Source organism: Calypte anna, chromosome 2 (assembly GCF_003957555.1).
Source record: "Calypte anna isolate BGI_N300 chromosome 2, bCalAnn1_v1.p, whole genome shotgun sequence".
Classification (NCBI taxonomy): Eukaryota; Metazoa; Chordata; class Aves; order Apodiformes; family Trochilidae; genus Calypte; species Calypte anna.
The window spans coordinates 112,621,009-112,764,705 of NC_044245.1; the positions used below are offsets into that span (position 1 = coordinate 112,621,009).

The window sequence follows — 143,697 nt, forward strand, 5'->3', positions numbered from 1 at the left end:
TTCTTTTTAGTCATTGCTGAAAGTGGGGGTTGGGGGGCGAGAAGTGTTAAGTAAAAATGCGGGTTTCGTTCATTCTTAAGTTTAAGAACTGAAGTTTATTTTATTCATCGGAGTGATTTTATTTATTCAAGTCAGGCACTGGGGAGATGTTTTTAACGAGAGCTGATTTGGCCTGGGCACTGACAACTGTCCTAAAACAAGCATTTTGCTGGGATTGTGCCTGTTTCTAGTTATGTTACAGTCTGACAGACTGACTGAACTGGGGAAACCAATGTTATGCGGTGCGAATGATGGCATAGTCAGGTCACTGTCATTATCTTTTCAAAATACCATTTTAATTCCATTATTCTCACTATTTTAATTCCATTTATTCTCTTTGAAGTTGGGGCTCCAGTAATCGTAGATACATATAATGTTAGTAGAACTCCTGCCACCTTTGGAAGCCTAATAATACAGTTATTAAAAAAAAAAAAATCTGCTTTATGTTTCGGTGTGAACTTGCTTTTGGTGATCATGCTGCATTTAGTATAACTTTTCCCCCCACCAAATCCTTTATAGGCCTTTGCATGGTCTTTAGACCTTATCTGTAGGCCAGTCCTTCCATTGTGATGCTCAATCTTAGACTTGTTTTGCACTTGGATTATTTGTCCTTGCTCTTTGAAGCTCTGGCTTACTAATAATTTATTTGGAGTAGATACAGTACTCTGATAAAGCAGTTCCAATAAATGTGCATACAGAAGCTGTCATCCTGAAATGCAGCCATGTCTTTTGCCAGTGGAGGTCAGTACTTGAAAAATCTCTTTTGTTGACAGTCCTCTTTCTCTGGCCTCTTCCTGCGGGGAAAGCAGGGTTTGGTTTTGGTCGTTTGCTTTCTGAGCCATTCAACAATTATATTAACAATTTTGAACTCACTTGTGCATAATGAACCAATGTTTAATCTGTTATCAGCTATTCCAACTACTTCCTGAGGAAGTTTTCTGTCTACAGTGCTTTATATTCATCACTTAAATACATGACCTCACACTGATCATGCTGAAACACTTAATTTTCCACTAATCCAAATGGTTCCCAATCAGATATTTTGCTATCTTATTTACTTAAGAGTGTTTATGAGTGTTCTTAGTAAACTTTAGTTTACTAAGTAGCAAGTAGCTTGCTGCCAAGAACTAATTCCTGTGGGATTCAATTAGAAACATGTCTGACATTGATGACACAGGTCTGTAACCTTAGTTTTAATTTACTTAGTATGAATTATGTGTGCACAGCTCTACAGTTTTTTCTGTGTCCTACTGAACAAGCCAGTGTACAAATGTGTTGCATCACCACTGTTTGTATTGTGTACCAAATGTGTGCTGTAATTGCATTAGAAAGAAGACAATCTGAAGAGCTGGATTTTTCCATACATTTAAACTCTGTGTAATGTAAGTAGAATGTCCTCATTTATTTATTGTTCCTATATCAAGAAGTCAGGTTTGTGGGTTGGTTTTTTTCCCAGGGATTAATGCAACGTTGACAGCAAGTTCCTGAATTTGTTCCTTTCCTACTTTTTTTTTTTTTTTTTTTTTCCTAGTTTTGGCACCACCTCGGCTTTCTTTGAGATTTTTTATTATTTTTTTTTATAGAGCTTCCCCAGATTTCTCAAAGCTTATGGAAAATCCACATTAACTGCACACAAGTGTCCTTTGCCAGCTCTTAAAATTCTTGGATGCAAGCTGTCTGGAGCTACTGATTTAAAAACCGCCATACTTCTCTTCCTATGTGTAAGGCTTTCCTTAGCTATTGTTAGAATTTACTGATACATGTTGGGTTTTTCCACAAGTGTAGAGTAGAAATTGATCTGAACCAACTGCTTCCTCTGAAATACACTATAAAAATATATCCTCACATTGCTCACATGAGAAAACACCACATAGAAATACAGTTTTTTCCCCTACCTTCTGAAAAACTTGTCATTCCTAGCTTCTAATTCATATTTTGTCCTATGCCTGTTTTTCCTTTGGTTACATATTGGTTTTAATATAGGTTTTCTCCCAAGCTAATGCTATTCCTAGTTATGACATTGTGAATTTGGACTTCAAATACACCATTGGCACGTGCTTTTTAGATTAAACTTCCAGGAATGCTTTCCTCAGGTCATGTAGTTAAGATAAATGATTAAGAAGCAAGACATGCTTTTAAAATTACTGAGTAGTCTGTAGCAGAAACAATTTAATACTCAGTTTCATTATTTGTTACACAGAATATTGTTCCATGTGCTTTTATGACACTTTCTGACTTTGTTATTTGTAGATTACGGGGACTTTTTTTTTCCTCCCTTGCTTTTACCATTTGGTCCTTCAGAAACAGTCCTGAGTAATGAACCCAATATTTGTTATCCATATATTTTCCTCTAGCTTATAGATTCAATTTGGGCCTCCAAATTAATAAGTCTGCTTCTATTAATTAAATATGCATGTGTAGGGAGTTAGGTTCTTGTCAGGTTTTTGTCATTTGCTTAATTTTAATCTGATGATCTTTACTTTTTGCTAAATTAATGGTGATCTGATTCTTTACCTCCTTAATGTCATTGCATTTAATCGTGCTAAGTTTTGTCTGGGAAGGTTTGGGTTTTTTTTCTCTCCATGACAGGCTAAATTATACAGTTTTTAATCCAGAAAAGAAGTTCCAGTGTTCTACAAATCTAAATCCATTTAGTCTGGCTGTTAATTAACCTTCTGTCTTCCTTTGTTCATGTGACAAAACGGATCTTTGAGGAAATCTCCGAGATGTTCTTGTAGCCCTCAAGCAGTCATAATTCAAGAGTAGATGGTGGTATGAGTCTCCCTATGTGACTGAAGAGTTACCTGGATGAGCGTGTGCCTGCTGTCACTCAATATCTTCTAAAGTATTGTAATAACTTCTGAAAATGAAAGCTATTGCCTGTCTTCTGCTGAATGCTGAGCTCTGGCGTGCCTTTGGGTGGGTCAAAGGATAGATGTATTCCCCAGGCTTTGAAAATTGGCTTGTGAACACCATTTATTCTTTTTAGTAGATTTATTTTACTTAATTCATACAGGTGGCATGTGTGTGGTTTTGGCAGGGCTCAAGGAGCTTCCTTTAATCTGGTTTTATCATTTTTCATAGTGATTATTGGATGTGGGCAGCTCCCTGGAAGCTATCTGGGTTATGCCAGCCTAATACCTCAAGTCTTTGCTTTCAGTGGTGATTAACATGTTGCCAAAATAAATTCCTATTTACTTGTAAATCACTTCCTTCTCCAAAGTCTCTGAGAAATAAACACACTTCTTAAAGATGCTGTCTTTCTTAAAGTCTGAACTTCTGGTCTTGAAACTCCTGTGAAGTAGGATCATACTCAAGGCCTTTCAGGAAATGGTCAGTGGGTGGTGAAGTGTCTCAAGCAGTCAGCAGCAATCCAATGAAAGCTAATTTCAAGCCTTTTATGATGGGTTTCAGCATCTGCTTGGTCTTAATTGTAGGTATGTACCAATCCTCTTCTATTAACTTGAAGTTGCTCAGTTGTATCAAGTCTCAGAACTCTCCTCCAAGGTCTTTGCTCAGCAGCTAGGTATTACCTGTTAATATCTCTGTCTCCTCTGTTTTGAACATCTGTATTTACCATGTCTATAGGTGCCTCAGCTACTGAAACTTCCAGAAAACCGACTGGAACAGGAAATACCCTCTTTTTTAAGGTGAATCTGTGTAACTGGGTAGCTGCTAACCAGCAACTAAAATTCTCCACAGGTAGTGAATGGAGGGAATGCACAGTGCATGAGCACCACTCTGCAGCTGGAGTTCTCACAGCTTGTTCATTTTAAATTTTCATGCCAATTCTGACACAAAGCTCACGATCTAAAATGCAGCTCTCCTTACGGTACTTAATATAAGCAATGTACTTAATGTCCCTAATGTAAATGTATTTATATATATATATATTTATATATATAAAGTGCCTATCACCGTATTGATAAACATTCTTTGGAACCACCCTAACAGCAGAGGTAAGAACAGGAGTCGGCCTCTCCCTTTACCTTAAAGATTTCTCATGTAAGCCTGAAAAGTTACATGAAGTAGATGCATGACTCAGAAACAGAGCAGCTGTGCTCTGATGGAGTCCTTTACTGTTGACAAATACTGTTGTACATGCTGAGTGTGAAGAGACCTTCACACTTCATGGGCAGCATGAACTGCATATTCATCTCCAAAAGCTCCTTCCTTCTAAACGTGTACATTATGCCTGAAAGGTTATACACTTGGCTTCTAATATCATTGACCGGGTTAGAGCAAAACTTCTTTGTCAGGCTGTTTGTCTTTATGCTTCTGACACAAACCACAGTGGCAAAAAAAAAAAAAAATACACGACTGGTAATATGCTAGAGCATTTCTAATGACACTGAATTTGTGATACACTGCAATATATCTTCAAACACTCAGGACTGAAACTGTATTGTACATCTGGGCTGCGTTTGGGAGGATAATATTTGAATTAATCCTGCTCCAGCTCAGTCTTCAAATTTTATTTTTTTTTCCCAAATTGATGAGGTTTTTCTTCTCTGTCTGGAAGAATGCTTGTTGCCTCTCCACACCTTGTTCTGCAGATGTGACTCTTCTGTCAAATATGTAATAAATAAAATTTTTGCAGAGAATAACCATGCAACTCGCGTGGTCTGGACAGCACTGAGGTAGTTAATTGATTAGCAACAAGTACTTTGCCAGTCATCAGTGAAATATTTATTGTGGATGAGTAACAGGAATACAACAGAAACCACAATACTAAATGCTTACAACATGTTAACAAGCACCTGTAGTTTCTTATATTCCCTTCTACTACTGATGGCACTTACATATTCCTGAGGAACCTTGACAGGCTTGAGGGGTGGGCCCATGCCAACCTCATGAAGTTCAGTAAGGCCAAGTATAAGGTCCTGCACCTGAGTTGGGGCAAACCCAAGCACAAATACAGGTTGGGCAGAGAATGGACTGAGAACAGCCCTGAGGAAAAGGACTTGGGGGTGTTGGTTGATGAGAATCTTGGCATGAGCTGGCAAAGTGCACTTGCAGCCCAGAAAGGCAACTCTGTCCAGGGCTGCATCAAAAGAAGCTTGGCTGGCAGGTAAGGGGAGGTGATTACACTCTACACCACTCTCCTGAGACCCCACCTGGAGTTCTGCGTCCAGTTCTGGAGCCCCAACACAGGAATGATATGGAGCTGTTGGAGCAAGTCCAGAGGAGTGCTGTGAAGGTAATCAGTGGGCTGCAGCACCTCTCCTATGCAAACAGACTCAGAAAGTGGGGATTGTTCAGTCTGGAGAAAAGAAGTCTCTGGGCAGACATTATAATGTATCTTTCAGTACAGGAAAGCTGGGGAGGGACTTAATTACAACGATATTAGAGATAGGATGAGAGGAAATCATCCTACTTCTGGGAGTGCAGATTCCCTTCTTCCTAAATGCCTCTTTTTGGGGATATGGGCACAAGTACCAGTGCAACTTAATCCAGATGCCAGTGAAAGGTTGCCCTGTGAGTTCCCACACTCGTTCCTGAGAGGTGGGATGTTACTGCTACACCTCATCCTGTCTGTCCTCCAGCCTGTACTCGAGAGGGGTGTCAGATCCTTACTGTGTCCTATAGGGAAGGCTAGAGGTAATAATTCCTGTTGTTCTGGTACTGCATTCCCACCCCGAGGTTTCTTCTACCAATCACGAATTCTTATGCTGCTTTTCAAACTAAATTTTTTTCTCAAAATTCTCTTGGTAATCTAACCCCCTGGTTACTGTTTAATCTGGGTGATCATTGTCTTAAGCAAGCTCTGTTACTGTTATTTTCCTCTCAGTGTTATCAAGTTTGGGGGCAAACATCCTCTTAGAACAGGCTGGTTTGGGTCTGCTGTTCAGGCACACTGTTTACACTGACATTCTTACTGTATCATCTGTTGTTATCCAGGCCAGGTTACCAAGAGGGATTCTGTGCAATTCCTGCCACAAAAACTCCCCAACATCAATGCAGTGAAAGAAGAATTAGTGAACATCCAAACAAAACTGGTATTTTTGCAGCCAGTTTTCATTTTGGAAATCACCTTGGAAGGCTTCATGTGTGGAAAGGGTAATCAAGTATAAAAAATATACTCTGAACTACACAAATCTCTCCAATCCAGATTTGGCCTCTTGAGGCAGCTCCGCTTGGCACTGCTTTACTTTGAAAACAGACAGTTCAAGAAGGCTGCAATAGTTTGTAGCATGTGTTGAAAGGCTGCATCTATTCAAACAGTATTCATGGGACTCTCTGAGCATAGCAAGCATTTTTAACAACTGAGTTGGAAATGGATTCCAGGGTGTGGGTTGGTTTGCTGCCCTTACCTTGCTGGCTTCCCTACAGATGCTTTGTACACAGAAGGTTTAGGAACTAGTGCATGCTGGTGTGTACAAACTCTCACAATAACATGCTAATAAAGGCTTCAAGTTGTCTTTCCTCCTCCTGCAAAGACTTTGTGGGAAGCTGCCAGTAGCTTGGTGTGTGCATGGTTGGATGTAGGAAGAGAAAGAAAAAGCAGATTTACAACATTCATGTTTACCAATATTCATAGAGCACAGACATTTTTGTCTGTGGCCCTCTGTCTATGGTTTTAGAGCCCAGTTATGAAGTCACTGATCACTGTTTTTCCTTCTGAAGCCCACTTTAATCTAATCTAATTCTTCGGCGAGACAGAGTAGGAGGGAATTGTTTCACAGGGTTTGTGCCGCCTCTCTATCATGGAGCAGGGATAATTTAAGGAATTATCCTTACCTCACACTGCCTTACAACTTGAGGCAAAATTTCTCTTGATATAGAATGAATCACTGCATCACGTTTGATTTATTTTTCCTGAGAGATTTTTCATCATCCCTCATCCCAGATTAGTTTTGTCTTCGTGATATTCTTGATCAAACTAGTTTTCAGATGATGAAAGTGTGCAATCAAAATTTAGCAAGTGCTTCCTGTAGATGGTGAGATTTAAAGGAAGGGGGAATCACTATCTTGATGGTACAGCACTATTGGCACAGGATATTAGTTGCCTCTCACAAGTGTATTTGGATTACATCCAGGTGTCAGATTGACTTCTGTGGGACTTGCAAAGAGATGCCCTTCCCAACCCTGGAGTCTGTAAAGAAAGCCTAATGCCAATTCAGTAATGCTTCTCCTGTTGTGACCTGACCCCCTGTGAACTAGCCAAGTTAAATTACTCAAAACCTGACAGAAACAGGAATAGTAACATAAAACTTTGGACGTGGAACTAAAGGAGATAGATACTGTGGTGTTAAAGATGTGCTTTAGCCACTGAGGAAATCATTACACTGTGATTGTTCAGAACAGCTGGTCGGATCCACAACATAACATGAAAGTGATCCACGAGGCATCAAATATTAAGAAGTTTGTGTTTCAAAGGGGTTGCAAACTTCTCTAGAAAGCTAATGTAGCAAAGCAGCAGCTGCAGCCTACTACACAGAAATTACGAGGTTGCTGTAGGAGGGCAGGAACAGCCTCGAGAGTCTGTAATGCTATTTTGTAGAAAATCGAGCAGTTCTGTTTGAGAGAGCAGCTTAGAGGAGAGTAAAGCAAGTCCACTAAAGTTGCCTTTCACCCAAATATATGGCAGAAGGTCCTAGTTCACTTGTAATGAAAACAGGGCTTATACTTGTCCTTTCACAGCAGTCTACAAGACATCGTTTCTACGAAATGGAATATGGTTTGGTTATTCTTTCAAGAAACACTATAAAATAGTCTTTTTCTGCTGCAACAGTCACAAACGTTGTAAGAGGACCTATATGTAGATGCACACAATTGCATTTTCCCACCTCTGTGCACAGTGAAAACTCCAGCAAGAGGTTTTACAGACATGGATCAAGGGGACCACTATTATCTACTACTCAGCTTAAAACTGAGGAAAGGACAGTATTAGTGCTTAAGAGTCTTGTAGCCAAGCAAATTACATTAATCATTGTGGTAAACATAAAGGTGGCTTTGAGTGTAGTAGTCATGTCTTCCGAAAAAAAAAATTAAAAGAAATATTAGTAGTTGTAATTTTTTCAGCTCTATAATCCCATGGTTGTTGTTTTTTTTTCCTTTAAGTACAAAATACTTATATTACAAAATAATCTTTCAATAGCTGTGGCTGTTGAAAGATGTTTCTGAGAGCAGCAAGCAGGTACTTTGCTCTCTCAATGGCCCCCTTCTCACACCCTTGCAGCAGGTGTATTTGCTTTTTGAGAGTCCCTTGCCTATTCAGAGGAAGAACTGTTTCCCATACGCTCTTGTGAAATGTTTCTGGTGTGAGGTAGAGCAAATAATTTTATTCTGGCAGGCACAAATGCTTATGCTAATATCTAGGGATGAATTCTCCTCTTTCCTGGAAAAAACAAAAACCATGACACACCTTTAGTAAAGAAAACTGAGCTTTTTACTCTTAAAATCTCCTGTAAATAAATATCCAATGAAGAATCCACCACAATTTGTGTACTGGTATACATTGCTAAATCATTTGTGTTATTAAATTATAGCATTAACTTATCATCATCATAATTAGCACATAGTATGGTCATCAAAAAAAAAGAAAGAAAAAAAGTCCCAAAGACAATTTGGGGGGTGGTAACTGTTAGCAAAACATTTTAAATCAGCCAGTTTTTCATTTTGGTGGGCCAGGATAGTTGGAATTTGGGGGGCTGGAAGTGAGGGCAAGGATATCCTTCTTCTAACTAAACAAGAGACTACTATGACCTGGTGGTAATAAGTGACAGCTCTGACCTGGATCAGCAGCCTCACCTGATTTTAAGCACTAGTTCAAGACTCCCAGTTTAAATCATACTGGGTTCTGATAGTCCAGTGGCCAGGAAGCTGCAGTGTGCAACACAGGAATTCCCATGCCAGCATAAACTTGTTTTTCAGTGAGAGCTTCACTGATTGAAAGGCTCGTAGAAAATAAGTTTGGTCTTGGGGGTGTCTCCTCTCTCTCCTCTCTTCTCTCGGCTTCTGGCTTCTGTCATTGCCTCCTCCAGCCACCCCCTTGTCTTCCTGTGCAAATGACAATTTCATATTACACTTGCTATGACTGGCCAAGTGCTAGTTTTTGTGGTCAGAACACTTTTTCTAATGCTGTTTGCAATTCAATACTCAACTTTTTAAACAAACTGTGCAAGGGTGAGAATTATTTCTAAAAATTTGAAGAAATTTATTTCCTCTGAAAGCCAGCTCTTGACAGGACTAATTAAATTTTAAGAATCTTCTTTCTCCCCTTCAAATTAGAAAACATCTAATAGTATTCATTTCACTCTCGAAATCTATTAAATGACTGACAACTCCTAGAGAAGTCCAGAGAAGTTCTGTCACTTTCTATGCAAAGAAAAAGTCAGGTGACATTCATCTACTGGCATGCCAGTATGATCATACATTCCTTCAAAAGCTTTGTGTGGGCTTCTGTGTTATCTGCAAACCATTTTAATGTAACTCTTTATGGATAAGAGAGAAACAAGAATGTGGCCAAAGGATGTATCTCTCCAAACTTGCTGTGTTATATAGAATGTACTATTAACTACTAATTTTTAAAATTCCAGCCTTCTCAGCCTGTCAGTTCCCATGTTTAGAGTCAGATTTTTTTGCTGTGTCTGTTCAGGTACAACTTTCTATAGTTGTCTCTGGGGCCAGTTTCACTGTGCCATATCTGCATCAAATCCCTTTTACCATGTTTTAAATAAATGGTTGAGAAAAATACATGGCCTGAAAACTAAACTGTTTTTTCTTCCACCCTTTTTGGGGAGGGAGCAATTTTAAAAGAACTGAACACTTACATTTCAAATTTGCAGCCTGCTTTGCTCTTTGTAGCCTGGCACATGTGCAGTAGAATATTTATTCTTGGTTTATTGCAGGTTGTGAATTACCCTGTTGTCCCAGGTGCCCTGCAGAGGCAAATGCAATCACAGCTTCAGGCTGGGTAGGGAGCAAAACTCATCCTTGGCCTTGAAGAAGTCCAGGGGTGGATGGTGCCTCTACTATCAAATTGTCCCATGGCATCCTTAGCTGATGGCAGACTGGGATAGATGCCAGTAGGCTTTTCTTTGATCCATTTTCCTTCTTTAGCTGGTTTTAAGGCTTTTCATCTGACAGGCAGACAAATATTTGGCAGCTGGGTTAAGTGAAGCATAGAACGAAGCTCTTTGAGTGCTGCATTAAGGTATTTGCAGCAGATAAATGGCTAAAATGAAGTACAAGTGAAATGTTCAAAGTACAGTTAATTTAAAAAATCACCATTTCCTACCCATATTTTCATTTTTGTTCTAGCAATTGAATTCATAAACACTGATGCTAATCCTGCAAAAGTTGATTTACATGTCAAATACTGATCATTCACCTACAACCCACTGAATTTACAAATAGTGTGTGATATGTTCTGTAAAACTTATTTTGTTTTGTTTTCTTTGCAGGAGTTGAATCTCACCACAGAATACAATAGCATCCCATACATCATGCTTCACATACTGCCTTCTGTGTTAAGGATGTGCTCACCTACAAACTATATTGTATTTTTATCATTTGAGATGGTTTTATTACTCCTGGGCTGAGATAAAACATCACACAACAAAATAAACAAAATAAAACAAACAAACAAAAAAACCCCAACAATTTGTGAGCACAGAAGCAGCCTCCAAGGAAGGAGAAGCAAACAGAACAAACCAGGAGAAGGGTTTCATAGGCTCCTGGTTAGTGGGAATCCAGAAGCTTTGTTAAAGAGAAACACATAACCATTCCCCACTTAATTATAAAGGAAACTCAACTTTAATACTCCCATCCACCCCACCCCCAAATAAAGAAAGTAGCATCAGAATTCTAGCTTATGCCTACTCCTTAAAAAGGATTGATTATGAAATGTTTGTTGATATTTCTATTTGGGAACCAAAGTCACTACACCTTCAGTAATAGCTATAGTAAGTGAAGAGCAATGATAAAATTATATTTCCATATCTTTTCCTTCTTTCTCATTCTTCCTAGAACTGTTTATTACAATTGCATACTTCCCATGCTTCTAGCCTTTCTTTTCTTGTGTTTCTTATAAGCATTTGACTGCTAAAGTAATTGTTGCACTTCACATGGGAGTTGCTTTTATTCATGAAGAAAAGCATGAAAAAAATTATTTTTTATCTAAAACCATTTCAGCACTAACTAGCATTGCTTATTTGGGCAGTCATTTTGAATGAGATAAAATTACATAAAGTCTCTTTCTTAACTGCTTTCTGTCAAGTTTTGCATATGTGTCCATTTGAGGGAAAAAAAGAGGAGACACCTGTTGGAGGATCAAGGTGGTGGGTGCCATTAGGTATGACAAGACAACAAAAAAAAAAAAGGCAAGAATTAGGAACTTTTGAACTTTTGATTAATGTTTTCCCTTAGCAGACAATACTATCTGTGTAACCAAGAAAGAAAACATAACACTAATACGGTTATTATGTACAGAGCTACGTCTGTTGAGAACTAGCTATAAGAATGCAAGGACTTTACAGTATCTTCTTTATTTGTACTTTTTTTAACTGGTAAATGCAGCCAGATTTGGAAGTTAGGTACTGGGAGATTGATGAGAACTAACTGAAGTTTCCATGCAGGCAGGAGCCAACACACCTGATTTTGAATAGTTAGCTAGTTAACAATAGTTAACAAACCTAAATAAAAGAATAGTTTGGTTCTCAGGGAAAATAATTATATCAAGCTGCAGAACTTGGTTGAGATAAAATATGAGAGATCTGACATTTACCATCTGGGACAAATGAGGTTTTATTCCGTCTTAAAAGGACAGTCAAGATACAAGGTTGCTCTTACTTGAGGAGATCCACCTTTTTCTTAACATCAGATAACTCCTACCCTAAATAGAGCCGACCAAGCTGGCAGAGTGGGTGGAAGGCACAGCCCAAAATCATGTCACAAATACCTCTCTGCCCAGCCTTACACAGGTGCTGCTTCACTGCAAGTCTCCTCTTATTGCAGGGGGGGTGGACTAGAGGACCTTTATTAGAGGTCCCCTCCAACCCAGATTATTCCATTATTCTATGATCTGATAGTGTGCAATGCTGGATCCTACACATCTGAATTTTCTAGACTCTAGAGAGCCAACCAGGACACACATTCTAGTTCAGCCTTTCAGACTCATTATGATTTTATAGATACTTTGTCAAGGCATTTAGTCTACAGAAAGAAAACTGCTGTCCCTATTTTGTATTTGGTTGGCTGGATGACTGGGGCAGCTGTACAAAGGACATTCAGCACTGACTCCACAAGCGTTCCCTGCTCAGAAAGCAAAACAAAATGTTGATAAACTACAATTACCTGGTTGTGGCACTTTTTTCAGGCCTTCAATAAACCTGTTGTTTAGGCTGATCAAGCTGCTGGTTATCAGTTCCAGGAATGAAAACAATAAATAAACTAGGCACAACTACTCCTTAAAGTTTATCCTGGCTCATAACTGTCTTGCTAACTATCTGGAACTATACTGCATATGTATATGTGGGGGTGGAGAGGTAAAAAACAAAAACAGCTTCTAGAAAGACTTACAGAAAAATCTGGATTAATAAAATCCCATAAGAATTGTAACACAATTGTCTGTGACTGCTCTGCTAGCATCATGTGCTTTCTGCTAACATTTTATAGGGAAGTATGCAAGTGTGACAAAGAGCAATGTGCAGCTATACTCATTAGCTTTAATATCAGCTTTAGGAGCAAGAAGGCATCCTTTAAACCTGAAGCCATGTCCATATGAAAAAAAAAAAAAAAACAAAAAACACAAAGGATAACATTCTGGTGGGTTAAATCTAAAAAAAGCTAGGAAAAAAAATCAAAGAATTAATATACACCCCATTTTATTTTTCAGAATATGAAGAACAAGAAATCTGTCAAGCATCTCTGATAGATCTACTGATGTCCACATTTTTAAAAGCAAACAAAACAAAAGCACCCTAACCACTGAAATCTGATTCTCCCCGCGCCCCCCCCCCCCCTCAAGACAACAAAGCAATTGCAAAGAATCAAGGTGTGTTCCTTGCACTTGTGCTGTCCCTGGAGCAAATAGAAAATAGGGTTATGCAAGAAACATTTTTGCATCTTGAACTCAAGACCTGTCTGAAATTCAAGCATCTATGAATATTATTAGAATTGCAGAACATTTATGGTTCTAAGTCAGCTCTGGAGATTTTGTAGTTCAGCCAGCAGTTCAGAGTAGGGTCAATGAGAACAGCTTGCTCAGAACTGGGTCCAGTTGGGCACTTGGGACTCTCCAAGCATGAAGAGTCCCCAGCCTCTCTGGGCAACCTGTTCCAGTGATTCCAGCCACACAGTAAAAATATTTTCTCTTGAATTTAAACGGCATTCCCTGTCCTGCAGTTTGTGTCCATTGCATCCTGTCCTGTGGCTGGGCTCTGGTGAGAAGAGACTGGCTCCATCTTTACTGCTTCCAATCAGTATTTGGACAAGCTGCCAAGACCTCCTGACCTCCCTTCAGGCTGAACAGTCCCATCCCTCAGCCCCTCCTCACATCCGGAGGTTCCGATCCCCTCATCACCTTTCCTGGCCCTGCACTGCTCCGGAACACCCAGGAGTTTCTTGTTCCGGCGGAGTTCTGAGCTGACCACAGTGCTCCGGACGTGTCCCCCCAGGGCTGAGTGAGGAGGGGGAACATCTCTGCCGTCGATGCTGTGGGAGTTCTGGTCACAGCCTTTGCTGGGTGCCCCCGGCTGCTGTTGGCCGCCTTTGCCACAAGGGCGCATTGCTGGCACACCCTCAGCCTGGTGTCTGCCAGGAGCTTCGGGACCTTTCCTGCAAAGCTGCTTCCCAGCTGGTCAGCCCCCAGCCTGCACTGGTTATCCCTCCACCAGGTGCTTGGCTTTGGGGTTCCCTGCAGCGATTCCCATCAGCGGATTTGTCCAGCTTGGTAAGGTCCCTCTGAATACCAGCAGAAACATTTGATGTATTAACCACTCCTTCCAGTTCTGTAGCATCTGCAAACTTTCTGAGCATGTCCTCTGTCCCCTCATCCAGACCATTCATGGAGATGTTAACCTGTACTGGGCCCAGTATTCACCTCTGGGGTACACCACCAGTGACTGGTCTCCTGCTGGGCTTCATAGAATCATAGAATTGGCTGAGTTGGAAGGGACCTCAGAGATCATCGAGTCCAACCCTTGATCCACTACTGCTGCGGTTACCAGACCATGGCACTGAGTGCCACATCCAGTCTCTTTTTAAGTATCTCCAGGGACGGAGAATCCACTACTGCCGGGGGCAGCCCATTCCAATGTCTGATCACCCTCTCCGTAAAGAAATTCTTTCTAATATCCAACCTAAACCTCTCCCTGCACAACTTGAGACCGTGCCCTCTTGTTTTGCTGAGAGTTGCCTGGGAAAATAGACCAACCCCCCCCTGGCTACACCCTCCTTTCAGGTAGTTGTAGAGAGTGATGAGGTCTCCCCTGAGCCTCCTCTTCTCCAGACTGAACAGCCCCAGCTCCCTCAGCCTCTCCTCATAGGATCTGTGCTCGAGTCCCTTCACCAGCTTAGTTGCCCTCCTTTGGACCCGCTCCAGGACCTTGATGTCCTTCCTAAACTGAGGGGCCCAGAACTGGACACAGGACTCAAGGTGTGGCCTCACCAGCGCTGAGTACAGGGGCAGAATCACTTCCTCGGACCTGCTGGCCACGCTGTTCCTGTTCGTGTCACTGATCACAACACTTGAAGCCAAGCAGCTCAGCTAGTTTTCAGTTTTCCCTATCAAGTCTGTTCTTCATCAGTGTCTCTATAAAAATGTACCATGAAACAGTGCCAGAAGCCTCACTAAGGTCAAAATAAGCAGCAGCCACTGCTCTCCACTTATCCAGCCAATAATACCATCACAGAAGGCTACCAGGTTGGTCAAGCATGATTTCCTCTTCATAAATCCATGCTGACCATTCACAACCATGTTTTTGTCCCTTGTGTTTGTCAGTGGCTTCCTGAATTATTTGGTCCACCACATCCTCAGGGATTTAGGGTAGATTGGCATGTAGTTTCCCAGATTGTCCTTTTTGGCCACCTTCTAGATAGAAATTAGACTTGCCTTCTTCCAGTCCTCAGGAATATCTCCTGACCACCCTGACCTTCCAAAGGTCAAGAGGATCCTCACAATATCAGCAAGTTCTGTCGTGTTTGTGAGTGCATCCCACCATGTCCCACATCCTTGTGCAAATCTTGTTTATTTGTATGTTCCCTAACCTGATCCTTCTCTAGCAACAGTAACTCTTCCTTGCTCTGAACTTCCTATTGGTCTCACAACTCTTGCACATTTATTTTTTATGGTTGAGTTTAATCAGGAGCTCCTTGTTTATCTTTAAAGGGACCCTGCCACCTTAACTTGGTTTTCTGGTCTTTGGGATGGACCAGTCTCTATCCTGGAAAAGGCAATCCTTGAAAATCCACCAAGTGTCCTGGGCCTCTCTTCTACACAGGGCCATATCCCTTGGAAGTCTTTAAGAAATAACTTTCCTAATTACATGATTGATATCTGTACAAGATCTCTTAGCAGATACTATATTAAATGAATTCAAAGACAATTATTTGAGCTGTTTAGAAGGAAGCAATATTGCTTTGATTGGAAGATCTGTGCTTCACAATTCTGTTGAATTGCATTGAAATTTTTCAGGAGCTGGGTTGGTATGTTCCCCTTGGGTCTCCAAAAGTATTTGAAAAATCCTTCCCTGTAACCTGTTTAAAGGTACTAAGCAGCCATGTTTAGGAAAGAAAATCCCAGGCTGGATAAGTCAAAAGATAGGAGCAGAGGGTAAAGCGTCAGTTCTCTCAACTAGAGAAAGTACCCACTGGTGTTTCACAGGGTCCTGTGCTGCTTAGCACATCCAGAAACGAAGTGCAAGAGGGTGAGCCATAAAATAAACAAATTTGCTGTTGGTGGAATTATTTAGGAGTGCAAGAAAAATTAGAGTGCAAAGGCCAGCTACAAACTGAGTTAAGGAAATTCAAAGTTGATCGATGTAGAGCGAGGCAAACAGGCAAATTAATCACCAGTCCACAAAACCATGAATTCTGAGAATTCTGAGCTATCAAGCCTGAAATATGTCTTGGTTAGTATTTACTGAGAGCTCATTAGCAATCAAAAAAAAAAAAAAAAAAACCCAAACAAAAAAACCAGCAAATCAAATCTTAGAAGCTACTAAAAAAATAGAGCATCATTATGACAGATTATTATGTGCCCACATCTTGAGTGCTGTGCAGAGTTCTCACTCCCTCTCTAAAGAGAATCCAGTAAAATTGACAGAGGCATCTGCAGAGCTGATTACACTTCAAGAGTTGGTCTTGGCCATCCAGTATTCTTCTGTGAAGTGTAACAAAGAACTTGAGGGGTCCTTGATTTTTCACAGACACTCAAGTAGCACTTACTAATGCCAAAGTATCATTGAGCACAAAATACGGAGTTTCTCGCAGTTTAAGCCACAACTACCTAGCTCAGCAAAAGAAATACAACACAAAAACATCTAGGGACTACTAAAAATCTTTAATTTTTTTTTAAATTATATCCTTTTGAAGACTGGAGAAACATTTCTGTGTTAGGCTTGATGTTAAGGTGAGACATGCCAATGGCTTTATCTGACAATCTTCTCAGCTAATAATTGTAACTGGTAACTAGCTTATTATGATAACTTTTATAAGATATTGATTGCTTATTAAAAAAAAAGCTATGCAACACAACACCCCCCATAAGTTCTATGGTATAATTATTTTGACAGAGAAAACACAGGAAATCTATTCCAGAATTTACCTTAGGCTTTTTCAATCCAGGTGGCATTTTACAGATCCACTTAAATGGGACAGAAGAGCAAGAAATAGTTAAGCTTAGATATGCTTTATAAACCATTAATTTCAATGACCAACCCAAATACCATAAAGACCTACAGAATCATCTCAAATTCACATAGTTGCTCATTTCCAGGATTTCACGGGGCTAAGAACAGATGTGTGTCAGAAATCAGGAAACTGGCTCAATTCCTTTGGGATTTTTTCCAGAATGGAAGCAAGGGGGAGTAAGGGGAAAGAAGAAAAACAATTTCACCGAAACATCACTCTTTCTCCTGTCTTAAAAAGAACTGGAGCGTGTGAGCAGAATGGCAATATTAGCTACAGCAGTAAGAACTTCCTAGCTCCAGATAAGGGTTAAGGTCTCCACAGGTCTATAATTATCAGTTCTGATAAATCAGGGATCAGAGCTCTTTGGCATTGCCTACAGCACTTCCTTTCCTGGACACATTACAGCCAGCTTAGGAAAGACAGTAGATAAGATAGAAGCAGCACAGAGTTTAGTTCAATAATGCATGCTTTGAGCACCAGCAGAGTATTGTAAAACTGCTTTAAGTAATCTTCCTTTTCAGTATTTCCAGTATCTTGTATAATACTGACCCATGCCTTACTAACAGCAAGTAATCCTCCCATCACCCTGATATGTGAGGTTTTCTATATATATAGATCATGTTTTCTCAGTTTCAATTTTTTTAACCTTCTGTTTCCCTAAAACCTGAGAACTTTATATTTCACACAAGATTCTCTTACAATACTTCAGACACTAAACTTTACAATATATCATTTAGCAAGCTGCAATTAACCTATCTGGTAGTGTGGGGGTCTTATAAAAGTACAGGTTGTTAATACATCTTCTTACTCTCAACAGCCTTAGACTGACAAAAAGGTTCCTTATTTCAGCATACTTAATGTAATTAAGTACATCTGAGCACAAGAAAGAAAACCTCCAATACTCTGTATTTATTTTTCTGCATTCATTGATTTGTGATACATACTCATGTCTTTTTAAATGAAGAGGAAAAACTCAAATCCACAAACCTAGCTAGTGTAAAGAACTACTTATATCGGATATTTTGGAAATACCAAGAGGTATTATGTAGCAAAAAACTTCCAAAAGCAGCCCTTTTTTTTCTACTTCACTTATTTGAAAACAACTATTTTGCCACATATCACATTCCCCAGTTTCTCCCTGAGCAAGGCAGCACAAAAGAGGTCAACCAGAAAAAGTCACATTTGCCAGTGCCTTGCTCCTTATCCCTACCTCCTTCCCCAGTAAAAACCCACAGTTCTGTTAAATCTCTTTATTTATAATCTTCTTATAACAAAGCAGTTTGTTTTGTTTTGGCTTTTTTAGTAAAAAAAAAAACAACAAAAACTAAACCGACAGAAAAAATCTTTAGATGACACAGGAGCTGAATCCACTCTCTTCAGAGGAAAGGTGAAGGGAAAGGAAAAAAAAGTCAACAATAAAAGAAATTGTAAGAGTCCTGAGTTTTCCTAGAGTCTCCCCTTGAGGAGGACCCTGAGGCTGGGAAGCAGCTGGGCTGCACTCAGTCGTTCCTCCACATCAGCCTTCCAGCAGCAGCTGATAATGCTCTGGAGCCTCTGGCCCACGAGGGACTCGTGGAAAACATTGGCAGCCAGGGAAGGGCGCAGGTTGTAGGCTACCACAGCATAGAGCACATACTGCCTCTCACCCAGGTAGGGCTGCTCCCGCATGACAATCTGCCAGAGGGTGATGGCAAAGGAGTAGATGTCTGCCTTGGCAGTGACCTTCTCTCCCTTGAGGAGCTCGGGGGCACGGTGTGTGTACGTGCCCCCTTGCTGGCAGAGGTGGGGGCTCTGCGACAAACCCTCCTCCAGTTTCTGGGAGCACCCGAAGTCTCCAATCTTGCACACTCCCTGCTCCGTGATGAAGATGTTTGCAGGCTTCAGGTCTAAGTGCACGATGCCCTGGGAGTGGAGGAAGGCCAAGCCGGTCACAATGTCACAAGAGTAGCGCACAGCGTCTTCCATGCTCAGAGCCTTCCTTCCGCAGCCACCTTCACCATCCTCCCCCTGCATCCACCTGTCGCCCGTGCCATAAATGACGTGGTGCAGGGTGATGTTGCCCACATACTCCATGATGATGGTGCCCAGGCTGTTCTGGCTAGCTGGGGCACAGGTGCTGGCAGCCACCACCCGTACCACGTTATTGTGCTGTAGCCGGGCTACGTTCAGCTCGGCCCAGAAGCTCTGTCGCGATGCCAAGCGGTTTTTGCTGCTCTTCTTCACCTGCTTCACGGCCACGGTTGCACCATGGTAGGTGGCTTTGAAGACAGAACCGAAGCCCCCAGAGCCAAGGGGCTGGAGGAGGCAGAGCTGCTCCCAATCAATGGAGCACCAGGCCAGGCGTGGAGGCAAGCGGCGAGTTCTGACCCAAGGAGCTCCCCCCAAAAAGCCTTTGGTGTCTTTGCCAGGGATAACTAAGGGGCTGCTGCAGGGGCGCAGATCTGCAGATGGGGAGAACTCCAAAGGAAGAAAACAATTAAGAGGAATAGGTGAGGGCATAATAAGAGGGAGAAAGCAAGAGGCAATTACTAAGACAGAGGGCTGAAAAACTTCCCTGACAGAAAAGGCCATGCAGTGGCTTCAGAAGCCTTTTATCCTCTCCTCACCATTCTCCCTCCCACCCCTAAATGAGTTGCATATGTCACAACTAGCTGAGCACAATCAGGCTCACCTGGAAGCATTCTCCAGCCCTGAAGGAAACCTCTAGAAAGCCAAGGCAAATGGATTTAAAGCTAAAAAGATATTAACCTGTATGCATTGCACATAATTGCTAATCTTGAGAGAAAAGAAAAATATTCTGCCTATTGAAGGTCACTAGCAGAATGCCCCAAGAATAAATACAGCCATGATTGGTGAATGGATTTCCCTGTGGCTCTGGGCAGGAGTGATCATCATTAGATGCATTAAACAACTCGAAGTCATTGTAGGAGGAAGCAGCTGAAATGGTGAGTGCTAGCATTTGATGAGGCATAACTAAATATATGAGTGCGTTTGTAGAAACCTGACACTTAAACATGGCTGGGATAAGGGGACTGGTTTGGCTGCTCAACTGTGCACATGCAGGGCAGCAACCTTAATAGCAGAATAACAACAAATGATTATTCTGCTTCATCTATTGCATCTATTAATCTATATAGTAACTAGAATTATACATAACTATTTGGTTGTATCCCCATCACACCCTGCAGAGTTACCACGGATGTGTATTTTATTTCTGGACCCTCCTTAGTAAACTTATTGCTAAATTTACAGCGCTGTTCTGGCAGAAATCAAATATACTTTTGCCTTGCTGGTTCCAGTATTTCCTTCAGCGAGGTTTTTGATCTTTTGACCCTCCTTTCACACATTGATGGTGCTCACACTTTAGTGTTTGGTACATGCTGTACTGCCTGTGCATCAGAGCACCCTTATGGGACCTATGCAGCTAGGTACTTTTAATTATTCCAGGAAGTATCTTTCTGTACGTGTTGACAAATATCTTGGAAAGCTTGCACCTGGTTTTCCACCTCCTGACCTTTCAGAACCTTCCTCTGGATGTCAGCTTTGCCAATACAGATCTTCCTGTGGGAGTTCAAAGATCGCTGGTGCCTATTTGTCCAGTTTACTCCTGGGCTCCTGCAGAGTTTTCCTGATGTTTTCTTCTTCTTTTTATTTTGCTTCTCCGGACAAATAAGATGCAGCACACATGCACTGAAGGAGGTTTCAGGGGTGCTCAGATCATGTGCAAACAGAACTGAAGCATTCTTCATCTTGATACAGATCCCATTGCTCATCTCAGCAGAAAAAGTTCAGAACAGAATGGTTTGGGTTGGAAGGGACCTTAAAGCCTAGTCCCAACACCCCTGCCATGGGCAGGGACACCTCCCACTTGACCAGGTTGCTCAAAGACCCATCCAACCTGGCCTTGAACACTTCCAGTGGAGGGCAGCCACAACTTCCCTGAGCAACCTGTGCCAGTCTCTCATTGCCCTCATAGTAAAGAATTTCTACTTAATACCTAATTTAAATCTACCCTCTTTCACTTTGAAACAACCATTGCTATTTGTCCTGTCACTAAATGCCTTTTAAAAAAACAAGTCCCCTTCAGATGTCCCAAAGATACCTAAGACTATTTAAACTCTAGACCTCCTCAGGCAGGTCTAGAGTTTCATAGGCACCATTCTGTAGTGAATCAGTAAGGAGATTTTCCCCAGTACTGAAATAAGAATATCAGGATAAATTCATCATCATGGTTCACAAGCAAGCAAACTTGGACCAGAGATGAATGAGAATGGGGAATCTGGGTTATCACCTGCTAGTGTGAAACAGATAGGCTGGGGAAAAACTAGATGAGTAGCTGCTAATATGTGTTACAGGAGTTGTTAACAAGTGAGATTGCAAAGAGTTAGAGATTCCAGAGACTGGGTGGGACAGTCCCTGCAGGTGGGACTGCCTGGCAACACAAGGATCCTCTTTCCTTGCCTCTGCCAGAAGAGATTATCATAGTACAAGAGGCCCCTGGACTCCCCTGTTTTTTTCAAACCCTGTGAGCTTAAAAGCACAAGCCAGCCAGGCAATATGCTGCTGCTGCCCCACCCTAGAGGCACCTCTCTGGTTTGAGGTGCTGCTCCATGTCAGTTATGCAAGGATGCTTTGGGGGTGAGAAGAGCAAAGGGTTTTAGTGTAGTTTTAAATGTGCAGTGAAATAAGCCGTGGAGACAACAGGTGTTTTAGATTCCTTTTCTGAGCACAACTGTGGTTTTATGCATGAATGCTAAAGTCTTAGCTTCCAGTCTTTGCAGAGAGTGTTTTCTAGACAGTTGAGTTATGGTGGAAATAAAAAGCTGGAGTAAGCAGATGAAGCCACACTGGAGAAAGAAAGGATTTTTTAAATGCCTATATTCCAAGTGCTACTAGGGCTCTAATTCTTGCATGTACTTCTGTGCCATATAGTATCTAAAAGCAGCAGCAGTGAGACATCTCCACCACAACTTGTCCAAGAACTTCAGCCTTCTCATGGGAGAAGTGCACCCACTGCAATCTGTTTTCACCAGATTAGAGTGGCTCAAATGCAAAGTTGGTTGAGGGAAAGCAGTTGATAGAAGGATGTGTGGATGAAGGGCCTGAGAGTGGACCTGTTAAGCTGACAACTATGGAGCATGTCTGGAGACTGCAATTGCTACAGGACACAGCAGTAAAATCCATGTACATAAACCAGAGGGTTAGGATTGGGGCTGTTCCCATTCTTTGGTGGAGGACTCATTCTGAATGAGTCCATAGCAGATCTTCCATTCTTCCATGCCCTTTTTTTTTTTCTTTTTTTTTTTTTTTCTCCCCACACTCTCCAGTTATCCCTTTTTTTGGTAATTTTTCTGTTATCCTTTTCTGCTCGAGACCTTTCTTGTTTGTCTCTGTCATGTTGGGCATTTGGTAATGTACTTGGGGAATACACTAAAGTTTTGAAAAGGAGGAGGGGTGTATTTATTTTGGGATCTGAAATGCTTTAATGTAATTTACTGTCCTGTCTCAGCTGAGTGCTGAGGACTAGAACAGAGGAACATCCAGTGTCCTTCAATGTGAACAGAATTAAAGCAGACTTGAGAGCAAGCAGGCTTTTATTCTTAATAAACTGTAAACCATTGGTGACTCGGCTCAGTGGCTTCCCATGAGACACAACTGCTGCTGGATGATGTTCTTTCCACACTTCACAGCCCTGTTTAGCTCCAGCATTACCAAAGGCTGGAGGAGGGGCCACAGCATAGCCCCCAAAGGAGGCATTTTTGGAGGGGAGCAGAATTGCTGGGAACAAGCTGCCCCTTCCCTGCCAGCTGCCCTTCTCCAGGGGAACCCACAGCATCACACCAGGCAACCACCAGGCAGTCTCCAACCAAGCTTGTTCCCATTTCACTGCTGTATGAACCAGAAGTCATTAACAACAGGAATGTTTACAAGTGACAAGAGGAGAAACACATGGTCTGTGTCCTGAGGGCTGCAAAATGTCACAGCTACCACAACCTGCAGCAGCAGTGGTTCTGTTCTGAGCTTGTGTCACATTTCTGCAAGTAAAACACATCCGTGCATCCGATTCTCCAACAGCTGCCTGACTTAATCTGTGCTTCCAGCTGAGAGGGAATACAGCATCAGCCTTGCTCCCTTCACCCGTTCCTATTTCACTTGTATATCAGGGATATAGAAACTCTTTGTTTGTCATTTCTGTTGGTTACTGCTGCTGTTTGTTGGGTTGTTGGACAAAGTCAGCCCCAATACCAAGGGCCTTAAAGGACTGACATGAATGTGACAACACCGGACACATATCAGACACTAGAGTTTCATTCTGATCCAGAAGCATCACTGTTATGGTTCTTAATGCCAAAGTTTTGTCTAAAAGAGTTTGTCTAAGGGCAGAATTGGGGATTAACATTGATTTCAGAGAGTTTAAGAGTGTACATCTATATTCTTCTCCACAATTGTTACTTTAGTTCTGAGTACATTTCATTGGTGTACATGCAAGCCTTGAAGGCTTAGCTGGCCATCGGCTTCTAGGAACTGCTTTACAGTATAGAGGCAGCATTGTGTTTCTAATAAATTACTTTATAATCTTGGTAGAGGAGTCAAATTTATCTCTTAAGTACTTAAATTACAGTCCTGCTCTCAAAACAGCACAATTCCTTAGCCTGTGCCTTAGTCATTTCTGAGAGGTTTTCTTCTCAGCCTCAAATCAACGTTTCCTTTTTCCTCCCTTTACTGTCAGTCCCTGTGATCTCCATTTAGGAGCTGATGATGAACCTACATTCTTCCTTACCCATCTAGTGTTTCACAGCCCAAATGCTGCTTCCAGTCACACCTCATAGACCTCAAATGATATTCAGCATAGCCTGAAAGCAGCTGTGATACAATCAGTTGCACAGGTGTAAGTGATACCATTATTCAAGGCCAGTCCATACACAGGGTGGCTCTGAAGACAGGCCACTCAAATAATCAGGTTTTTTTACTACAAGCACAGTCCAGAAAAGAATCGAGTTCATGTTTCAGAGTTTGGTTGTTTTGGTGAGACAAGTGACACCTTGGAATAGGAAATACAAGCAAGTTTTCATTACAGCAGTCAAAGGTAAATTCAAATGCAAGAAACAAATGCATCTGCAGGAATTGTGGTGCTATTTTAGTGCTGAGAGACATAATGATAATAAACATTTTAAAGGTTAAGCCCTAGTTTATATATTATAAGGTCACGTTTCCAACACACATTGCCAAACAGCTGCTTGATGCTTTCTTCCTTCCCAGTAAGGTTACTTCATGTGTTCAAGAGCAAAGGCTCTCCTTACCTGAACACACGGAGGTTTTAACCGGAAGCACTGGCAGGGCAGGTGAGGTTTCAGAGATACTTTACTGGTGCCTCAGTGACCACCACTGACCAGGAAGCAACCTGCTGCTGGAGATTAACACCAAAATGGCAAGAGAGCAACTTGAGGCAAGCTAAGAGAGCATCTAAACTTAGAAATAAAGAGAATAAAAGGTGAAATACAGGCTCTGACCCATAGCAATACTTTCTGGCTGTGCAAAGATGGACACCTGGCAGCTTCTCTGTGATCATATGGCAGGCACCTTGTGCAGTATTTTCAGCCAAATTGTCCAACACTGGTTTTGCAGACTTGTCCAGGGAGCAAAGCTGACTCTGCTGGGTCACCAAGACATGACAGAAGTAATGGTGGAATTTGAGACTTGTGGCTTCAGGGCTAGGAACCAGCTTCAATGCTTAATGAGAAAAATGCATCACCTACAGCAAAGGGCACAGGGGGCAACATCAGTGCTGTTCTACTGCTTGGACACAGCTGCTTTGCCCAATACATAGATTTAATGCTGAGGCCTAGAACTGAGGTATAAAGGGGCCAGTCTCTCCCAGTAGCTCTCACAACCCCTCTAACAGATCATGCCCAACTGTGTGACACAGCCATAGCAAACGTGGTGCCTCCCTGCAAACATCTCACCTTCAGAGAGCTGCACAGGGGAAGAGGAGAAGCTAAATTTGATGGCTCCGAAATGATGGCCTGGGTACTCTGGAGGCCATAGCAAATGATCAGAGGTTGTCCTAAGTTACAGGGTTGATTAGGATGTTTCCTGCTTCATTAAGATGGATCGTACAGTTCAAGTATGTTGTTACAAGGTTTGGATCAGTGAAAAAGCAGGAGATTCTTGTAAAAATCCTACTGAAGAACCCAAAACTGAACAAAGCATATGGGGCAATCCTGTAATACTTTACTGGCGTGAGTAGCCAAGCACTGACAAAAGGAGGCAATTTTTAGGTGAGGACAGACTTCAGTGAGATTAGTTTAGTCTGTGTTTACTTGTCCTTAATATATGATGATATTTGATGTATGATGTCAGAGCACAAATATTGCTCATATATGGCATACCCCTGAACCATACAGAGCCTGTACTTTATGTTCATTTTCAATGTAAGTATTTGTGAGGGAACTTAAGGATGTACCCATGACCATGTGTGTAACAACTTAACACAAAAGCAGTAAACCAGAGTTGAGTTTAATTTCAGAAGCACAGCCTACAGAACCTTCCTGCTGAAATTGTATCTAATGCTACATGAGAACAGCTGACAAACACCTTCCTCACGGGAGTCTGTGTGCCCCTTAAATAAACTGCTGCCTCTCATGTATTAATCAAGTATTTAGAAGAAACTCTTCCAACTTGCCTGGGAAACCAAATGATTTGTGGTGTAAGAGATACCTTTACAAACTGTGTATTTCATTTTGGACTTGTAAAACACAAACGCTTTAAAGTTTTTGAACTAAACCAAAACACAATCAAATTAATTGCTCATCTTTCCCAGGTTTGGTTGCTGCCCTCCTATGCATCCATGCAGGCACACATCCACATCCACATGTACACACACACGTGCACACAGAAACACACACATACATATGCAAGTTTCAGCAACATACTGATTTCCAGAAACTGACTATTCAGGTTCCCCACACATCAAGCAGAGATCTGACTGATATGAAAACGACACTGAACCATTCTTCTTCTTCTTCTTACACTGCAGGTGCACCAGTGAAAATCTGTGTCACGGGCAAACTATCCAGGATCAATTAAAGTGATTTCCAGTCCAGCCACAGCGTGTGTTACTATAGTCCTGTTCTCAGGGCTCTCAGCTGACAGCTCCTGTCTTTTCAGTCCCCTCTAAGGCAAGCCAGCTTTAGAGCTGGAAATCTTGACAGTAATGACAGTAATGTCCCCAAAGGAGACGAGGTTGTGGGATGAAGATGATGCTGAAAAACAGAACTGTTAATCACATTTTAAAATATACTTCTCTGAAAATGATCGCTTCTTGAGGACACACAGGACATTACAACAAATACATATATTTTTAAATTACAGAGTAAGATCTTAAATCTTTATTAGTAGAGAAAGATAATATTGAATTACCTGGGATATAGTACATAACTTGGAACTTCATGCTACTTCTGGGCTCTGTCATTTTCAACACCAGTATCTCCACTGTTGTTCAAAGCACAGAAATAGTGTTGCTGTTTTTTTGCTAAAGGCCCCAGCTCATAAGGATAAGCAACAGTTAATCCTCCAATGCCCTTCTCAAACTTCTAAGCACAGACTGAATTTTGTGATAAAGCTCATCTTGCTATGCTCCTTGCTGCCTGTTTGTGATCGCAAACAACTACAACTACAGCAACTGCCACTTTGGAAAACCTAAACTTCCCTCTGATTTATTATGGTGTTTTGATTTGTAAAGTGGGGAAGCCAACAGCATGTAGCTACTCAGTTCTGGGTAGTTCAGCAGCAGCTCTGCATCACTGTTTTGGATTTCTCTGTCAAAAAAACCCTGTTCTTTATCCTAGGGCATGCCTAGAGGAAGGTAAAACAGGAGAGAAGGGGAAAAGCAGAGGTCTTTCTCTTCCACTCCTGGAGGCAAGACCAGGTACAGAGGATACCAAAAAACATTTCTTCTGTACTTCCTTATGCAGATTTTGGAAAGGGGTGTTTACAGCAGAGAGAGGAGGGAAGAGTCTGTGGCTCTGAATTTAACAAGCTACAGAGGGACAGCACCAAGAAATCTCTGGATGTAATGTATCATCCATGCGATTACATCCCACTTACTACAGAGGCTGATGGAGTTTCTAGAGGGTCTCTGTTTGGAAGGAGGATGTGTTAACTGAGTAAGAGTGGGTGGGATCAGCTATGATGTTGGTTTTCTCTCAGGAGGCTGGGGGGAATACGTGTTTTTGCAGAATACTTCGTATCGCAGAGCATCTCTAGAGCTTTTGATTCTCAGTGTGCCAATGTCTACCCTCTCAAGCAAGTTGGAAACTTGTGACACTAAAGTGACAAGTCAGGTATAGGAAAGGCTAAGAAATTGCAAGAACAGAAGTGTGTCTCTGGAAAAGGTGAAAGCCAGCTACCCTCTGTAACAAACAGTTCTCTCAGACTAGGTCACAGCAAGAAATCTAGAAAGTCAAGACTTAGAAAAGAGAGAAACTCAAAAGTAGGAATCACAGACAATGCTGAGGATGTTAATATATGTTCCACAAAGCTATGAAATGGGAAATGCTAGTATTTTGCTTCCCTGGCAAACAGCATACACCAGACAACAACTTCTTCTGTGAAGAAGCAAAGGGGTAGCTTTCTGCAGATGCAGGGAGGATGCCCCATGAGATGAGGGGGCATCTCATCCTCCCATCTCTTCCCCACATACAGTGCTGTTGGGCTTCTTTGTCAGTGTCACATGGAGACAGGAGATCTGTGGAATCAAAGCAACAAAGTTTCCCCTGGAAATACTTCAGAGACAACCTACACAGGGTGTCTAGCACATGCCACACCCTTCCTGTTTATTCTGCAAACTACACAAATTGATGTAAAGGATTCGCATTAATTTGAAACGACACAGAATCACTCACCAACATTTCCCAGATGAGTGGCCCCACTGCAGAAACCCCAAACTCACCTTCCAGTCACTCACAGCGTTCCAGAGTGCAATTTGATGGCAAACTCAATTGCTTCCTTCACTTCAAATCTGTCCTGTCACAGACACAGCATCATCATCCAATTTGTTCTTTGGTGAAATCATGAAATGCAGGTATTATGCTTTAGGATTTTCTGAAAAACTGACATTTTACCAGTCATAAATTAAGACAAACAGTCTGTACCTTTGCAAACTCAGAATAACTACACCCAGCAAAACTGGATGTCTTCTGTAATTACGTTTTGCAATCCCAAGCATGCGGATCAAGATTATCTATTGAAATGCCAGGCATAAGTTATTCATTAACTAAAACCATTCTGTAATTTTATTGATATATTTTGTGGAGTTCACATATTTTTGTACAGCAAACATAACACTGTAGGCCACAAGAAGCTGCAGCACTATTGTTTAATAGCAGCAAGGTATATTTTATAATCAGGGTATGTGGACAATAAATAGTCTGTTTCTTTGGATGTGAATGTTTAAAATGAAGTTCTGCTGCAGCTTCATAATGTGATTGCTATTTTACAGAGCTTATACACAAAAATATATATGCAATCTTTTTGTCTATATTTTATACAAATACAACAGTAGTTTGTGAATACATTTTAAAGTACATATACATGATAAGCAACTCAATTTCCCATATCACAGGATAGCAAATTTTAAATGCAAGAAACATATACAAATTCAGTCTGGAATGCAGGGTTTTCTGTGTTCTTTTTTTCTCTATTTTTGACTCAAAACTTTTATCATTAAAACATTTTAGCTTACAAGTCCAAACAATTTTTCCTCTGGCTAAAAATATAATTTCAGCAATCCAAGTCAGGTTTGGGTGTGTCAGCGTTCCCCAATACACTTTTCCCAGTTTTTGTCTAAATTCAAAGGCTTTTAGCAATATATAGTATGTTCTTCACTCCACACCATATAAAAAGCCCCCATTTAATTTTAACTAGCAGTCACCTATTTTTGTGAACAACAGCTGGGCTTGTCAGCGTTTAAATTTGCATGTCCAAAATTTGACTTTTGCAAGTGCATATGAATACATTGTGGTGTTGCACAAAGTTCATTAATGACAAATTAAGTCACAGTATAAAAATATATCATACAACTATAGGTCTAGTATAGTCCTTTTTTCTATGGGTAAAAATACATCTGAATGAGACAGGGAGGTTTGTAGCACCATGAGAGGAGTTGTATCCCAAGTTACATTAGCAGCATGATCCAATATAACAATATTGCAGGAGTGTTTCTGAGGAGAAAAACATTCACTCTGGTTCAACTGTACCACTGAAGCTTATACTGAAAAGTGTTTACATATGATTAGCAATAGTTCTGTGTCACTTCCAGGGCTAGATAACTGTTATCAAAAGACACTGCCTTCCAACATAAGTAAGACACCCTTTTTGCACAAAAGCTTTGGGACTATCCAAACACAGTTTGAACTCCTGTGGCATTATTTGGAGGTTGACTGTGATGCTAAGGAGCTGTGGTTTTAGCTGTACACTGGGTGGATGCAGGATGGGCAGCTAGGCCTATACAGCTTACTACATACTAGGTAAGTATTTATTTCAGAGGCTTATCTATAGACGGAAAAGAATACAGGATGAGCTGCTAAACCAGTGTATGAGACAGACATAATGAAGAATGCAACCCTGCTCCACTCAACCACTACAGATGCAGGATCAGGCCCTAAGCTAACTTCAGACAGCAGCATAGCAATGAAAGGATATGATAAAAAAAGGAATCTCTATCAAATACTGCATGTTAAACATTTTTGCCATGGTTTACCATCTGGAACTCCAGAGGACACAGTTTGCAATTGGTGAGGACAAACTCCTAAAGTTTTTAGACTGTTATACAAAATGGCAGTAGAAGACAGTGTAGTTTGAAACATGTAAACCTAGTAAAAACCATTGTAAAACCCTTAAGAAAGACACACTGGTTCTGTGCAATATAGCAAATTGATAAGAAAACACTGTAAAAATGTACCTGTTTAAAATTACAATGTCTATCATTTTGTACACAAAGCATTATACCAAAGGCCTACATATATGTAATCTAATGGCACTTGAAACAAATTATAATAAAAGGTTTTATAATAAAAGCATAACCTGTAAGAAATTTTCTTAAAAGGTTTAGGTTTTCTTTTTGAAAGTGCTATATCTTGTAATATGTGTAACATAGAGGTTGACCAAGCTTTATTTTAAAAAATATTGGCCTATAATACAAGTTTAGCTCACTAGGCAAATGATCCTGAAAATATGTACTCTTAACATTCATTATTAGCTTAATAAAGCAATCAGCTCTGGCTCATGTTTCAGTCAGTATATGGTTTTTAAAAACCGCTACTGCCAAATTAACAATAAATCACTCTATTCCACAATTTACTACTAAGTAAAGCACAAGCAACAAGTACACAAAAATATATATATTTAAAAAAAACAAAAAAACAAAAAAACCAAACAAACCTTACAAGAAGTTTAGAAGTTGCACAAAGACTGGCGTGTGATCAGCCAGCCCTCCCCCTTCCCACTGAGAACTGATCAGAAACTGAAAAAACAGGGTTTGAAAACCGAGAGCTTGGTAGTGGCCAACAGTGACTCTGCCTAAGTGATACTCAAAAGCACTCGGGTGGTGGGTGTATTGCTTACAGCATCGCTCTGCTTCCACCTTACTGCACATCCTAGTTCAGTGGCAAACGGCCTCCGCACAGCCACCCGCTGAAACCCTGACTGAATGAGGTTCAATACCTTGTCTGAGGTCCCTATTTCTCAAGTGAAATGTATGTCTAACTCCAAAGTGAAATGTCAATCCCTTTTCAGGAAGCTAAGGCACAAACGAAGTAGTAAGGATTCTGGCTACACGCTCAGAAACAGGTGTTGGCAAAGTGTCTGTTGGGTTTTTTATTTTATTTTTAATGAAGTCTAATTGGCAACTTGATAAACAGCTGCCATAGATTGGAAATCTGTGTGCCAGAGGCTGCCTAGGACAGGCAGTGCTGCCTGGCTGGCCACAGGATGCCAAAGGCTTGCAACTTTCCTCTGCTGCAGGGGAAGTTGCAGATGCTCAGCTCCATGCAGGACATAACCCACTGGAGGAATTAAGTCCATTTATCTTCATCTCAGATTGATTTAAAGGATTGAGAATAAACCCAAGTTCTTCCCAGGTGTGTTAGTGTTGCTGATTTAAACTAGAGTTACATTCGGTTGCATTCAACTTGTGCTCTGTTCATCTGTGTTTTTCTTTCCTTTAGAAAGGTGAAGAGAAAAAAAGCAATATTGAACAAATCATTCAACTAAAGATGTAAGTAAGCGAGCAATCTGTTTCACAGAAACCAGAGGAAGCAGTCACGAAGCAGAGCTAAAAGCCCACTTTGAGATAATGTGCTCCTAAACCCAAAATATAGGAGTAGCTTGCAGAATTTCAAAAGGTATTTTCCTTATTAAAACATCCTTATTTTAATGCCTTTGGAAAACAAACACATTTATAAAAATGTTATCTTTCCGTAATAAAATTTAAATACACATATGTATAAAATAGTAAAACTACACCTGCATATTGCTCCTAGAATTAAAAAAAAAAAAAAAAAAAAAGAAGTAGGAGCTACTGATAAAACATCTGGAGCACGAGCTCCTTAAATGGGAGCAACTTCTGTTTCTGTGAAGTATATTTAGTTTAACCACTTAAAACCTTGCATGAGTCCTAATTATTGTTTTAGAGCTACCAATGTGCTTGATTTCTATTTTTTAATTCCTCATACAAAAATGACAAGGAAAACAATGGTACTGTTGAATGACAGCAAATCTAGTTTGCTTTCATGCATCACAGGGTTGGTGTTTTTTGGTTTTTTTTCTTTTTTTTTTCCTCTTTAGGTTATTAGGGGAATAGAATATATTGCATTAGGTAAAAGTGGTGTAAGCAATATGCTTTTACTTCACTCCTAAGAGTCCTGTCTTTAAACCTTGGCAATGGGCAGAAAGTCCCTAACCAAGTACCCAGGTGTAGAAAGTGTGATTAACATCTAACTTGTTGCTTAGGAGGACATGACACACCATTAACACAACTGAAAAGACCATCCCAATAAAAATAAAAATTTGGAAAAAAAAAAAAAGAGAAACTGGTATTTGCAAATTTACATTCATTCTCTGACTGCACATTAGTTTTGAACTGAAAATACACACTTTCTGGCTGGCCTTGATCCACCCTTTGGCGGTGACAGCCGGGAGAAGACTGTTGCCTAAAAGTCTATTGGAAGATTCCTATGGAGTACTCCTTTTACACTACCAAAGAGAAAAATCAGCAAGTTAAGAATTAAAACAAAAATATTGTGACAAAATATTCTGCATTTCTACATTACAACACTTATATTTCAAGATCAGCCATTAATTTCGCCTGTTTCCCTCTACCAGAGTCATGAAAGCACAACAACACAGTTCCAAATTCAACTTGAAACATTTGTCATTTAGGCAACCAGAGATTCTCCATTGTAATTCTGTTCAGCCATGATTTTAGAGAATAAAACTAATTGATTTAATTCCATAATCCGTAACAGGCCACAAAAATTTAAGCCATAAAATGGCAAAATTAACACCTTTTTATAATGACTTCAATACAAGTCAAAATGCTATATATATGTACATGTGTATATAAGGCTTCTATATATACACACACAAGTTTTCAGAAAAATCTGAATTCTGTATTTTTAAAAAAAATTTAGATTTGTCATTATAGAAAAGATCAGATGTGACATCATTTAGGAAAAGGATTCATTTGGAAATGGACTAGAATATTTTTCCCCAAATCTTCAGGAATCTTTGCGATACATATTTTAACTGGAATCTTTGTAAAAAGTAAAATACATTAAAAGGTGGTAGTTCTACCACTGACATCAGTAAAATGGAATAGCTGGCATAGTTGAAAAACTTTTAAAGAAGGGGTAAGTGTTGAGAGTTTGCTTGGGACTACTTTCTACTGGACATTTCAAACGTGTCAATTGGCAGTGAAAATGAAAACAATACAAGACTGTTTTTTTAAAAAAACCAAAAAAACAAACCAAAGTAAACACAGCTGAGAATAAACACTTTCAAAACACTTTAAAAAAGTTAATTTAAATTTCTTACTGGCTTCATGAGATTGGTACTGTACAAAAGCAGAGAACTGATAATGTCTTATAGTAGGCACTAAGTTAAAAAAGGTCACCTAAGGCATTTCTACAAATAGACAGTAACAAGCCAGCTTTGTACATCCTATTGGAAAGCTTGATGAAATCGTGGTAGGGTGGTGGTTGTGCTTAGACTGCTTGTGAAAGCTGCTGACAGCGAGTGCAGAGACCCAAGACCTATACTATTGCTAGGATCTTGTGGATCCTGGGTTTGTGGTGGAAGTTGAGTCATAGAAGAATGTGCCTCCTCTTGCGTATAACTCATTCCGAGGTTTCCCACTGAAACAGAAGGGTTATAGGGAGGGCCATTTACAGGTATGAAGTTGAACAGCTGAGAGAAGTCCAATGACGGGGTGTTTAGAGGTTCGCTAATAGGAACGGAGCCCTTGGAAAGGGAAACTTCCCCAGAGCCATCATCTAGTGGCCCTACTTGTGGATCCAGCCCTAGTTTTGATGAAGATGCTTGAGAATCCTGGGATGAAGAAGGCATACCACTTTGCAACTCCATTAAGTAACTTTCAATTTCCCCTTTCAATGGCTGTTCTTTTTCAGGCATAGAAATTGCATATGAGGTAGTACCGAGTGGATATTTCAACGATAGCTGGTGAGAAGGGTGCACAGACTCCATATCTATTGGACAAGGCATTCCCAATGGTAACGATGTGGCAACCATTTGGTGTGCAGATGCAGAACTCTGCATGGACTGAATCTGAGTGTTGTAGAGATTTAATTGCAAAGTGTTTGTAAATGGCTTTGATGTCAGTTCACTGGAAGGTAAAGACATCACTGGAAGCAGCTCATCCTTAATAGGCACAGAAACATTGCAGGTAAAGGGATCTAGAAGGTCCATTGGCTCTGTTTTGACCTTCAAAAGTTCTTGGTTGTGACTTTTCTTCATGTGGCGCGTGAGGTGATCCTTCCGCCCAAATCTCTGTGCACAGTACTGACAGAGGAAGTCCTTTCTTCCAGTGTGCACTACCATGTGTCTACGGACATCCTTTCGGGTGTAGAACCGACGATCACAGTGTTCACACTGGTGTTTTTTCTCCTTCACTCCACCCGATGACTTGCCTGCATGAGTTTTTAGGTGCTCCAGCAGCACTCCTGTGCTTTCAAAAGTCTGCAAACATACCTTACAGGTGAGGTCACCGCTTGTTGCAGCATGCAAAGCCAGGTGACGTTTGAACCCAAGCTTGGTATTGTAGTTCTTTCCACATTCTTCACACTTAAAGGCCTCTTTGTTGGGATTGTGTGTATGTAGGTGATTCTTTAGGTGATCTTTTCGGTGAAACATTTTCTCACAATAATTACACTTGTGGGTTTTCTCAGGAGAATGAGTAGCCATATGCCTTTAAACACAGATATATTCTGTAAGTAATTATTTTGATCAAAAAACACATGTGCTCATTTTTTAATGGCAGCTAAATACTACACTAAGGGCTGCTTTGCAACAGAACCTTTTAACTGAAAGCATGACACTACAAAGACAGTTCAACAAATTTAAATATAGCAAAACACGAGCCATTTCTCTTAAATTGACACTTTAGTTTTGGTGGGCTTTAGCTACTGTAACAGGGGTATATGGGCAAGTATGAAAGTACTCATGTAAAAGTCCATAGCCAAAAGATTTTCAGTCCATACTGGTTTTTTTCTTGTGACAATTCCTTATACAAATAAATTCTATGCTCATTAAAAGAAAAGAAAAGGAAAAAAAAACCAAAACAACAAACAAACAGAAAACAAAAGCAGAAAACAAGTTAAGAAAATCAAAGACATTAGCTTGCAAACTTAGGTAATTTAGAATTCTAGAAACAATCCAATGGCTACTTTAATTAACACATCCTCTCTGCAATCAGCTGAAGGCGTACACAAATATATACTTTTACATGGCTTAACACGGCCAACATAAAATAGAGAATATAATCTGAAAGATAAATAGAGTTTAATACCTTAGTAATTTGTACTTAGAAACAAAGGCCTTGGTGCAGTCTTGTTGTGTGCACTTGTAGGGCCTCTCTCCTGTGTGAGAGTATGAGTGAACCTTTAATTTCTCAACACTGTTAAAGGCCTTGTCACACAGTTGGCAAGGAAAGTTTTTTCTTGGTTTGGTTTCACCACGCTTACGTTTCCCTGAAGGGACTTTCTGGGTATCTCTTACTTCTGACAAATCACCAGGAATGACAGTGGCCATCGCAGCCTAAACCAGGCCTTCTTGTTGGACACTTGGGAATTGCCCAACTCCACTAAATGATTTAGCTTTAGATGGCTTCTCAAGTTTCATGTGGTCGTAAAAGAAAGCAAAAGGGGACTGGAAAAAAAAAATAAGAAACAACTAGTTTGTAACTAAACTTAGATTTTGAAGTTTACTTGCTATGTGATGCTTCTGAATAAAATTTTAAAATAAAATTAGGTTCAGCTGGTCTAATGTAATACCTGCAGGTTTCTTTACATGATTTGCTGCAAATCTTAAAATGCATTGCTCAGGATGAACAGATCCACATATGCCCTGAAATCACACCTCACAACCTTTCCCTCAGGCACTGATAGAGAACAGCAAAGTTTGTGTCAGATTATGGGAAGCATCAGGCAAAGAGCCTACCTACCCAGACTGCTTTGGGCAGTTTCGGATTTCAAAGGAATTAGAGCTGTGCCTGTGGTGTTTGCACAGACACAGACACACACACACACGCATGCACACACACAGTTCTCAGAAAATCCTGAATCGTCTGAAAACTTAAGTGAGGAGCTGCAGTACCCATGCGGACAGGCTGAGGGGAGGGGCTGTTGGGGGGGGGGGCAGAGCTGAGCTCCTGTTCTCACACATACCTCCTCATGTGAATACTGCACATCTATGCATCTGCTCTAGCAAAACGTACCCATTGCCTATGATTGCTAACACCAGGTGAAATTCTTCTGTAAACTTACTCTCTGCTAACAGAGACTTGATGTATTAACAATGGAAATCCCACGGATTATGGATAGATTAGGTAATTGAGGTTTTAGAAACCCAGCACTGGGATGCCTCACCCTTCCTCACACTTTCCTGCAAGGTGTAGGGGCTGTTACTATCCACATTTAGGCTAGCTGAGGATGGAGGCTCTTAGTCCTGCTGGGGCACTGCAAACTGTCAACTAAACCAGAGGCTTTCACCTAAAGGAGGTGTGTGATGCTTGTGTCTGACTTGCAGGCCAACAGCTTTAAATTCATTGTCTGGTAACGTACGGTAGCAACTGGGTGCCTGCCATTACAGGGCACTCAACAGCCCTCCTTCTTTGGGGGTAGCTGACAGCTTTTTTCTCATCATCAAAGCACAGTTGCTACTATAGATACCAAAATCCAGCACTCCCTGGTGCAGGAAGGGTTGAGCGTGAGGCGCTGCAGCAGTGGGAGCAAGGAGAATGGCAGGAGAATGGCACCCAAAACCAAGTGCTTGGCAGGGCCGGGAAGCACCAAAATTGGCCATTCTCCCTCAAAAGCAGCAATCCTTCTCCCTGGCACCAGTGCTGCAGCTCACAGCTGCCATCTGCTCCAGCCACTGCTGGGGCAGCTGCCTGAGAGGCAGCAGGGCTGGGCACAGAGGCTGGGGGCTCTGTGGCTGCTGCCCCCTCAGCCCCCAGCAGCAGGGCAGGGGAAGCCAACAGCTGCCGGGACAGGTGGAGCCAGGCAGCTGGGAGGAGAGCAGGGAGCACCAGGACACAGCTGCTCCAACCTCCAGACACCTCCCCAAAAAATATAATGGACTCTTCCCTGCTGCAAGCCAGGGCCTGCTCCCAGCTGTCCTCTCTTCACTACTGAGGCTCAGCAGAGATGGAGAGCCAGCCAGAGATGGAGCTCAGCTCAGAGCAGCACCCAGGTGCAACGGGCCCAAAATGGTCCCTGCAGAGGCCCAGTGTTGCCCTGGAGGAAAGCAAGGATGAAGGAGAGCCTGTATTTTTCTCCAAGCACGGTAGGACAGGAGGGCTTGGAGAGGTAGCGAGGGGCAGAGGGGGTTGCACCTCTAATGTTTGTGTTTTATGAAACCTTCAGACTACGATGTTTATTTGAAACATGTACATGGAATATGTCTTTGTCTATGCTTCTTTCTACCTCCTCCCATAACCTTTCCCTTGTCTTCAGAAGACAGAAGTGCTGGAACACCAAGAGGAAAATCTGCTGCCTTTCAACCCCAAAGTCCTCAAATGGCACATTAAACTACACTACCAGCTTTAGGCAAGAAGTTTTGTAAGACAACCATTACTTGCCTGAATTTTATATGGAACCACTAACCTCTTTAAAGATACCCACTAACAGAAAAGGCTTAGGTGACAAGAAAGCTTTAAGGACTCTGATGATGTTAGATTTGTGATGGACTCAAATGGACTCATGGGATGAAGCCTGGAAACATCAGTTCCATGAGTGGGAACATCCACAGGTCTTCAAAGTGCCAACTCAAATTTCTTTTCAATCCCACAGTCAGCTATCAAGTTCATAAGTGAAAAAAGGAAATAGTGGTTTGGAGACATGGGAGCAATAACTTTCTGCAATAAAAGTAGAGGAAGACCAGTCCCAAAGACTTCAATGAAGCCACCAATGTAATCAAAAGGAAGGTGTGATTCACATCAAAGTTGTGATCAACTTGTGAGTTAGAAGATTTTTTCAATATATGCTTTTATCAGAATCTGATAGTAAAATTTCTGCTTTCCTGTAAATGGAAAACACACTGGTCTTCTATATATATTGGCCTGAATATAGAATGAAATCTTGTTTTTACCTATCTCTCCTCACAAATGAACTTCGGGGGCGAGAGGGGGGGAATTAGTGCACAGGGAGAAAAAAAAAATCAACCCCATCTCTACTTCCACAGAACATATCTGTAACACACAGACACCTACATGAAACCTGGAACAGAGAGCAGACAGTGCAACAGCAGTGGCCCTCGTGGTCTGCCTAGGGCACCCTAGAAAAGGCTGACTCCTTTTGCCTCCTTGTCAAATCCACACCTAGCCTGAGACAGGGCAGGCAGCACTGGTGACAAAGACACAGTCTACTGCAGGGGAGTGCAGTCAATTTGACCATGCTGGGTCCAGAGCTCAGCAGCAAGAAGCTTCTTCTGTGCCCAGCTGGAGACAAGGAAGCAGGCACAGCTGGCAGAATACAGGGATGGAGGGTGAGCTGCCACGGGTAGGGACAAGGAACAGAACTAGGATGGGAGCTGTGGGGCCGGTGATGTGCAGGGAGTGCTGCACAGGAGTTGGGAATATCAAAGGACAGAAGGCTAGTGATGAGCTAGTAACACTGGGAGCAAGCAGGGAAGAAATGAACATGCACCAAGCTGGGGAGATGCAGGATATTATTATGCCATGCAGAAGGGTGATATGCAAGGTCTCATGCAAGGCCAAAAGCAGTGTTTGTTATGGAACAGCATAAGAGGCTTAACTATTAAAATTAACAACTTCTCACTCCTTTTCTCAATGCAAAGAAAACACTTCAGGCTGGAGACCATCCTGTATTCAGGCCAATATAACATTATTGCTATCCTCTCCAAAACTGCAGGTAACCCAGCTGCTGTACCAGAGGGAAAACAAAACATTCACACAGATGAAGAACTCAGGTTTTGTTCCTCTATGATCAAAACTAAGCTGACTCTGGACTGTGTTAAAATGTTGTTGAAAATGTGTAATTAGAATAAATGTAGTGTGGATCCAACCTTTGACAATGACAGTGTTTTATTAAAGAACGTGGATGCACTATTATCTCAGTGCCATTTCTCAACAGATAAGGCAATTAAGAATTTCAGTATTGACCTCCTAATAGCAAATAACCACTTTTTTGTTGTTGTTGTGGATATATAGACTGAGCAATGGAGATAAAACTTAAAAAACACTGATCCTCAAATATTACACTTTTCAAAGACCAGCTGAAAGAATTTTATGAGTAACATTGCCTGCTTGTGTCTCAACATTTTATCACTTAAAATCCTCATTCTTACTGGTGCTTTCACAACTGCAGGGTGAATGATTATATGCAGTATTAAATATAAAAAACACATTACATAAAAGCTCATATATGAATACTATTTTAAAAGCATATACTTAAAGCAGGAATAAAGCAGCCTCTGTTCAATGCACACCTGATGTTTGCCCACTAAAGTCCTCAGATTTTGGTCTTAACCAGTTCCGCTGACTCTTCTTGGAGGAAACCAGAATCCAGTACTTCCCATTTTTACTGGTCTGAAAAACAAAAGGAAGAATGGACTAGACTCCAGCCAGCATAGTCAGAAAGGCTGAGATGTGGCAAGACTAGGGGTTGGAAAGAATCAGAAAGGAAAAGTTAAAAGGGATAGAGCCAACCCATGCACAGGACATTACATACTGTTAATTATAAACTGTAGGAATCAATTGTTCTTGCATTATCAGTAGCAATCAAGCACTTCCCTTTGCAGTATACTTACATCATTTCAACTAACACTATGCTGGACAGTAGCATATAAAGAGATAAAAACTAGACAAAAGCAAAGGAGTTTTCAATAAAGTTAAAAGCAAAACAAACAAACAAAAAATGCACAGATGACAAATAATTGAGAAATAACAGCAAAACACAAAATGCTGGTCCCAGACTTGAGTGTCTTACTCAGAAAGGACCAAATAAAAGAAGATTTCTGGATTAGACACAACTTTACTAGAAACTAATGCCTTCATGCTGTTTAATTATACAGGAAATAGCAGCTTAAAAAGTGACCTGCAAAGGAAAATACAATTATTTTTTTTTTTAAAAATATATAAAATATAAAGCCTCTTAATGATGTACATACTACAGGTAAATCCCAACAGAGGGCAAGTCTAGCTGTGCTTATGCAAATCCAGAGGGCCTTTCTGGAATTTCCCTTATAGCTCCCTTTTTCCTGCCACTATCCTTTCATAAATTTGCAGCATATCTTTCTTTTCTTGCTAGAAGGCCTCCTGGATGACACAAGTTTGCGAGGAAAACACATTCAGCACCTTGTTGTAACAAGGAGAGGTTTATCTCCTCCAACTCTTCCAGATACGTAAGGGTGAAGCCTTACTCAGTGCACATACCCCACGTAGCACAGCAGGCTGAAGATATTTGGCAGGAGCCCCGGTGTACTGCAACATTTCTTCCCACACAGTTTTCCCTTCTCACTTCCCATTCACTCTAGTAAAGTATTCTTCCTTTTGGTACCAAGTTCAGCTTCACACAGCCCCAGCCTCCTCTGCTGGTAAGCATGAATGTGAGCAAACTTGCATCCTTGAACACCTATTAAAGGCAAAAGTGCTTCAGAGCAACCAACTGAAGCTCTCTGACAGCTGAGTAGCATTTATCTGGGGCTTTGTACATACAGGTAGGAGGAAGAGACAGCTCCAAAGAAAAAGCGAAAGCTTTGTTTTCAACTAAGCGTGAGAGAGGGGGCACAATCCTCACCTCCTCTTTTGGATGTCCCCAAATCACCTTGTTTCAGGGAGAAAATGCTAATAACGCCTCACTCCCTCTCCCAGCAACACCCTTATAAAGTAGTTATCCTCCTATGCCTATCCCAACATCTTCCACTATTGCAGCAGAAAGGAAGAGCTTCATCATCCAGATATTTCTATAAATGTTGCTCACAATAAGTAGACGATATTTAAGACAGCCACATTAATGTCATGTATGAGGTCCTCATTCCTTGTGGACCTCCCCTGTCGATATTTACTATTTTCCTGTTTGAAAAAATAAAAACACCACAAAACAAACACCAAAATTCTACCTAAAATATTACAAAGACCTCTCAACGGTATCCAGTATTTTCTTTTAAATACTTCTGGTACTCAATTTTCACCACACATCTAAGGCCAGTCTAGCAAGAAGGAGATGGCCTTAAAGACAGGCCACTAGAAGCATGGGAAAACTACCGTATCGGAGGCAGCTGAAGCACCTGGGACAAGTAAATAAGCAAGATGAACAGCAGGTCGAGTTAAAATGCTGAAGATAATGTAGGAGGAAGGTCTGGTACTCGTCTTCATTACCTTATGAATATAGGAAAATCACAGTGCACTGGATTCACATGAGAGCAATGGAGTACCTACAGTTAGGATCTCAACTTCTGCAAGACCATTATTAAACAAAGAGCTAAACATACACACAAAAGTAAGTTTGTATGAATAATGAAAATGCCTGCTAAATTTGGTAGAATTAAGTGAAAACAGAAAATAAAAAAAAATCCTGTGCTTTTCAACAAAAAATCAGCTATTGTATAAAAAACTTTTTCTTATGCACAGAATACAAAAGTTGTACATGATAATGCTGATTTTTCAACCCTCTTTCTCAGAAGCTTTTGGTGCTAGAAAATCTCTGAGGCAGAATATTGGACAAAGATTGGACAAACCATTCTTCTTGTAACTACTTATGGTGTTATTAGATTTTCTTCTTATATAAATGAGTTAGCAGTAATTTTTAATTAATACCAAAGCTCAAATTGTTCTTCATGTGGAGCAGAGAAGCATCACGCTGCAAAAAGCACTGTCACGTGCACATACTCAAAACCCACTTGGGACAAATCATAAACTAAAAATTGTATAATTTGTCACTTATAATTCTCATTTTGTCAATACATAGCTCATTTTGCTAACACACACTACACACATTGCTAACACAATCTACACACTCAGATAATTGCAAGGTAGATAATATTTTAATTTCTACCATTTAATGAAAGGGAAAAAAAAGCCCCCAAACTTTAAGCTCAATAATATTCAAAAAGAGTGACATTTTTCTTTTCAAAATTTACTGTTCATCTTTAAAAATCTGAATAAATGGCTGCAGTTGAAAATGTTTTAAAACAGCTGGATATCTAAACTAGAAGAATCAAGATATTACATGAATACCACTAATAATACTCTTCCTAACCTACATTTCTCACTTTTTTTAAGAGTGTCCAAGCACAGTAAACACCAGTTAACATTGCTATTTTCTTCGAAAATAAGAGAACATGAATGAGAATACAGTATTGAGAATGCAGTACCTGTCATTGCACCTTGTTTACAGAACAGTGAATCGAGCTTCAATTCATGACATTAATCAGTTTTAAACCAGAGGAAGGGTTCTAGAAACATCAGAGTCATAACAATGATAGAATTGATTAATGATTTAATCGTATCAGAGGGTCATCCTGGATGTTGAATATTTCCTTAAGCAAACAATATGAAAAGTAGTTACTTACCCTATAGAAACTGTGATTCTTTCAAGAAGTGCTGTCCACCTAGTTTTCAGGTGAGCAAGTACTCACTTGAACAGGATCAAGTTCTCTGAAGACAGTAATGTCCATCCAGGCTGTGCCTGTGAACCCTCCCCCATTGCCACCAGCAGTGGCAGAAGGCAAAGGGCTCCCAAACAGTGCCCCACAAGTCACCACCCCACCTAATGCCATCTGCAGCAGTGGCAGCTCTCAGCTCTGCTTTTCAGTCACACTGTGGGGCAAGAGCCATTACGTGCACCACTGTCATCAACGTGCTGCCTTGGGAAGTGGGAACCCCTCTCTTCAGTGGCTGCTGTAGCCCTGCTGCATCCAGGCCTGTGCTTCCATCTCAGGATTTTAGATGTGGATGTGAAGAGGCCGTCAAGGTTTGCCGTGGCTGATGAAAGGAAGCAAGGCCACAGGAGGGAAAAACATGGGCAGGAGCTGATACCCTAGCTGGCAGCACAGTGTGAGGATGGGAAAGCTGAAACACAGACGGGAATCCTGGTTTTGGAAGGCGGAGGATGAACATCTGCAGTCCAAAGAAGCCAGGAGCTGCTGCTGTTGAGAGTGTTAATGAAGCCAACAGTGTGCCCCAGTCTAACCTCTCTCAAGTCTATCACCACTAGAGACTCCTTCAGAGCAAAGGACAGAGATGATTCGTGTCACCCTATGGAGAACATGCCTGGAAGAGCCACAAATAGTGTAGCATAAATAACAATTCTTCTTTTTTGTATCTGGTAACTAATAGTCACCTGACTAAAAAAAAGTACTGACAGAGGAAACCTGCTCTGTCCAAGCACTCAGGGATAGCTGCTGGACCCGAGTTGGTGGAAGCATCAGCAACAGACAGTCCATGTAGCCACTTACTGAGGCTCAAGAGAGCTGAAGTGACACTCCGGCCACACCTCCACTATGAAGCAGCTGAACTATGAATATCACCACATCTGCCCCTCTCTGCCAGGGCTGTTAAAATTGGGCAAATTTCACCAGAACTCAAAAAAAGGGAGGTGTCTCTGTGACAAGTTCTCCTAAAGTCCTGAGGCTTTGATGATGGAGGACAAGAAAGAGGAAGAATGGACATTGCTGGGGTGAGGCTGTTAACCTGAAAGTGTGTTTGATCAGTGAGCCTGCCTAGACCAGGAGCAGCTCACGCCTCCAACTTCACACAGTGATACTTCAATTAATTTTCTGCCTGTTTTATTGTGTAATTTGAAAGAGATTTGAACAGCAAGCAGCATGTACACACATGCTTCTCCTCTAAGCAAAGAAGACACCTGGCATGACTGCCTACAAACACGGCACTGCCAAAAGGCAGGAGGGACAGAGCTCAACCCCTGGAGCCCTGCCCCCAGCCACTGTGGGCCTATTATGGGCAAGAGGGAGCCACCAGCTACATGACCTGCCAGCAGCTGGAAATTGGCTGGGGGTTTATAGCTCCTGTTCTCTCACAAGCTGACAGATGTGAAGAGATGAAGGGGTCTTTGCAGAGGCCCTGAGGGGGAGAAGATGGCATTGAGAGGTGGGTGAGGCCACTGAGCCCTTTGTGGGTTTGGATAAGTTACTGTAAATAACTGCTCAAAGATATAGGCATTGGTCCTACCATACCACAGGGCTGCATGAAAGGGGATCACCGACATGTAAATTAATCACAAAGGAAGAGAGTTTGTTTTCTGGTTTGCCCTTCTTTTTGTTTGGTTGTTGTTGGGTTTCTTTTTTAATGTATACAAGGTGGGCAACTGAGTTCAGAGAAATTTTTCTCCATGGATGTGTACTCTAGGCTCTAGCCTAGAGTACAGAGAGGTGGCCAAGGGAGAGTGGTAGGACAGCAGCAGTGACAGAGAGCACACAGCCTGCAGGAAGACACAACCAAATTCCAAGCATGAAGCAGAACTGCCAGTGAAAGCTGCTGCAAGAAAATAGAATGATGTGGGCAAAAGAGCTAAAATATCTATCCAGCAATCTTGAGTATAAACATAAGAATGGCTTTGAGGTAATAACACGTAAGACTTAACCCCTGGGGGAAAACCAGCCTAACATCTAGAGGATAATGAATTAACATAAGCTCTGAAACTAAAACCAGGCAACAACTGAAATCTGCTGTTAGTGACAGCACATTACTAATATCTACTGTGTGCAGAACAATGATTGTGCTAAAAAGGATATTATATAGAAGAAAAAGAATATTATATAGCGGGTCAAAAACCCACAAGAATTATGTTATTTCATAAATTCAAAATTTAACAAAGATTTAGTTGGTTCTTGGTGTTGGGGGTTTTTTTGGTTGGTTGGTTGGTTTGCGTTTTGTTAGTGGTTTTGTTTCGGTTTTGGTGGGTTTTTTTGAAAACAGAAACTCACGAAAATTGCATAAAGTTAAGCAGAAAACCATCCTGGACCTTTTCAAGCTAGTGTGAAATACAGGTTGCAAGGGGAACAAACACACTAAAACAATTAAACCCATTTCTTTTCTCCTGGGCAGTAAATACACAGATTCCACTAGTAAGTATCTGTTAAATATACATACCTTTTATTAATAAAGCAAGCATTTGGATGGAAAAAACCCATTAGATTGCAGTGGGACTTCATACAAAAAATAGGTATGTATTTAGATTTGACTGCTAAATACAACATGCTTTTTTTCATGATCATAAGATTATTTGCAATTCCTGAAAGCTGTTCTACAGTCATGAAATTTGGACAACCAGCTTTTTAATTTTAGAAAATAACTCATTCCTATAATATGCTACACTAGGAAGAGTATTACATAACCTTTTTCAGAATATAGAAGAAATAGTCTATCACGCCTTCTGTTATTTTTTTTAAGTTTCTGGAAAAGAAGAACATGATCTTAATGTTTATTTAATCATGACCTAATAGTCTGTAATTTAAAGGAAAAAAAAAATCACAACACTATCCAGCATCACTCTGTGGGCTTTCCATGTTTCAAATTATTTAGGTCCACATTAAATCTTGACGCATCAGTTTTGGTTACTAAATGTTCCAAAAGATTCCTAGTTATATACTAAATTAAAGGAAACAAGAGCTGCCTAGAGTTAACCCATCTGATGAGTGTGGTTTTATGGGCTTTTTAATAATCTCTATGGCATTGCATAGATGTTTTTCTAAAAACTTTGAAGAGGCTGTGATACAAATAATGTTGATACTGTAGTTACTGTTAGAATGTTTAAAACCTGTATTAAGTGCTTTCATGTATGTTGGAATCACACTACTCCCACCTCCCCCAAGAATAATTTGCATCCATTTTTAAAGTGATGATGTTTTTGTGAAAGCAAACTTTGGTTACTATTTAAACTGCATATAGGACCACATCATTTTTACAGTAAACCATAACCAAAAGCAAATCCCATATATGTACAAGTAAACACAAACACACATTCTAAAAGTGCCTATGAAATTATGCACTAACACGATCAGGATTTAACTGATGTTCCTAAGGACCGTTACTTCCTTTTGTCCTGAGATATCTTAAAACGAGACCCGGTGTGTAAGACAAGATCTGTGGTACATCTAGGCCAGTATTCTGCCTCCAGTAATTGTCAAAAGCACAGAACAGGTCATGATCATGTGATATTTCTCACTGACACTCTTCTGACCTTCAACTACTTTGAAGCCAGGGACTTTCTGAAACATATGTGTTTTCTATTAGTTTAGCAACTTGCAGGACATTACTCTTTCAAGCAATAGTCCACGTTATCCCTGGAAATTGAGTCAGTTTCTAATATTCACAGCATACTTTGGAAAAGTCATCCAACAGGCCACTCCACTACCAATTTTATGGAGAATCTTTTTTTTCTGAAGGATCTGAATCTGCCTTCCCTCCTGTGTACATTGTTTTGAAAGGCAATAGTTAGTCTGTCTCTTCCTTCCTATACAGATCTCCATGACATTGCCCTCAATTCATTTCTTTCTCAGACCAAAGTCCCAGTTTACAGAAGTGCTCTTCATAATGAAGCCACCCCATGTAGCTCATCATCCTTGCTGATCTTCTCTAAGCCTCTTCCAGTTCTAGTAAATCCTTTTTGACATGAAGGCTCCAGAACTGCACACAGCAGTCAAGAGGCAACTGGACCACAGTCTCTTGTAGTAACATTTTCATTTTTATTCTATGTTTCTCTCTCTTAACATCTGAGTTGTGACTTAGTGACCAATGAACTTCTGACCTCACAGAATCATCAATCACAATCCCCAAATCTTAATCCTCAGTGGTAACATTCAGCTCAAAGTCATAATCTTATATATAACCAGAACTGTTCTGCCTTGTGCTCCTCCGTTATCTCCATTTATCTGTATGGAATTTAATTGTCCATTTTGTCAGTCAGTTCTCAGAATTTTAACATCCCACTGTTGTCCACAGCTGGCTTTTTCTTCATAGCAAACTTGCTCACTCAATTGCTCAGCCCCTTACTGATATCCTTTACAAATATGTTGACCATCACAGATCTCTCTGGGCCGTGGACAGAGACATCCAACTTGTATGGTAACCCAGGATGCTTTTAACGGTTTCAGCAATCTGTCAAGTAAATGGGGCTTTGGTGCTCTAGTTTGCTACGTGGAAATCATAATGACATCAGTGAATTCAAGATAAACTCCACTCACATATATCTCCACACAACACAATCCTGTGCAGCTATCTGATCTCTGCTCAGTTAGAAAGAGACAGTCTGAACTGGAATAGTACAGAAAAAAGCAGCCACCAGACACTCCACGATGTGCTGTGCTCCTCATTTAAGCTGAATAAGTAAAACTTTTAAGAGCTCAGTAATTTCACTTGAAGGTCTATAAGGCAGACAGCACAAAGGAACGGACTGTGCTAGAGAGATTAACAGGGTGGTAGAAAGAGGGGAGAGTTTTAAATAGCTAGTTCTGTAAAATAAGCATTGACTATAAGTCAGAAAATACAGGGCTAAAATAATTCAACCTGTGATTCCTCACTTAGGATAAATCCTCTATACCAACTCAATTTTCGTCTGCTTTATTTTTGGTTTGGTTTGGTGGGGGGTTTTGGGGGTTTTGTAGTTTTATTTAAAAAAGAGAAAAAAAGCAAAGAGAAAACTGGTAATATGTACCCATCTAGTTAGCACAAGCTCAAATAAGACAGGCAAGGTGATGGTAATTGAAAAAAAAGAAATGCAGTACAACATAAAGTTGCAAGGACTGTACTAGTTCAAGACCTTTCACAGGAGTTTCCCTCATGAGATTAGGTTAGTTGGGAAGCCCACTTCTGGGACAAGAACACAACCCATGAAAGATGGAAATACTAGGACTGAAAGGGCAGTCTCCCCAGTACACACACTGCACACTGGGTGTAGGTGGTTACCACACCATAATCCAAAGCATGTAGTGGAAGCCCAATTCTGCCCTGAATCACACAGCCTTAACAACATTGCTGTGGGGCAAGAACTGTGACATTGCTGTTTTCATAAACTTGGATTCTTATATGATTTATTGGAGATATTTAAGTTATTTTATTAAGGGTTGGACTTTACCATCTCAGAGGTTCTTTCCAACCCGGCTGATTCTGTGATTCTATTTCAAATAAAATGCTGATCCTGGTTACCCCCAACCTCCTCTGCATCTTATCCCAGCCCCCAAAGAAAAGCAACAAGTAAGAAAAAGTGCTCAGTTTCCAAGCAGCCACTAATCTTCCAATGCATCCTACAGTGGAGGAACTGCTGTTCTGTCTGAAAAGAATACACTTCACAGATTACTGCAACTTTACATTAAATAAAAAGTGTCAAGTCACTATTGTCTTTGCTATTGCTACAGCTGTGATGCTGGATGATTGCAACAATGACCTTATGAGCTAAAACACAAAAGCCTTAGGAAAGGATAACTGAAGATTCAGAATACTTAGGGCAATACTAAAGCAAATCCCTCTTCAAAGATGTAATCAGTGAACCTTTCAGAACACGCACAGCACAGACGTGGAATGTATTTCTGACAGTTCAAGTACCAGTTTTGTCTATGCAATGATGTTAGCATCCACCCAAAAGGCTTACTCTGATTCCAGTGACTTCACAGACTGTTTGAATGCTGTTTTGCTATTAGAACATCTTTGTTCATGAAGTTCACAGCTCTGCATTTGTTCCCACCCCCCATTTGGCATGTGGAGTAGTTAATTTACAGCGCTTTGCTTCGTTATGTCATGCAACACAATTTGGGATGTACATCTGAATCTGTAAGAATTCTGAGGTTTGATGTCAGATTAATGAACAATTAAGAGCAGTCATGCATAATTTAAAACTGTACAACTAAACACAGCAGAGGGAGATGACAGCAGGCAGTTAGTGTCTGGAACAGTCACCTGGAGCAGTAAGTACTAGTTTGAGGCAGCAAACACAGAACCTGCCAGAAGTCCACAGAGATTCTGCTCTAGAGCTGCACCAACAGAAAACCAATCTGGGAGCTTCTGTCAGCCTGATGAAATGTCATAATGATGCAGTCATCAAACAACTTCACTGTTAAATAACAAGGTAATCAGCTTATTATTGGCAAGGCAACCAAATCAGGAAGGCTGACAGTAGCATGAGGAGGTTTCTACATTTCTATCAATATAGAGGAGGTCAATGATAGTTTTGAAGGGACAGAGATCCCTACTGGCAGAGCAGAGGGACACATAAGTGTTGCCCTATTCTATTCCAAACCCAAGCTCCACCAAACACACAACACAGATTTAAGTATCAACACGATGGCATAGTCCTTCAAAGTCCTGCTGCTCACAGTATCCATTCACCAATAATAATGGGTGGTTTACAATGAAAGATCTGTGTCCTGCAAGGTAATTATTGTTCTCCACAGTCCAAGACACCAGGGCATTTAAAAATACTTGTTTGTTTTTTGTTTTGAAAGCAACTTAGTGATCTCTGCTTCCCTGATTTTCAAGCCTACATTAAGGGGTGGGAGAAAAACACATGCAAGTCTTTGCCTTGAACAGCTGCAAACTGCCAGTAGGGCAAGATTCCAGAAAGGTGGAAGGAAGATGATGACAAAAAAGATGGAACAAAAATAGTCTCATCACTGTATGGTATGCAATGTTTCATGCACATTATGGGAAAAAATCCTGGAGGGCAGATGGAAACATGAAATGGAAGTGCCTTTGTGAATCCCAGATAATGTATTTCTCTAAAGTGCTGTCCAACGAGATGCTTGAGCTCCTTTCACACTGTGGGAAAGTAGCTGCATGCTAGCAAAAAAAAATTGCAATCAAAAGGTATGTTTTAGTTTACTTTTAAAAAAAGTTATGAAGAGTTGAGTTTTACAATGGTCATGTGTTCAATTATTTTTCAGACGTGTTCAGAAAATGGATTTACTGATTTAGGTTATGATGCTTTTTTAATAAAAAAAATAATGACCTTAAAAACAATGTATGTCATGCAAGGAGTGCTTCTTTAGATGATGTACACAAGATCCTGAATGCTGTCAGGCAACATTTCTAATTAGCTCAACTGACATACTGGTCTCAATATGGATCACCTATGTTTTACAGGGTGTGGAAGTAAAGTGTTTGGCCAGTGTTTTGTTACAACTGTTTGTGTTTAGCAGCTTTGCATTGCCCGTTTCTTGTCCCCTTCCAGAATCACACAATCCATTTCAATCTTCTGGGAGTTCTCCAGGAGACCCTCCTTTCACCACTCTGCCTTTGCAACCTCCTGCTAAGCTGAGATGACCATTTCAAGATTCAGATCCACCTTTCATTTCTCTTCTGAAATTTGATGGCTGTCTCTAGCTAATAATTCCACTCTTTATCTGGGCTGTTGCTTTTCTACATGCTAAGAGAAATCAGAAAAAATAAAGATGTAACTAGTCACCCCAATCATTACAAAACCTATTTTAATACTGGTAAATAGTTTCTTCCCTCATGACCACATTCAAATTCTTTTCTCCCAACTTTTCACTGGGTTCCCTTCAAAACTGCAAGAGGCCTTCCAAATTACTTCCACATACTACATGTGCTGCTGTAGGTTTTTCTGGAACATATGAAATGGATAAGTTGGTTGCTATTGTTTCAAAACTTAAAATTGTTAGACACTGCTGGATAGACATTTCAGTATAAAGGGTTATGCCTTTTTTTTTTTCCTTGAAAGAAAAAAAAAAGTAGGCATTACATTTGTAACTGCACATATGTGTAACTAGCTGTCTTTATGCTGAAGGATATTTCTCCCTAGCAAATTCCTGGGAGACTTATGAACCTCATTTTTAAAGACAACAGGCAAACTTCAATAATGTACTGAGAGGTTATCTCTCAACAAGTTTTATCTAGGAGTGCTAGAGGAGCATTTCCTTAAAAAAAAACACAAACAACCCCCCCCGACATCTCCTTTACCTGCAGTGCTGCAATGTTTGTGTCAAACCCTGCCTCCTACACACCATTACTGTGGCTCCTACAAATGACTTTAAAAAGGACTGCAAATTTGAGATAATTCTGTAGCAGTTATATATCCACAAGCTCAGTCTAATAGATTAAAAGTTTTACGAGAGCAAAGCAGTCCAAAATTCTTTGTGTACTTCACCCTCAGCAAAGAATGAGCATGCTAATGAAACTCTGTGACAGCATGACTTTGTATTTGAGACTGCATTAAGACTTACAAACACTCTGAGCATGACTAAGGTCTGGAGCAGGGGGGCAGCATAACCAAAGCTGGGGAAGGCTGTGATTAGTGAGAAGGAAATGAGGAGATCAAATCAGCTGAGAAAGGAGGCAGAAAAGTACAACTCATGTTTGAGATTTGGCACAGCAAGGAATTACACTATTAAAGCTTTAAAGTGAGACTGATGAGAGGATGCCATGGCAGGGAGGGGGCCAAGAGGTAAAACCAATACCAAAACCAAACAAAACCCACAAATCTGCAGCAGGAAAAATACAAAAGCATCAAAAAGTATGATCGAGAGCTCTTGTGTTTCTGGAATCAGGTACTGGAGAAACTACAAAGCTCTGAGTGAGCAGCACAGATGTGACAGATGACAGTGACTGGGAAGAAGGCAAGCCAACACTTGTTAAACTGAAGGATGTCACATGGGTAGGGTGTAGATAGCAAGAGGAAACATGGAGTGCCACGTAACACTATGCATCCTCTACGCCTGTGCATCCCCATCCACCTAAACACATGGTTCCCCTCAAGCTTCCAAACTCTTCCCCCTCACACCCACACAGGAGCAGGGCTCTGGGCAGTGTGGAGGTGGGGTGAACTGTGGTGTGGCTCCAGCTCAGCTGGGACACGTTTGTTCCTTGCTGTATCTACCTTGGCTGCTTTGTGCTTCCCCACAGCCCCAGGGCTCCTCTAGGCAGGGAGTGGGCAGCATGCTCTGTGGTCACACAAAGACTGGGTCACCTCTCTCCTAGAGACCTCCAGACTTCTCAAACAGGGCAAGGTAGTTACAGGACAAGGCTGCACAAACTTGGGGATTGAAGACAACTCTATGCCTCTTCCCATGGGATGGATCTTGTACACAGAGGGTGGCAAGTGCAGAGAACGAGAGGAAGGACAAGACATGGAGGTACAAGGGAGTCAATACAGTAAAGTTCCTGAGGAGTATTTCAGTACAGCAGGACTGATAACTAAGCCAGGGTAACTAAACAGAATTTGCTAGATTTGGTGTGCAAAATTTTGAGGCAGGGGACACCAACAATAAAGGTTGCTACCCCATGTAGGAGGATAAGAGAAATGGAGGGATGTAGAGACAGTAGTTGGAGTGCAAAGTTTGGAGGTGGCTTGTGACAGTGCATCTGTGTCAATGAGGAGCCCATGGCAAACAAATACGAGTCTGATTTAAGTTTGAGAATAGCTAAGCTAAACATTGAAGGGAAGGCTGCTACCTGAGCCAGAGAGCTCTGCTCCAGAAAAAGTAGTTTAAAGCCTCCTGTGAAGTTATTGTGCAACTGGGCATGCAATACTTACTGGATCGGTTTCCTCCTCCAGCCTCTGCAGGATCCTGTAGCCATTTCTTGGGTATTGTTCACGTCTGATGAGTCACAGTGCTTGCAGCAGGCCCAGGCCCAGCTGGACACTATGGCATAGGTGAGGCTACTGACCTTTATTTGCTGGGTTTTTACTGAGTTACCTCAGGCCTCTACTGTGGCACTGTGCACCATTCAGGGGGGGAGAAATAAATCACTCCTGCATTTGGTGGTAATGTCACTTGCAAAACCACATCCCAGAGCACACGTGAGGGCACAGATCAAGCATCCTGTTCTATTTCTTTGTCTTCTGCTACATCCTTTGTGGTGCTTTGTGTTGATTCATTCCTGAGGCCAGGTCCAGGTGTGCTCTCTCTTTGGTTTACATGTGCGGTGACCTGTACCTTTCCACTCTGCAACAATTAATATCTGAGTAGGGTCTGGAGGCCACCAGAGCCTTAGCAGACTCTTCAAAACTAATCAGTCATTACAACCAACTTGCTTACAGGCCACACCACAAAGAGCAGCACTCTCTGTTGCCTGCCAACATGCATGGAGCATTTGCCTCTGGTAAGGATGATCCTGGAGTAAAGAACATGGGTAGTAGGCCAGAGGGGAAACAAACTCCAACATATTATAAGCAATTAACCCAAAGAAACCCTAGAGTGGAAACTAACCACAACAAGCATTTACTGCACTTATTATACTAAGCAGCCCTTTCTGATAAACTTTGGGAATTAAGTTCAGCATGGACACACGATGCTGTAAAATTAACAGAAGTGTGTTCAAGGTAACATTTAATGCAGAGTAAGTCATAGTAAATTGTTTTTGTTAATTATTTTCCAGTGATCAACAGCATAGACATTTTCTCACTACCTTCATTTTACAGTTCACAAAGGAACAATTCTACTTACAATTTGTTTGAGTGAATCCTATGTTTCCACGCTTAAAATTGCAAAATAGAGAAAAAAAAAAAGAAAATGCAGTAAATTTTGCATGCAGTTTCTGTTTTTTAGAACAAATCTTTTTATCAACAGAGAATATCATGCAGAAAGCAAAAAAAAATACAACCAATTATTCCTCATCCTTTGTCCTAAACAGACTACTGTAACAAATAGCAGAAACAGGTTTAAACAACTGTAGTAACTGTTTTCATATGTATCTTCTCTAAGTCATTGATATACAAAAAGAAGAGGTCAGGTGGGCATGTATTTCAGATATTCTAAGTCCTGATCACATCTCTCTTAATCAAAAGCAGCCTGTATCTACTGCATATCAGGTAATGCATTTTTATCAACCTCCAGTCCTTGCTTAACTAAAGAAACAAACCCACCTCACTAAATCCAGTCTCTGCCAAATAAGCCCTCCTCTAGCAAGCTAAACATTACATCCCTAGTTTCTTAGGTGAAGCCCTAGTCACTGCTCTTGCAGATCCTCTACCATCCATCAGTGCATCAGCAATTGCAGTGCCACACTCCTCCTTCAGAAATTTCACTGCTCTAACAGCAAAACCTGAGGAATCACTTCAGCTCCTTGCTGCAAGAGCCTGTAGGTCACTATGCACTGTGAACGGAGTTCAAGCATTTTTTTTTTTGGATACATAGGCTGTTCTTTCTTCACAAAGGCCTGGATATTAAGAAGACACTGTTACAAGCAGAAGGAGTATTTATTTACAGCTATCATTAGTAATTTACAAGAAAACGTAATAAAAATGTCACATGTGAACAGATGAAGCACTGAGTGGCTAACTGGATATTTCAGCTATCTTAATTAACTTCAGGATTGCATCAAATGCTGTAAGAGAGCAATAGATCACTAATGCCAAGTTAGTCATTTTCAGGAATAGTTCTCATGGAATTTTTTCCTTCTAAATAATCAAAACAATTGGTCATTGGACCTTAAAAGGAAAAGTGCCATAACAGAGAGTATTTCATAAAATACAGCTGTTTTAGCTTCACTGTACCTCCCACTGTATCAGCAGCACCTGAATTTTGGACTTGCCCGGGTTTTTTTTGTTGTTGTTGTTGTTGCCTTTTTTTTTTAACAAGACAACATGATTACAACCATTAAAATAATTAGCATTTCTCAGATGGTTTAATCAGGTCTTGAAACAGTGAGAGACATTCAATAAAACCACAGCCTAACAAATTTTAAACTAATAAACACCATAACTTCATTTTTTTAATAGCAAAGTATTAGCTTGTGAGATATACTGCTAGAAGTTGGCATACAGTTACAGTGATAAGGCTCAGACAGCTCACGGGATCATCCAGAATTGTAAGATGATTTCAAGGGGACTTCAGAAAGAAAGACAGACAAGCCTCTTTTTTCAGCACAATAGCCAAACTAGCGGAGTAAAGTAAGTGATGATCTTCTTCTCTATATCCTATGGTTATAAAACCCCTTAAAACACCTAATAGCAGCTAATATCAAGACAAAACACAGGACTAGACAGAACAGTAGTCAGAATTCCTGTATTGTACCAGATGTAGAAAAGATAACACTTTTGTGAACTCCAAAGAGCAGCCTCTCATCTCTCCAGAGCATTGTTTGAAACACAGTTGAGCTTGCCTCAAGTATAGCAAAGTATATGTTTTAAGACCCCGGGCACTGGGATACCCGCCAAGTCACAACAAATATGTATACATACTCTTATCTACTTAAATTTTGAGTGAAAACTCTGTGCCCTCTAGATATATCCCTCAAGGCTACGAATAGCATACTTGTTGGACAGGATGAAGTTTTCCTGTGTAATAATAAATGAGCTCCTTTGGCATCCAACCACACCTCCTGGCTTCTTCCAAAACCAAAGGCTGGTGAGGGAGGAGTGATGGGGATGAAGGTGAGGGTGTTTGAAGATAGGGGCAGAAGGAGAGTAAGAAAGAGGAAACAGACAAATTATGAGTGGGTTAGGAAAAACAAGGCTCTCTTTGTGAAAGTTACAAGAAAGCCACCCACTTCTCCTTTATCTGGCAGGTAACAAGTTGGTAAAAAACCCCACCCAAAACAGACAATCCAATGGAGAAGGGAGCCTAAAAAGCAAAGCAAACCACAGGCAAGGCCACAGTGTTAAAAAGATGCAAGGCAATGCTTGCTGTCCAACAGACTTAAATACAGAGGTTATTCACAGCCTTCATATGATCACCTTTTCATATGAAAATGTGCCTATAAAGCAAGCCAATTAAAGCCCTGGGAGCCTCTATGGCTTCTACAGTTAAAAATAAAATTACCAGAAAACAATCAAACCAGTTTAGAATACACAAAAATGCAAACAATCAGTGGCATATTTTGACAGCACAAAGCAATAGTTAAACAACAGCACTGCCTTCCTAAGGGAGGGTATATTACTATTTTTCTTTAAAAGCAGGTGACTTTTGGGTTTGCAATTTTATACCACACTTGTTTCTATGACCTATGAACCTTCTGTTAAGAAAAGCTAAACAACTGGATAAATTTTAGTAAGAGATCTTTGCATTTGGACTCTAGAAGAAAAATTTCACTGGCAGCCTTACTTCCTACCACTAACCAATCTCTTAAAATATCTACTAATCCTTTAAAACACTTGGTCTAATTTCACACAATAATGGGCAGACTTATCTGAAGCAGATCTAGTGTGGTCTGCACCACTTGCTTTAGCAGGATAATTATTTTTTTTCTTTATTTTCTTCTAATAGGTGGTGTTACAACTACAAATTCCAAATTAAAACTGTTCTGCTTACCCAAATCTGAGTAGCAGAGGGCAGGCAGGGGACAGGTAGAGACTTGAACCTGTGCCACCAGTATTTGTAACTGTACAATTGAGCTCTCTTCAAGAAAAAAAATAAAGACTTGAGAACATGAAACATGGATTCATGACTGCCTAATGCTGGGTAATGCAGTCAGACAGCACGACAGCCACTCAAGCTTTCTGTCCTTAAGGACATATGAGAAAGTAACACACAGAAACCTGGCTGCAGAAATTACACTTCTTTCCTGCCTCCTACCATACTGCAGAAATCTGCCACAGTAAAGAACAGTATGCATCTCCTTCTCCTGAAAAGAGAGCTGGAAGTTCATCGTATTAAGCCACACTTGTTACCTACTGTCAACCACACACAATACACTAATTTCTGACCTGTAGCTTTAGTAATACTCCACACCCTCCCCAAACACAGTACCCTCTTCAGAGCCCTGACAGTTAGCACTAGTTGCCAACCCAACTAGCACTGGGGGAAAGTATCTGCTGAAGAGCCGGGAAAAAACAATCAAAAAGAGTTAGGGTTATGCAAAGGAATGGATAAGTATTTTAGTCTCATTGTTACCACTGTTGTCACTAAAACTTTAGGGTTTGCACCCAAAAGGCTACATTTGCAAACAGGGCTGATACTTCCTTTAAATTACAGGGCCACAGAAACCCACACTGTGAGACATCACCATTATAACAAAAAACAACCAAAACAAACCAAACAAAAAACAAACCACAAAAGGAAACATTGAAGAAACACTCAGCATGGATATAGCTTCAGTACAGATAATTGCTGCCAGTTAACCTCAAGGCCTGATCCTTCATCAGATTTGATAGGTGCCTTGGCAAGTAGCTTCAGCAGTTACTTTCTCATCTTTGGATCAAATCCCAAAAGCAAAGCAACTATTTCCAGAACTAGGTAACTTCACCTAAGCAAGCATTTTGTTTATCAGGCTGACTACAGACAGAGGCAACCATGCCAAGCCATTATCCAAAGATGGCAAGATACCTCCTTGCTAGAGGCTGGGCAAAAGCAATGCCAGACTCAAGCACCCATGAACAACTCAGACGCAGAGGGTTAACAGCCTGGCACAGCACCTTGGCCAACACTTTGGGACTGGAGATAAAACTATCTGTCCAGCTGTCATGTTGACGAGTACACAGGACAGCACTCTGTCAGCCTATTTAGAGTTTAATTACTTTGAGGGTGCCTCCACACTGAAACAATTCAAGGTATGGTGCTTCTTCCCTTTCTTTCTAACATTAGTGTTTGTCAGGTCACACAGTGTACCAGGTCAGAGAGCTAAAACAGTCAAATTAGCCCCAGAGAGGTCAAGTTAAGCCTACAGAAAAATGAAGACCATTTCTGTGCAGTCCAAGTCTTTGTAGTGGCTGCCAGCACAAGAAGCAGCAGGAAGAATCATCTCAGGTACAGGGATAAGCAGGATGGGATTCCTGCAGCTCTACCCCAAGTTGCAAATCACCAAGAAACTGCATTCATGGGTTTCCTGTGGTCTCTTGGCACCAACCAGACTGAGGAGCAGTTCAGAGTCAGCAGCAGCAGCAAACTCAGCACCTCACTAAACAAGGGGATTAGGTGCTACCTCTGTCTTGCAGACCCAGCATCCAACAGGGTGGAAAATGGAACCAACATGGTGGAACAGATTGAGCACAAAATACTAACAGAGTAGTGTGGTGCAGTGAGATGCTCTCACTTTAGCAGGGCAGATGAGGTACTGAATGACTAACTTTGTATTACTGGCAGTGCACATATTTCCTAGAATAAGCTTGGTCAGAACTAAGTGTGCTAGAGACCTACAGTCATCACGGGAGAGAAGCACTGGGCAACTGTTTCAACACACTATTCCCACTACAGTGAAAATAAGGTTTAAGTTTAAAGCCCTCTGTAACAGAGGTGGTGACCAACCACAGCGACAACATGGTGGACTATGAAAGGTGAATTAAAAAAGTCTCTACTTATGTAACAATACCTTTCATACTGCAACACTACCTTCTTCAACAGGAATCAGGCTGCCTGATGTGATGAGACAGAGGAGTATCAGAAGAGCAACAAATCCAAATAAACACTTTTTGCCTTGTTTCAATATTGAGGAAAGGTGAAGAAAAGTCTTCTGGACATACAGTTCGTTACCGCAGCATGGCCTCTTGCTTGAAGCATGTTTTCAAAGGACAAATGAAAACACGGTGGTAAAGAGAAAACAGAATAAAACATAACATGATTTTAATAGCTGGACCATGTAAAAAATCCAACTTTTCTTCAACATAAGAAAACAGTCTTTATACAAAGGAAGCACTACAGTTGTAGTCTCAGTAAGGAATCCGATATACTACCACCTGAGCAGCAGTTTGTTGAGCTGAGCTGAGAGGGGTCAGTTCAAGAATAGTATGGCAGGAAAAGCAGCAGATCAAGAGGAGATGACAAAATATTTCTTTCTGAAGGGTAGGATGTTATTTATGGAATTCTGCCAAGATTAGTCTTCAGGCTTTTTTTGATTCCACATTTTCATTTAATTTTTTTTAATGCCTTTAAGTGAGCGCTACTGAAACATGTAGAAAATACAAAACTAGGAGGTGCCAGAAGTACAACATAAACTGAAGCAACACAGAAGAAAAATGGCAACAAATCTTAAGGACAACTGTGACAGAAATGGGATGAAAAGTAACAAAAAAGGACTGAGTAAAGCACTTCGAGACTAGTAGTTTCTGCTGAAAAGCAACAAGACATTAGTTGAAAGTAGCAGAAAAATTGTAAGTTCACATGTAACCATCCCACAAACAGCTACAAAAGTCACTAGAAAGATCTGGTTCATAAGAAAGAAAACATGATTTAAGAAAGGAGCTGTGCAGTGCAAAAAGGGAAATATAGATAACACTATACCAGACTACAAAGATCTTGCTAGGAACACTACGTATAAATCTGGTAATAACACACTCACAAAAAATTTATATGGGATAGCAGAACAAAACATCTGACAAACAAGCAAACAAAAGACAAAACTCTATTAAGTACCCCAATGAGGCAACCAGGAGGGCTGGCATAAAGAATAAGTGTAAACTTATCATATGTAAGTCCAGCCTGGAAATTAAGAGTTGTTAGACAACAAAACACTGGCTTTAAGCTTACATGTCTGAAGACAGGGATGTGAACAGAGGAAAAAGTGCAACTACTTCATAAGTGGATATAGGCTCACAGTGACAGACATGGTTTCTCTGACAGCTAGGTATAATGCTCAGCAAGAGTGATTTGCTCCAGTTCTGGGTCTTTGTCCATGCTCCAGTAACAGCCAGCTGCAGACCAAGAGGAAAACAACCTTGTAGTATACTGGGGAAGTATCACCATTTGTGATTTAGGGACTTCCCAAGCTAGATAGATTTAACACCCCTCTTTTCTACTCATTTGACAGCCTCTTCTTGTGTCCATGTACGCTTTTTTTTACTTACAACATCCCACTGCAAGGAGTTCCACAGTTTAATTTCACAGTTTATTAACAACTGGTTTCCTTCAGCTCGTTCTGAACCCATCTCCCACTATTTCTCTTTTGTCTCAGATAATGATCTTGCTCCCCCCTTAATCCCATCTATGCCATTCCTTATGATCCTTTGTCAGCAATATGAAACCTCTATTGTATTCTCCGTTTGGCAGTCTCTTAACAGGTTGAAAAGTTTAAGAAAACTGAAGGTTCCTTGCATGAAAGGTGTTTCACTACTTTTTTCATATTCATCACCTTGTCCTGTATTTTCACTATTCTACACGTACCTTTTGTATAGTATTTAGGAGACAGACACACCATGGATTGCGCCTATTTTATTTCTTTCCTAACAATTAATTCCCAATGGCCGATGAAGTACTATGGTAAACCTGACATCTACATCAGGGAAGTCAGCATAAATTTGAATAGCAATGGGAAGGGTGGAAGAAGGACATAAACTAATTAAACACATTGGTGAAGAGAGAACACAATTTCAAAAAAGAAATCAAGCTCCACAAAGTGGAGGTTTTGGGGGAATCAATACACATGTAGATAAGAGAGATGCAAATGAAATGCTTGCAAGTCTACCTGCCCTGATGTGGCTGATGATCAACGGACAAAACTGAACAGACTGGGAGTTACCACCTCTTTTTTTTTTTTTTTAATAAATTGGGAGATGTTAAATGAAGTGACTGATGGAGCCTCAAGAAAGAAATGTACCTCTGATTCATCTGTTTCTGCTGTGGAACTTCTTGCAACAGGGTGTTTAGGCACTTAAGAGTTTGCAAAGGCTCAAGAAGTCACAGGAAAAAAAGTCTAGTAAAGGCTAGTAAGTACCACCCCACAATGTCTGGCTCAGGAAGCCTTTGACAAGTGAATTATCAAAGATCAGAAGAATACTTTGGTAAAGACATCCCTACATGCTTGCCCTGTCCCTATGCCTTTCACTGCATCTTAGTTTTGCCACTGTCAGAAAGAGATCACAAGGTTCTGATATGAACACAAGTGTTATCACTCTTACTAATTGGCATGCAAACATAGAACTTGATCGTCATTTATTAGGTTGATTAAAAGTATTTCAGGCCATGATTGGGCTAGTAAGGCCTGCAATAACAGCTCTTTAACAACTCTTGGTTTCAAAGCAGGACAATTCTGTTAATTTACACAAGATCTGACACCGCTGTCAGTTGGTACAAATGCTAGCTCAAATCCAGCATATTTTAATATTGGCAGATGAACAGGATCACATTTCACCGTGCTGCCAAACACCTGCCATTGTAAGACAAACTCTACTACATAAGACAACCTATGGCTTTGCCAAGTTCCCATTGTTTGGGCTGAAATTTTACAAGTTAGTGTCTGTTTCAGTGTTTTGTTTCTTCACCTTTTATTAATTCAAAACAGTACAGTCATTTAAAAATATATGAAGGTTAATGTTAAGAAGTTTTGACTGTGTCAAATGATTCTGGCACATTTTCCCTACTTTTTTTCCCTACTTTTCTTTTTCTTAGTTTTCAAGCCCCATTTTTTGGAATGGAGACTTGAAACTAGACAGTCTAGTAGTAGAACCATCATTCCTGTGAAATCTACCCAAATTTGGACAATTTCTTAATTACTTATTCCACAAGCCACTTAGTCATTCAGAAACCAATCTTTTGAGTCAGATAATTGAATACTGTCCTAGACAACTCAGACTTTACCAGAGATCTCTGTGTCATTTAAATTGAAAGCTACAGAAGAGGTCATTAATTTTCCAGGTCCTTGGCTTGAGTCTACAAGGAGTGATTTGCAGAAATACTTAGTGCCTGCAGCTGCGGTGGAAGGCAGTGAAAGCTGAGTTCTAAACAGATTATGGAGACAATAGTTTTGAAAAATGCAGCCTAGTAATCTCAAAAAAAGGTTCTCCCAGAAAATGCAACAGAAACTGAATTATTAAAAAAACCCTCAACCTTCAAAAAAACCACAAAGGCCATTTAATTTACTCTCACTCCACATTCACACTGTGAATGCACTGCAGGCTCTCCTGCATCAGTACCAAGGTGCTCACAGTGCAAGTCTCATGATGCAGGTTAAGCAAATAGTGTCTCTCTATCCCAAGAATTAGGAACAAGGTACAAGCAGCTAGGGATTTCACAGGGATATGGACTGTGGTTGTAGGACAGAACATCTCAAAGAATCCAGAGCCTGAGGCAAAACATCAAACATCCTAGCGAGCATACCAGAACTCTGTATAAATATGTTCTATTGTTAAGATCCATGTATAAGTTTCCAGCCAGCAAACGGGCTTGTCAGCTCCCATCTGTGGGATATGCATAGCTCTGAGAACGAATATCTCACTGGGTATTTGCCTTCAGTGATCTAAGGCCTGAAAAGTAGGATTGCATAGGAGTGTCCATGGCAATGACTTGAGAAGAACATAATTTAGCTTTGTGTAAATGAGGGACAGCTAAATTTACTATTTTACTTGAAAACAGTAGTGCTAACCACTGTTGTTAAATTAACACACAAAATTAAACAGAAAGTACTTGCAGTTGCATATGTGTACCAACTGTTTTTCTTCCTTTCCACATTTCTCATCTCTCCTCCTTTGAGTAACTCTGTAAGCTTGTCAGGGCAAGGAGAGATGCTGCCTGTGTTTTCTTTTTCGGCCTCTAGTACAATGAATCCTAAAAATGGATGCTACTTATTTAAAAAAAAAATGTGAACAAAGCAACACAGCTTCAAAAGTTTCCTTTTACTCTTACCTGGTCATCAGTGCTTAGAAACAAACATTCTTCCTGTCCACTACTCTCCTGTGAAAGACCACAGTATCTATAGTTACTGGAGGAGAGTGCTTCAGTCATCTGTGCTCCAATCCTTCCCATGCTTTACTTCTCATCTTGCCCCAAAAAGCAAGGGGCTGTTTTCTCACAGGATACCAGAACCAAGATTTCTCTCCCTCCAAAGGCAGCTACTGAAATTCTCTCCTGTCACTCAGATGCTTGTAATACCTTAAAACAACCAAATACCAAAATCACATCTGAAATGAAAGGGCTAAAAAGTCACTTCTGGTCAGCTTCTAGCCAACTTGCCAGGACTTCCTTAGTGCAAGGGAAGTGATGAGGCTGCAAGTGTAGCCCTAAGAACTGGTGTCAGAGAGCACAGGATGAGGTTTTTTTAAATAAGAGCTACCAGCTTCCCCCCCAACCATCTTTTCCTCTTCGTTGTAGGTCTTCCTGTCAAAGGAAAGCATATCAGGCAGGTGGTACACACGACCACAGTAACACTGCAAAACTTTCACCAAGACAACAGAAATAGCATCAGAAACAGCACATCAACTTCCTCCAAAATATCCATGATTTTCTAACAGCACTCAGAAGCAAACACCATGCTAATTGCCCATTCTAAGAACAGAATAGCACGAGGGAGCAAGAGGGGAAGGATTCTATGAAGCAAGAATCTTTCCTACTCCTTTCCTAAACCATGCCCACTTACATGAAGCAATCTCACACAAATAAGATGTATTGTTGGCTGATCTTGCTGGGCTGTTTTTTCTTAGCAATTTGGAAATCAAATTTATTACAGAAAAGACTATTTTTGGCTAGAGGTGGTTTAAAAGCTTTCCTCCTTACAATCCATTTCCCTCTTCAGCTCAGTGGAGCAGCATGAATTTGTAGCTAAAAAATTTTGGGTGTAATTCTGAAAGGAACAGACAAACAAGAGAAAGTCCAACTTCAAGAAGATTTCCTCTTAGGATAGCTACTTATTGTATATAATTTTTCCAGCTGTGCAAAGGTGGTCTAAGCAAACAGACCATGTTGCTGAAGAAAGGGAAGCAGCTCAACACTGACTCCACTGGGACAGAGCTCTTCCCAAGGCAGGGGGTTGTGTGAGGAGTCCAAGCCCTAGAAACTCCTGTGATACACAACATAAAGCAGCAAGAACCAGGACCTGAAACACTGTTGACAGATGGATATCTCTGAGAGTTAATCTCAAGAATCCACTGAGGTACATACTTGAGTACTCTGGAGAAAGCATTCAGCCTGGAGAAGAAGAGGCTCTAAGAAGATCTTTAAAACCATCCAGTACCTGGAAGTACCTGAAGAGGGACTACAAAAAAGCTACGGAGGGCCTTTATACAAAGGTGCATATCAAAAGAACAGGTGAATCAGTTTCAAACTGAGAAGGGTAGATTTAGGTTAGATCTTGGGAAGAAATTCCTTAATGTGAGGATGGTGAGACACTGGCACGGGTTACCCAGAGAAGTTGTGGCTGCCCTCTCCCTGCAAGTGTTCAAGGCCAGGTTGGATGGGGCTTGGAGAAACCTGGTCTAGTGAGAGGTGTCCCTGTCCATGCAGGGTTGTTGTAACTGGATGATCTTTAAGGTCTCCTTCCAACCCAATCCATTCTGTGAGAAGTCGTCAGAGGATCAACATATTTTGCAGGTACATGCCAGGCCATTATCTGCTAGTGCTTCATCTATAAACTACTTAGCAATACAAAAGTATTCCTCCTGTTTTCCAATGTCGCAGAACATCATCATACTAAACGGAGCAGAAATAAGAAAACAAAGATTTTTTCCTTTGCAGCTGCTGAGTGATATGTGACTGAAAGGTGATGAAATCAGAGCAGAAAAGCTCTGGTTACAGGAAAATGGCACATTAGGAAAAAAATTATTGGAACATTCAAGAGAGGATGAATCAAAATAAAACCCAAACCGAATATTTCCTATAAATCAAAGATTTAAAAATACTAAACAATAAGATACTTGATTATGAAGAAAACTAAAACACATGCAAAAATAAAAGGGCCGGATCAACTAGATGGTCTACTTTGAGAAGGTAGTATTAGATGCACTGTCAACTCTGGACAAGATCAATGCTCTCCATTTTTTGTTAGATGTAAATTAAACACATTGCTAAGAAAAATGGCACAACCTTGGAATAAACACAAAAGAGTAACAAGATGGAGCGAAATCCAGAAAAACTGAAGCAGACTAACAAATAAACAGTTTAAGCTATTTGAGGGTAGTCATGATGACCAGCAACACACAACCTTCTGGGTATTCTTGTCTGTCTTGGTGTTTTAAACATAAAAGCTCCAGTTCATTAAATGCATTCTCATATTTGATACACTGTTATGGTCTAAAAGTTGACACTATAAATAGCACTAAGGAGCTTCACATTAATGTCTTCTTGATTTCTGTATCAATTTACTTGATTCCAACAGTCAAGCGCATGTCCTCTGGACCTCAAGACTGAAAGGAGTTTTTAGGAGGGTTATTCCTAACGAGATGTTTGACAGGGTTAAAAAACTCTGACAGGTTTTGTGTTAAAAAATTAAAATAGTTAAAATATAATGGATAACTGTAGATATACATAAATAAAGGATAAAACATTCACAAATGTTTAGCAGCTTTCTTAGGAAAAGCAAGTATCTGGGTAAAAAAAGAAAAAAAATAGATTAGGGAAATGTAAAAAAAAAAAAAAAGAAAATATACTCCTCTAATCCATACTGGCATGCTAGGAAAACTTAAAGACAATTTGGAACAAACTTCACAACTCTTACAATTAGGAAATACATGAGGAATAACATCATGAATAAGTCTTCAAATTAGCAAGTGACCAAGAAGTATATGCTTTGCCAATTTCAGTTCAAATCAAAATACTTCACGATACAAGCATATTTTTAGTACTTTCACAAATAAATGAGTTCTTTCGAATAGGATTCTCCACTCACTTTCTTGTTTTTTTTTTCCTCTGCAGTGTCAGAAACAGCCATTTCACAAGATCACTTTTGCAAATAAAAGGGATAATTAGCATGTAATCTTGTATGAAATTAGAATGTTGGAAAAAAGAACAACAATCTTTTAAATACGATTCCTGGAAAAGCCTAGGGTTTGTTTTGTTTTTCTTTTTTTTTTTAATTCGCTTTAACGACTATCTGACAAACTACTGCCCTAACCTGATGACACACTTATTTACTATATTTTCTTTTGCCTGTTATTCAGTTGTTGGCAGTAATACAACTTCATTTAGCAATAGCTTGGACCCCTCAGTAAGGGAATGTGTACATAGTAGCTCTCTAATCTTGCTGCCCAGCTGCTAAGACAGTCACATGAGTCACTTGCTGCCTTTAGAGCAACACACACCACTTGCTGAAATTAGAGACATTCTCAGTTTCTGCACTGACCATATATATAAATTGAGTAATATCCTATCCTAATCACACACAAAACTCTCTAGGTATTTTGTTTGTGTTTTGTTTTGTTTTGTTTTTTTAATTTAAACTGGTGAGCCAAAGAACATATTTTTCACTAATGCAGCTAACAACACAGCTCCACAAAGCAAATTATGTCCTGGTTTTCAGCAGTTTCATTTTCATGCCAGTTACGCTAGCTTCAGGAATTAGTTTGAATGTAGGTAACCTCATTTAATTGCTCAGTGAAAATCCAGCCTTGGAAGAATGAAGAAGTCTATATGCCAGGACAATTCAGTGTACAGCTCTGGAACAAAACACTTTACAACAAGAATTCTTCCTTTATCAGGATTTTAAACTGTGACTGTTAGGAACACCACCTTATTCAACAGTCTACTGAAAAACAATTTACAGAAAGAGTAGCACTGTTACTTCCATGCAGCACTTTGGTCTGCTGATATATAATACTCCTTGTAGATTATTTACTAGCATAATCTGTAAGCACTATGTAGGAAGTACTATCACATACAAACAGTACACAGCCTTACAGCAAAACCCTATGAGGATAATCTTTGGACTGTCACTGCATCCTCAGCGTCAGCCCTATGATGTTTCACATTACTGCCTTCTTTACCATATTTTTGTTGCATCTTTTTATGGCACTGTTCTTTGAAGATGGTTGTAAATGGAAGTGATCAACAACACAATGTATTATGTTCTGGTCATTCACGTTACAGACTAGCAGCATAACAAAACCCCCACAGAATCATACTTCAAGATACAAGGCAAATGCCACCAAAACTGAGGAGTCTTTTAGATTATATGAGAAATACTTTCCTAGTTAAACAATATAGTGGCCCACATTGCAAAAGGTGTTTCAGTGTGCCTACAGAAGAAAGCTGAATGTCAAACCTTGCTTAACTCCTAAGTTCATGTACAGCCAAGCTTGTCTTAAAATAGTCTTAGAAGACTTCTTGCCAGTAGGAAATCACAGTAGGCAATGCCCCAGGTCACCAGTCAAGCAGCAGCACATTTTCAAGTTAAATACTGTAATCTCTCAGATAATATTAAATAGAGCTCCATACCGATTCAGAACAGAGTATCAAGTAATAATCAAGTAGTAACAACTAAATTTTTCACTCATGTATCATTCTGAATTAACATTTGTAAAGAAGGAAAAAGAAAATGCTTATTGCTAAGATGTTTCAACAAACTTTGCACTGTAATTCAACTAACTACAAGCAACTCCTTTTACTGGTATTTAATACCAGGCTGAAGCACCTCTCCTATGAAGACAGGCTGAGAAAGTTGGGGTTGTTCAGCCTGTAAAAGAGAAGGCTTTGGGAAGACTTTATAGAAGCCTTACAATACCTGAAGGGGGCCCACAGGAAACCTGGTGTGGGACTTTTTACATGGGCATGTAGTGATAGGATGAGGGGTAACAGTTTTAAACTGGAAGAGAGTAGATTTAGGTTAGAGGTTAGGAAGAAACTCCTCACTGTGAGGGTGGTGAGACACTGGCACAGGTTGCCCAGGGAAGCTGAGTCTGCCCCCTCACTGGAAGTGTTCAGGGCCAGGTTGGGTGGGACTTGGAGCAACCTGGTCTAGTGGAAGGTGTCCCTGCCCATGGTAGGGGTGTTGGAACAAGATAATGTTTTAAGTTCCCTTCCCACCCAAACCATTCTATGAACACCTAAAAAATTCTAGTCATTGATGTACAGAGTGGCAGCCAACATACAATCAAATTTCAGACTAGTACATATGTACTGCTCTTACACATAACATAAAATTTCTGAAGTCAAAAGATAAAGCTGAACGATATTTTTGTTATATTTTTTTCTCTTTACAGAATTTTCTACTAAGTATTGCTGTTTCCCATGTTTGTGTGACTCTCTACACAGAGACAGTACACAATTACAAAAACTGAAATAGGAAAATACAACTTCAGAAAATAAAGTGTCAGAGGAATATGGCACGAGATTAGCAATTGAAATCACTAATCCAGATGAAACTCAGAGTCTCAATCCAGCTGGCAAAAATTCTCATCCCCCTTTACTCCATCTTTCCCATAATCAGTATAGCATTCCATTCAGGTATTTGCCTATCACAACATAATATGGTACACTAAAATTAGGAACTGTTAGCCCCACACACACTGAGAAAAGGTTTCAGCATCTGCTGCCATTCTTAATCAACAATTTGTCTTGAATAACTAGAATGCCTTAAAGCAGGCCAAACCATGTGGACATACAAAACAATTACTGGAAAAAAGGCTGCAATTTGACAAAGCATGTATTATGCATTCTATTAAAGAAGGCACTCTCTTTCTTCAAGTTCGTGGGTATATTTCTGTGAAAACCTGAAACCTTTCAGATGGACTCTAGTAAGCGGAAGCTGCCTGAAATAAAAACATTGCCTACAGAACAATGCATGATGGTTTATTAGATTAGCATGTTAGAAGTATAATCTCTTTCGACACAGCTATTTTTAAGTGGTCTTAAAAAAAAGTATAAAATGCTAATTCTGTTTTCAATAAACATAACTTTTCATCTGCTGAGTCAGAGGTGTTAAGTGTAATAATAACAGCAGGAGTACAATGCTATTTGCAGTTGTTTGATGGAAGAAGCACAAGCACAATTTCATGCAAATAACAAGAAAAAAATAATCACAAAGCAGAATTCAATTAAAGGCAAATACACAAGGGGGAAGCTATAATTCTGACAAAATAAAACACTTGTTTTCGTAGGTACAATACACATTACTAGAAAGTCAACTTCAAACCCATGTACCATTTACATTCAGGTTTTATAATAAACACTTCCAACACTGGACTAAAATAATGTGCTACCAAGTCAGTCATATCACTTTTCTATGTATCAGATTTCATTCTGAATTCAAACCCACAAAACCAACAAACTCCCTAACCTTCGAAAGCAAGTTCTCATACACTGAATGTAGAAGAGCTTTGTATTTGCACAGCTCCCAGAAACAATCATGGCAGTTTCTGAATACCTATGCATGTCTAGGTAACTAACCTTTTTACCTAAAAAAAATAAAAAAATAAAAAAATAAAAAAATAAAAAAAATAGTTGTGGATGTCCATAGAGACAACATAATTTTTTTTGCTTTCATCAAGTTCTGATGGCTTTGTTACTGAAAACTATATTCTTCTACAACTACATTATTATTTTCATAAATATAATACAATAACACATATTGCTGAGATCCAAGATATTGCTAAATCAATCTCCCATAACATTTAAATATTATTTACTTGATTGAAAAACGTAATCAGATTAGTATAGCGGTTATTTTTTCTTTGCTTTGAAGACAGTTAAATTTTCTTCCAAGATCTTTGCTAAAAGCATTTTTGTCCTTTTTGAGCACTCTAACTTAATATGCGGTTACATTAATTGTCCTTTCAAGTTAACAGACTTGTAAAAATCATCCTGAAGTGTTCACTTCTGATACTGCAGGAAAAAAAATGAAAATGTGAGTGAATGAAGAAAGAAACTTCTTCCAAATATTTATTTGTAAAAGCCAGAGTAAAGCAGTTCCCTGTTCACACTGTAGAAAGAGACCACAGTAGATCTGCTCCTTCCACATTCAAGACATTGCAGTTCCATCATTAAGAAGCATCCCCTGCTGAGAAGCACATGACTGCTGTTCCATGATGTACCCTCAATGATTACCAGTTTCCCAGTGATATTAAAATAATAATGGTTTTAACCTATAAAAATCCCCTGAACAGCTCACTTCTTGACAACCTGAAAGATCACTCCTTTTAATAAATGCCACCTGAAACAATCTGAAATGCATGTTATAATAAAAAATAATAAAACAAACAAACAAAACACAGATGAGGAAACACCACTCATTCACTGAAAAGCATTTCAGTTACCACAGTTCTCTATTTCTGAGATAAGCTTAAAATGTTAACATTACAGATGATAGTTACTCCTGTACATTTATGTATTATCTACTCAGAATTCGATACGTGGAAATGATGATATTTGGAAAGCATGAAGTAGAGGCTGAATATCTTGAACATCACAGTAAAAAGAACTGTCAGCATCCAACTGGATTTTAATACGCTTTGCCAGAGGAATCCAGAACATGTATTTTTATTGACTGTTTGTTCAATTTAATTTGTTTTGATTTATAGCAAAACATGGCTGAAGAAGGCAAGGAAACTTTCAAATAACCTGGTCAAAATCAGTCAGGAAAAAAAAGTCTCCCTCTTCCATCTATTAATTCTATGGTTCAGGTCATTTAATAACTTTGGCAGCCACTACACCATGCACAAAAATATCAAGATCCAGACTTGCCAAACAACTGATGAATGCAACAAGTGAAGGGGAAAAAATGAATAATTTTTTATCTCTACATAACCCATCTAAAAATACCTGAAATAAGAAGACAGAATATTTAGTGTTCAGGCCTGTGCTCTGCCATGGACAGGACAAGGAGGGAGTACACACTGATTACATATTGTCTCAGAGGTACCCGAACACAAAATTCCATTCTGACTTTATAAACTTTTACTTAGTAACAGTTCGTTCCTAAGAGGGCTACAAATACATTATGATCTTCATCTAATAGATCTCTTACCTTCCTACAATGGCCTAAGTTACAAAAAGTTTCCAGATAAATATATACACACAGACATGGATAAATAATCTTCAAAGCACTGCTGGCAGCAAAAGCAATGGCAATTTTTTACTAATATTTGTGAAGGAAAAATTAACAAATCAGCTAAGCTCTGTCTTCTTCAAACTCTGAGTCTCAGTATCTCAATGAAACAAATGCTGTTTAAGTACTATTTCACCTAACAGCAAACACTTGCAATATGACAGGAAATTTCTGCCTGCCTTTAAGCTTTTTTGCCTACAGAAAACCTCTATGCAAAAACTACCACCAAGTACCCAGGTACCTCCTTTATAATAAAAGTCAGATGCTTAGCAGAAAGGATTATCTGACTTTCAACATCAGTTTCACTAAAACTATGACAGGACTAGGAGAGATTCAGGGCATTCATGAAATCTTTGAGGGTTTGCTCAGAGATGAGACTTTCTATTGCTTGATTACTGATGAAAACTGGAACAAACAGCACCATACTCAAGTACTTATTCAGACAAGACCTTTAGGGAATTCAATCACCCTAATGAAGAATTTTGGAGTTCATCTCGAGATAGCTGAATATATTAGCAGTTTCGAGGTTGCAACATTACTGTGCAACTGAAATCACCAAGTCACAGGATTTAAATACTTTGAGAGACTGAGGAGCAGTAATTTAAGTCATCAGAGCCCCTTCCTGACCACACTTCCAGTATCCCATCTCCCCTTATGTTCAATATTTTTATTAGGCAAACTAAGGAAAAACAGAAAATAATAATACATATTCAACCTCCCCAAATTAAAGCACCTTTCCACTCCAATCAAATGAACAAGTAATTAACACAGTTAAAAACCACTTAAATGAACTTCCCTTTCAGTACAAATATTTAAGTATAATGAAGAGTAAGAAGTTTGTTTTACATGATGCATAGATAAAAACTGTACTAGAATTCAAAATGTATTGCTCAAGATAGACTAAACTTACTTGTTCTTAAATATTATGAAGTAGTCAAGCTTTCAAAGGTAAAATAGCTGTATAGTACAGGGGAGACTTTTAAGCCAATTTTTTTTTCCCTGAGAAACTCATTTCATAGTTTATCATTTCTAGAACTGTAATCTAGATTTCTGTTTGCCTTTTACAGCAGTTGATGCTAGGAGTGTGTTTGAGTATTTCTTATGAGAAATAATGATACCACATATCTGATTAATGCTACAAGGCTACAAAATCTGGCATTTTTTCTCATAGGCTAGTTTAACATTCATCCATTTGGGACCATTCCCATCATGCAAATACCACTATTGTTAAGTTTCTCGTGTTATTCTACACCCAGTTTTTATACTTGTAGCATCACAAGCCAATTCCACAGTACTCCTCAGCACAATTTTTCTAGTACAAAAATGTACAACAGCAACACTTAATGGGACAAAAGTTCATTTTGAGAGAATTAAAAAGTTCTAAATAAGTAAAAGAACTGCTGGATTCAGGAAAGGGTGTATCCAGCAGAAAAGGGTACATGTGTAGCTAAGACAAAACCCCTTTAAAATTACAATTGGGAATACATTACATTTTACAAGTAATGAGAAATTAAACAAGTTTGATATAAATATTTCATATATACTTTTTAAAGCTATTTCATCACATATTAAAAATAGCCTGAATAATTAGGATAATTAGCATATTATGATCTTAGTAACTTTTTAAACAACAAATAATGTAACTTTGTTGTTCAGGACTACAGCTGATTTCATTGTACTGCTATGCTTATAACAGTATTTAAACACCATTTAAAATAGCATGTAACAACACCATCCTTTGACATATGCAATAATATTTTTATTACTTTTTCTGAAACTGATTAAAATATAGCCATAAGCTATATGTTTGTGCTGGGGTATAATTAGAAGTGGTTTAGTCTAAACACAATCCCAGTATTCAAAAGAATCAAAGAAAACTGTCAAATCACAGGAAAAACCCCAAAACCTGCAGATCCACATTAACTGGCATTTAAAATGATCAGCTATGCCTAAACTCTTTGCTAGAGCTACATGGTTCACCGTTTCTGTAGTGTCCTAGATGAAACAAATAATGTGGGTATTGACCACAATAACTTCCAGTGAACAAAATAGGCTTAAGCAATGGCTATGTTTAGGTTTTAAACAAAGCACAAAACCCTGACAGGATTTTACATTTAGTTTATTTAATTTAGTACTCACTCTTCCTAAAGCACTTGTGAGGAGAAGAGCACCAGTAACTGATAATAGGTATCTAACACCAGAAATTTATGCCTTTGTAGTGTTATCATCTTAAGAAAACGTAAGAACAGCTGAAGGCAATTTCTCCTTTTACATATTTATATTGTCTATACTTCCATGTGATTAATACAGTATTACTATTAAGCCTTGCACATAAGCTGTACTAAATGCACAATTAGTATAAATGAAAATTCCACAAGTGACAGTAAGAGTTGGAAGAAATTTAACATTTACAAGTTTGTAAATGTTTTATTACTAACTATACAGGCTTGATTGAAATTTAATAGTAAGCTGCCACAATCTCTCTTTCTGCCTTTTCTTCAAAAAGGTCTCTTTTAAAAAAAAAAAATTCCTATATAACAACTGATTCAAAAGAGATTACATTTTCCCTAAAGAGCCAGATGTTTCCTTAAAAAGTGTGTTTGTGTATCTGTATTACATATAAACGTAACATATATGATAAATACATATACTACACAATAAACAGTTTTATTAGAAGTGACAAGGACTTGGGATAGTAAAATCTTATTTGCATACCCAGGGTCTTTCTGCTGTTCAAACGTTTTCTGTAATGAGATCTCATTAATTCAGAAACAGATGATTTGCAGGGCTTTTTAAAGAACTAATGTACTAGTAAATCTGATATCCTGTAGTATACAAATGCATACTCAATAAATGAAGAGGAAAGATAAGCTTCTGAAATTCTCCTTGCTTTTTGATTCCCTGACAATTCACTGTAAATGTGCATAAGACAAGATCAACCTCCTACATTTTATTTCATGAGAAACACTTCAGATTTGGCAGTCTCCGAAGTGTAATGTGACCCAGAACACAGAGAAAAGCTTTTAGGGTGAAAGTCAGTGATATACAGTGTCAGGCTACCAGGTAAATTACCTGCACAATACATAAGTAACTGGATGCACAAACTGCATGGTTAAATTATGTCAAATAAAGTATTATTACAGCAATATAGAAGAGATTATTATTAGTTATCCTAACTTTAGTGAAAAAACAACTTTGACAAATAATTCCCTTTAAACACTTTCTAATCTGATTTCTAGGGATATTCTCATTTGAGAGAGGAATTTAGCACATTAAGTGCAAAAGAAGATTATAGCAATTCAGTTTACTGTAATAAGACACTTTTTGCATTTTTCCAAGTTCCTTTACATAGCTACTTCTTAATTGCATCTGATGGCAATTCTAGGTTTTACTTTCCTGATTCCCACTTGATTTCTCAAAGCTGATTTGAGCTATTTTACTTCTGAATTTTGAGTTAGTGTTCTGTATATTACAGCCACACTTATCTACATTAATTTATTTTATCTGTCTCATTTTTTGGTTTTATACTAGTTTAGCCCGGGTTTTGGTGTCTTTTTTGTTGGTTCCCCACCCTCTTTAAATAAATAAAATTAATTTAAGCACATTGGGCCATATTCTACTGTCTTCATTGCCCCTTGTAGGTCTACCAAAAATGCTAGGGTTGAGTATGTGTAAAATATAGCCCGTCGCTCCAGCCATGTATCTAAATGTCTCTGACATGGTATCTCTACACTCTGGACAGACAGTGAATTAGGAAATGGACAGAAGTTATTAAAAGATAATAGAAACTGCTTTATTCCTCCAACATGAGTATAACTATATAAACTTTCCCACTCTTTATGGTCAACTTTGTACTCATATAGTTTTCTCAAAAGCCTGCTATGTACAGAGGTTACTTTTAATGCCACGATCCTACATTAACTGTTCAAAAGACATATAGGGTCCATTTAAAAATTACCAATTTTAATATATTATATGAGAAGGCCCCATCTTTTCTAACTGCTATCAAAAAACTATTTCAAAAAAGCATGTTGTATCTTGTCAGAATTTAAAGAACCCTGCAAATTCTATTAATTTCTGCTAATTTGTCCTTCTAAGATGAGACAGTAACAGGTGAACACTTATACTGAACTAGACAAAAAATACTTTAACAAGTCAATCTAAATAAAACTGAACTTGTAGCAATGGTGACCAGTTCTGTTCAGTATTAGGTCTTCCAAGCTTACACAAAACTAGAATTTTTTGTATGTGATGTTTGGTGTACAAATATTCATTTAAAATGTACTAGTAACTGTAATCTAATAATTTTCTGATAAAGGATCACAATATTCCTTGAAAAAAAAAAAAAAAAAAAAAAACAGCTGTATAAGTGATTCTATTGAGAGTTAATAAATATTTTACATTATTGTTACAATTTTAAAATCAATATTAATTTAATTAAATCCTAGATGCGATTTTAGCAGGAAAAATACACAACTCTATGACCAAAATGCTCAAATAAAGGCAAAAAAAAAATCCTCTGCACTTCAGAAATTTAGACATTTTACATTTGGTCAATACAAAATGTTACTTTGTTCTAATATTTTAACTATTTTAAATAGTTTTTTAAGGCTACCTAAACATTTGGTAATTGGTTAAAGATGCTTAACAGTTCAGTGGATAGGTATTGCACATTTCTCTCAAAAGCATGGCAAGCTAAATCCCCACTAGTAGCAGACATTTGGAGAATAACTCCTTGAAAGCAAGTGTTCTCCCACTTCGGAGGTGGCTGTTAGTTCTTTTTTACTCTACACTGTTTTGAGAATGGTCTAATTGCTCTAATATATTTCACATTTTCTGGAATATATCCCCTTGGCTAACAGATAAAGTCAATCAAGAACCGTTCCAAAAGGTTATTTGCTGACAAAAACTGGTTACAGAGATGTGAGAAGTTAAAGATCTTTTGGTTTAGACTATGAAATAAAACATCTCTTTTAACAAAATAACCTTGAACACTTACAAACACTGGTTTATTTAGAACATGAGCAGTGCCCACTTTAACCCATTAATTTTAAAATGCACACACTATTCTGACCCTGAAAGGAGGAGACTTAAGGGCACCATTTTGACTGACTAGCTGCTGCGATGGACGACCATTAGAAGTGGCTGCACTTTGTATGCATTGCCTTTTGGAATTACACAAATTTCTTGCAACTTTCTTAATTTAAATTCTACATAAACTACTGTTTGGGGATAAATATTAAATGAAAAATACACATCAAGAGACACACTTAAACAAAGCATTCAAGAAAAGTTGAATACATGTCAATTTAGATTTCTGTATTTGCTGTTCTGCTGTAGAATACCATAGTTATTAACTTTTAACTTTTTAATCCAATTGAATAGGATTGCTGAATATCTAGGAAGGATTTTAATACATTTACAGTTCCCCAGTTTATCTACCAAAAGTAGGGTAACCTTACCAACAACAGCCCATAGTATTTGTTTCCTCAGGTGCTTTCATTTTAGAAAATCTCTACAAAATCATACTTAATCATGGATAGAACCAGAGCAACATTTAGTGGAGAATCTTAACTCTTAGAAGCAGGGAAGCTTTGAAAGTTACTTCTGCTTTCATGAAACACCACAATATTTCCATAGGAAGAATTCAGTTTTTTATAGTAATAAATTAAGTGATTTTGTAAAAAACAATCCTAAACAACATTTATCTTCTGCTTTTACTATCATCATCTGGATTACACCTTAAAATTAAACCCAGTTTAGAAGACTAATAAATTCTGTGAAAACATCCTCTCCTCTCCCTCCTCCTTATGTCCTGAATTTTGTACTATGGTTGGATACACTGAATTTACTTTGTAATACATAACTAAGTCAAGATACTCCACAACATGTCCTTCTTTCATGTTGTTATTACCAGTGCTTGTACTGATTTTCAGCACTTCAGTATTAATGATTTAAAAGTTCTCAATTAGGTAAAAATGTACTAACACAATGAACACTTTATACTGATGGTCACAGACATAGTATTTGAAGAGTTCTTAAATACTGTTTTCAGTATCATTAACTAATTTTTAAAGTTAGTTCTGTATATCTCCTACTAGCTATCTACTCTGGTACATTAAAAACACCAACACATGGTATACTGCTATTAATTTATCAAATTTCTACACATTTCAGAATAATGTTACTTTAGTCAATAAAAAGAACAGATCAGGGTAAGAAATATTTGGAAAGGAACTTTAAAGTATGAATTCTTGGTAACTATAAAAGATATCTCTAAACCATAAAAGACTGTTTTGGAAAAATGTTCATTTGATTCCTTTATACAAACTGATTAATCTTTCTTCTTTAATGAGCTGCTTTTTTTTTTTTTTTTTTTTTTTTCTTTTCTCTTCCCCTAACCTAAGAGTAGTCAATGTGATTAAATTTTCACAACTGTGAGTCACTGGAAAACTTTAAGATTTCTTCCAAAAATCTCAAACCACAAGACTATCCTAGTCAACAACTACTGTGCAACAGCTTCTTTGGTCACATTTGCAGAAAAGGTACAGATCATTTGTGAACACATGATATTCAATACAGAAGGCTATATCAACTGATATTCAACTTCCACAAGTTCAAAGAAAACATTTGCTAAAAGAGCTTTCCCTCAAGTTCAGCACCCCATCTTTCCTCTTGAGAAACACATACCTGTGTGCAATTTTTCATCTAGAATTAAATACAAAGACTACAAAAACAAGCCATGTGTAGAGGAAACACTGTAATTCCTCAGAAAGATATCAAATTGCCATGTTAAGAAGCAATGTTAATTTTTTTAATAGGATACTTCACTGAAAATTAAAATACACAGGAGATAATAGAGACAAGCAGAGCATTTCATATCAATGCAGTTGAACATTTACAAGTTAAAAATTTAGTAAAAACTGTATCAGCTAGAAACAATGTTAAAGCATGTGTGCACACACATATATATGAAACTAGATCTCGGTTAGGATGATTTTTCTTTTTTTAAACAAAGCCAAAGGCAATTCCTCCAAGTGATGTTATAATGACACAGCTAAGGTCTACTTGTAAGAAGCCCCTAGTCTGGCCAATTAAAACCTACAGTTATTTTCACTGCTTTCAAAACCTTTTGGGTCTGTTCAGAAGATTTAAGTATATAACAATCTCTACAATACTTTTCAACAAACTCAGGTGTCCTCAACAAAACTGAATTTATACAAGGTAAAAATAATGAACTTCACAACTTGCACAAAATGTCTGTGCAACTGTCCCATGCACCTAGGTCTCCTTCCAGGGAACTCATAGCTAGCAGAACAGCACAAGGTTTTAATACTAAACAACCTGACACTATTTCATTTCTGCAGCACTCATTCCAAAAAAACGCCCTTCCAAACACAGCATTTTAATTAACACACCAAGAAAACTCCCCCCAAGACCTGCTACACACAAAAGAATTGTTTTGATCCAAACGAATCTGCATGTTTTCTCATATTATCCTGCCTTAATTTATCAGACCAGAGTACATGTGATACATTTCCATTAAAAAAAAAAAAACGAACCATCCCTCTGCCAAAGGCAGAGGTGCTGCAGAGGTGATGATAACCCTAGGAAAAGAGAAGCTGTCCCTTTAAAATGCCCTGCTATGTCCCTGATCCCACGTGGAACCAACATCAGCAGCACTTTCGCATTAACTTCAATGTGAGGCGAGATGAGGCATCACTATTTCATATAAATAAAACGAGGAGACTTAAAAGACACTCTTCGTAGGGGACAAACAGGTGAACTGAACGTGCCAGGGAAACCAGCAACCACCCGCAGAAGAGGTGCCCAGCCCCTGAGCCCTCTCTGCTTTCCCTATGGAGCATTACCTCAATCCCACACTACTCTGAGGAATCCACTTTTAATAGAGGAGGGGAGTCACCAAGAAAACTTGAAATTCAAAGGCAACGAAAACGCACTTTATAAACCGGAAAGGTTTACTCTTTGCCTCACACATCCTAATTAGATCAGGAAAGTGACACTACAAAGGCATTACATTCCGGTCCGAAAAAAAAAAAAAAAAAAAAAAAAAAAAAGGAAAAGAAAAAGAAAAATTAAAAAAAAAAAAAAGAGACAGAGGAGGAAGAGAAAGGAGCCCCCATCTCCACAACCCCCCCAAACATACAAAAAAGCATTAAAAAAGGAAGTTATAAAGCAGCACATACAGCAATTATCTTATCTAGGATCACTCCACATTACCCCCAAGTTATGCACTTTCTGCACTATCATCTCCCCCTACCTCTCTCCTGAAAGGGATTTTCACGTTTTCTCATTGTCGGTGGCGAGTTGTAAGAGGCTTTTGCCTTTCCAAAGAATTCATCAACAAAAAAAAAATAATAAATATTAACTCCTTGCTCCCTGAAACCTTAAAACGGTCTCGGGAAGACAGGGGTTTTATTCTGCTACCTTGAGGAAAAAAAGGGGGAGCAGCCCCGATTTTTAGATATTTTTTGGCAATTTTTTCTGATTTTTATTTTGTTATATGCCTCAGTTCTCCCTCCATTTTGGTTGTTTATGATACTGACAACAAGCTGTCCCTGCTCTCTCTCTCTCTCTCTCCGGATCTCTCCTGCTTTCAGTTAGCAAACCCCCCTCCCCAAGGCAACACGACTCAGCACTTACTTGGGTTCACACTTTTCTCTAAACACACACCGATGGGGAAGGGAAAAGCTTCTGGGCCACTCCGAGGGGGAGAGCAGGCAAATTCGTTTCTTTATTACGAGAAAAAAAAACTTTTGTCCAAAAAACGACGGGAAAGGGGGGTCGAGTGCCCCAAAGTCACTCAGGATTCCCCCAAAGACGCAGCCGCCAGGTCTGGGGGACACCCCACGGGTAGCCGGGTCCACGGGGGAAATTTCTGTGCGAAATTCGGCCGGTTTGAGGCGGGGGGCGAATTTATATTAATTTTTTCCCTCATTTTTCGGCACCGCGGTCTCTAATGTCTTCCGCTCCCTCTCGCCGCTCTCGCCGCTGTCACTGTATTCACAGCACAGGCTCCGGAGAGGCGAGGAGGGGAGGGGGCGGCCGCGCAGCTCCTGCTCCCGCTCCTGCCCCTGCCCCGCGCCGCCGCGGCCCCGGCCCGCCACGGGGGTCGGCGGCGGGCACCCCGCGCCCTCCTGCCGTCCCCCGGGCAGACCGCTGCCTCGCCCGCTCGCTCGCGAACCAACATAGCGCCGCGGGGAGGGAGGGGAGGAGTGGAAGAAACTCCTGAGAGAGGTTTTTCTAAAAATCATCTCTTTCTCCCTCCAAGAGAGGGGAAGGGGGGCACCGCTCGCCTCGCCTCCCCTCCCGTGCTTTTTCCCTCCGGGGGGGTCCGACGCGGGGCGGCGGGGGGCTGTAGGAGATGGGGGGCGAGGGATGGAAGGGAGGGATGGTTAACACAAACTTTTCCTCACTGCTCGCTGCTTCCCTCTCCTCTCCCCCCTCCTTCTCCTCCTCCCCCTTCATAATTTAAATAACCCTGATATTTCCCTGCTAAACCCCGGCGCCTGTCCCCCAAACTCGCAGCAGACTCACCGCGGGAGCCTCAGCATCCCCTCTGCGCCCCGTTTCCACCCTTTACAGTGTTCTCCGATTTTTCTGTAATTTTTTCCCCATATTTCGGGCTGGACGCGGCGGGCCTGGAAATTGTTTGCTTTCCCGTCTTTCCAGCAGCCATTGTAGTGTATGCGCTGCGGTGCAGCCCAGCCTGCCGCACACGCCGCGCCCACACCGCCCGCCGCCCACACGCACCGCGGGTTGGACGCCTCCCCCCGTCAGTCAGGGCCTCGGCCGCGCCCCGCCACCGGCGCCTGCGGCCCGCGCCGCCCGCCCCGTTGGTGGAAGGAGGCGCCGCTCAAGGCCGGGGCGGGCCCGCCGCCGCCGCCATTGGCGGTCCGGCCTTGCCACTCAGCGCCGCCGGGGCGTGGGCGGCGGCGGAGCTGGGACGGGGGGAGCAGCGAGGCTGGGAGCGGGGTAGGCTGCGCCCGTACTTAAACGGGCTGCCCGAGCCGCTGACGTCTTTCGAATTGGAGACGGGCTGCCCCCTCCCGCTCCGCGCTCCTGCGAGTACGGCCGGGGACGGAGGTGAGTGCCGGCGGTGGCGACCCGCGCCGCTCGTCCACCTACTGTGCCTATGGCCGAGTGCCGCATCTCCTTGTCGGTCGGTGGAGGGAAAGCAGGCTCCCTCGTCTTCCGCCGCGGGCTGGGGGAGCCCTGCCTTGCCTGCCTGGCTTGGGAAAAGGCGGCGCGGAGGGAACCCGGCTGCGGGGCGGCGGGGCCCGGGCACCGCTCTCTGGCGGCAGGTGGTGCTGAGGGCGCGGCTGCGCGCGCCGGCCGGTAACGGCCGTTGGCCCCCGGTGTCCGGTGGTTGGGGCGACGGCCGTTGCCGGCGCGAGGCGGGGGCAGGGGGCGCGGGGCTCCGGCAGCGGCGGCAGCAGCGGGGGAAAGCAGGGGGCTGGGGGGGGCACCCGGTGAGGGCCTGCCCGCCCGCCCCCGCGGCACCTGGCTTGCCCCCTGGCCTTCTGGAGACTGAGGCGGGGAAGGGCAGCTCGGGGGTGCTGCCGGCTGCCGCCTCCTGCTGAAACAGAGGTGAAAACCGTAGGATGTTTATGCGGGCTTCATTTCGGGGTTTAAAGTTTAATAAGCTAGTGTATGTTGTAGTATAATTAGCAATGTTGTATGTGTATATGCATTAAAAAATCAAAATACTTTCCAGTGAGCGGGAGCCTGTAGAAAAATAATCCCTCTGATTTATGACCTGAAAAAGCCCTAGGGTTAAAGAGTGCTAGCAACAAATGTGTTTCTTTGTGGTACGGTTTACAACTGTTAATGTGTTAAGGCATAATTAAGAACTGTGGAATAGACAGACCTTGGGTTGTGGTTAGGCTCAGACCTGTAATCTGAAGGCAGGAAGGGAAGGAAGCCTCTGCATATGCAAGAAGTGAGGAGGGGGGAAAACTCGCTTCCTGCTCAACTGCTCCCTCAATCACCCAGCAGCGCTTCCGTGTGACCTGCCTGCCCTTCGAGCTGATAATGTTTCAAATCCTGAAGCACTTTGGGGCGAGGGAGCGAGGAGCACGCGCAGGAAGTCCCAAACCTTTTCGGTAGTGCTGTGTCGGAGCATTTGCCTACTCCGGGCTGAGCAGCTTGGTGAGAACCTGAACTGCCTGTTTGTTAAGTAGGTGTTTAATGTGTGGTGTGCGTTGTTCCTTAAACCGGGCACAGCTGCAGACTGTGGTAATCAAACTGAAAACCCTGACCGCAGTTTGTATAATGAACGCTGATAATGACGCGTCCTGCGACTCCGGAATACTCTTTCAGAGAGTAATGCTGAAGTCCATCTAATATCTTATGCTTTGAGGCATTTCCGCTTAAGTGGGGCTTACACTTCTAGTATCAGTGAAACGGAGCTGCAACACAGACACAGAGAAACCCGCAAAAGCCTTCAGTCTGTGGTACAGGCTTGGATGAGGCAGTGTGATGTGCTGCTCTTTTTGTTCTCTTCCCTCCCTCCTTCCTTGGAGCCTGGATGATGCTATTGTTCTACATGCTTGTGTTTTCATTTGAGTTGGAAGCACCTGACCAAAAATCCGCTTGCACCCACAAAAAGCAATCACTTGCCTAGCTTGTAAAGTTAACTTAAACATTGGATGGTTCTCAAATGAGAGTAGAAGGGTTTCCTGATGCTGCTCTTTAAAAAGCCCATTTGCAGAAAACACACGTGTGGAATGAGAGAAATAGCTTCAAGCACCAGAAGAGTATACTTGTATGGGTTGTAAAATCTAAGGCTTATTCACCTGGAATAGCTTACTTTTAACCAAAGAAGAACCTCCATCTGAACCATTTTCTGCCTGTGAGCTAATAGGAGCAGTTTCTTTCACAGTTTCTTTTTATTTGCTACAAAGAGCTTTCTCTCAGTTCTATTTCTACTTGTGTTGTATCAAACAGTCATTGGATCAACATTAATTTATTTTAATTTGTGTTTGGAAGGAATACTGGCACAGCCATATTTGTGCCATGAGCAATGTATGAAAAGCAGTAAAGGAAACAAGGGTCTGCTGTTCATCTTCTCAGATCAGTGTAGATTCTTGGCACAGCATTCGGTGTCTCTCAAGCTTACAGTTCCTAGAGTAAGTGTCAAACTACTAAACTGGTGAAAAATGTGATTGAAGCTGTCATACACAGTGTAAGTGGGTCTGGTACTTCCTTGCAGTGAAACCATTTCTTTTTCTGTTAATTAGCTGATACAGAAACACAGGAGATGGTTGGGCAAGTGTTAACAGCCGGGAAAGCTGTACAGATACGATACAGCTAAGGAGCTGGCACAAATCTGGAAGTTTCCTTGTACACTGGTTCCTCGTACTATTAATTGAGATGTCTACAGCATGTTGGCTGTGAACAGCTTCTATTGAGGTGTTTCTCATAGCCACAGTCATTTATTTAATGATCTGACAGACTAATATGAGAGTCAATCCAGTGGCTTCATTCTCTACAAGGATTTATCGGGGAGTTAGCAGTCTTGGTGACAGCCTAAACTTAGACAAGTTTTTTTGCTGTTAGTGCTTTTAAAATAACATTTTGCAAAAGTTGTGGTTTGTTTTGGTTTTTTTTCAAGACAAAGCAAACTCTGTGTGTTACTGGAAGGCCTTTATTACATGCTGCAGTTCAGACTTAATAGCGAGTTGCTATTAAAAGTAGATATTTAACCTCTTTTTTCTGTTTCTAGCTAAGGTACACGTATCTGTCTAGAATGTCCAGGCATGCACAGCAGCTTAGAGACCATGATATAAATCCATGTGTAGAGGTAAGATGATCAAATTGGAATTTCCATTGGTATGCTTCTGTGTTAAAGAATAGATTGGTGTTTTTTTTAATTTCTAGAGCTCTTGCATTGTCATTTTGCATTAAAGTTTTTTTAAGCATCTGAAGATGGGAAAATCTGTTTGTAATAAGTGTGAAATAACAGTAATTCCTCATAAATAAGGATAATACAACTGATAGCATTTTCCAATTCTCTGTCCTTAAAACCAGAGCCCAAAATCCTGGCTAGGCAAACTTGCTTGATTTTTAAAAGCCTTTTGTGGATTATACCAAGTATCTTTGTAAAAAACTATTCTGTGGACTCTATCCTTACTATTTAAAGAGTACTAATGTCAGTTATCTTTAAATGAAGTAATCGCTTGGAATTACTGGTTATTCTTTTTGAATAGATGTTTCTTCGATCTCTTTGGTGACATTAATTCATCTGAGACACTGCCCCCTATCTTTATAGATATTCTGGGAGCTATTACAATTTTTAGACAGTACAGTAACTTCCCTCAGCTCTGAAGTATATTTTCCCTATTAAAGGAAACAGATGCCTCTAGAAAATGTATGGATGACAACAACTATAACAAGAATATGTGTACTGATTATTTTTTGAAGTACAAAAGCTGCAGAAAATTCTGGGTAAGCGTAGTAGATTTTCTAAATTTCAGACCACAGTTTAAGTACGTTACTTCTGATAGACTGTTTTCTGAACTCTTCAGAGTTAGCAATTGCTGACTACTGCTGTTTTTACAGTAACTTGGGTGCTTAGTAGTTCTGGTATGTGTTGCTTGAAGACTTAACAGATGCGCAACAAAGTACTTCACTTGGTTCTCCTAAGTTTACCCTCTTAGACTGTGAGTCAGTTCTTTTAGTATGTGAAATGTTTCCCTCTGAATTAGTCAGATATTTTTAGTAATAATTGCTCTTTTAAATTGATACAATGAAAAAACTCTGAGGTAAAATAATTTCACCTGTTTTTCCATTTGCTCAGGTCATGTTTTACCCAAGGTAAAGCTTAGAAAGAGTTAATTCTTGGTGGTGTTATTTCCTTCTCTTTTGCAGTAGAAAAATACCACAAAGAACTAAGTGCAGTTAAGTTACTCCCTTCTATTTTTTCCTTATGCCATGGTAGTGAAGAGTCTTTTAGCTTATCTTCGATATAATTGTGCACACTACCAAAGAACCTGTGACAATTTCAGGTTTGCCTTATCTAGTGTAGTGGGAATACTGTAATTTCACTGTCTTCAGAAGCAGTGAGGTAAACTATAACTAAATGTACCAGTATGTAATTGAAGATACCAGCTAATGGGACTCAGAGTGGTTAACTTGATATATCCAGAATACTGCTATTAAAGAATCTTACTTAAATTGGCAGAGACTTCTGAGGAATCTGTGTTCTCATGGTTGTTTTCTTATTTTTTAGCATAATGTTATGGTGCAGAGAAGAAGAAATGGTATAAAACCAGAGATGCCCTCAGCAGAGGAGAGAAAGAAAATGTTGGAATCAATGGAGAAGCCCTACTGACTAGAAACTTGTATGGATTGACTGTTTCACTGTATGGATGAAGGCTTACCAGTAGCAGGTTACCCTTTTATGAACTGGACTTCATAGTTGCCATATCTTGGATTAAAATAAGCTCTTAAATTTGGAAATGTTTGAGCTTTCTTGGGTAGAACTTCTTGGTTTTATTCATATTCCCTGTCATGGGAACTTGGCCTCTCACTGGAAGACGGGGGTGTCAACACAGCTTACTTATTTAGATACTTTGGAAGCAGAAACTAACTTGCTACAAAATGTTAAATATAAAATTAATGGGACTTACAGAAACTGTATGCAAAGAGGGTTGCAGTGTTGTTATAAGGACAGAGCAGGTTGAGAGACAAGTAAGTGCAATATTTCTTGTATCCACCTATTCTGCCTAATATTCTGGATTTATCGTGCGTGATTCTATGGCTTTTTTCACACAAGTGTTATTCTGTGTCCCTTGTTTAAATAAGACTGTTCTGGACAGTCTTATTTCAGAATAAAATCTGAAATCCAACAAGCTTGTCATTAGTGACAGTGCACTCATCAGTGACAGCAGAAGCTTGCAATAAATCTGGTCTGCAAGCTTTGCTTATTACAAGGTTAGAGAGGGTGAAGATAGAACTGAACTTTTCAGAGCTGAACTGAATAGTACATTCTGTGGATAGTAGATACTTTGGCAGGGAGACAGGGGGACTTGTAGACATGTAAACATGTACTCTGAGTGACATGGCAGGTTTAACTATAGTGCATCTATCTAAGACTGGACAGCTGAAGCTCTAGGTTTGGAAATGCTTACTCATACAAGACTACAAAGCTCAGTTTGAATAGGTACTCTAATCTTGCTTAAGATTGGTTCCTTAACTAAACTGAGCAACTAGTAAGTGTAAACAGGTTGCTGTCTAGTGGAAATACTTTTCTTATCTTTAGTACCTTCAGCTGTCCTGGCTTAAAAGCTTGCACCCTGTGGTAAAACAGAAAAACTGCTGTCATGATCTCGGGTTCCATGTGAAATCCTTTAGGACTTGCTGTGATCAAGTTGGCAGAACTTTGGCTGACCTCCTGGATGATAGTGTGAAAGTGTTGTCTCTATTTAGACTGTTTTGGAAAGACTTCATGGCTTCCTGTTTCTTCATCTGTCTGGCTTGTCTTGTTCCTTTCCATTGGAGGCCTATTCCTATACTGTGTGGGATTTTTATGATGCTTCTGCCCTGTTACTTGACCTGACTGGTAACTAATGGAGTTCTGTTGTTATTCCTTCTCACACACCTACATTTTTATATGGATTGATCATACTGTGTCTGCTATTGGAATGTGTGTAGCTCTGTGCCTTTTGAGCATACAGTTCTCTGAGCATAGCTGTGCAGCCACCAAGCCATGTCACAAGTTCTACAGTCAGTTCCTGGCAATATTTGCTAACTTTCTTTTTTTTTAAACAGAGAAGAAAATTCCATTATAGTTTCAAAGGCTCTTTCTTGCCCACCACTTCCTTGCCATTTTCTTCCAATACCTTCCCATGTACCAGTCCTTACTTTGTTTTTTTCCATTGGGTACCAATTCAAGCATTTTGGATTGTTCTCATTCCAGATTTTTTTTTTCAGTAACTTTGTCTCTCATCTAATGAAGTCCTGCAGTGACTTTTTAATGCAGTTCTTCTTGAAGATCTTGTATTTTTCATTGTCCCTGTCTTAGGAGAACTCCTTACTTGACTTAGTCAAACTTAACCATAGCACTTCCTCATCGGACTTGCCTCTATTTGATCTTCCTGTTCAACTGCAGTTTTTGAGGAGCTGATTGTTGCCTTTTCCTTAGGGCTGTCTCTCTCTGGACTCTTCTGTTTTTGCTGCTTTGCATGTCTAAGGGCACCTTCTCTCCCACTTGGCACAGTTTTGTAATTTCACACTTCTGCTGTATCTTTGGGCATGTTCTTTGCTTCTGTGGCTTTGGCTACTGTTGTAGTGCTTGCTGTTTTCCTGTTGCTTTGTTAATACACTTTGGCCTTGCATTAAAATCTGTCTGGTTTAGTTTATACAAGAAAAACAGCATATCTGCTTGATGCTATTATGCTCATTCTTCATTTCATAAGCTTGACTTTGTTAAAGTTAACTTATTTATCCTAGACTTTACCAGGTTTTCTTTATGTGTAGGAATGCCCTTTCTCTATTGTTGCACTTAATTTTGTTTTGCCAGTATTCAGTTGTAAAGCTTCTGCTATTTTTGTTTGCTTTTAAAGGATGATTCAATTATCTTTAGACTTGAACAAGTACCTTGTACTGCTTTGAAAAGTGTTTGTAAAGTGCTACTACTGGGCTTCAGAAAGTCAGAAAAGGAGATTCATTGCCTGCTTTCAAGTATCAAACAATACAAGAACCTGGGATCACAGAACAGGCTAAGGCATGTGTAATGCAAGAATAGTATTTCAATATTAGACTTCCTGATCATCAGTGGACATGTATGGTAAGCTCCCTCATACTGCTCGTGGAGTTCAGTGGAGTTCTGTGAAGTTCAGTGAAGAACTGAGGGCAATTTAAAAAGTGACCTTCTGGATTTAATCAGTCATCTACTTGGAGTGACATTTATTTGTATATTTCCATTGCATATGCCTTGCAGTTACTGTTAAAGAAGTTCGCTTCATCATGTCATAATGCCTCTCAATAATTACTATTATAATTATATATATTATATATATTACTAGTATTATTATACTAGTTAAGTCTGAGGTTTCGTAATTTTCTTCATCACTGGGGCCTGCTGTTCTTGGTCAAGATATTTCCGTTAGTTTTTATAGTGTGATAACTGTCTATGGTTGTAAGCCAAATACAATGGTCTTTCCTTCATACCTGAGAGTTTATATTCCCAGTTCACTGAAATGCTGAGGTAAGATGTGCCCATCTGGTATTACTGTGCAGAAATAAGCTGGGTTGGATTCTTAGTTTTGGTAAAGCACACTCTTGTGTGCTAATCCAGAAATCATAACACAGTGGACCAATATAGTTGATTTGAAAGCAGGGAAAAGACCCATAGGTTTTGTTTTGGCTAACAGGTATATTTTTTCATTTTGCTTGTGGTACAAGGACCAAATCCTGGTAATGGCAATAATGCTTCGTTATTTTTTTGACAGCTGGATGGTGCTGTTGCACAACACATTGTATGAAAACAGACTCACTCCACCCACTGCTGTGTCTGTAGAGCTTTTTTACCTTCTTCCCACAGATAGCGGAATTTGTTCAGGAGAAAGGCAAAGTTGGTACTGTCTCTAAACAGAAGAGTCTAAATAATACTGGAAAATAAAAACTTTCTGTGTGCCTGAGAAGCTTTGGAATATTGTCCTCAGTCACAGCAGTGTACTGTGCAGCAGCTACAGGCTCTGTGCCAGGCCCAGGTGGATGTCCAGATTCCCATCTGTACCATCCTGCCTTCCCCATTTCCCTGCAGCACAAGACCTTTTGATGTCTGGCTCTGGAAGTTTGCTGCTGCCACAGCTGGGATTACTTCATTGGAAACTTACTGAGGGTGTACTTGATTGCCTGGTACAGGTCAGTGATAAAGCTATTAAACAGAAGTGGCCCCACCACTGAGCCCTGGGGAACACAACTTGAGACAGGCCACCAACTGGATTTAATTCCATTCACCACAACTCTTTGGGCCTGCCCAGCCAACCAGTTTTTTAACCAGTGAAGCATATGCATAGCCCAGCCATGGGCAGCCAGTTTCTCCAGGATAACGCTGTGGGAAACTGTCACAGACTTTACTAAGATCTAGTTATAAAGCATCTACAGCCTTTCCCTCATCCATTAAGTGGGTCATCTTGTCATGGAAGGTGATGAGGTTAGTAAGGCAGGTCCTGCGTTTCATAAACCCAGGTTGACTGGACCTGATCACCTGGTTGTCCTGTATGTGCCATGTGATGACACTGAAGATGATCTGCTCCATAACTTTCCCCAGCACCGAGGTCATCATAGGCCTGTAGTTCTTTGGCTCTTTCTTTCAGCCTGTCTTGTAGATGGGTGTCACATTTGCTACCCTCAAGTCCCTCCCAGTTAGCCAGTACTGCTGATAGGTGATTGAATTGGTGAATTTTGTGAGTTCCCTCAGGATCCTTGGCTGGATCATATCCTGTCCCATAGACCTGTGTGTTTGACCATTTCCCCTTGGATTATGGGGACTTCAAACTGCTCCATATCACTGTATTCCAGCTCAGAGGACTAGGTACCCAGCAAACAACTTGTCTTACTACTGAAGACTGAGGCAAAGAAGACATTAAGTACCCCAGTCTTTTCTTCAGCCTTTGTCATGTTTCCCCCCACATCCTATAAAGGATTGAGATTCTGCTTAGCCCTCCTTTCGTTGCTAATGTATTTCAAATCACAGAATCATCAGGGGTGGAAAGGACCTTCAAGATCATTCATTTATAGAAACATTTTTATTACATTTTATGGCAGTAGCCAGATTAGGTTCCAGTTAGGCTTCGGCTCTTCTAGTTTTCTTCCTGTGTAGCCTAACATCTTTCTAGTCATCCTGAGTGGCCTGCCCTTTTTCCAGAGGCCATAAACTATTCTTTTTCTCCCAAGTTCCAGACAGAGCTCTCTCTTTACCCAGACTGGTCTTATTTTCAACCAGCTTGTCTTCTGGCATGTGGAGACAGCTTGCTCCTGCATCTTTAAGACTTCCTTCTTGAGGAATGCCCAGCCTTTGTGGACTCCTTTACATTTCAAGACTGCCTCCCAAGGAACCCTGTCAACCAGTGGCCTTAACAAGCCGAACTCTGCTCTCTGGAAGCCAAGAGTAGCAGTTCTGCTCACCTCTCCTCCTTAATTCTCGGCAAATTGAAAACTCATAATTTTGTGATTGCTATAACTAAGACAGCCCAAAAGCATCACATTACCCACAGGTTCTCTGTTCACAAGCAACAGGTCCAGCAGAGCACCTCCCCTCTGCAATTTGACTATCTCTCCCTTCAGTATCCCTCTTAGTAAACACAGCCTTTGTCTTCCTGGAACATAGGCTGTATTCTGCCCTGTGGACATCATTCTCCCATTATTTTTCTGATATTTTCCCTCAGATAAAATACTGTTTCATCTCCGGACTTCTGTATTACCTTCTTGCTTTTAACAGTTACACTGCTTCCCACCTTGCCTTGTGACTTTGTGATCACAAGCCACCCCTGAGGTTGTAAGTTCATCCTACAGTTTTCATTCTACAGCTTGGTCCTTTATTGCCTTTGGCCCAGTCATTTCCTTCACAAGCTAAATTCCATAACCTCAGTCTAAAATATCTTCCCTGCTTGTATATGCATTATACAACTGATTTTTTTTCCCCATGTCTTTTTTTTTTTTTTTTTTTTAATGACACGATCTTTTCCTTAACCCCCAAAATGCTCTTTTGTAGCCAGTTCCCTCCTATTTCTCTTCCATGTTTTTTTTTTCTGGATCACATCAGTGGCTGCAAGCTGTGAGCCACTTCTTTAAGCTGCTATGTAAAGAAAAACGTTTCTCTTAATGCCAAACTCTTGTTTCACCTGGAAGACATTTTTACCCTTCAATGGTAAACACTACCACAGATATCACCAGTTTAGCTTTTTCTATGTATTGCATATTTTCTTCTCTTCTAGCAAAGAGATTTGTTGTATCTACCATCCTCAGTGGAAGAGGAATGGATATATTTCTGACTACTTACTCTTTATCTCTCACCACTCAGTATTTTACATTTACCCTTTCTCCAAAATACTTTGTTGACAGTTTATTTTCTTAAAAGGTTTTTTAATTCAGCTGTTGCTCTTTGAAAGGAGCTAGTAGAATCCTGTACTTCTGCACCTTATCTATGCCATGTTTATGTTTTCTATTGGTTTTTTTTAACATTTTCATGTGACTGTTCTCTGACACAAAATCTGTCCTTTGTGCCAAGAAATATTATTGTCATCCATTGCCCTGTAAAATAAGAATAATCACCCTCAGTCATTACAAAACACCATTTCATGTGTGCTACGGACCAGTAGATTTAAAAGAGAAAGTAAAAAAATCAATGAAACTGGTTTTAGAAAAGCAGCCCTCTTTTTCTATTTATTTTTACTGGGAGGGATGAAAATAAAAGATTTTTTTCACTGCTTTGCAGTGAAAGCAGTTGTATACAAATGCTGGATGATGTTAAAAATAGCTGCAAAGCATACTGTTTGGGAACTGTATTGGTGAAGGGTCAGATTATTGCTCTGTATGCATCCAACAACATTAAATTAGGTTCAGTCTAAAGTCAGAGTATAGCTAATACTGTGCTGCATTGTATCAGTGGGTTAAGAAATGCACTTATACTTCAGAGCTGCTCCAAAATGGAAAACAGTCATAAGATTAATAAGACGTATAATGACAAAGAGAAATTCTCCTTGACACAGGAAGGTACTCACTGAATATACTAAAAGTAATTCACAGCTGGAAGACAATGTGGGACTAACAGCAGAAATAAGAGGCATCACCTCAAGCTTGCAAACACTCCTAAGCCTGTGAAGGATCTTAGCATTTTTTCTTTGAGGAAAAAAGATTTTTGAGGAATTTTTGAGGATTTTTTTGAGGAAGAAAGATCTTTGGTCAGAAAAGATTTTGCAATGCTTTCACAGAAGTAGCCAACTGGTACTATAATATTCACCCATGTGAATGTCATTTTTTTCTTTCCTTAAAATGTGTGGACCCCTGAGTACCTCTTAGCTCTAGAGTTGTGTGCAAGTGTTAAAGTGGTCAGTGACTGCATGTCAAAAGTAAGGTGATGGGAGTTTTCTACTATTTTCCCTGCAATTTTGAGAGAGCTCCTAAAGCAGGGTGTGCACAGCAATGACTTTTCCATACTCTGCACTATCAGTTCTCAGTCCTTTGGCTCTAGGGTTCTTAGTAGTGAATGGAGTTGAAAGGATGTTCACTGACAAATTCAAAATGTAGATTCCCCAAGGGCCTGTTCACCTGCTGGCTGTCTCTGAGTTCAGACACATAGAGCCTGTGGATGCTTGAGTATCACAAGTCCCTGGTGCTTCATGTTCTGCTTTGCAGTTTGGTGGTGGCAGTGATAAGGGACTGGGTGTCTCTCCCCACCTCTGCACTTCTGGGGTTGATGGGGTAAACATTTCCCTCCTTCAGCACTGGGGAGTGGTTGTGAAGTCTGCCAGCATGTGGGTAAGCAGAAGGAAATTTGGTTTTCTACAGAGTATTACTTGAGGGTCACATTTTCAGTGATTCCCTTCAGCAAGTGCTATTCCACATCCCTTGTTCCTGCCCTGCAGCTGGTGCATCTCTGTGACCCCCACAGTCCATACTAGTGCAGGGCTCTAGCCTGGGGAATGTATCCAGCTGGAAAAGAACAAAGGGAAAATGGGGAGAAAGGGAGGAACCAGCCCAGCTGGATCCCCAGGCACCTCAGGGGGCAGCTGCAGCCCCTGGGCTGGAAGGGACAGTGTAGGCTGAGTGAGCAGGAAAAGACAGGCAGCAAATGCTGAAGCCACAGCTGCTGTCACAGGCCAAGCAAGGCTTTCTGTGCTTAAAAAGGGGAGCCCAGGTATTCAAAGCTGTGAGTACACGGGGGCTGTGAGTGTCAAGGTGATGGACAGGTGAGAGCAGATAAACAGGAGGAGCTGTGCTTTCCCAGCATCTCCAGGTGAGCAGTTTAAATTGTCACCTCGACACTGTGCCTGTCTTCTTAGTCCTAGGTGTGATCCCATTGCACTGAATGTGGCAAGGACACGTGAATGAGGAGTAGAAAAGCACTCGGATGGCTCACGGGTAGGTTTTTACCTACCTGTGTGTTAAAAGCAGTTTTCAGGTTTCTGCCCTTTAAATTTTAATGTTCAGAACCCTGAGAATCAATTATGTTAATAAATACTTTAACACCTCAGCTCTTTTAGGGTTGCTGTGGGACAAGGAGAGTTCACAAAACGCTTTGGTTTTCTGCAGTGTAGAGAAGTTGCCAGCCAGGAGCTGGCAGAGTGCATCAGTATCTCTCTGGGTCTCCTCCCGTTGGCAGCTGCAGGGGATGGATGGGCCTCTGGGAAAAGCTGCTGTAGGGATAGGTGTTTGCAAACAGCTCCTGGTGTCAGGGGAATCTCCTGCTCACTTTGACTCAAAGGCACGCGGATCTACCTGGTTCTGTACTGGTGTGGAGATGTAGCTGGGTTATTCTTCACTGAGGGAATGAGGTCATTTTTGCTGATTGCTTTTACTAATTGGTCTCTCTAGAGTAGCAAGAACACTGCCACTGTGTCTAAAATCAGAGCAATTTGCTAATTTCAGATGTTAATGACTTCATTCCTGGTTTTGTGTTTTCTCTTCTGTAAGGGAGGACTACTTGTGATGAGCTGCATCTGACACAGGAGGTTCACAGCTGCTTTTGCACAAGCCTCTCAGAGGAGGTTGGACATGCGGCGTCACAAGAACGTTCTCAGCGGGTTTTAGGTAAGCAAATTGGCCTCAGCTTACTGCCAGTTTCCGTCGTGCTAGGTGGAGCTACAAACCCAGTGCTTTGCCAAGAAACTTGTTTTTACTGGTGCGGTAGAGCTCGGTGCTTCAGAAGCGCTCTGGTTGGGGCGGTGTTTTGGCAGGAGCGGAGCCGGTGGCGCTGGGAGGTTTCCCGCCGGGAGGGGGCAGCTCGGCCGGGATGGCAGCAGCCGCGCTTACGGCAGAGCTGCTCCTGCGCCGGGTCTGTGAAGGAAGGATCGATCCGTGCCACACAAGCCACCCCCGGAACTCCAAAAGATCCCAGTTGGAAACACAAGCCAAAGAAAGGTGAGATGTTTCCTGTGCCCGCTTCACTGCTTTCCATTTGATCAGCGAGAACAGCCCGAGGGGGGTCTGGACTAGGAAACTGTTGCACTAACGAGGCAGAGTCCTTCAGCTCTGCTTCCAGTCTCAGGACAGCCCTTCCTTCCCGGTGTTAAATTCAGGTGCATAAACCCTTTTGTGGGTAGTGAATACTTTGGCATGTGCAGACCTCTTCTTTCAAAAGCCCACAGTCGATACAGATTTCAAATCTTCAGGGCAGAAAGTCATCCCCCTGTATCCCCAAAGAGTGAGAACCACAGAAATTGGGTGCTTTTTATTGTTACGTGTGACTTCTCCTATGAAAGATATTTGCACCATGGGGTTGGATTTTTGTTTTTCCTCTTTTTTTTTCTGAAATTGACTCTGTACTTTCTCTACTTAAAGATGTGTGTGGCATTTGGGATATGCTGTGATTCACAGTGAGTCTTGGATGAGACATTACAGATCATGTGCTTTGGATTGTGTCCGACACAGGCAGCTCACAGATAATGTTGACTCCCACAGTATTTATCCAAATGACCTTAAAATTACTAAGTCAAAGAAATAAAATATTATAGCCCTGTCCCCCCCTCAGACACCTGAAGGACTGTGTATAGATTTCTTTAAGAGCTATATGAAGAAGATTGGATTATATTCCCCTTATTTACATTACTGCAACTATTTCACATGTCCTGCTGTTGCTGGGTAAGTAGCACTCTCAGAGCTGGAAACACAGCTTACTAGACTACTAGGATGAGAGTTTCACACTGTATGAAGGCAGGACCTTAGCAGAGCTTTTTTTTTTACAGTAAGGCACCCACAAGTCCTTTGTTTCACTGCCCGTGGTCCTGCTTTAACCTACTGGTTCTACCTTCCTTACCCAGCACATGCTGACTATTCTGTTTTGTCAGGAGGGCTTAAGAAGTGTTAATCATGCAATTTCAGTTGGAGAAACTGAGCTGATTTGGGATCCTGGAGCCTAGTTTTAGTGCAGTTTTTTGCCCCAAGGCAAACCCAAAGTTTGCCTTTCCTTTAAGAGAGCTGTGTTCATTTTGTTTACCCACATCCCTGGTGTCACAAACCCTGTTTCCAACCCAAGCTGCATGGTCAGAGTGGAAGTGCATGGGATGCTCCTTCTCCATGACATCTAGAGATCAGAGTGATTTTTGAGGCATATTTTGAGTGAAGCCAAGTATTCTAAAGCAATACGCTGCCTGTGAATTTGTTTTCCTTGCAGTGTGAGTTAATGACTAATCCACTGTGTACTTTCATCTTGCAAGGCTTGATGTTTAAGTTTTTAGCTGCTGCAGCTGGAAAGCAACTAATTATTAATGATTTTTTTTTAAGTTGGTATATGAGTTCAGGAAACAAAACTTTGTGAGATGAGTTAAATTGTAGGGCTGAGCTCACTATCATCAAATGGGGAGATTGCTCCCTGAACCTCAGCCCCTTTCCTAGGGACAGTCTCATCTTTAACCTTCCACCAGTTCTGACACTTGCTGGTCTGACACTGAGCAGGTCAAATGAGCAAACCCAAGGGGCCGAAGGAAACAGCTTCTGTGGGGTTAGGGACTGATCTTCTGCAATGTCACACTTCAGCACAGTGCCTGTGCAAGCACTGGGACATGTGAGCCACAGGCACCACCCAGCATCTGCTGACAGATAACCAGTTGCGACTGCTGTCCTGCTGTTCATTTAGGAACATTTAGGCCAGGAGACCTCCTGTGTAAGGCTGGGTTGCCACTTTGACCAAAGGGATGAGTCAAGACTGCATCAGCTCATATCCTCTGTGACTCACCAGAGAGACCCTGAACACCACAGGAATGCAATTGCATGACAGTGGGTTCAGTTCCAATTTTCCCAATTAATTGTTTGACTCCTTAACAAACAAAGTCTGCAAAAAAAGCCTAACAAACCAATCCTGGGAGCATTGCTTCCTATTTTCTGCAGCTGAATCCAGGGCAACAGTTTGTGTAATGATGATGAACTGTTAAATGAAATTAAGTCCTTTTCCCAAAGGAGTTTGTAGTAAAAATGGTAAACAGTATTTTGCAAATAATGCTGCAGGGCTGTGGGCTGTCACTCCCAGCTGGCATGAATTAGTGGAGGAAGGTTTGTTGTACTTCCTCCTCCCCAGCCAGCCCCCCCTGCCCGAGCTCTGGATGTCCTAGCCTGGGACAGGGGTGACTCAGCTGCTGGTGAATCACCTGCTGAAGTGCTAAAAGTGACAGCTTGGCTCCATTTCCTCAAGCAGCAGTGAGCTGTCATGGCACAGGGGCAAGAAAATTGTCTTCTGTGGCTGGGAATATCCTCCTGCAGGCACAGAGAGATTCACTGCCATTAGAGGTGGTTGCATGGATTTAACTGTGGCTTGAACAATCCGCATTGAGCTCTTGCTCAATAAAAGCTTTCTCCTGCAACTGCTGGTTCATGGCAGGGCTTTTCACAGGCATTGCTGTCACTCTTTCTTTAGCACAAAAGCAATCGGGGAACTGCTCATGCACAACAAACTGGAGAAATAGCTCTCAGGGATGTCTCAATGTTTACTGTTGGTAACAGGGAAAGTAATGGAATATTGTTCCTGAAAAGAGATGAGATCTAGAAAAGCCTTCTGAAACTTGTTTCTTTCCAATTACTGGTTTCTGGATTGGTGATGGTGGAGAAAGACAGGAGAAAAACTGAAAACCACATGGAAATTTTGCCAGGCTCTCCATTGCCATGGGACTGCACATCTCCAGCAAGCTGCGAGGGAGAAAGCCTGGAGAACTGTCACGACCCACAAGGTGTCTGGGACATCTCACACTCTGTCACATCCCACAAAGTGAGCACAGCTCCCCAGATGTGGGGGCCAAGCATCCCACAGAGAAGGAACAGGTAGAGTTCCCCAGAGTGGGGGTCAACCCATGGAGTTTCAGACTGGACCCCATTGCTTGCTCATTTCCAGAGAGGAGCCTCGGTGCAGCTGGGCCCAATCCTCCTCCTCTAATTTATCTCTTTCAACAACCCAAGTGGGAAGATTGAGTTTAGGAGTTGTCTGCACAGTGCTCTAGGCATAAGATTATTACCCAGGAGGTTTGTATAAGAACACACCTTTACTTAAAAGTGAGTAAGATTATAAAGCAAGTCAGATTGCAACTTGCAATCTAGAAATGAAGGTACTTTCAAAGCAATGGATTACAATTTTGCAAAACTTAAGGAACTTGTCAAAACGTTTTATAGCTAACAGAACTTAAGAAAGCAATGGGTAGTAAAACTTAAAGTTAGAAATTACATTACCCTCATGTGCCAAGATAAGGTTAGAAACACACAGAGATAAAGAAGAGATAGGAAAGATATCACCCCCCTGGGATCCAGCGATGATCTTGGTAGGAAGTTGTGGTTCTTGGATGGTGGACGTGCATCCAGCATTTCGAGTGTGACTCTTTTATGTTGCCTGATGCCACCTTTTCAGGGGGGGCTTTGGCATATCTTGCAAAGCCAGGGGATCCCTTGGGGCCCTCCAGATGGGTTGACAAAGCAATAACCCTTATTTCTCCACGTTCCCCTTTTGGTGGCTTTACAGGGGGCATACACAAGATGGCACTCTGCTTCTGCAGGGTACAGCTTGCCTGCCCCTTATGCAATAAGGACAGTGTCCTGCCAGTCAGGGTGGGCATCAAACAGAGCTCCCCTCGCAGGGACAGTGTTCAGCTGATGGGGATAGCCACTAAAGGAGGAGCTGCTCTTGCCAGAATGGGACCCTGTTTACCAGGGTGGTTACTGAAATGAGGGTCCCTCCTTGAGAGAAGAGAGTCCAGCTGGCTCATGAATGAGATCTCCACCCGAGTGCAATGTCCATTTTGTCAGGGTGGTTGTTTGGAGACAAATATTGTTCTGGGGATTCTACAAGAACCTACTGTCCCTGTGTGCCGAGTCCCAGTGTCCTTTACACAGAGAAGCTGTTTGGTAAAAATACAGCACTAGTTCACCACAGTAACTTTTAGCTACTTTGACCAATCGGCCTGTTTGAGTTTCCTGTTAGTGCAGGTACCTTCTTCCCCTTAAGAGCCAAAGACAAGTAGGGTATAAGGCAGCTGCCTCTTCTCAGCGACAGTAACACCAATTGACAAGCACACAGACATGGTGAGAAGATCATCTCCAAGTCTGTGTTGTGAATCTTGGCAAGGACCAGCATGGATTTTGTTCTCCAGCTGCTGTGGTACGAAGCCTCATGGGACCAGCAACATTTCCTGGAGTGGCTGAAGCTCAAAGTAAACGTAGGCACTGCTGCTGACTCTGGCTGCCCAGCGTCAAGAGGATAGAACTTAGTAAGTGCAAAGGAAGAGTCTTGGCTTTATCTACAATGGCAATTACTTTGCTGGATATTCTTACTTTAGTGTCTTTATTTTATGGCTTAATATATTTTTGGAGATCGGCTCCATCCTCAGGAAAAGCAGAACTTTGTGGAGTTCTGGTTGGCTGTTATACTCTGTCCAGCTGGTTGGCCTAACACTCTGTCCCAACAGATGATTCCTATCTTCTTTGCCAGGATCTCCTGTGCCAAAATCCTCTTGCAAACCAGTGGTTGCACAAAGATGGTTAAATTCTCACACAGGTAGGTTGGAGAAAACTGCCAAAAATGGTTATTTGAAGTTGGGTATCTCTGTAGCAAAATTCATCACCCAGGAAGACCAAGCTGAATGCACAAGTGTACTTCTGTGAATTCTTATTTTGGGGCAGATCTAATTGACATTTGGGTGGGGGAAGGTCCAAGGATGTGACAGTATCACAAAATGAGCCGAGTCTGCTTGTATCATCGTGCTTCCTGTCTCACCGTAAGGTTTCAAATTAGTCTTATGATAAGCATGTTGGTTGAGATTTAGATTTGACATTTACTCAAAGGCATTCCTTCACACAACTTTCCATGAACATCCCACATTTTTTAATATTATACAATACTGCATTGTCTGGAACAGCCGACGCTGGACTTGATGGTATTTGAGGTTCTTACCAAAACTACTACCACATGCAGAATACTGATATCCAAATATCTGCAGAAAAAACAAATGGAAGGGTACACATGCACCTGCAAGTGGCACATGATACTGTGTATTCCAATACTGTTCCAACCTTTGTTGAAAGCCTCTATGAAGCTGTGTGGTTGGTTGCATGACAGCACACACAGGTCCTAGAGCCAAACAAGTTGTATCAGTGTTGTACTGACTGATTTGTTTTTTATGTTTCTCTGTATCAATTAATTTTCAAAGTAGCAGTCATTCTAGTGTTGGAAGTCCCCAGACATGTGAGGCTAATTATTTGCCACTCTATTCACTTGATTCTAAATTTAAGGGAAATATAAATATAGATAAGTTTGCAGGTATCATTTTTTTCTCACAAGATAATTACTTATTTTAAGAGGGATCTTATTTCTTGAGTGATTATTCTCCATTTGAAATCAGTCCATTTTGTTAGTCTTCTTTAAAAAGCTTTAAGATAACAGCAGTCAGTTTAATGCACTCCTTTCTCTGTGCAGACAAAATACTATAGTTCTTAATATTTTCCGTCCAAGTCTCCTTACAGTCCAACTTGGGAGTGGTAGAAGGACGAGAGCCAAGGAATTTCCAGAAATCTTGAAGTGCTAGTAAGTAAGTCATTACTGACTGAGTGCCATGAATATTTGCTTAATGAAAGCTAGATGCAGGCCCATTCTACCCCTGACCAGCAGATATTATTAATTCATCCCAACAAAAGGCAGCTTCTTGCTCACTAACACAGTGGGGAAAAAAAGAAGAAAGGTAATTAATTCCCCAGTTTGGAACAAGTACAACCTTTCAGCACTCTCTGGCATCAAATAGTCTCTGCAAGAAACTCTTAGCTCTTGACTTTCCTAAGCCCCTTCCTCACCTCAATTCATTCTTCAATTAGTTTATATTTGGTTTATAGTTTAAAAACTGAGGTCTCTTGGTGCAAACATGTTCTTTTAAAATATTTGTAGGTGTATAAACTCTGGAGACCAGTCCTGTGGCAGAGTGCCTTCCAAAACTGATTTCATGGTTACATGGCTGTAAAGCCCTAAGGAATGCAGAACTCCTTAGTCACCTCTGAACCTCCAGATGAGGTGCTTCAAAAGAGCTCACAGAGTTCGTATTTGATTCGTAAAGGTATAATCTGTTGTTCTCTTGTATCTCCTTCATGATCTTCAGCCAAGGAGGTTTCTTCAGTATGGTTTTACTACAGTGAACATGTACAGTGCTGTCACCAACAAAGGGTATTATTTACTATCACCACCTTTCTGCTAGTTCCCACATGATGGCTGGAAATCAGAGCCAACAAACTGGAATTATGAAGTGCAAGATCTCTGTACTTTAGTGCTCCTTTCTGGATAATAAAAGGACACTATTGAAAAGAACAAGAACAACAACAAACCAACCTGTAACTCTGCTGGAGAACATGGATGGGTATTTATGGTAAATCTTTGTAACTCTGTCTGTTGTAATAAAGTAAGACAAAAAGCATATGTATACCAGAGAACACAGGGCAGGCCTCTGCAGGAAATAATGCAACAGCTTTTCTTTGGATGTGGAAAATCCATTCTTTCTGTGTCACATTCCAAAAAAAATCAAAACAAAACAAAAAAAAACCCAACCCAAACAAACAAAAAAAAAGGCAAAAGGCTACCCTTCTGGATGGGTGAATAAAAATGAACAGATGTGAACATGCCAGTGTCTCCTAGAGTGGGTTCTCAGCAGTCAGCATGCAACTCTGTAAATGCCTGCTATTTTTAGAGATTATTTAATCCAAGAAGGAAAACATTGCACAGGCAAGTCACTACATGGCCTCAGATATAAAGCTTGAGCCTGCTATGGCACACAAAATTGCAAAAACTTGATAACAAGCTTTTGAAAAGGGGGTGGGTTTGGAAGCTGCCTTGTCTGCCTCAGGAATGGGGCATGGTGCTCCTTCAGTCACAACAGCTCTGATCCACCTCCTTTTGCCTCTGTATGGGCAGAGTCCAAACAATTTAAAACACAACAGATGTGCAATTGGAGTACATATGTATATATGTGCATGTGTATACATCCAGACACACACCTCTCCCTCCTGTCCTATATCCTGCTTTCCCAATGTGCTTAATCCTCTTCTTAGCCTCTCCACACTACGTTTGAAACTTTAAGGCACGATGCTTACCTCTCCCTTTTTAGCCCAAGCAGTGGAAACGGATCAAGAATGCTGTGGATCAAAAGGATGTCTTCTGGCACTTCCCATAAGAAGGAGACTAATTACCCACTAATTACTCATCCCCAATATCACAGGTATTACCATGTCTTCTTCTCTTGCATCCCTCTTGCATGTCCTCACTGCTGCTTCATTCATCCTCCAGCTGCCTTCTCTGAGGTGGTTTTCTGCTTTGGAAACTGTAGCTCTCTCCCATCAAGCCTTGCTGCCTGCCTCTCTTAAAATCTAGGAAGAAGCAGGCAATGGGACGTTAATCCTTGAATGTAAAATGATTCTTTAAGTGCTCTCTCCACTTTGAAGAGCATCTGGAAAGCTGACCCATTTTAGATGGGTGGAGTTGCAATCCTAAAAATTAAAGCAAAGTTACTTTGCTTTTTTAATTATCTGAATGCTAAAGAGCAATCCATAGCTTTTAAAATGTCAAAATAAATATTATTGTAGTTATAATGGAGTGAAGGCAGTCAGCCATTTCATTGGCAATGTAAAAAAAAAAACTGCCTTCACAGCCATCTTCCAAGTCCTTGGCCTAGAAGCAAAGTTGGAAAGAGATTTCTGTCTGTGCTTGCAGGTGGAGATATGTTCTACAATAAGCTGTACTTGCTTCAAGTTTTTTATAGTTCTTTGGTGAAATTAACTTGGCATTAATTTTTTAGGGAGTTCTAATACAGAAAATTTCAACTATATAATTTGTCTGTTTGTTTCCATTCTGTGTTACAGACTGAGTCATTAGCAGACCATAGAAATTTTGTATTTCCTAAAGGAAACACTTCAAACAAGCACTTCACCTGCCTATTCTGGTGAGGTTTCTTCTTTCTAGATACACATACAGATGTCAGTACTTGAAACTGACAGCTCTATGTGAATCGTTATGAGCTTCCCAAAACACACATATGTTATTTTGCAATAACTGTAGCATGAATCAAATCAGTTTGGGAATTTAATTAACTGAACATTATGCATAGCACATGTGTGCTTCACAGTCAATTATTATCACTCCAGAAATGTACACACCAGTAAGTAATGAAAAGTGTACTCTCTAAAATGAATATAGAGAAGATTCTCTGTGTTAGCCTGCTGCCAAGCATTCTCAGTTAGACAATGATCACTGAGGCTTGCATGCACAAGAGATTCCTCAGCTGTCACACCTCACCCTGCATTAATCTCTGAGCCAGCTGCTTTTACAATGATGAACTTCATACAGGTGATGTAAGTTCCTCCCTAGGGGAACTGCACCACCCTTTGTGTTTCATAGCCCAGATTATGCCACCTTCACAGCATGAAATTTACGGTGCCAACAGGCAACACTTACTTCACAAGAACACCTTCATGAAAGCAATGGTTGTGTACTCCTACAGCTGGCTAGCAGACTTCTCCTAGCAAAGCTCTGTGTGACAGATGCTGCATAGATAACCCTCTACAGAACTTGGTCTCTAAAGGTCATACCTTCTTTTTTACAGATGCAAACATACTGGACTGAATTCAGTGAAGGTCTGGGAAGACAATCAAGATACTGGAGCACCTGCTGTATAAGAAGTTGAGAGTGCTGGGATTGCTCAGTCTGAGGGTGCCAACAGACAATGCTTGTTTGACAAGAACCCCTTTTTTTGCTCTTGGCTGTGTCTGCTCTCAGTGCCATTGCTGCTGCTCGTGTTCTGGTTCTCTTGATTCTTCTTTCTGTGCCACAGCCTGGGACACTTCCTTTGGACCTCAAGACATGGAGAGGAGGAAGTGTCAGACCATGCCAGATGCTGTCTTCACATTCTGCCTCTCTCAAGTGTTTTTTGTAGTTCTCTCCTGAGGCAGGGAGTCTGGAAGACTCCCAATACATGTCGTGCAGAACCGTGTTTCCTTAGATGGACATAGTTAAAACACCACCTTCACTGAGGGTGACATCTGTCAACACAGCTGTACCAATAATCAAGGTTTGTTTTGATCAAGCAGAAACTACCTGGCAGACTCAGCATCACAAGGTGCCTTGGCCTATAGCCAACACCTTTGCCACACCCTTTTCTTATACATCTGTGTCCTGATTTTTAGGTCACTCCTGTTTCTAGTGTGACCATTGCTGAGGGCAAGGGAAGAAGGTGTGAAGCTATTTTTTCACCTCTTTTCCCTAGAAAAAAGCTATGTTCTCATGTTCTCTGTGCTTTGAAGCATTAGAGAAGAGTAGGATTTCTGCTACCACAAGAATATGAACTCACATGGAAAAGAAGCACACAGGCAACAGAACACATTGTGGGCATTCTTTGTGTCACTGTATCAGTGATTGTCAAGATTTCAAGATTGAAATTTAAACCAAGTATGATGCATATGGGATAGAATACTCTGGTCATTTTGGTCATCTATCTTGTCTGCTCCTCCCTGAAGGAGGGTTGCAGGTGTGACCTGTTTACTCCTTTTCTGCTTTCAGGGCACAAGATAATTCCTCAGAACTGAGCAGTGTCCTTCATTCTGCATACCATTCTCTAGCTGTAACTATAAACATTGAGCTTTATCGGTCCTAGAAGCAGACACTGACTGAGAAACTTGCTCTTAATTTCAGGAAGTGCAGCTACTTACAAGAGTCTTAGCTGAAAGCAAAATTACGAGACAGAAAATTAGCTCTGTCCTGGACCAACTGGGACACCAGGGCATGTTACTGGCACCATTAGCACAATCTCTCCTCCTGGTGCAGTGAATGGCAGAAGTCAGGTGCCCTAGAGGCTTTCCTGGCTCTCTGCCAAATACATATGGCTTCTCCCCACAAAGTTACCAATTATTAGTTTGTGAGGAAGGATCACATTTAAGGCATTCTGACTGACAGAACCACAGGAAATGGAGTGCTGCAAACATATCAGGCAAACCAAGTGTGAAGGGTGTGCAGGGAGGGAGCAGTGAGGGTACTGCAGCTCAGCCAGAGAACAATAGTATCCACCCTACAGAAAACCATGACATTCCTCAGTTCTCCATGCTCTGGGGCTGACCCGGTTCTCCTAGAAAAATGCTACTCTGCAGATGTATGGCTGTAGGCTGTTACCTGCTCAGCCACCATTACCAGATGGTAACAGTGAGCCCACCTGTGTGAAGTGTGCCCAGGTGGGGGAAATGTCTCTGCATAGATGGAGCTCTGGAAGAAGGTGGGTAGGTTAAGCATCAGGGATTTTGAGAGAGAGATAAACCACTGGAGCCACAACCTGCGCTCCCTGAAACAAGTCCGACAGGCTGATGGGTCATGACACAAAGAAGTCCCTCTCCTCTCCTTGCCTGGATGAATGTGGTGACTTACAGAAGAGGGGTAAACTGCAACAAAGTTCTTGCCTGGTGCAGCAAGCACTGCAGGCATGTCTGTCTCTCCAGCAACTGCCACACCTTTCCAGTTAATCTTGCATAACAGGTACAATGCTTTGCAGGGGGAACTGGATGCTGATAAAGGCAATGGTTAACCTTACTTGGAGTTGTTATCAAGACTGAATCAGACTACACCCATCAAAACCACTCCAGTGAAGAAAAAAAGGTGAGTCGTTGTCACAGGTGACTCAGTTCCAAAGGGAGCAGAAGGCCTAGTGTTCAGGCCAGACCTCCTTCATAGGAAAGTCTGCTTCCCTCCTGGGTTAAATAAATTTGGAGGAAAAGTCCCTTCCTCAGTAAAGCCTCAGTAAAAATGGATTGCTCTTCATTGTTAATATTTTATGTAGGCAGTGATGAAGTTGTAACAAGAAGTCCAAAGGCAATGAAGAGAGACTGCAGTGCCTTAGGATAATGGGTTAAGGGATCAGGAGCGCAAATGGTGCTCTCCTCTATCCCTCCAGCTGCAGGGAATGATGAAGGAGTAAACAGAAAGAGCCAGAAGATCAACACCTGGCTCCAGGACTGGTGGCACCCACAAGACTTTGGGTTTACAGAATCACAGAATTGTCATGGTTGGATAAGACCTCTAAGATCACAACATCCAAATGGCAACACCCCCAAACCCCCCTCAATTAAATAAAGTATATTTATCTATATATAAATCACCATGCTCACTACAGCATGTCTTTAAGTGCGTCATCTACACAGTTTTTAAATACTTCCAGGGATGATGATTCCACCATCTCCCTGGACAAGCTGTTCAATGTTTGACTACTCTCAGTAAAAAAGTTTTCCTAATGTCTAAGTCTGAACCTCCTCTGGTGTTACTTCAGGCCATTTCCTCTAGTCCTATCGTTATTTACTTGAGAGAAGAGGCCAGCACCCACCTCCCCACAGAGGTCTCCTGTCAGCCTCCTCCAAACTAAACATTCCCAATTCCCTCAGCCTCTCCTCACAGGACTTGTTCTCCAGCCCCTTCACCAGCTTGGTCACCCTTCTCTGAACTCTCTCCAGCACCATAATGTTCTTCTTGTAGTGAGGGGCCCAGAACTAAACACAGTACTCGAGGTGCGGCCTCACCAACGCCCAGTACAGGGGCACCATCACTTCCCTTCTGCTGGCCAGGTCCTTTCCTGCCTGGCAGCTTTCCAGCCACTTTTCCCCAAGTCTGTTGTGTTGCCTGCGTTTGTTGTGACCAAAGCACAGATCCCAGCACTTGGCCTTGTTGAACCTCTTATTATTTGCCTTGGTCCACTGGCCCAGACTGTCCGTGTCCCTGTCTACAGGTTCCCCAAGATTTACATGACACCAGGCCTGGTGGCAACAGACAGTGTACACCTCTCTCAAAGTGTGAAGGGAATTGTGGCACAAGAACTACCAGGGACTAACAAGAAGCCTTTAAACTAGAGTTGAAGGGGGAAGGGCACAAAACCAGGCTTGCTAGAAATAAGTAGGTGGCTAGCACTTGAGTATTTGAGGGATGGTGTGCTGTGAGCTCTTTTAGTCTGCCATTTCGGTGGGTGATACTGTCACCATCCCAGAAATTAGGTTGGATAACTAGACCAACCAACCAACTGGTTGGTTGACTAGAGTGCTGCAATCAATGGCTGTAAGCTCTTCAAAATGGATAAGCAAGGAAGGAGAGGTGGTGGGGTCTTCTTGTATGTTAGGGAGTGCTATGAAGGCCTGGAATCATAGAATCAGCCAGGTTGGAAAGGACCTTTGAGATCATCAAGTTCAACCCTTGATCCACTACTGCTGTGGTTACCAGACCCTGGCACTGAGTGCTGTGGCACATTTTAAATATCTCCAGGGACAGAGAAAAAAACCTTTGGGGACGGGGATGGGGACAGGATGGGAAGGGAAGGGAAGGGAAGGGAAGGGAAGGGAGGGAAGGGAAGGGAAGGGAAGGAGGGAAGGGAAGGGAAGGGAAGGGAAGGGAAGGGAAGGGAAGGGAAGGGAAGGGAAGGGAAGGGAAGGGAAGGGAAGGGAAGGGAAGGGAAGGGAAGGGAAGGGAAGGGAAGGGAAGGGAAGGGAAGGGAAGGGAGGGAAAGGAAATCAGGGCATCCAACACCTTTCTAGAGAGCCTGTTCCAGTGTTTGACCATGCTCTCAGTGCTGAAATACTGAAATGTTGTTCTTTCATATGAAACATGATTCATCTGTGTCTTTCTGTGGCTCCACCCAGTGTATGCTGTTAAATGATAGGCATATGTAATTTCCAGCAACACCTTATGACCATCAGGTCTTCTGACAGCCACTGTATCTGAGTTATTGCACTCAGAAAGCTTTCAATTTTTTTCTTTATTATAAAGACAACAGGAAATTATGTTCAGCATTAGAAACATTGGGAAGGAATGTGTTAAATGCTTCAGAAGAAGAGTTAAAAAGACTTTACGGTTCACTTCTCCACACGGCAAAGCAAATTTGCCAAAAATGAAGGAGGTTTACATGAGAAGTGCAGAAAATCCAGTGGATTTCTTTTCCTATCACACCTTAACATGGTGAAGGTAGGATAAATATTTGGCAGATGAAGAAACACAGGTCTAATTCTCTAAAAAATAAAAGTACACAACAAAACAAGCAAAACCAAAGCAAAATCAAAACCAAAACTGACAAAAACAACAAAAAACAACAAGCAACCCCCTGGGTGAATTTAACCCCAGGCCTCAGTATCATTCATGTTTAATTACATGCAGAAATAGTCACATGGAAGTAAGACTCAAGAGAAACAGAACTGGTGGAGGGTTGGACAACAAACATTCACAAATTGTAGAGGCAGACCTAATATTTCAATGTTCACCAAGCTGTAGTAACAGTAGAGAACTCATCCATGCTTTCAATGGGTTAGGAAAGAATCTGATGTATGGACAAAGTACTCCAATGATGTGTTAGATCTCTTCTGCACTTCACAGTAACTTTTTAGTGAGTAATAATAGGTAACTTAATGGTTGGCATCATTCAGGCCAGCACCCTCCCAGTGCCAAGGAAGTCAAGGTGGACTGGTGCCAGTAAATGCTGCTGCTACCTCTCTCCTCCTCCTGACAAGCTCATGTTCATGCCCATGCAGCAGAAGGCTCTTCTACTGCAGCCCTGACCTGTAAAACATGTTCTGATGTGCTCTCTTACCCCAGCTTTGACAACTGCTGTTTACCCTCCACACAGCCTTCTCTCAGAGGGCAGCATGTGTGTGTGTCAAAGATCCCCCTGTCCCTGGTTTCCAGACCTAACCATAGCAATGAAGAAAGAGGCAGATCCTGTGAGGCATTAACCATGCCTTCTCCACTCTTAGATCCCTGATGCTTAAAATGTTCTCTGGCTTTGCTGCATTGGGAACTCATCTGCCACAAGATTTTCATAATCTCCTACACATTCTGTTGTCCTGATAGCCCAATGTCCAGGCAACCTCCTCTGTGGAAAGACTTTCCTTAGATTTCTGAGGCCAGTGGAGAATAACCGAGAAAGAGGTGACCATTTTAGAAATTGGGGCTAGAGAGTAAAGGATTGATTTTTAAGATTTAAAGAGGTAAAATAAAATAAAATAAAAATCTAGAGGGTAGTAAGCAGCAGCAGCAGCAGAAGAAAACAGTGGTGAGCTTCCCGAGTAGGAAAAACTGTTGAGTTTTGGAAGCACTGCAGGTGGTAATGCTCAGTGAGTTAGTGGTGAGGAGAGCTGAGAATCTGGCCTTAAGAAGCTGTGTCTGAGACACAGCCAGTGTTAGAGAGGTGATGCTTGGGAGACTGCTGGAATTACAACAGGGAGTAAACATGGGTTGGTTAAAGATCTCCACACTGTTTCACTGGAAGTAGACAGGAGTCTCCTGTGGGAGAAGGGATGGGCTCTGTTTCCGATGACAGAAGAGTTGAGGAGAGCACACACCACCACCAAAGGAAAGGCTGTGAGAAATAAAAGGAAAGCCAGGAATCGTGGATGATTTAAGCCTTAAATATCACAGCTGTGGAAAAGGAGAGACTGCAACATCAGCCCCAGCAACATAAAGAATCAGGTCTGGCTGCAACATCAGCAGCACCCCGCAGCTGCCATTTTGTGGCACAAAGGCCCCAGCACATTCAGACATTGGAAGGGGCTGCCCAGGGAGGCGATGGCCTCTCCGTCCCGGGACGTCTTTAACGAGAGATTGGATGTGGCACTCAGTGCCATGAGTGGTAACCACAGTGGCAGTGGGTTAAGGGTTGGACTCGATGCTCTCAGAGGTCCTTTCCGACCCGGATGATTCTGTGAACATCACACGCGGCTTTCGCGGAGGCAGCCCCGGCTCTCCCGAACCTCCCGCCGCGCAGGGGCCCGCCCGAGGGGGCTGCGAGGGGCGCACGGCAGCGGCTGTAGCTGTGGCCGTGGCTGTAGCTGTGGCTGTGGCTGTGGCTGTAGCTGTAGCTGTAGCTGTAGCTGTAGCTGTAGCTGTTGCTGTTGCTGTAGCTCTGCCCGCACCCCGCAGACGCCCTCCAACACCCCCGGCCCCGCTCTCCTTTCGCGGACCGCCTCCCGCTCCCGGCACTACATTTCCCGGCAGACCCGGGGGGGATCGGCGCCGCGGGGTCTGCTGGGAGAACCGGTACCGGGGCCGAACCCCAAAACCGCCCCGGGGCTGCGGGGCTGGGGTCGGCGGTGTCGGGGGGGCAGCTGGAGCTGGCGGTAACCTCCGGCTGCGGGCAGATAACGTGGATGCCCCTTGCGTGGGAGGCTCCGGGGGTGGCTGCGTGGCGGCAGGGACGCGGCAGGGTTCAGCCCCGTTCCTCTGCCTCCTGGTGTTCCGGAGCGTCACCGGCTCGGTGCACCCCAGGAAGGAAGGGAGGGAGGAAGGGGAGATTTGGTGGTGGTGGTGTCGTAGGTGCGAACCTAAAGGGCAAAGCCCAAGGGCCTGGGGAACACAAACCCGGTCGATCAGCCGGGGTTCCTGCGGGGAGCAGTAACGCCAATGGGCACGGAGATTTTCAGCTGCCCCAGGGCTTGGTGCTGCGGGGGAAGCAGCTCCTGCCTTGGGGGGCTGTGGTACTGCAGAGACGGATGGGTAAAATCACAAAGGTTACGGCATCTGTAATCACTTTCCAGACATCCATCCCTATAATCTCAAGTGCCCTCAAAAGGCAGGTGAGTCAGAGACAACTGGGAAAGTTGAACGGTGTATGGGTACTGTGCTAGTATCAACATAGTGAAAACCTGCCCTTTACAAAAGGTCATTTTTTGAAGAAATTCTCATGGATTATCCAGAGATCAAAAGGCAGAAAAGCAGCATTTCCATAGCTACTCAGAAAGTGCTGTAATGTGCACGCGTGTCAATTGCATGTGTTCCATTTATCCATTGGGACCATGAAACACAAAACTATTTTCTTTGGCTTCAGAAGTCCCTGACCTGACTTGTATCTGTACTGGGGAAATAACACCCAGGGTGTGCTCTCCCTGTTCTTACATTGTACATTCCTGGGTATGTGCTGCTGGTTACCTGAGAAGTAAAATGCTGGGTTAAAAAGGTGTTTTGTCTAACACAGGGTGGCTGTTCTTCTGTAAAAAGCTGTTCTACAGCCAGTGCTGTCTGGGTACATGAATGAGTGCTGTTGGATCAGCTGTGTAATTTTGCTTTCTGAAGTGAAACACTCATTTCTTTGAACTGCTCTTCTGAACAATGAGAACATTCTCCACAATCACTTTATCAAGTGTCCAGTACTCATACATAAATGAGCTGACAGCAGAATCTCTGAGAAGAGGCCTCTAGTAGGCAGTTACTGTCAACTTTTTTGTAAAGTACACTTTTATGGGTTTTATAAGCAATCCTTATAAAAAGGAAACAATTAGCAGCAGGAAAATCAGTCTACTTTCCAGGACTAAGGGTGCTGAGGGAAAAGGGCATTTTCTTCCATATATAGCTTGAGGATGATGTTCACTTGTTACCACCTTCTTGTTCAATGTGAGAAACCATTCTCCTAATGTTACACCATGAGGGTTTGTATTTCTCTGTCACACCTCTCTTCTTTCAATTCTCTTTTAAGCTGTTGAATTGTCTCTGTTGTATTCTGTAACCAGCCTTATAACTTTCTGCATACCTTTCTAGTTCTAAGAGATCCTAGGGGGGGTAAGATGCAGGGAAATCAGTTGTCACTCAGCATTGAAGATGTGGGTGCCCTATGGATTAAATCATATTATGATTATTACTTTCTATTTCCTTTTCTGTTTCTTGCCTGAAAAAGTGTTACTTCACATGTTACTCACACATTCCTCCCAATGCTTCCGGAACTCTTTCTGTGACTCAGAGACAATTCTTGTTTTGGGTTTAAAAACAAGAGATTGACAGCCTGACAGATTTTGAAACCAAGTCTGGGCTACAACCACATTCAATGGTCTTGTTTTTTTGCAGCATAATTGTAAGGGAATGGGAAGGAGGCTGAGGAAAAATTTTTTAAAACTTCACAAAAGTCAAAATCTCCTCTGGCTGTTCCAATTCAGGTGTGGGGGAAAAGTTTTAACTGTTTTCTTAGGTTTTCTGGTATAAAATACAAAGAGAGATAAAGGACTACAAAACCAGCGATATTTTTTTTCCTTATGGTTTGCTGAGAGTAAAGATGTCCTGGGCCAGTTTTCTTTCTTCACAAACTTTGTTGGGGTAGATATATTTCAGTAAATGAGATTTTTTTAACATACCACTTTGTATTGCTGTGGTATCACAGACATCATCCATTTGTCACCTTAGAATGTGATGCTCTGTTTCACGCATCAAAAGCCAAAAGTATAGGTATTAAAATCAAAGCTGAAGTATCACAACTTCTAAAATATGCATCTTATATATACAACACAAAGATACAACAGTTTATTGTAAGAAATTTAAAGTGCAGTGGGTGTATTTCAGGCAAGTGACGGCATATTTATGTGACAAAATCGTAAGTACAGAAGTTAATATACATGAAAATGCAGTACATTCAGTACCATTGCAAGTGTGTTGTGGCTTTCACAAAGTTTCCCTGGGGGACAGAGGATACTTCTTGTTCAGAGGCATTTCAGAATGGCCAGCTTTTGAATAATCACCTGAGCTGATATCTGGGAGACAACAGTGTACAGAGCTAGAAACTCTCATCAGCATGAGGCCTGTAGTACATGCACTAGTGAAAGGACGGGAGGAAAGAACAAGTTTCCTTTTTTTTTTACAGTAGCTTCTATAACTCACCTGCCCCTTTCCTCCAGTGCATGGAGGTTTAAATGAGTTCTGTGGTTTGGTCAACCCTGCTGTTTCTGTTCCATGTTCTCCTCTAGTCTCAGATTATTCCCATGTTAGAATACATTCCAACAGCACCAGGGCAGTACCAAACCCTGAGAAATGCCTCTTATCACTGATCTCCACTTGGACAACTGTCGCAGTCTGAGACGGGGACCCAGTTTGATGCAAACAAATGTTCAACTTTATTGAATCAGAAGGCAATATTTATACACTAATCTAAGAGCTAATGCCACGTATGCATATTGCTGATTGGTAGTGCCTACATTTTGTTACACGAGTTTTAACTTGATTGGCTACAAATCTTTAACAACAATTAATGAACAAAGCTTATTTCTCGTACATTCGAGATTTTTCATGGATGTTGTAATCGTTGCCAAGCTCCCTGATCTAACCGTCTTGTTTACTCTTTAACCTTGGAAAAGCCCCATCGTTTTGTCTCCTGCGGCTACAAGATATGCATAGCCCAGGGCTTATGTTCAAATTGTTCCATCAACAATTGTTCGGTACTAACAGTTCGAGATTGTACTGCCTCAGACAACAAGCCATCAACAGCCAATTCTTTGAAATACACCACCCAGCTAATTCCATATCCACCAAGTTTTCCATCCATGAGGTCCATATCTCTCTAATTTAGAGGTGAGGATGTTGTCCGAGACGTTACCTATTTGTGCAGGTCCAGGTATGTGACCTTATCTGTGTTCTTTGCTCATCAAAGTTATAGCTTGTGCATTTGCACATAACATCCTAGTGGGGAGGGATTGGAAAGCACAATGCTGCTTGGCAAGGCCTTGATTTATAACATCATTGGGACATTTACTCAATACCCTACTGGAATTACTTGCCTCTTTCTTCCATGCATCTCACTGTTCTGAATAAAGTGGGTCAGCTCTAGGGGCAGATTGGAGCTCAGCTGATCCTGCTTGTTTACGTGAGTGAGCCCTAAGCTGCCACTACAGCAAATTCATGCCAAAGCCTGGTGGGGAACAACCGACTGAATACTTCTGCACCTGGGAGGGGACTGTGCCAAATCCATTCCAATTGCAGGGAGTTCAGTAAAGTTCATCACCCTTGTGAAATGCCACTTCAAAGAGGTGACAATGCTGCTGTAATAATAATAAGAGTGTAATGTACTACTTCTATAGTACAAGGGGAGGGATGGTATGAAGGCCAGGTTGGATGGGGCTTTGAGCAACCTGGTCTGGTGGGAGGTGTTCCTGTACATGGCAGGGGAGTGGGAACTAGATGGTCTTTAGGGACCTGTCCAACCCGAGCCATTCTTTCCTACTGAAACCATTCTGTGACTGGCAAAACCAGATACCAGGAATAATTGAATCTTGTCATTAGAGGCCTAATGTAAAAGGCATTCCCTACTGGGTAAAGACTAAAATTTCAGACAAACCTCTTTGTAAATGCTACGTGTTACCAGGGTTAGAGTTTCTGCCCATGCCATGCTTCCACATCCCATGGGATCTCCAGTTCACTTAGTCTTCTTGTGCAGCCTTTCACTCCTATTCCTACACAATCCTCTGCAGTGTGTGGGCACTCTGTAAATTTCATCACAGAGCTGGCCCAGATTAAAACCAAAACAAAAGAAACAAAACAAATCAAAACAACCCAAGTATTTCCTTGCAGGGTTTTACCCATCAGTTCTGATCAGTTTCACAAATATACAGTAAAATGCTAAGGGTATGAGAGACAAAGTGTCTGGTTCTGGCACCAAGCATCATACTGGAAACAGGGTAGGTTAACAGGCTGAAAAGTCTTGGATATAGACATTCAGTGGCTAATTCATGAGGATACTTGGTCCTGGCATGTTCTTCTTCCCATCAGCATTTGTCCCTTTCTTAACGTGATTTGCAAGGGATAGAAGCCACTTGTGCAGTGCAGAGAGCTGCTGGTTATATTTGCTCTGTAGGTAGTAAATACCTTGAGAAGAAGATGCTAGTGCAGCACATTTCTAGTTTGAGTGTTCTGATAGAAATTTTAAAAATGAGAGTTTTTAATGAGAATCTGGCTGCAACAGCAATGCAGATGGGCATCCTAGACACCATGCAGTTGCATTTATCCTCCTTTCACCAAGCCTTACTCTCTATTTGCTTCATCATTCGTTGTTTTGACACATCCATAAGCAATGGTTGTGTAGTTGTGTCAATGCAACCGAGAACCTACTACAGATTCAGGTTAAGCGTAAATAGCAATTCAGTGTGCTGCTGGTTACACCTCTAGAGATGCCAGTGTCTATCAAAAAACAAATGCCAAGAGCTTTCGGGAAGCTCAGGTAGAGCAAAATACGGCAACACCCTGGGTAAAGCATAGCTGCAGACTGGCAGCACACGTAGGTAGCACAAGTAGTAGAGAGAAGGCAAAGTGAAACCACTTACAAAGTTCCTCCAACATTTTCTTATGAATTGAGTGACCTTGGGTGCCCTTGGAAACATCCAGCACAATGTTACATAAAACAGGGAACGTGGCCAGGTTGGATGGGGCTTTGAGCAGCCTGGTCCAGTGGGAGGTGTCCCTGCCCAGGGAAAAGGGGTTGGAAATAGATGAGCTGTAAGGACCCTTCCAGCCTTAACCATTCTGGGATTCTCTGAACACCAGTCCCAGGTCTGTACTCCTGGGATTTTGCCAGCACTCACAAATTGGTCCAAAAATACTGTGTGGCAAGGAGGAGACCTCCTCACCCAGCCCACATCAGGGTAGTTCCATTTCTGAACTTGAATCAAGAGTAATCATTCCATTTTGGTCTTCTCTGGCCACAGACTGTGGAAGACACTAATTTGACAGTCTTACAAAGATTTTCTTAACTTCAAGGCAATTTTAGCCTTTCATTATACAGGGAAGTAAACTCAGGATTCTCAGTGGGGTTTATTTCTGGAAGTTTTATTCCGTGAGTTTATTACTTGCAGGAAATCTTTGTACAAGGTGGGAAAAGGAGCCAAGCCTGCCACATTCTGCCCTCTAGCTCCAATCAGAAGATCAGTCTCAGGATCATGCATGATTATTTTCCAAGTGTTACTACAAAGCATATATTTTATTCAAGCCTTTTGAAAAATGAATGGGTGTTTTTTTACATTTCTTGTTTTAAATGGTCCACTGTAAATAATACAATCCACAGAAAGAAAGCAGCAGCCAACCTCAGATTTCATCGGTGTTGCTGTTGGACTCCCCTCAGCCTCTTGGATTTACTGTATTATTAGAATAATACATTAACTCCCACTAAAATATTAAAATCAATCAGTTAATTTCTCTTCCGTGAAAAGCTCCTGAGTGTGCAGCAGTTTATAGTCAAGAGCCCAGACTCTGACCCAAAACTGTGTACCTGAAAGATCTTTTGACCCTTTAAAAAATACTTCAAATATAACATGCTGGGGATGGAAGAAAAGTACTTATTCAAACAGCACAGCACCTCTCGAACCCCTGCTCTTTTTAACGATGAGCAGAGCAACCTGGTCCCTCACCAGGACATATCCCACGGGTTCTCTTCATCCTTGCTTTTTCAGCTTGCTCCTGTACACAGGGATTTCTCAAGATGTCTTTGGAAATTGCTAGATCAAACGTTTTTGTCTAGCTAAAGAAGCTTTTGTTATGAATTGCTGTTTCATATTCTTTGTTAGGCAGTCTATTAAGCCCCGTGTTTCATAAAGCAGCGTTTGCTTAATTCATCAGATGAAACTAACATGCAGAGAGCTCTGTCCACTTCTACAGACGTGTAACAGCAACACAAAACATACGAGTCTGGAAAGGGGGCACATTAAAGATCTCAGTGGCAAGGAAGTATCTTCCTTCATATCTTATTCTGGTGCTTCTGAGCATCCTCTCCTCATACGTAGGGTCTTTGGAGCTGTGAATACTTAGAGCCTCCCAGCAGCAGAGCTCTGCTGCCTAAGGATGAGCGTAAACCAAAAATCACCCTCCAAATCTCCGCTGGCCCAAGGGCCGAAAGTCTTTATCGCAGCAAATACAGAGCCCCGGGAGGCCCCTCCCAACAAGCCCTTCGCCTCCTTGGAGCCCTTCGCCCTGCCCCGGCATCGGCCAGGAGTTCAGGGGTCCTAGCGCACTGCCCGGGCCCCCGCTCCCCGCCCGACCGCCCCCCGGAGCTTGTCCCGCCGCCCGTAGCTCATCCCGCCGACTGGCAGCCGCGGACAGTGAGCGGGCACAGGAGCCGCTGTCCCCGGCCCAGCCTCCCGCCAGGCCCCTCGTCCCGCCCCGCCTCCGGGCATCCGGGCAGCCCCCATCCCAGGCGAGCAGCCGGCATAAAGGGTGGACCGGGCCACGCCGCCGCGCTGTCTGCTTCCTGGTCAGTGCTCTCTGAGCTCGCTCCCGGAGCCTCGGCCGCCACGCCACGCCGGGCAGGCGGAGGTGCCCTCGCTGTCCTTCGGCTCGGCAGGCGGAGGTACCCGGGGCGGCCGCGGGGTCCCGGTGCTGGCGGCGTTCTGGGCCGGCCGGGAGTGCCCGAGGGGACGGGCGGGGAGGGGTGCGTGGCTGTCAGGAGCGGGGAGCCGAGTGTGCGGCCGGTGCCCGGCGCCTTCTCTCGCCGCTGCCAGGGCCAGTCCGGAGCGGGGGACGCGGGAGTCGGTGGGTGATGGGGGGGGCGGCCCCGGGCAGGCGGGACTGTGAGAGGGCAGTGGGATGCGGACCGCGGCTGAAGTCTTCCGAGGTGGTTTGTTTTGTTTTGTCGTTTTAATGATGCTGATCGGGTTATCAGAGGAGAGGTGCCGAGTGAGAGTTAAGGTAGTCAGCCCAGCGTCTTCCAGGTGGTGAGGGAAATGTTGCTGTTCCTCGGTCCTTGGACTGTCTCGTCTCCACGACCCCTACGTGCTTTTTTGGGGCGTCACTGTCCTCCATAGTGAAAAAATTCATGCTTGCCAAGCTTTGCTCAGGTGATGGCGTGTTCAACGTTGAATATATTCATTGTTTAGCAGAGGTAGTTCAGACGCTGTCCTCAATTCTGTCCTTGGGGTTTTTGAGCTCTGGTAGTCGGCAAGAGCTGCTCCGCAGTGCGTTTCTGTAGTTGTTGTGTGAAGTCTGCCTGTGCTGGCAGAGTTGTCAAAACTTGAAAAGAAACCAGCCTGATAAGCCTTTGTAAATCCTTTGTTACTTCGGTGTGATGTCAAAGCCTTCTTCATGTGTGGCTGTAGCCATATTAAAAAACAATACGTGGCATCAGAAGGGTTCTGAGGTCTTAGGCGTGTCAAAGGTACCCTGGGCACACCAGTTCAAAGGTATCCTGCTCACTTTAGGTGAGGAGCTAAAGTAAGCCAAGTGTGTATTGTTATGTTGGGTTCTGGGATCTTGTGTAATTAGCTGCACTCATGCTGTAAGCCAGTGAGAATGGAGGACCCTTGGCCCAGTCAGAGGTGGGTTAGGCAACAGGCCTGTCAGCAGAAATTGAGAGCCTTGTTGAAAGCTAGAGTTTATGTTCCAACAGGAGGTCTCCTGTTGCTGTATGCCTAAGAGAAAGTAAGTACTTCTCTATGTCTAATGGGCTTCTGGCCTGTCTAATACATTTTTATTTTACTTAATAAATTCCTTACATGATTTCTAAGCTAGGTTTAGGTCAAATTTTGTATTATACTTGGAAGGTTATTGTCTCTCTTGTTTTTTCATGGGGATTAACTGTAACATCCTTATCTACTCCAGAGTTGCCAGTGTCCTTTGTGTGCAAATGCAGGAGAGATATAACATTAAGTTACTGTAATCAAGTTAAATTCAGCAGCTGCATTAATGTTAAATACTTGTTGCTTCTGCTTTAGACCCAGCAAAGAACTTGTGTTTCCAACAACTTGCTTGTTTTTTGACATCTTTGAAATTCAATAAAACTTTTCCTGTATAGCTCTGGTTTTGCTTTTATCTGTAGTAGCTCTATACCTATTAGAACCTACTACAAGAGATATCATTATTGGCACTAGAAAAATGTTCTTGTGCTGTTTTGATATTTCTTCCATTTCTTACTGCTGTTACTGCCTTTTGTCTGTGCTAGGACCTCTGCACAAGTTTTATCCCATTTTAAAGGAAATGAAGAACAGAAAACAGGCCCCCTATGACTCCTTTTCTTCAGGAAGAAGTTGCTTCTCCACCCACTATGTTGATTAATGTTTTTCTGTTATTGGAATAGGTATCCTGATGTTTCTGCCAGAAAACTTTCTGGAATTACCATCTGTGTTCCAGTACTTGCCTATACCTTTTCAGGCCTGGCCATGTTTCCCATGTGAAAAACCTGAGACTCATGATAACGCATGTATGTCCGCATGCTAAATTTCACGAACTTTGCTCAGAGCAGCAGACATCTAAGTAACTTATCTCTTGTCATACCCACTGCCTACACACACACAGATAGCAATGTTAACTAAGAGATGTGATCAAACTGGGCATCGAGTGCTAAAGGTTGAAGTGTAAGTGCCAGCGTGCTCTACCTTTAGCTGAGAAGGTAGATATTAATCCTTTTTATCCTAGTGAGTCAAAGACTAAAACCTTCTTTGACAAAGGGTATGATTCTCACATAGCATTCACCTAGTGGATACTAAATGGCATTTAATGCTCAGTGATGAGCATAACTGTGATTTTCATTAATGCTTGTTTAACTGTGATGAGTCCAGACTATGAAGTATGTTCCTAAACAGAACCTTGTTCAATTGCAAAAGTAGGCTACCCTCAGTAATGGCAGTACTGGTAGTTGAAAAGCTAATACTGGCAGCCAGTAATGTACCTGGTGTGTTTTGGAGATCTATAAGCATACAGTTTTCTGACGTCCTGTATTCTGGCAGTTTTTCAGGGTTGACACGATGAACTTGGTCTGCATATGATTTCTTGATGACAAGGAGCATCTGCAAAGCAAAAAATGTCATGGTCCTAAAAAGAGAATTTTTCCTTACCTAAAGTAAGGAAACTTAAGTTGTTTGATCAAGCTATAAGCTTTGATTTGTAATTGCCATGCATTTCTGCTGAAGATCCTCAAGAGGCAAATTGCTTCCTTGATACTTTATTTTTCTGTCCTTATTCTTAGAGCAGAGATGGAAACCCATGACATGAGGGGTGGGGAATTTCTAGGGCAGATGAGGGCAAGTGTGTCTTGCTTCTGCCTAATGGTAAATCATTAGAGTGCTACATCATGGAGGAGAGTAGGAGCAACCTGGAGATGATACAGGAACAGGACAGATGAGTCATATATCTATATGTAACCCGTATATCTTTTTAAAAAAACACACTGAAGCAGGCTAGAGACAATATTTAGACTGCATCACAAAAATCTTTTTAATTTTGTAATATTAATGTCTGTGTTTTCTCTATTCTGTTAGATAAACCTTTTCATTCATCAGGTATCTGAAGAAATAGTCTCAAGATGAACTTTTTCCTGGAAACACTGAGATTCATTGGACTTCTTATTTATTACTGGTTGGAAACGCTGGTGTTCTTCATTGTGCCTAAACGGAAGAAGAATGTTAGTGGTGAAATAGTATTAATAACAGGAGCAGGAAGTGGCGTTGGAAGACTCTTATCTTTAAAGTTTGCCAGGCTAGGAGCCACAGTAGTTCTCTGGGACATCAATCAAGAGGGGCTGAAGGAGACAAGTAGACTGGCCAGAGAAAATGGAGCTGCTAGAGTCCACTGTTACATCTGTGACTGCAGCAAAAGGCAGGAGGTCTACACAGTAGCTGATAAGGTAAAGTATCTTATTTGTGGCTTTGATACTGCTGTAAGATGAGTGCAGGGGTGTGGGTATGATGGTGTATGGTAAGAATTAGTGACTTCAAAGCAAGAGGTTAGAGTTAATTCATCCAAAACGCATTACACATGCTGCCTCTTTCAAGGATAGTGATTCTCAAAGTTGACTTGTGAACCTCTGATTACAAAAATAAAGAGAGTTGGTTCTCTGTTCCAGTAGCTAATTTAAAGTGGTGGCTTCTCATTCATTCAGCTGGTGAGCAAGCACTTCCTGGTCAAGTGCAGAAAGTCAATTATTGAAGCTAAAGCAGCATTTCCAGTTCTGGCAGCCTTTGACCAAAGGTAAACCCTAGAGACAATACATTGTAAAAAGGATTAACTGCTTAGGCAATTTGCAGGTAGCACCATGGCTGTGAATAAATTTTTGCAGGTTCACTTTATTAGAATTAATAACAGTATCTTGAATTCTTAAGTACTTCATTGTTCTGACTCTGAAGAGCTTTGTAAAATGCAGCATGGGATTAGATCATTTGGACAAATTAGCAGAACTGCCAAAAGCTAATATTGCTTAACAGTTTCCATTAAAACAGCCTCTTTTCATTTGCTTAAGATGTTGCTAAACTTCACTGCTGGTGTAGGAAGTTTCCACAGTTTATGTTTCTGTGAGGATGAATTCTTAAATATAAAAAATAATCAACAGCCTTCAGGAGCATCTTTTGGCTGAAATTGATTCTCTTTTGGTGCAGCTCTAGCCTTCTGCTTTTTTCTGCCTGTGCAGAATTGATGCAAACAAACTTCCTGTTAAGTGAAGCTTGTGCATGACTTGCTACCTGCTGGTACTGCTGGGTTTTTGTGTTCTGGGAAATGCTCTTCCCCCTTGCTGCTCTGTTCAGGCAGCTGGGCTGCACATCTGCTGTCCCTGCATCTCACCACAGGCCTGTGAATGCTTCCTGCTGAACTGGGAGGAGTGAAGGAGGAGGGAGTGTTGTTGTTTGAAAGGCACTGGGATGGAGAGATTGGAAAATAGCCTTCAGTTCTGAAGTCTGAAGGACCAGCACTTCAGTCCCTGGGAGAAAAGCAGATTCAGAGCCCTTCTGGCCAAATACAGAAAGGAGAAAGTGTGTGTTGAGGTGTGTGTGACAGAGGGATGAGAACACCAGAGGCAGGCAGGAGCAAAGAAGTGGTAAGAGGGTCTTGGTGCACAATTCCTCACTTGCTGCATTCTGTCAGCAGTTCACTCACAGCTGACCCACTACTAATCCTCCTGCTGATCTGCCTAGAAGAAAAAAGCCTACTACTGTTATTTCAGAAATGTCATGTCCTGCTGACAACTGATGTAGGGCCGTGTTGACAACTTCCCCATCTTATTAATGACACTTTGGTGTTAGTCAGTGCTTGATGCCACTATTTACTTGATGTGGCCTTTGGCTCACAGTGTGCAGCATCAGGCTTTGCAAGATGAGGCACCACAGTTCCAGGTTTTTGTTCTGTAGCGATTCAGCTTCATGCCATGACTGGGAGTTTTGCAAGACCAGAGCTGACTAAATTCATGTAGGCAGAATAGGAAATGGTTAAGAACTTTGTGCCCAGTCAAACAATCTCAAAGCCAAAGCAAAATGTATGTAAACCTTAAATGCCTGCTTCTGGTACTTCCTCAGCCACAGAGACCAAGAAAAAGCCACTTGAGCAGGAAGCAAGCCAGGAAGTGCTGCATGCATGGTGTCCTTGTGCCTTTCGTGTCCCAACAGGATGAAGGACAGCTTTTGCTTATGAAAAGCTGTAGTTTAGGATTGATTTCTAATGTTCTTGTTCGATGAGGAACCAAACCCAAAGGAGTGTGGCTTACTCTGACCTACCTCTCATTCCATAAATTTAAGCTAATCTTAGAAAAATACCAGGGCTTGAAAGAGAGCTCTCTGGTATCTGATCCTCTTACTCGTGAGGAAACAGATGCCTTTTCCTCATTGTCATGTTGCAGAATTGCACCTGGGCTCACATTTACTTCCAGGATCTCTCTTGCATGGTGCTTTTTTGCTTATCCACAGTTTTGCTTGCTAGTCAAGATGATAATCTGCAGCCAGTATTCCACTTGTCTGAGAATCTTCTTTGCTGTGCAGAGGAGCAGTGGTAGAAGGCCACTTCCTCATGGTGTTGCCTGTGAAACATCCTGTGTGCTGTCTTCCACCTCTTGTGGGCAGTTAGGGAGACATTAATGGTTCTTAAAAGTAGACACTTTCAGATGCTGTTTGGTCATCATGGGAATTGCTCATGGGCTGAGTGTCTTGGCTCTGTCATGCACAGTGGAGAGCTGGGAGGAGAATGAAAGAGCTGGTTTGCTGAGGAAAGAGCTGCCACATCTAGTGAGTAGGGAAGCAGCTTGAACAGAGGTGTTGTAAAGCTGGAATTATTTGTCTGGGTTGCAGGAAGGCACTCAAATCTTCCTTGAGTTCCATCCAAAGAATGGTTGTGTTTTGGGAGACCTGGTGGGGACAAGTGGTATAGAAAGGTGCTTCAGGTTTTTGTTTTCTTCTCCCATCTAAGCTGATTGTTCCAGTCACCAAGTTATAAAATGTGCATACCACAGCACCCACCTCTGTCCATCTTCTGTTTTCACAAAAGAAGCTTGAGCTCTTATTCGGGTATCTGTTATGTGCCCCAAAGGATAGATTTGGGATTAAATATTTTCCTGCATTAGATATTTTCCTTCTCGTTTTGTGAGCTGGCCCTGTATCTTGATGTCAGCTGGCTTGTAGTCATTCTCTCAAGGGAGTCTGTTGACATTTTTCAGTCTGGAGCTAAAATGAGAGCTGTACTTCCCCTTATGTCAATTTATGTGTATGTTGTAGTTCTTAGCCAACTTGCTTTCTGGTAAACATCTTATCAAAGGACTCTGGCACACTGTTAGAATTGAAGCCCCAGAAACTCATAAGGCTTTTGTCTTGAGTGAATACACTTGTCTAGAGCACTACAGCTTTTGTTTAATTTTCCCCACAAGCGACTGACCTTCCTATCATTTTCTCATTTCTCTCATTGACTTGGGAGCTCAGATCAGGTAAGAGAAGGTTTTAAGTTCCTGAACTTTTACAGCTGGTTCTAGAACTTTTACAGGTGGTCTTTCTCAGTGCCAGTGCAAATAAGGAATACCTCTTGTGAAAGCTGACTGTTTGCCCCTTCTGATTCCAACACTCTGGGGGCAGGAAACACCAGGACTGTTCAGGCCCTGCAGCCCTCACGTAGCTTTGAGGTACCCAGTTCCCAAACTCCCCTGGGGATCTGTGCACTGTGCCCCAACACATGGCATGAAAAGGCCCCTTAAGACAGGATTGTACATTGGTTTTAAGATGGGTTTGCTGTAGTAAAATACTTGTAGCATAAGTTAAGCTCCCTGCAATAGAGATTTGCCTGGAACAGTCACAGCAAGAACCTGAGGTGTTGGAAGCAGAAACCTGTGTGGGGCTCTTGTGTTCCACACCTCCACAGGAATTACACCTGTAAGCTCAGCTGTAAGAAAGGCATCTGGTGGGAATGTGGAAGAGCCTGGGGTGTTTGTATCCATAGGGAGCATGATAAGTTCAAGGTAGTTGAAATGTGCAACATTTTTACTTTCTTGTGCTTTCATATCTAAAGCTTGGAAAGCGCATTTTGTGTTTATTATGTAATATCTTGAGGCTTTTTATTTTAGGTAAAAAAAGAAGTTGGTGATGTTAGCATCTTGGTCAACAATGCTGGTATTGTAACTGGGAAGACTTTTCTCAATATTCCAGATTCGCTTGTGGAAAAAACCATGGAAGTCAACACAATGGCACACTTCTGGGTAATACCTGCACTTTGTATAGCATTAATTTTGCCTTTTGGAATTGAGGAAAATATGCAAGGACGTAGAGCTCCTTGTAAATTCAGTCAGAAATGATCCGAGAAACTACTTTCTAAGCCTGGGAGTCTGTGAAATAAAGAATGGGTGGAAGGATGGATCCTTTGGGAACTTCTGGGGTAGGTAAGTAGGTGGAAGCAAAGCTGTTTTGTATTTAGAAATGCTCTTGAGAACTGAAGTTTACCCTGTGCTCAACTCTGAACTTAGTTGTATGCTACCACCCCACAGCATTGATGTCATGAAGCAGGGTCATCCTAAAAGTTGCTGCTCCAGTAACAGAGCAGTGTTCCTCTCTGTTGGTTTTCTGTTCCTCTCTGTTGGTTTTCTGTTTCCTTTGTGGCTGTGACAGTGTCAGTAAAAAATACCACCTGTTCAGACAGTGCTCTTCCTAAGTGGGGCTTTTGTCCAAAAGGAGTAACTCACTGTACCTTTTTATCCTTTGAGGGAAGGTTGGTCATCTCTATGGTGTTCCTACAATAAAGAATTGCAGAAGGGCTATTAAAGAATGCTTTGGTTTCTTCCTAAATAGATTTAGTCACAAAGATGAGGGGAATTTAATAGAAGGAAGAAGTGAGATTCAAATTTTTGCCATTTTACAAAATTTGCAGTGAACACTGAATTGTCATTTCCAGCACAGCAGTGCTGTGTTTTAGGCTCAAAGAAATTTGACAAGTCCCTGAGTCTGTATTTGTAGCTTTTAGCAAGTTACCATCTGTCTTTGGTGCTGAGGTGAAAGTGGTATTGGGGGGGGGGGAGGGTTGGGAAGCTTAAGAGTTCACCAAACTCTTCTTTTTCTTCTCCCAAATCCCTTCACTGCCCTTATGTTAATGGGAAGGGAGGAAGCATATTTAAACTGTTGGGTGAATTCCTAATATTGTAGCATGTAGCTTGCTTAGTGAAATGTTTCTCTGGAACTCTTGACTTCCATTGCAGATCTACAAAGCCTTCCTGCCAGCAATGGTGGCCTCTAACCATGGGCACTTGGTTAGTATTGCAAGCGCAGCGGGACTGGTTGGAGTCAGTCATCTTTCTGGTAGTGTATTAAAGCTAATGTTCATTTAGATAATTGACATAATTAATACTCTTTTTAAAAAAAGAAAAATCTGAATTTTGAGTTTCTGGGTCTTTGTGTATATGTAAAGAAAATTTTCCTGCTTTCAACCCAGCTGACCTCAAATAGGCATTTCCTTGAGAAAGTTTTTCACATGCTTAGCAGTGCTATTAAATGGGTTTTTCTGCCAAGGTACTTGGATTGGCATATAGAACTTTGGGATCTGAGAGCTTTAATGTTGTGAAAGGAACCCTGCAGGTCCTTGGTGGTTTAGAGGCCACTTTTTTGGTTGTTTGTTTTGTAAGCACATTGACAAGTGAAGCAAAGTCCTGCACAGGTTCTCCCAAAGAGAACTACTAAAATCCAAATGTGGTACAGAAGCAGAGCTGTGGCATTTCATTATGCAATCTGTCTCTCAGCCATTCATTCAAAAGGACCCAAACTCATTCAGAAAGGCAAACTCAGAAGGTATTTCTGGAAAAATGAATGCAGCAAGGGGTTATTGGACTCTGATGATCGATCAGTGAAAGAAATCTGGCATCAGGGCTGTGATAATGAAGGCAAATGGAGTTTGAAGTTGAAAGCACATTAGGGAGTCTTGGTAGCTTGAGTTTGATGCATAAGAAGCTACTGCATGGATTGAAAGATCATGTCTGGCATGAAAAGATAATGAGATAATGCTGTTGTTCAGTAGTGAGCAGAAAGTGATAGCAGGAATGCAGTGAGAGTCTGACTGGAAGTTGGGAACAACAGTTAGCTTAGGAGAGGGAAAGTAAAGGTGTGAATCATTTCACAGGCAAAGTATATCAGTAAATTACTCTGAAAGCAGTTCCTACTGTGTTGCAAAGTACTTTATTATTGGGAAGTAATTTTGTACAAGTTCTGTGTATATGTTTTATCTCTACTGTAGTATTTCTGTTTGTATATTGTAAAAAGAAATTAAGCCTTTGGCTAGTTAGTTTAATTAGAGCATAGCTTTGTTGTCCTGTCAAAAACTGACTGCTACTGTGCATATGTTCAGTGATAGTGTTGTGTTAAAGACCAAAGTAATTTGGGAAAAAATAAACCCTCTTGTCATCAGTTATCAGAGGTGCTGGGGACAATCACATCCAATTTATTAACACTCATAATAACAAATGCACTAATAACATGGTACACTTTCTGTTGAGATGTGCTTAACTTAAGTAGCACAGCCCCACTTAAGGTGTCTGATCACTTTCAGTAAGAACTCTCAGGGATGGACTAATGGACAGTGTGGTTTTATTGATGCATAAATTCTTTTGGATTGCCAGGGATAAATTCACTGTCTGCAAAGCATGTACAAATGCCTGGGATCTGGGTAATACAGACTGGCTACTAACACCCTAAGTTATGACTCTCTAGAGGTTTCTAAGCTTCCTGGGGAAGCAGTCAATATACTGGAGTGTTTGAATCTTAGCTAGAGGTGTCCCAAAGGGGTGGAAGAGAAGCTCAGCCCCATGTGCTGATCCCAGAAGTCAGGTGGGGTTCCTGCAGTGGTATCTTCCCTAACATCCTTTCTCTTTTAGGTTATATTTTACTGTTTTTTACCTGTCAGGTAGAGCTTGAGTGACTCCAGTCATTGATACCTTTACTGTGATTTGTGTAAAATGCTCTTGCTTTGCTTATGAAGGTATAGATTAGGAAAAATTAAGTGCACAAGCCCCATGGATGGTGACTGCACCTTGGCAGTTGATAGCTTTTGGGATGGAGGTGTGTTTTGGTGTTATAATGAGACTATAATCAGCAAAGTTCATCTAAAGGAAGGTGGCAGATTTTTGGCCCAGAATATTCAATATGCAGTATATCAGTTCCATAGTACCTGCAGCTCCCCAGTTGTATCACAGAGCCTGGCTGTGGTGTCTCCACTCTGCTCCACACTCTATGCAATTGTTCTTCGTGTCAGCACCAAGCTCCCCTGATGCTGGTAGCATTTAGGGTTGCCTAGGGAATTGCCATTGTACAAATTTGTTGCATGTTAGCCACAAATCAATCTCCTGCAACGCTGTACGTTTCCTTCAAATGTGAATGTATTTACCAAGTCACCTCCAGCAGATCTTTCACAGGTAGGACACACTAAACCTTGTTAGTAGTGTTTAATATGAAGTTAAATTTTTAACTGCAATTAATGTTTTGTTTGTTTTACAGATTACTGTGCAAGTAAATTTGGAGCAGTTGGTTTTGCAGAGTCTATTTTTTTTGAGTTGAGAGATCTGGGGAAGACTGGTGTTAAAACCACAATCGTGTGTCCCTTCTTCATAAACACAGGAATGTTTGATGGCTGTAAAAGCAAGTGAGTAAACTCCTGTGAGGCTTTTATGCAAAGTTCATGTTTAGCATGTTATGTACTCCTGTTTCTTTCATGCTCTGGGTGTCCTCTCTGGTCTCTAAACCCCCATTCATACACCTCCTGGAATCAGGGACATAGCTTGGCTCAGTATGATTGTATAAATGCAAGATGTAGGAGCCAAATAAAAGCCTGGTGCATCTTGATATCAGGACTGTGTGGATTTCTCTTGTGGGAAATGATGTGGAGGGAAAGTGAGAATGTCCACTTCCTCTCTATCATGATGCAGGTTCTCTTGTTCATAGGATTTGTGGTATGTGTGTCTTTTAGTTGAATAACTGCAAAGTAGAGACTCAGATTGAGTGAAATGGGAATCCAGAGCAATCTGTATTGTAGCAAGACCTGTCTTCTGTTCCAGGTGGCCAACTCTGCTCCCTGTCCTGGAGCCAGAGTATGTGGCTGAGAAGGTAATCACTGCTATTCGAAGGGACCAAGAAATATTGATGCTACCACGCATTGTTTATCTTTTAGTAGCTTTGAAAAGGTAGGTTCTGCCTTTCCTTCTTTGCTTTTCTGACTTTCCTGCCCAGGGATGTTTCAGCTATGTTTTGACTTGGAGTGCAAACCAGGTTGCTACTTGCTGGTGTTTTTAATTTTTGTTAAATTGTGCGCATTTCTCCAGGACATTTTTACAGTTTGTTGTTTGTTTCTGGGTGTTCAGTCTGCCCTTGGACCACAGAACTGGGAGAGAAATGTCTGTGACTTGCTGACACCACTGGAGTGCAGTTTTGCTGTGAGCCTGCTTCTCAGGAACTGGGAATCTGGTGTCCTGGCCCAGCATCAGGGCACTTCTGACTCTGTTGCAAGCCAGGTTGGGAAATTCATCTGTCTTCCTAAAGCAGGCTTCCAAATGAGTGTCATGCATATTTTGATGGATTTTGATGAGAGGACCAGTGGTGCTATAGTCCGGGGCCCAAGTTATTTTTTCCTACATTTTAGCAGTTGGAGGCATGGGTGCAACCAGAAATTGGTGTATTGAGCATTTCATCCTATGACTGTGCAAGTGCTGTTGTCAGGAATGTGTTGATATTTACAACAAAGGGACTTTGTTCTGATTGTAACATGTTAGGAAGGGATGGGATCCATCTCCCTCGAAGGGGCAAGGGTGTCTTTGGCAGCAAGCTGGTGATTCAGTTCAATGGGCTTTAAACTGAACAGCTTGTATAGAGGGGTCCAAAATGGCCCCCAAAGTCAAGCCCTTACATCCAACTTGGGAATAAGCTTGGCCAATCAGAGCAACAACAAAGGTCCCTCAACTGCCTGGCATGATGAGAATCAGAAGCCAGGAATAGCCAGGAGGAAGTAAGAGGTCTGTGTGCAGTTGAAGGGCTTTAATCTGATTGCAATTACAGAGACATGGTGGGATAGCTCATCTGACTGGAATGCTGTCAGGATGAGTGTCCTTTTTAGGAAGGACAGGCCAATAAGGCATGGTAGTGAAGTTGGCCTTTATGTCGGACAGCAAGGGGAATGTACTGAGCTCTGCCCAGGGGGTGATGAAGAGCAAGCTGAGAGTTTGTAGGTCAAAATGAAGGAGCAGGCTCATGTGGGAGACACTGTTGTGGGTGTGTATTACAGGCCACCTGATGAGGATGTGGAAGTTGACAAGGCCTTCTAGAGACAGCTGAAATAGACTCCTCAAGTAGCCCTAGAAATGTGGTCAAGGATCACCTCATCCCAGCCCAGGAGAAATGCATCCCAACAAAGCGGAAGGCAGGCAGGAATGCCAGAAAGCCTGTGTGGGTGAACAAGGAGCTCTGGACACACCTAAGTCTACACAGGGTGGAAGGCAGGACAGGTAGCCTGGGAGGAGTACAGAGGAGTTGTTGGAGCAGCCAGGGATCAGGTTTGTGAAGCTAAAGCCTTGATACAAGGAAATCTGGCCAGCAACATCAAGGGCAGCAAGAAAAGCTTGTACAGGAATGTAAGTGCTAAAAGGAAGACCAGAGAAAAGGGGGGCCCTCTCCAGAAGGAAGTAGGAGACCTGTTTACGTGGGATATGAAGGCTGAGGTGCTCTGTGACTTTTTTGCCACAGTCTTCACCAGCAGGGCCTCTGGCCACAACACCCAGGCTGCAGATGGCAAAGGAAGATCCACTCACTGTAGGTTTGAGACCATCCAGAGACCATCATGGGACCTGATGAAATCCGTGTGTGACTCCTGAGGGAACTGGCAGATGAAGTTTCAAAAGACACTTTGCACGATAATTGGGAAGTCATGGCAGTCTGGTGGGGTTCCCACTGACTTTTAAAGGGGAAAGATAAACACCGTTTTCAGAAAGGGAAAAGAGGAAGACCCAGGGAACTACAGGCCAGTCAGTCTCACCTCTGTGCCTGGGAAGGTCATGGAGCAGATCCTTCTGAAGGCTCTGCTTAGGCACATGGAAAACATGGGTGGAAAGAGGCTGGTGGCAGCCAGCATGGTTTCACCGAGGGCAAATCAAGCCTGACAAATTTGGTGGCCTTTTATGACTGTGTCACAGTGTTGGTGGACAAGAAGAGGGGAAACTGACATCATCCATGCCTGGACTTGTGCAGAGTCCTGCACTGCCCCATGTGACATCGTGGTCTCTAAGTTGGAAAGATACAGATCCAATGGATGGGCCATTTGGTGGATAAGGAATTGGCTGGAATTGGCACACAGAGCAGTGGTCAACAGCTTGATGTCCAAATGGAAACCAGTGATGAGTGGTGGGATGTCAGTGATGACTGAAGGAAGCCTATAGGAAAGAAGGGGAGGGACTTTTTACATGTAGTGATAGGATGAGTGGTCATGGTTTCAAAGTGCAAGAGGGCATATTTGGATCTTGGGAAGAAATTCTTTTGTGTGAGGGTGGTGAGACACTGGCACAGGCTGCCCAGGGAAATTGTGGAAGTGTTGAAGGAGTGACTGAAGGGGACTTTGAGGAACCTGGTCTAGTGGGAGGTATCCCTGCCCATGGCAAGGGTTTGGCAAATAGATGATCTTTAATGTCCTCTCCAAGCAAAACCATTCTGTGATTCTAGAGTATACTTTCTTTGGCAGTATTAGCCAGGTAAAATTAATTTTGTCTAATGTGTCTTTTGTTTTTTTTTCTCTTCAACAACCCTGCCTTACAGTATCCTACCAGTGAAAATAGGTGTTCTCTTTGCGGATTATTTTGGAGTCCTTGAAGCCATGCATACCTTCAGGGGTCGATCAAAGAAGGAATGAAAAAGCACAAAATTGAGAGAGCAGCAACTCTCAAGTGGACACTGTAAAAGGTGGTGGGAGAGGCCAGCTTCTATAGCAGCCTGGAACTTAAGGTGCTGACTTCTCTTTTGCTATGGTTTTTAAGGTTAATCAACAGCTCTCACCTGATCTATTTTTAATCCAGCGTACTGTTTTCTTTTACTCAGTGACAGGTTTTTCTTTACTCAGTGACAGGTTGCCTTGGGGCTACAGAGACTTCTTTGACTCTTAGGACTGTCCATTTATTTTGGACATATGCTGAGGAGGCCTTGTGCTTTCTGACAGTGGCCACTAAGAAAACAGAAAGCCCCCTTGACTTTTGGAAGATCCAAAAGAAGGAAAAGGAAGATTATGCCTTAAGTGGATGCTTTTATGCAGGCTAAGGCCACCTCATGTCACAGTACTCTACTGGTAGTTGGTAACACCTGCAGACTGAACCTAAAATGCATCAGTATGGAATTGATTGCAGCATGGTATGGTGAGAATGGTGATATTTTTTTCTCCCCATGATGGCCTAAAACTACTTTTTTTTTCCCCTGTCTGTACAATTAGTGAGGTTCACCAGCAGAGAAACATTTACATGAAACTACTACTACTTTACAACTTTTAGAAATGGCCTTAATTTGCTGATGCATTGGTGAGAGCTTTCAGACTGATGATGAAAAGCTTTCAGAGCTTTCACACTGATGAAGAAAAAATTTGTCTCGCTGTCCTTTCACATCTGCAGCTTCTCTACCTCAGACATTCTGCTCATTTTACAGTGCAGTTCAGGAATTGAAAGTTACTCATTATTGAACAGATATTACCTAAATGTGCTGCCCGTATGTGCATTGTGCTGTTTGCTGGAAATAAAGTCAATCACTCATAACTGTGTGGTGTGTCCATGTCTTGCAGACTCCTCACCTTTTTGTGCTGGCAAAGCACATTTTTCCTCCTAACCATGGATGAAAGAGCAGGTGGGGAGGGTTCTGGAGCCAAAGAGAAGTGGTTTATACATCTGAACAGTATGAATCAAATTCCAGCTCTTGAGAGTGCAAGAGCAGCTTTCATTTGTAGTGTCTCTGCAAACATGTTCTGCTGAGGGAAAGAGCAAGCACCCACTGTGGCTGTGGGATTGATTGATGGGCTGGTTCTCAGCTGGTTCAAGTTTGTCTCACCACTGGGAGGATCCTACCTGGTAATCTGTGCCAGAAAAGTACATCTCTTTAGGGATTTTCCTGCTTCACAGAATCATTGAGCTTGGAAAGGAGCTGTGCTCAGAGTAATGTGAAAGAGCAATGTCCAGTCCAATTCTGACTATCTCTAAGGCTGGAGAGTCTACAGTCTCTCTGGGCAACCTGTGCCAGTGTTTATTCACACTCATTCTAGAAACAAATAAATAAAAACTTATGTGTAAGTGGAATGTACTTTTTTTCCACTTTGTGTCCATTGCCTCTCATCCTTTCAGAAGATACCATGAAGAGTCTGGCTCTTTGTTTTACACCTTCCCTTCAACTACTGATGCACAGAGAGCATGGTGGCTTTACTTCTCTAGACTGAGCAGTCCCCGTGTCAGTCAACTCAACTTCTTGTATGTCAGGTGCTTTGATTGTGGTTCATTCAGTTTGTACCTGCCCACCACCTCTAGGTCCCTTTCTGCCAGCCTGCATATCAGCCACTCTTCCAAGAGCCTGTGGTGGTGTGACTGAAACACAGAACCTGAAACTTACTGTCATCAAACCTCATACAATTAGCCCAAACCATCAATTCAGTCGGTCCAGTTCCAGATGGCAGTGAATCCTTTTTTTTTTTTTAATTGCCAATGAAATGGCTGACTTCCTTCCCTCATGCTTTTAGCTGCAAGTAACTGTATCTATGGTAATATTTATTTTGACCTTTTAAAGGCTATGGATTTTTCTTTAGCATTCAGATAATTAAAAAAGCAAAGTAACTTTGCTTCAATTTTTAGGATTGCAACTCCACCCATCTAAAATGGGTCAGCTTTCCAGATGCTCTTCAAAGTGGAGAGAGCACCTAAAGAATCATTTTACATTCAAGGATTAATGTCCCATTGCCTGCTTCTTCCTAGATTTTAAGAGAGGCAGGCAGCAAGGCTTGATGGGAGAGAGCTACAGTTTCCAAAGCAGAAAACCACCTCAGAGAAGGCAGCTGGAGGATGAATGAAGCAGCAGTGAGGACATGCAAGAGGGATGCAAGAGAAGAAGACATGGTAATACCGGTGATATTGGGGATGAGTAATTAGTGGGTAATTAGTCTCCTTCTTATGGGAAGTGCCAGAAGACATCCTTTTGATCCACAGCATTCTTGATCCGTTTCCGCTGCTTGGGCTAAAAAGGGAGAGGTAAGCATCGTGCCTTAAAGTTTCAAACGTAGTGTGGAGAGGCTAAGAAGAGGATTAAGCACATTGGGAAAGCAGGATATAGGACAGGAGGGAGAGGTGTGTGTCTGGATGCATACACATGCACATATATACATATGTACTCCAATTGCACATCTGTTGTGTTTTAAATTGTTTGGACTCTGCCCATACAGAGGCAAAAGGAGGTGGATCAGAGCTGCTGTGACTGAAGGAGCACCATGCCCCATTCCTGAGGCAGACAAGGCAGCTTCCAAACCCACCCCCTTTTCAAAAGCTTGTTATCAAGTTTTTGCAATTTTGTGTGCCATAGCAGGCTCAAGCTTTATATCTGAGGCCATGTAGTGACTTGCCTGTGCAATGTTTTCCTTCTTGGATTAAATAATCTCTAAAAATAGCAGCATCTACAGAGTTGCATGCTGACTGCTGAGAACCCACTCTAGGAGGCACTGGCATGTTCACATCTGTTCATTTTTATTCACCCATCCACAAAGGTAGCCTTTTGCCTTTTTGTTTTGTTTTGATTTTTTTTTGGAATGTGACACAGAAAGAATGGATTTTCCAAAGAAAAGCTGTTGCATTATTTCCTGCAGAGGCCTGCCCTGTGTTCTCTGGTATACATATGCTTTTCGTCTTACTGTATTACAGCAGACAGAATCACAAAGATCTACCATAAATACCCATCCATGATCTCCAGCAGAGTTACAGGTTGGTTTGTTGTTGTTCTTGTTCTTTTCAATAGTGTCCTTTTATTATCCAGAAAGGAGCACTAAAGTACAGAGATCTTGCACTTCATGATTCCAGTTTGTTGGGTCTGATTTGCAGCCATCATGTGGGAACTAGCAGAAAGGTGGTGATAGTAAATAATACCCTTTGTTGGTGACAGCACTGTACATGTTCACTGTAGTAAAACCATACTGAAGAAACCTCCTTGGCTGAAGATCATGAAGGAGATACAAGAGAACAACAGATTATACCTTTACGAATCAAATACGAACTCTGTGAGCTCTTTTGAAGCACCTGATCTGGAGGTTCAGAGGTGACTAAGGAGTTCTGCATTCCTTAGGGCTTTACAGCCATGTAACCATGAAATCAGTTTTGGAAGGCACTCTGCCACAGGACTGGTCTCCAGAGTTTATACACCTACAAATATTTTAAAAGAACATGTTTGCACCAAGAGACCTCAGTTTTTAAACTATAAACCAAATATAAACTAATTGAAGAATGAATTGAGGTGAGGAAGGGGCTTAGGAAAGTCAAGAGCTAAGAGTTTCTTGCAGAGACTATTTGATGCCAGAGAGTGCTGAAAGGTTGTACTTGTTCCAAACTGGGGAATTAATTACCTTTCTTCTTTTTTTCCCCACTGTGTTAGTGAGCAAGAAGCTGCCTTTTGTTGGGATGAATTAATAATATCTGCTGGTCAGGGGTAGAATGGGCCTGCATCTAGCTTTCATTAAGCAAATATTCATGGCACTCAGTCAGTAATGACTTACTTACTAGCACTTCAAGATTTCTGGAAATTCCTTGGCTCTCGTCCTTCTACCACTCCCAAGTACACACTGGGAGACGCTGGCATATTTATTTTTATTCACCCATCCACAAAGGTAGCCTTTTTGCCTTTTCTTTTTTCTTTTTCTTTTTTTTTTTTTTTTTGGAATGTGACACAGAAAGAATGGATTTTCCACATCCAAAGAAAAGCTGTTGCATTATTTCCTGCAGAGGCCTGCCCTGTGTTCTCTGGTATACATATGCTTTTCGTCTTACTGTATTACAGCAGACAGAATCACAAAGATCTACCATAAATACCCATCCATGTTCTCCAGCAGAGTTACAGGTTGGTTTGTTGTTCTTCTTGTTCTTTTCAATAGTGTCCTTTTAATATCAAAAAAAGAGCACTAAAAGTACAGAGATCTTGCACTTCATGACTACAGTTTGTTGTTGATTTGCAGAGATCACGTGGGAACTAGAAGAAATAATTAGACTAGCAAAATGATTGATTTAAATGGAGTATAATCCCTTAAGAAATAAGACCCCCTTTAAAATAAGCAATTATCTTGTGAGAAAAAAAGGATACCTGTAAAGTTATCTACACATACATTTCGCTTAAATTTAGAATAAATAGAGTGGTAAATAATTAGCCTCACAAGGCTGGAGACTTCCAACACTAAAATGACTGGTAGTTTGAAAATCTTTGTTCAGCTGTTGGTTTGAAGAAGGATTTTGGCTCAGGAGATCCTGACAAAGGAGATAGGAATCATCTGTTGGGAAAGCTGGACAGGGGCCGTGGCTCACCACAAAGTTCTGCTTTTCCTGAGGATGGAGCCGATCTCCAAAAATATATTAAGCCATAAAATAAAGACACTAACTAAAGTAAGAACATCCAGCAAAGTAATTGCCATTGTAGATAAAGCCAAGACTCTTCCTTTGCACTTACTAAGTTCTATCCTCTTGACGCTGGGCAGCCAGAGTCAGTAGCAGTGCCTACGTTTACTTTGAGCTTCAGCCACTCCAGGAAATGTTGCTTGTCCCATGAGGCTTCGTACCACAGCAGCTGGAGAACAAAATCCATGCTGGTCCTTGCCAAGATTCACAACACAGACTTGGAGATGATCTTCTCACCATGTCTGTGTGCTTGTCAATTGGTGTTACTGTCGCTGAGAAGAGGCAGCTGCCTTATACCCTACTTGTCTTTGGCTCTAAAGGGGAAGAAGGTACCAGCATCAACAGGAAAGTCAAACAGGCCGATTGGTCAAAGTAGCTAAAAGTTACTGTGGTGAACTAGTGCTGTTTTATACCTCCCAAACAGCTTCTCTGTGTAAAGGACACTGGGACTCGGCACACAGGGACAGTAGGTTCTTGTAGAATCCCCAGAACAATATTTGTCTCCAAACAACCACCCTGACAAAATGGACATTGCACTCGGGTGGAGATCTCATTCATGAGCCAGCTGGACTCTCTTCTCTCAAGGAGGGACCCTCATTTCAGTAACCACCCTGGTAAACAGGGTCCCATTCTGGCAAGAGCAGCTCCTCCTTTAGTGGCTATCCCCATCAGCTGAACACTGTCCCTGCGAGGGGAGCTCTGTTTGATGCCCACCCTGACTGGCAGGACACTGTCCTTATTGCATAAGGGGCAGGCAAGCTGTACCCTGCAGAAGCAGAGTGCCATCTTGTGTATGCCCCCTGTAAAGCCACCAAAAGGGGAACGTGGAGAAATAAGGGTTATTGCTTTGTCAACCCATCTGGAGGGCCCCAAGGGATCCCCTGGCTTTGCAAGATATGCCAAAGCCCCCCCTGAAAAGGTGGCATCAGGCAACATAAAACTTGAAAAACATTGAAATGCTGGATGCACATCCACCATCCAAGAACCACAACTTCCTACCAAGATCACCGCTGGATCCCAGGGGGGTGATGTCTTTCCTATCTCTTCTTTATCTCTGTGTGTTTCTAACCTTATCTTGGCACATGAGGGTAACATAATTTCTAACTTTGTTATGCTTTACTATCCATTGCTTTCTTAAGTTCTGTTAGCTGTAACCTGTTGCTTTGACAAGTTCCTTAAGTTTTGCAAAATTGCAATCCATTGCTTTGAAAGTACCATCATTTCTAGATTGCAAGTTGCAATCTGACTTGCTTTATAATCTTACTCACTTTTAAGTAAAGGTGTGTTCTTATACAAACCTCCTGGGTAATAATCTTATGCCTAGAGCACTGTGCAGACAACTCCTAAACTCAATCTTCCCACTTGGGTTGTTGAAAGAGATAAATTAGAGGAGGAGGATTGGGCCCAGCTGCACTGAGGCTCCTCTCTGGAAATGAGCAAGCAATGGGGTCCAGTCTGAAACTCCATGGGTCGACCCCCACTCTGGGGAACTCTACCTGTTCCTGCTCTGTGGGACGCTTGGCCCCCACATCTGGGGAGCTGTGCTCACTTTGTGGGATGTGACAGAGTGTGAGATGTCCCAGACACCTTGTGGGTCGTGACAGTTCTCCAGGCTTTCTCCCTCGCAGCTTGCTGGAGATGTGCAGTCCCATGGCAATGGAGAGCCTGGCAAAATTTCCATGTGGTTTTCAGTTTTTCTCCTGTCTTTCTCCACCATCACCAATCCAGAAACCAGTAATTGGAAAGAAACAAGTTTCAGAAGGCTTTTCTAGATCTCATCTCTTTTCAGGAACAATATTCCATTACTTTCCCTGTTACCAACAGTAAACATTGAGACATCCCTGAGAGCTATTTCTCCAGTTTGTTGTGCATGAGCAGTTCCCCGATTGCTTTTGTGCTAAAGAAAGAGTGACAGCAATGCCTGTGAAAAGCCCTGCCATGAACCAGCAGTTGCAGGAGAAAGCTTTTATTGAGCAAGAGCTCAATGCGGATTGTTCAAGCCACAGTTAAATCCATGCAACCACCTCTAATGGCAGTGAATCTCTCTGTGCCTGCAGGAGGATATTCCCAGCCACAGAAGACAATTTTCTTGCCCCTGTGCCATGACAGCTCACTGCTGCTTGAGGAAATGGAGCCAAGCTGTCACTTTTAGCACTTCAGCAGGTGATTCACCAGCAGCTGAGTCACCCCTGTCCCAGGCTAGGACATCCAGAGCTCGGGCAGGGGGGGCTGGCTGGGGAGGAGGAAGTACAACAAACCTTCCTCCACTAATTCATGCCAGCTGGGAGTGACAGCCCACAGCCCTGCAGCATTATTTGCAAAATACTGTTTACCATTTTTACTACAAACTCCTTTGGGAAAAGGACTTAATTTCATTTAACAGTTCATCATCATTACACAAACTGTTGCCCTGGATTCAGCTGCAGAAAATAGGAAGCAATGCTCCCAGGATTGGTTTGTTAGGCTTTTTTTGCAGACTTTGTTTGTTAAGGAGTCAAACAATTAATTGGGAAAATTGGAACTGAACCCACTGTCATGCAATTGCATTCCTGTGGTGTTCAGGGTCTCTCTGGTGAGTCACAGAGGATATGAGCTGATGCAGTCTTGACTCATCCCTTTGGTCAAAGTGGCAACCCAGCCTTACACAGGAGGTCTCCTGGCCTAAATGTTCCTAAATGAACAGCAGGACAGCAGTCGCAACTGGTTATCTGTCAGCAGATGCTGGGTGGTGCCTGTGGCTCACATGTCCCAGTGCTTGCACAGGCACTGTGCTGAAGTGTGACATTGCAGAAGATCAGTCCCTAACCCCACAGAAGCTGTTTCCTTCGGCCCCTTGGGTTTGCTCATTTGACCTGCTCAGTGTCAGACCAGCAAGTGTCAGAACTGGTGGAAGGTTAAAGATGAGACTGTCCCTAGGAAAGGGGCTGAGGTTCAGGGAGCAATCTCCCCATTTGATGATAGTGAGCTCAGCCCTACAATTTAACTCATCTCACAAAGTTTTGTTTCCTGAACTCATATACCAACTTAAAAAAAAATCATTAATAATTAGTTGCTTTCCAGCTGCAGCAGCTAAAAACTTAAACATCAAGCCTTGCAAGATGAAAGTACACAGTGGATTAGTCATTAACTCACACTGCAAGGAAAACAAATTCACAGGCAGCGTATTGCTTTAGAATACTTGGCTTCACTCAAAATATGCCTCAAAAATCACTCTGATCTCTAGATGTCATGGAGAAGGAGCATCCCATGCACTTCCACTCTGACCATGCAGCTTGGGTTGGAAACAGGGTTTGTGACACCAGGGATGTGGGTAAACAAAATGAACACAGCTCTCTTAAAGGAAAGGCAAACTTTGGGTTTGCCTTGGGGCAAAAAACTGCACTAAAACTAGGCTCCAGGATCCCAAATCAGCTCAGTTTCTCCAACTGAAATTGCATGATTAACACTTCTTAAGCCCTCCTGACAAAACAGAATAGTCAGCATGTGCTGGGTAAGGAAGGTAGAACCAGTAGGTTAAAGCAGGACCACGGGCAGTGAAACAAAGGACTTGTGGGTGCCTTACTGTTAAAAAAAAAGCTCTGCTAAGGTCCTGCCTTCATACAGTGTGAAACTCTCATCCTAGTAGTCTAGTAAGCTGTGTTTCCAGCTCTGAGAGTGCTACTTACCCAGCAACAGCAGGACATGTGAAATAGTTGCAGTAATGTAAATAAGGGGAATATAATCCAATCTTCTTCATATAGCTCTTAAAGAAATCTATACACAGTCCTTCAGGTGTCTGAGGGGGGGACAGGGCTATAATATTTTATTTCTTTGACTTAGTAATTTTAAGGTCATTTGGATAAATACTGTGGGAGTCAACATTATCTGTGAGCTGCCTGTGTCGGACACAATCCAAAGCACATGATCTGTAATGTCTCATCCAAGACTCACTGTGAATCACAGCATATCCCAAATGCCACACACATCTTTAAGTAGAGAAAGTACAGAGTCAATTTCAGAAAAAAAAAGAGGAAAAACAAAAATCCAACCCCATGGTGCAAACATCTTTCATAGGAGAAGTCACACATAACAATGAAAAGCACCCAATTTCTGTGGTTCTCACTCCTTGGGGATACAGGGGGATGACTTTCTGCCCTGAAGATTTGAAATCTGTATCGACTGTGGGCTTTTGAAAGAAGAGGTCTGCACATGCCAAAGTATTCACTACCCACAAAAGGGTTTATGCACCTGAATTTAACACCGGGAAGGAAGGGCTGTCCTGAGACTGGAAGCAGAGCTGAAGGACTCTGCCTCGTTAGTGCAACAGTTTCCTAGTCCAGCCCCCTCCTCGGGCTGTTCTCGCTGATCAAATGGAAAGCAGTGAACCGGGCACAGGAAACATCTCACCTTTCTTTGGCTTGTGTTTCCAACTGGGATCTTTTGGAGTTCCGGGGGTGGCTTGTGTGGCACGGATCGATCCTTCCTTCACAGACCCGGCGCAGGAGCAGCTCTGCCGTAAGCGCGGCTGCTGCCATCCCGGCCGAGCTGCCCCCTCCCGGCGGGAAACCTCCCAGCGCCACCGGCTCCGCTCCTGCCAAAACACCGCCCCAACCAGAGCGCTTCTGAAGCACCGAGCTCTACCGCACCAGTAAAAACAAGTTTCTTGGCAAAGCACTGGGTTTGTAGCTCCACCTAGCACGACGGAAACTGGCAGTAAGCTGAGGCCAATTTGCTTACCTAAAACCCGCTGAGAACGTTCTTGTGACGCCGCATGTCCAACCTCCTCTGAGAGGCTTGTGCAAAAGCAGCTGTGAACCTCCTGTGTCAGATGCAGCTCATCACAAGTATTCCTCCCTTACAGAAGAGAAAACACAAAACCAGGAATGAAGTCATTAACTTCTGAAATTAGCAAATTGCTCTGATTTTAGACACAGTGGCAGTGTTCTTGCTACTCTAGAGAGACCAATTAGTAAAAGCAATCAGCAACAAATGACCTCATTACCTCAGTGAAGGATAACCCAGCTACATCTCCACACCAGTACAGAACCGGGTAGATCCGCGTGCCTTTGGGTCAAAGTGAGCAGGAGATTCCCCTGACACAAGGAGCTGTTTGCAAACACCCATCCCTACAGCAGCTTTTCCCAGAGGCCCATCCATCCCCTGCAGCTGCCAACGGGAGGAGACCCAGAGAGATACTGATGCACTCTGCCAGCTCCTGGCTGGCAACTTCTCTACACTGCAGAAAACCAAAGCGTTTTGTGAACTCTCCTTGTCCCACAGCAACCCTAAAAGAGCTGAAGTGTTAAAGTATTTATTAACATAATTGATTCTCAGGGTTCTGAACATTAAAATTTAAAGGGCAGAAACCTGAAAACTGCTTTTAACACACAGGTAGGTAAAAACCTACCCGTGAGCCATCCGAGTGCTTTTCTACTCCTCATTCACGTGTCCTTGCCACATTCAGTGCAATGGGATCACACCTAGGACTAAGAAGACAGGCACAGTGTCGAGGTGACAATTTAAACTGCTCACCTGGAGATGCTGGGAAAGCACAGCTCCTCCTGTTTATCTGCTCTCACCTGCCCATCACCTTGACACTCACAGCCCCCATGTACTCACAGCTTTGAATACCTGGGCTCCCCTTTTTAAGCACAGAAAGCCTTGCTTGGCCTGTGACAGCAGCTGTGGCTTCAGCATTTGCTGCCTGTCTTTTCCTGCTCACTCAGCCTACACTGTCCCTTCCAGCCCAGGGGCTGCAGCTGCCCCCTGAGGTGCCTGGGGATCCAGCTGGGCTGGTTCCTCCCTTTCTCCCCATTTTCCCTTTGCTCTTTTCCAGCTGGTTACATTCCCCAGGCTAGAGCCCTACACCAGTTTGGACTGTGGGGGTCACAGAGATGCACCAGCTGCAGGGTAGGAACAAGGGATGTGGAATGGTACTTGCTGAAGGGAATCACTGTAAATGTGACCCTCAAGTAATACTCTGCAGAAAACCAAATTTCCTTCTGCTTACCCACACGCTGGCAGACTTCACAACCACTCCCCAGTGCTGAAGGAGGGAAATGTTTACCCCATCAACCCCAGAAGTGCAGAGGTGGGGAGAGACACCCAGTCCCTTATCACTGCCACCACCAAACTGCAAAGCAGAACATGAAGCACCAGGGACTTGTGATACTCAAGCATCCACAGGCTCTACGTGTCTGAACTCAGAGACAGCCAGCAGGTGAACAGGCCCTTGGGGAATCTACATTTTGAATTTGTCAGTGAACATCCTTTCAACTCCATTCACTACTAAGAACCCTAGAGCCAAAGGACTGAGAACTGATAGTGCAGAGTATGGCAAAGTCATTGCTGTGCACACCCTGCTTTAGGAGCTCTCTCAAAATTGCAGGGAAAATAGTAGAAAACTCCCATCACCTTACTTTTGACATGCAATCACTGACCACTTTAACACTTGCACACAACTCTAGAGCTAAGAGGTACTCAGGGATCCACACATTTTAAGGAAAGAAAAAAATGACATTCACATGGGTGAATATTATAGTACCAGTTGGCTACTTCTGTGAAAGCATTGCAAAATCTTTTTGACCAAAGATCTTTCTTCCTCAAAAATCCTCAAAAGAATCCTCAAAAATGCCTCAAAATTTTTTTTTCCTCAAAGAAAAAATGCTAAGATCCTTCACAGGCTTGGGAGTGTTTGCAAGCTTGAGGTGATGCCTCTTATTTCTGCTGTTAGTCCCACATTGTCTTCCAGCTGTGAATTACTTTTAGTATATTCAGTGAGTACCTTCCTGTGTCAAGGAGAATTTCTCTTTGTCATTATACATCTTATTAATCTTATGACTGTTTTCCATTTTGGAACAACTCTGAAGTATAAGTGCATTTCTTAACCCACTGATACAATGCAGCACAGTATTAGCTATACACTGACTGTAGACTGAACCTAATTTAATGTTATTGGATGCATACAGAGCAATAATCTGACCCTTCACCAGTACAGTTCCCAAACAGTATGCTTTGCAGCTATTTTTAGCATCATCCAGTATTCGTATACAACTGCTTTCACTGCAAAGCAGTGAAAAAAATCTTTTATTTTCATCCCTCCCAGTAAAAATAAATAGAAAAGAGGGCTGCTTTTCTAAAACCAGTTTCATTGATTTTTTTACTTTCTCTTTTAAATCTACTGGTCCACAGCACACATGAAATGGTGTTTTGTAATGACTGAGAGTAATTATTCTTATTTTACAGGGCAACAGATGACATTAATATTTCTTGGCACAAAGGACATTTTGTCAGAGAACAGTCACATGAAAATGTTAAAAAAACCCTACACAAAACATAAACATGGCATAGATAAGGTGCAGAAGTACAGGATTTTATTAGCACCTTTCCAAAAGAAAAGCTGAATTTAAAACCTTTTAAGAAAATAAACTGTCAACAAAGTATTTTGGAGAAAGGGTAAATGTAAAATACTGAGTGGTGAGAGATAAAGAAGAGCTACTAAAAAAATTATCCATTCCTCTTCCACTGAGGATGGGAGATACAAGAAAATTCCTTTTGGTAAAAGAGAATTAAATATAACTGAAAATGTACTTCACATAGCAGCTTCAAAAAGTTTGTAGCTTGTATTCACTGATGTGACCCAGAAAGAGAAAATAGGAAGCAAGTAGTTAAAAAAATGCATTTTAGGATTTATGGGGAAGATAATGTCATAGAAAACCAGAAACTCACCCAAAAATAAAAATTCTGTTGTATACTTCATGTATGTGCAGGGAAGAGATTTCAGTCTGAGCTAATAGAATGATGGTTTATTTCCCACCCAACACACTGATCTATCCTGATCAATGTAGTGATTTAACTGCTGCAATGCATTTTCTCTTTCTCCAGGCAGATCTTGGTACAAACGCAATTTGAGAAGAATCTCATCCTTTGCTTTAAAAAAAAAGACCCAGCCAAGCTAATTACCCCATTATAAAGAGAAGTCATTTGGTAAAAAAACTGCATGGCCAGGCCCAAAGAGTTGTGGTGAATGGGGTTAAATCCAGCTGGGGGCCAGTCACAAGTGGTGTTCCCCACAGGGGCTCACTAGTGGGGCCCGTTCTGTTTAATATCTTTATCAATGGTCTGGATGAGGGGAGTGAGAGCACCATCAGTAAGTTTATAGATGACACCAAGTTGTGAGGAAGTGTGGATCTGCCTGAGGGTAGGAAGGCTCCGCAGAGGGACCTGGACAGGCTGGACCTGTGGGCCAAGATCACTTGTGTGAGGTACAAAAACGTAAAATGCACTTGGGCCACAACAAACGTAAAATGCACTTGGGTTCTGCACTTGGGCCACAACAACCCCATGCAATGCTACAGGCTTGGAGAAGAGTGGCTGGAAAGCTGCCTGGTGGAAAGGACCTGGGGGTGTTGACCAACAGCCAGCTCAATATGAGACAGCAGTGTGGCCAGGTGGCGAAGAAGGCCAACAGCATCCTGGCTTGTATCAGGAATAGTGTGGCCAGCAGGAGAAGGGAAGTGATTTTGCTCCTGTACTTGTGAGGCCACACCTTGAGTACCTGTGTGTGGCCCTGGGCCCCTCAGTACCTGAAGGACATTGAAGTTCTGGAGCAATCACAGAGAGGAGCAACAAAGCTGGAGAAGGCTCTAGAGATCAAGCCTTAAGAGGAGAGTTTGAGGTAACTGGTGTTGTTTGGCTTGGAGAAAAGGAGGCTGAGAGGAGACCTTACCACTCTCCCTGATTACATGATAGGAAGTTTTAGCAAGGTGGGTTTGATCTCTTCTCCCTAGTAACAAGCAACAGAAGAAGAGGAAATGGCCTCAGGTTCCACCAGGAATAATTTAAATTAGATATTAGAAGAAACTTCTTCACTAAAAGGGCAATGAAACACTAAAATAGGCCGCCAAGGTAAGTCATTGAGTCACCACCCCTGGAGGTGTTTAGGAGATGTATAGATGTGGTGCACAGGATAATGGTTTTATCCCTGGACTTGGTAGAGTTTAATGATTGGTAGAGTTAGGTTACAATTGAACTTGAAGATCTTTAAGGTCTTTTTCAACCAGAAAGATTATGTGAGGCTGTTAATTAATTTCAATTTATGTATTGCCATAATAAAGTGAAAACTGTACACAGCCTAAAAAAAATTTAAAAAATCAGGTGAAAGCTGTTGATTAATCTTAAAAATTGTTACTAATGAGAAGTCAGGCACCTTGAGCTCACAGCTGCTAGATAAGCTGACGTTTATCAAGGTCCACTTGAGAGCTTCTGGCCTCTGAATTCTGTGCTTTTCCAATTCCTCTTTCCAAGGTCTTTGAAGATATCCATGAAAACAAGAACTCCAAAATAGTCCACAAAGAGAACAGATGGTGGGATAACTTGGCCTAACCTACACCTTTGTCACACCCTTTTCTTATACATCTGTGTCCTGATCTTGAGGTCACTCCTGTTTCTGGTCAGAACATTGCTGAAGGCAAAGGAAGAAGGTGTGAAGATACTTTTTCACCTCTCTTCCCTGGACAAGGCTATGTTTTCCTCAGGTGCACCCTATCTGCACAACTTGTGAACTTGGAAGCTTTGGCAAACAGAAAAAACACCTGCCAAGGACTACAGAACTACAGTCACAAAAAGTAACTTAACAGGGAACATAATATTCAAAGTAGAAGCAGAACACTTGCATGAAAGCAGTGG

The 143,697-nt window shown here is 41.7% G+C and overlaps 5 protein-coding genes across 21 annotated transcripts; 2 read left to right on the forward strand and 3 right to left on the reverse strand.

Annotated features, from left to right (window-relative positions):
- Positions 1-18,342: 18,342 nt before the first annotated feature.
- MOS (MOS proto-oncogene, serine/threonine kinase) lies at positions 18,343-19,395 on the reverse strand. Its single transcript, XM_008500661.2, has one exon. It carries the CDS (start codon positions 19,393-19,395, stop codon positions 18,343-18,345), a length of 1,053 nt encoding a protein of 350 aa, XP_008498883.1.
- Positions 19,396-32,644: 13,249 nt separating this feature from the next.
- Positions 32,645-79,944, reverse strand: PLAG1 (PLAG1 zinc finger). 3 transcript variants are annotated; one of them, XM_030446433.1, is made up of 4 exons: positions 79,796-79,944; positions 39,139-39,238; positions 34,979-35,337; positions 32,645-34,378 (listed from the first exon to the last, which is right to left on the reverse strand). In XM_030446433.1, exons 3-4 carry the CDS (start codon positions 35,218-35,220, stop codon positions 33,115-33,117), a joined length of 1,506 nt encoding a protein of 501 aa, XP_030302293.1. In that variant the 5' UTR covers positions 35,221-35,337; positions 39,139-39,238; positions 79,796-79,944; the 3' UTR covers positions 32,645-33,114. The 3 variants fall into 3 exon arrangements, with proteins under 3 accessions (XP_030302293.1, XP_030302294.1, XP_030302295.1); XM_030446434.1 differs by lacking the exon at positions 79,796-79,944 and adding an exon at positions 78,902-79,281; XM_030446435.1 differs by lacking the exon at positions 34,979-35,337.
- Positions 79,945-80,172: 228 nt separating this feature from the next.
- Positions 80,173-102,983, forward strand: CHCHD7 (coiled-coil-helix-coiled-coil-helix domain containing 7). Of its 10 annotated transcripts, XR_003987181.1 has the most exons (7): positions 80,178-80,344; positions 82,986-83,063; positions 83,609-83,707; positions 84,492-84,651; positions 92,903-93,019; positions 93,166-93,349; positions 102,037-102,983. XR_003987181.1 is itself a non-coding variant. In XM_030444546.1 (5 exons), the coding sequence occupies exons 3-5, from the start codon at positions 83,010-83,012 to the stop codon at positions 84,591-84,593; spliced, it is 255 nt and encodes an 84-aa protein (XP_030300406.1). In that variant the 5' UTR covers positions 80,173-80,344; positions 81,254-81,409; positions 82,986-83,009; the 3' UTR covers positions 84,594-84,721. The 10 variants fall into 10 exon arrangements, 5 of the variants coding, with proteins under 5 accessions (XP_030300406.1, XP_030300407.1, XP_030300405.1 ...); XR_003987183.1 differs by lacking the exon at positions 93,166-93,349; XR_003987184.1 differs by lacking the exons at positions 93,166-93,349; positions 102,037-102,983 and adding an exon at positions 99,339-99,449.
- Positions 102,984-115,326: 12,343 nt separating this feature from the next.
- On the forward strand, positions 115,327-129,448 carry LOC103539718 (epidermal retinol dehydrogenase 2-like). 6 transcript variants are annotated; one of them, XM_030446193.1, is made up of 8 exons: positions 115,327-115,527; positions 117,250-117,372; positions 118,430-118,794; positions 122,479-122,610; positions 123,601-123,700; positions 125,885-126,029; positions 126,442-126,567; positions 129,182-129,448. In XM_030446193.1, exons 3-8 carry the CDS (start codon positions 118,474-118,476, stop codon positions 129,273-129,275), a joined length of 918 nt encoding a protein of 305 aa, XP_030302053.1. In that variant the 5' UTR covers positions 115,327-115,527; positions 117,250-117,372; positions 118,430-118,473; the 3' UTR covers positions 129,276-129,448. The 6 variants fall into 6 exon arrangements, with proteins under 6 accessions (XP_030302053.1, XP_030302055.1, XP_030302052.1 ...); XM_030446195.1 differs by having other exon boundaries at positions 115,327-115,431; XM_030446192.1 differs by lacking the exon at positions 117,250-117,372.
- A 5,658-nt stretch (positions 129,449-135,106) lies between these two features.
- Positions 135,107-140,861, reverse strand: LOC115597825. Its single transcript, XM_030444691.1, has 3 exons — positions 140,795-140,861; positions 138,418-138,864; positions 135,107-135,735 (listed from the first exon to the last, which is right to left on the reverse strand). Exons 1-3 carry the CDS (start codon positions 140,859-140,861, stop codon positions 135,524-135,526), a joined length of 726 nt encoding a protein of 241 aa, XP_030300551.1. The 3' UTR covers positions 135,107-135,523.
- Between the last annotated feature and the right edge of the window lie 2,836 nt (positions 140,862-143,697).

Bases quoted from the DNA above. Each gene is read 5' to 3' on its own strand.
- MOS (XM_008500661.2), bottom strand. From the start codon at position 19,395: ATGCCCTCACCTATTCCTCTTAATTGTTTTCTTCCTTTGGAGTTCTCC.
- PLAG1 (XM_030446433.1), bottom strand. From the start codon at position 35,220: ATGGCCACTGTCATTCCTGGTGATTTGTCAGAAGTAAGAGATACCCAG. The intron at 34,379-34,978 runs GTATTAAACTCT...CTGTGTTTAAAG, and splicing joins TCTAAGTACAAATTACTAAG to GCATATGGCTACTCATTCTC.
- CHCHD7 (XM_030444543.1), top strand. The intron at 93,020-93,165 runs GTAAGCAAATTG...GTGTTTTGGCAG, and splicing joins ACGTTCTCAGCGGGTTTTAG to GAGCGGAGCCGGTGGCGCTG. The intron at 93,350-102,036 runs GTGAGATGTTTC...TCTTTTTTACAG, and splicing joins GAAACACAAGCCAAAGAAAG to ATGCAAACATACTGGACTGA.
- LOC103539718 (XM_030446193.1), top strand. From the start codon at position 118,474: ATGAACTTTTTCCTGGAAACACTGAGATTCATTGGACTTCTTATTTAT. The intron at 126,030-126,441 runs GTGAGTAAACTC...CTTCTGTTCCAG, and splicing joins TTTGATGGCTGTAAAAGCAA to GTGGCCAACTCTGCTCCCTG. The intron at 126,568-129,181 runs GTAGGTTCTGCC...CCTGCCTTACAG, and splicing joins CTTTTAGTAGCTTTGAAAAG to TATCCTACCAGTGAAAATAG.
- LOC115597825 (XM_030444691.1), bottom strand. From the start codon at position 140,861: ATGGAAAACAGTCATAAGATTAATAAGATGTATAATGACAAAGAGAAA. The intron at 138,865-140,794 runs GTACTCACTGAA...CTCTTCTGTAAG, and splicing joins ATTCTCCTTGACACAGGAAG to GGAGGAATACTTGTGATGAG. The intron at 135,736-138,417 runs GTGAGATGTTTC...TGGTGGAGAAAG, and splicing joins GAAACACAAGCCAAAGAAAG to ACAGGAGAAAAACTGAAAAC.